General features: G+C 42.6%; 4 protein-coding genes across 10 annotated transcripts in view; 3 read left to right on the top strand and 1 right to left on the bottom strand.

Moving 5' to 3' along the window:
- The window catches only part of LOC106582690 (adenosine receptor A1-like), an 18697-nt gene extending 11728 nt beyond the window's left edge, over window positions 1–6969 (top strand). The window contains exons 2-3 of the mRNA XM_014165992.2: window positions 2063–2357; window positions 3120–6969. Of these exons, the coding sequence (XP_014021467.1) occupies window positions 2063–2357; window positions 3120–3494 (670 nt within the window). The 3' untranslated portion in view covers window positions 3495–6969. The remainder of the gene's footprint in view (window positions 1–2062; window positions 2358–3119) is intronic.
- A 21523-nt stretch (window positions 6970–28492) lies between these two features.
- Window positions 28493–85916, top strand: LOC106582688 (SRSF protein kinase 1). Of its 3 annotated transcripts, XM_014165989.2 has the most exons (16): window positions 28493–28749; window positions 29399–29453; window positions 56955–57076; window positions 57861–57969; window positions 61192–61367; window positions 70493–70599; window positions 70856–71021; window positions 77728–77753; window positions 77966–78173; window positions 78526–78900; window positions 79352–79452; window positions 79902–80009; window positions 80882–80951; window positions 81145–81237; window positions 82969–83194; window positions 83629–85916. In XM_014165989.2, exons 1-15 carry the CDS (start codon window positions 28737–28739, stop codon window positions 83151–83153), a joined length of 1914 nt encoding a protein of 637 aa, XP_014021464.2. In that variant the 5' UTR covers window positions 28493–28736; the 3' UTR covers window positions 83154–83194; window positions 83629–85916. The 3 variants fall into 3 exon arrangements, with proteins under 3 accessions (XP_014021464.2, XP_014021463.2, XP_045561768.1); XM_014165988.2 differs by having other exon boundaries at window positions 28494–28749; window positions 82969–85916; XM_045705812.1 differs by lacking the exons at window positions 28493–28749; window positions 29399–29453 and adding an exon at window positions 47323–47360 and having other exon boundaries at window positions 82969–85916.
- A 68-nt stretch (window positions 85917–85984) lies between these two features.
- On the bottom strand, window positions 85985–98617 carry lhfpl5a (LHFPL tetraspan subfamily member 5a). Its single transcript, XM_014165991.2, has 4 exons — window positions 98291–98617; window positions 97266–97539; window positions 95196–95444; window positions 85985–86180 (listed from the first exon to the last, which is right to left on the bottom strand). Exons 1-4 carry the CDS (start codon window positions 98417–98419, stop codon window positions 86170–86172), a joined length of 663 nt encoding a protein of 220 aa, XP_014021466.1. The 5' UTR covers window positions 98420–98617; the 3' UTR covers window positions 85985–86169.
- A 38705-nt stretch (window positions 98618–137322) lies between these two features.
- The window catches only part of LOC106582687 (kinesin-like protein KIF21B), a 126368-nt gene continuing 119511 nt past the window's right edge, over window positions 137323–144179 (top strand). For all 5 annotated transcript variants that reach the window (XM_045705847.1, XM_014165984.2, XM_014165985.2 and 2 more), the window contains exon 1: window positions 137323–137743. In XM_045705847.1, the coding sequence (XP_045561803.1) occupies window positions 137703–137743 (41 nt within the window). In that variant the 5' untranslated portion in view covers window positions 137323–137702. The remainder of the gene's footprint in view (window positions 137744–144179) is intronic.

The following is a 144179-nucleotide window of genomic DNA, read 5'->3' as shown; positions in this document are numbered from 1 at the left end:
CCTGACTGGTTGCATCACTGTCTGGTATGGCAACTGCTCGGCCTCCGATTGCAAGGCACTACAGAAGGTAGTGACTGGGTACATCACTGGGGCCAAGCTTCCTGCCATCCAGGACCTCTATACCAGGCTTTTTTTCTATTGCCTACTTAAGTAGACGGTCTAACTGGTTCGCCATGTTCAGAACATGCTGTCACGGGGGGGAAGATTTGGCGCATGGTGGTGACGTCAGACCGTCTACTTAAGTAAGCAATTGAAAAAAGCCTGTCTATCATGTTCATTGAATTGGGATAAGACGATCCTCCAAAACTAGCGGACCAATAGAGACTCATTGTCTACGCCTCCCTCTAAACCCCGCCCTTCACGGAAAAATAATGCCAAAACTCGCAATCGAAAAGACTGGCAGTGAATGCAAAGAAACAGACATCGAAAGCTTAAGATACGAGTAGCGTAACCAAAAGATAGTGCATACAGGCAAGAGCGTAGGCAAAATGTATTCAATAGGATTGGTTATTGGGAAAGTTTAACCAAAAACTATTTTTGCATTCGTTTTCAAACATTTTTTCAGAGATTTGCTCTCGCTTTAAAATTATTTGCTTACAAGTTTTGGGGTTTTGCTTTTGATGTCTTATTTTTGTTTACAATTCTATACATTTTACTTTCAATTGTTTGGTTTTTGATTTCAACATGCATTATTTCACCCGTCACCCACCATATGTTAACATTCTCAACTTTATTTTTCATGTACATGATTTCTTTTATTTTGAATTCAATACATATGGCGTGAAATTGACCCCATACTGAGTCGGAGCGGAGCTTGTCTGCCCACATTAATCGCTTGCTCCGCCGCAGCTCACCGGCTGATGTAGACTGTGTTTTCAGGGTCTATTGCCATTGAAAAATCAGTGTTTGATGGATATTTAAGTCACCATTTTTGCTGACGAAATTAACTCTGCCTGGTATAAGATGAGGGACAGTGTCTGACAGACCAACCAACCTGCACGTGTCTTCTATGCCATTGTTATTTTTATTGTCCATTGTATGGTTATTTTTTACCCTTGATTATTGTTGTTACTGATTGTCCCGCTGACAATCTTGATTATTATTATTATTATTTTAATGACGTTAATATTGTAAATGAGTTACTTAATTTCCAAAGTACTCTTTGGCAATATGTACATTGTTACGTCATGCCAATAAAGCAATTTGTATATATAAATATGAGAGAGAGAGAGAAAATGTGTGGGTATATTTAGGTGTCTCTTGAGTATGACGGGGTAGTAGACAGTCTAGTACATGGATTGCAAAACACGGTGGATACAAGCCAATCACAGACGTGATTTTCAGAATATAAATCAGCCAGCCAAGATGTTGAGCATGTTGCATTTACTCTATCATGGGTTTGTTCATTGAATGACAAAACCACATTTTTGACAAGATGCAGACGTTTGGCTTGCTCCGAAAACGATTTGTAGTGCAGAACACAAATTTCTTCTATTGATTCAAAGTCAAGAAAGTAGCAAGTTTCAAATTATACCCAAGTGCAGACTGTGTAGAAGTAACAATGTTTATTGTAACAGGGGCAGGCAAACGACAGGTCTAGGCAGGCAGGGTTCGATAATCCAGAGTGATGGGGCCAAGGTACAGGACGGCAGGCAGGCTCAGGGGCAGGCAGAGTAGTCAGGCAGGCGGGCTCGGAGTCAGGACAGGCAGGGGTCAAAACCAGGAGGGTGAGAAAAGAGAGACTGGAAAAAGCAGGAGCTGAGACACAAAACGCTGGTAGACTTGAACAAACAAGACGAACTGGCACAGACAGACAGAAAACACAGGTATATATACCCAGGGGATAAGTGGGGAAGATGGGCGACACCTGGAGTGGGGTGGAGACAAGTACAAGGACAGGTGAAACAGATCAGGTTGTGACAGAAAGAAAGCACTTGGAAGCATATAAACAGGGAAAACAGAAAAGTATGCACTAAAACTCCAACAATTGTTGCTCAATACACACACACCAACCCAGTATACTCTAGCTCCTCATTCTTGTCTAATCCCCCTGTCTCCATAGCTACAAATATGTGGTGACACGGCGGCGTGCAGGCATGGCGGTGGTGGTGTGTTGGATTGTTGCCATAGCGGTTGGCCTGACGCCCATGCTGGGCTGGAACAACCGGCAGCGTCTCCGGGACAACGTCTCCCAGGTGACCCATGACCTCTTAGTGATGTGTAAGTTTGAGAACGTCATCAGCATGGACTACATGGTCTACTTCAACTTCTTCGGGTGGGTGCTGCCGCCCCTCGTCCTCATGCTGCTAATCTATGCTGAGATATTCTACAAGATACACCACCAGCTCAACAAGAAGGTAGCTGTCTATTGAGAGTACCTGTCTTGAGAATCAGATGACTAGAACAGGGTAACCCTATCTTCTTTACCATGAGCTATGTGCATTGTCTCTATTATATGTGCAAGAATTATCCATGCTGATGTATTATATGATCCAACGCCAGCTCGGTAAGAACATTAGCCTGATTTAGTCTTTCCAATGTCTTGCCAAGGTTAGCTTGAGCTAGTCTTTCCAATGTCTTGCCAAGGTTAGCTTGAGCTAGTCTTTCCAATGTCTTGTCAAAGTTAGCTTGAGCTAGTTTTGCCAAAGTTAGCTTGATCTTGCCAACTCCTATGGTCATTCTCACATGGCCTGACAATGATCCTAGGAGTTGGCAAGACCGCACAAACAGTTCTGGGACCAGGTTACATGAAGGTCACTGACTAGACTAGAGTCAGATGAATGAAACGGGTGCATTTGATGAGCACAGCAGGGAGGTGGAAGGAGATAGAGGGAGGTTAAGGGGTATTGAAATTGGCTGTCCTTTGGCGTAACAGGTTATTCCCCTTAGGGATGAAAGCTTAGACAGGCATAATGAGCAGAGATGTCAATTTGTTTCTAAATCAGGTGTCAACTCATTCCAGCCAGGACACAATGTTGTGCAAATCAAACACACTTAGAATAGAATAAGCAAAAAATGTAATGTTAGTTATCATCAGTTAACTTGTAAGTATGCATTACAGAAATGTACAGCCTCTGAATCTAAAGTCTAAATCCTCTTCTCCCTCCCTCCTACCCCAGGTGATGGAGAGCCACAGAGACCGCAGCCATTACTACAGTAAAGAGCTGAAACTAGCCAAGTCATTGGCTCTGGTCCTCTTCCTGTTTGCTATCAGCTGGCTTCCTCTAAACATCCTCAACTGTATCACGCTGTTCAGCCCGAACTGTGACAAGCCCACGCTTCTCATCAACATCGCCATCCTGCTCACACACGGCAACTCTGCTGTGAACCCCATTGTCTACGCATTCCAGATCAAGAAGTTCCAGAATGCGTTCCGGAAGATCTGGAAGCAGTATGTGCTGTGTAGGGACCCGGTAGGCAAGCTGCCCCAGAGAGGGAGTAAGCGCAGATTGGAGAGGATGTTGAGGGCGACCGATGATGACAGTTATGTCTGATCTGCTGATGAAGGTCATAGGGGGCACGGGTCTGTCACATCTCGCAGTTTGGTGTGGCGTTCTTTTATGCTTTTCATTTTTACACTTTGTTTGTTAACCATCTGTCAATGATGGCTTTTCAGTGGTGGGGTGTTGGACTGATCTTGTTGATCATGCACATACTCGGTACTAAAGGACTGTTATGGAAACGCTGCTGGCAGCGGAATCCAATACAGCAGAGAGTTTCTACTACAATGCAACTCAAACACGAACGTAATGGATATCCCAAGGGCCAATCTAATCCCTGATTGTCTGCGAGTGGATTACAAACCAAAATGTAAATGTGGAAAACGCAGGGGAATCAGACAGAAGTATAACAGGGTAGTAGACAGTAAACATCCCTTACCCACCACCTTGCTGATCAACGTCCAGTCACTGAGGGGGAAAGCGGATGAGCTATCAGCAAATCTGCGCTTCCAACATGAATACTGGGAGGCCTGTTTGCTGGCGTTTACTGAGACTTGGCTGGATGAGTCCCAGACAGGGAGCCAGCTGGCTTCACACTGGCCAGATTGTGATCTGACCGTCACAGGGACCAGTGGTGTAAATGGATCCTGGTAAGAGAGAGACTCTGTACCCCCGACATTGAACTGCTTTCTGCGTCACTGCGACCTCACCATCTGCCCCGTGAGTTCCCCCAATTGTTTGTTACCGTTGTGTACATTCAACCAAAAGATAATATAGCAAAGGCATCAGAGATTATTTATGATCTGTCACAGAAACTGGAGTCCATCTCCCCCGACGCACCCACATTTATTTTAAGGGATTTTAACAACAGCACTTTGCACAAGGTCCTGCCGACGTACCACCAGTATGTGAAATGTCACACTAGGAAAACTAAGACTTGATTTGTGCTATGGGACAATACCAAATGCTTTCTCTGCCACCACCGGACCTCCCCTGGGGACATCAGACCACAATGTTGTCTACCTCCGGCCAACCTACTGTCGCCTCCTGGAGAGGGAGAAACCCACAGTTAAAACTGTCCAGATCTGGAACGACAACAGTATCACTCGTCTCCAGGGGTGGTTTGACTGTACTATGTGGGAGGTATTTGAGGACAGCAGCTCTGATCTTAATGAACTCACAGATGTTATTTCAGACTATGTAAACCTCTGTGTTGAGGCAGTTGTGCCTACAAAAACCTGTAAAATATTCCCTAACAATAAGCCTTGGGTATCAAAACATCTAAAATCACGACTTGATAGGAAGAAGGCAGTTTATGCTGAGGGTGATAGACAGGCTTTAAGAGATGTACAACGTGAGAGCAAAAGACAGCTACTGGTGGACAAGGAGGCATAACAAGCAAAGGGTGGAGAGGACCCTCTCCTCAAGAAACTCAAGGGTAGCCTGGCAAAAGATTAAATACATGGCTAATGCCACCCACATAGGCAGGGGAAAAACCAATGCTGACCTTGGGCCAGACATGAGGGCCAGAACAACGCTAATGAACTGAATGTTTTCCTCTCAAGATTTGAATCAGACGACTTAGGAAGCAAACAAACAAATGGAAGCATCATTACAAATGTTTGAGAGGGTTGTTGTTAAACAGGCTGATGTTTTGAAGTTGTTCAGTGGATGTAATGCCCAAAAAAGCCCAGGCCTGGACAAAATAAGTGGACATTGAAGCACTGTGATAAACAAATAGTTGGTGTTTTTACAGACATTTTCCAATCCTCGCTCGACCGGCAACTGTGGTGGAATATTGACTCAGAAATATAACACATTTACTAGAACTTGTGAATTCAAATGAGACTTTAATACAAGGTAGCAAAGCCGAGCCCTTCCACGTAAAGACTTGTTTACAAACGTAACAGAGCCGAGCCCCTCCATGGAAAAGACAAAATGTTCATATTACAGAGTCCTGCCTTTATAGGATTCTGTCTTTGCATAACGTATAGAGTGCCCTCCCTCTATATGAAAATAGCTTCCCTTGACCTTTCTTTATCATTATCTCTCCATCTCAGTTGTTGCTTGTTAACACCCACATCTGACAGCTGTATAGGTTATAATGGTAGCAGGCCCTGGTCATACATGTTCCATTCCTTATATGGCCATTCTGTCTTAGCTCTCCAACGTGGACAGCTTAGATGCTGCTAATAATGGAAATGCAATCATAATCATGAGTTTTGCTCCAACACAACACGTGCCAGTATTGTGGAAAAACTCCATAATTATACCCATTCCTAAAGCATCTAATCCCTCTTTGCTGCATGACTACTGCCCTGTCGCCTTGACAGCCTTAGGAATGAAATGCTTTGAGAAAATTGTGAAAGGTCATTCTCAGCACCACCCAGAAGCACCACCCGTTTCAGTTTGCCTATCAGCTCAGCAGAGGAGTTGATGCCATTCTTTCTCTCATCAACATGATCTACAGACATCAAGAGGGCGCCAAATCCCATGTCAGTGTTCTGTTTGTTGACTTTTCTTCTGCCTTCAACACAATCCAGCCTTATATTCTGGCACAGAGACTCATAAGTGACTTCTCCTGAGATGGGGGGGCTGGTTTTGTGGCTGTTGGACTTCCTGAGCCAGATGACACAGCGGGTCAAGTTGGGTCCCCGAGTGTCGGAGATATGCACCACCAACACAGGCTCCCCACAGGGATGAGTTTTGGCCCCACTCCTGTACATTTTGTACACCAATAGTTGTACTAGTTTCCATCCTGACAGACACCTTGTTAAGTTTGCTGATGACACTGCCTCGATCAGCCTGTTGCATGATGACGAGGAACAACATGGCCCCGTCCTAAATGACTTTGTAGAGTGGTGTGATGAATCACACTTGGTCCTCAATACCAACCAGATCAAAGAGATGTGCATAGACTTCAAGAAGCATACAACACCTACCTCTGCATCATCTGTCAGAGGTCAGAACATAGAGATAGAGGAATACAGATATCTGGGTGTCCTCTTGGACAATAAGCTTCAGTGGAGTAAATGTACAGACCTGATCTACTAAAAGAGTCAGAGACTACTTTCTAAAAAAGCTGGGATCTTTTAATGTTGAGAGTATTTCAACTTTTTGTATTGTTTGTTGGTTTGGCAATGCCAGTCAGAAAAATATCCTGAGAAGGATTACCACCACAGCAATCAAGGTACTTAGAGTCAAACAGACAGGCCCTCAGCAAGGCTCATAAAATTATTTTAGACCCAAGCCACCCCCTATACCCGGACTTAGAACTACTCCCCTCTGGGTGCAGGTATAGAGCACCCCCTGGCATGAAAACCAATCTAGACAATAATTTGTGCCAGGTGTGATATCCCTCCTAAACAGTTCAGGCTGATGTTCTTACCGACCCAGTAAGGCCAGCAGGCTAGTCTTTTTTTATTTGGATGTGACTGTTATGAATATTGTGCTGTCAATTTGTTGTATTGTCATGTACATGATACTGCAACAACATTTCCCCATGGGGACAATAAAGTAAGTAAGTGAAGATGTCGGGATGTGAATACTGGATTATTAGAGCAGAAGGATGTACATGACAATGGTTTCTCTGTTGATTTGCCTGCTGGTTAGAGAATTATGTTTGGATAAAGAGGTGGTGGGAGGGATCCTAACCCTGCAGTGATTGAACTGAAGGAGGGTATGGGGAAGGGACCCTATCCCTATCCCTCGACAGAATCGAGGGGGACCCTAACCTCAGTTTGACCACACACAGTAAGGAAGTTCTGTCAAGGAATGTTCCTAAATGAGGGTTGAAATGTTACCTCACACAGGCTGAACTAACTATCCACAGGTGGCTGTGTTCCGATACCGTAACCGTGGGTGATCTAATCTCTCTACATTCTAGAATGCAGCAGAATGGCGTCACTCCTAATACATGACTAAGGTCCATCGACTGACAAGACAGGTTGTACTGTCTGACCTGATGCAAGACAACAGGACAATGGAGAGGTCAGGTCGGAATGGTGATTTAGGATTCCGAATTAGAAGGAAGGCAGAACTACTAACAATGACTTCAACCATCTCCCATCGGCTTAGGGAATGATGATGTGTAACGGGGGAAGGGGGTATCCGGCATGTACCGATAGGAACCTGTTGAACTATTAGTAGCACACTATGGCTGTATCTGAAATGGCACCCTATTCCCTATATAGTGCACTACTTTTGGGGGGGGGACCAGAGCCCGCAAATCACTTAACTTCAAATGGTTCAAACATGCACAGTCATGAAGAAGGCGCAACAGGAGGTTGAAAAGGTTTGGCATGGGACCTGAAATCCTCAAAAGGTTTGACAGCTGTCCCATTGAGAGCATTTTGACTAGCTGCCTTACTGCCTGGCATGGCAATAGCACCGCCCTCGATCGCATGGCGCTACAGAGGGTGGTGCGGACAGCCCATTGCATCATTGGGGCCGAGCTCCCTTTCATCCAGGACATCTATATCAGGCGGTGTGGTAGTGTTACGAACCGGCTCAGAGTTCGCAACAAAAGGGAGACAACGTGGAGACAAGGAGTATCAAAAAAATATATTTATTAACTAAAGTAAACTAAATACAGTTAAGGGTGCCAAAACAAATAACCAAAAAGCAACAAAAATACTACAACCAAAATCAACAACGGTGTCTGCGTGGAGAGAGTCTCCCCAATGAATGTGGAAGAGGTGCCTTTATCCTGGGACACACCCTGGCCCAGGTGTTTCCCATGTAGCTGACGACCCTCCCAACTCCGCCCACCGGCATCCTAATAAGGAACAAGAGCAAAGAGAGAAAATACGGCAGACAGAGTGGGAGGGTCGTCACAGGTAGGAAGGCACCGGAAGATCGTTAAAGACTCCAACCACTCAAGCCATGAACTATTTTCTGTGCTTCCGTACGGCAAGTGGTACCGGTGCATCAAGTCTAGCACCAACAGGCTCTTGAACAGCTTCTATCCCCAAGCAATGACTGATAAATAGCTAACAATTCAACCACACCATCCCTGTCCTCCATTGTCTTGACAACGATCCTTTTCAGCCCCAGTAGGATCAGCCTGTCTACTGATTCCTCCAATTTGTCTTCACTTCAGATAGGTCCTCTGCTTTTTTGATCTAGAATTTATGACAGGCAATGGAGAATTTTACACACAGAAAAAGAAAACATACATGTAAATAAGGATAATCTATTATTTCCAGTTGCTGTTAGGGAGGACATCAAACATACATTTTCCAAATGTGCTCTGAGAGTAGTGTGGCGCACCTTCTCCAGCATGAGTGGAGGAGCAGGTTTCCCACACACTGCTGTAAAGAGTCGCTCAGAGAAGAAGTGTGACCGAACACCTCCATGGACCACACAGGCACTGACCATTTTCCCAATGGTTCCATAAAGGCCTTCTTGTGATGCTAAAAACACAACATTTCAAATGTACTCCATTATCCCTATGATCTATCGCCCTGGACAAAGCACCTGAAAAAGCTTCTTCACTAATTGTTTTGGCCTAAATTCTGTATTTCACATGAAAATTAGACCTTAACACAGGTACTGTAAAAAGAAAAGAGAATTACCATGGACATCAAGGGACAGCAGTTTCGCTACCCCCAGGAGGGTCTCTGATGTCCCTCATGAGGAGCATGTAATACTCCCTGGAGGGACCCCCTTGGTTAACTGGCCCTTCCACCTTGGACTCAACGTCCACAAAGGCAACATCCATCTTAGCCCGTGTTAAAGTTTATGTGTTGAAACGCATACAGTCTAGGACGTTGCCCCTGTGGATGTTTATCATGTTGGCGATGGGGCAGTTATCCTGGTCCTCTCGGCTCCAGTAGGTCCATTCTAGAGGGCAGGGGGGGGCTTACTCAAAATGTATGACAAATCCAATAAGGATTGATCTAAATTGTGGTTTTAAATACTACATTTCGTTTATAAACAAATGCTCTTAAAACAACTGTCTCTGGATCCGATTTTGGAGATGAAGATGAGGGAAAAGGATAAAGTGAGTGAGAAGGTGAGGGGTGAAACAAGAAAAGAGTGAGGATGTTGAGGGTGAGGGGTGATGAAGGAGGTGAGTGGAGAGGAGGCAGGCGAGAGGGGACAGGTAATTGGACAGAAACCAATGGTGTAAAGTACTTAAGTAAAAGTACTTTGAAGTACTACATAAGTCGTTTTGGGGGTTATTTATATTTTTGACAACTTTTACTTCACTACATTCCTAAAGAAAATAATGTACTTTTTACTCTGACACCCAAATGTACTCGTTACATTTTGAATGCTTAGCAGGACAGGAAAATGGTCTAATTCACACACGTATCAAGACAACATCCCTGGTCATCCCTACTGCCTCTGATCTGCCGGACTCACTAAACACGCTTTGTTTGTAAATTATGTCTGAGTGTTGGAGTGTGTCCCTGGCTAGCCGTAAATTTAAAAAAAAAACAGTGCAATCTGGTTTGCTTAATATAAGGAATGTGAAATGATTTAAACTTTTACTGTTGATACTTAAGTATATTTAAAACCAAATGCACTGCTCAAAAAAATAAAGGGAACACTTAAACAACACAATGTAACTCCAATTCAATCACACTTCTGTGAAATCAAACTGTCCACTTAGGAAGCAACACTGATTGACAATACATTTCACATGCTGTTGTGCAAATGGAATAGACAACAGGTGGAAATTATAGGCAATTAGCAAGACACCCCCAATAAAGGAATGGTTCTGCAGGTGGTGACCACAGACCACTTCTCAGTTCCTATGCTTCCTGGCTGATGTTTTGGTCACTTTTGAATGCTGGCGGTGCTTTCACTCTAGTGGTAGCATGAGACGGAGTCTACAACCCACACAAGTGGCTCAGGTAGTGCAGCTCATCCAGGATGGCACATCAATGCGAGTTGTGGCAAGAAGGTTTGCTGTGTCTGTCAGCGTAGTGTCCAGAGCATGGAGGCACTACCAGGAGACAGGCCAGTACATCAGGAGACGTGGAGGAGGCCGTAGGAGGGCAACAACCCAGCAGCAGGACCGCTACCTCCGCCTTTGTGCAAGGAGGAGCAGGAGGAGCACTGCCAGAGCCCTGCAAAATGACCTCCAGCAGGCCACAAATGTGCATGTGTCTGCTCAAACGGTCAGAAACAGACTCCATCAGGGTGGTATGAGGGCCCGACGTCCACAGGTGGGGGTTGTGCTTACAGCCCAACACCGTGCAGGACGTTTGGCATTTGCCAGAGAACACCAAGATTGGCAAATTCGCCACTGGCGCCCTGTGCTCTTCACAGATGAAAGCAGGTTCACACTGAGCACATGTGACAGAGTCTGGAGACGCCGTGGAGAACGTTCTGCTGCCTGCAACATCCTCCAGCATGACCGGTTTGGCGGTGGGTCAGTCATGGTGTGGGGTGGCATTTCTTTGGGGGGCCGCACAGCCCTCCATGTGCTCGCCAGAGGTAACCTGACTGCCATTAGGTACCGAGATGAGATCCTCAGACCCCTTGTGAGACCATATGCTGGTGCAGTTGGCCCTGGGTTCCTCCTAATGCAAGACAATGCTAGACCTCATGTGGCTGGAGTGTGTCAGCAGTTCCTGCAAGAGGAAGGAATTGATGCTATGGACTGGCCCGCCCGTTCCCCAGACCTGAATCCAATTGAGCACATCTGGGACATCATGTCTCGCTCCATCCACCAACGCCACGTTGCACCACATACTGTCCAGGAGTTGGCTGATGCTTTAGTCCAGGTCTGGGAGGAGATCCCTCAGGAGACCATCCGCCACCTCATCAGGAGCATGCCCAGGTGTTGTAGGGAGGTCATACAGGCACGTAGAGGCCACACACTACTGAGACTCATTTTTACTTGTTTTAAGGACATTACATCAAAGTTGGATCAGCCTGTAATAATAATAAGTACAATTATTTACTTAAATCATACAATGTGATTTTCTGGATTTTTGTTTTAGATTCCGTCTCTCACAGTTGAAGTGTACCTATGATAAAAATTACAGACCTCTACATGCTTTGTAAGTAGGAAAACCGGCAAAATCGGCAGTGTATCAAATACTTGTTCTCCCCACTGTAGTTATACCACAGCATTGTTGAATTCTAGAATGGGGACTTAAACTGGTTAAGAAAGAAAATGGCAAGTAGAAATACGATTAACCATTTATTTTAAGCAATGAATAATGCAAGTCTTGGAGATACAGGCTCTGCTCCTTCAGGGTAGCTCACTGCCCAGGCAAAGCGTCAAAATAAAATAGCCTACAGGAGTGCGGTAAACTATACTAATCCCCCCAGCAGGAACACAGAACCAAACACAGAGCCTCCATGCTGGGGTGGCGGTGGGTGCAAGAAGCCAGCGCATAGTAAGTGGCAGCAGAATTTCTGCCGGTAAATGTGTGCTTTACGTCATTAAGGCTTTATGATAGAGCGGCCAGATGAAAGCCACTCCTCAGTTAAAGGCACATGACAGCCAGCTTGGCGTTTGCCAAAAGGCACATAAAGGACTCTCAGACCATGATCAACAAGATTCTCTGGTCTGATGAAACCAAGATTGAACTCTTTGGCCTTAATGCCAAGCTTCACGTCTGGAGCAAACCTGGCACCATCCCATTCCCTACAGTGAAGCATGGTGGTGGCAGCATCATGCTGTGGGGATGTTTTTCAGCAGCAGGGACTGGGAGACTAGTCAGGATCAACGGAAAGATGAAAAGAGCAAAGTACAGAGAGCTGCTCGATGAAAACCTTACTTCACATCGCAAATACAGGTGTGCCAAGCTTGTAGCCTCATACACAAGACTTGAGGCTGTAATCACTGAAAGGTGCTTTAAGAAAGTACTGAGTAAAGTGTCTGAATACTTATGTAAATGTGATATTTCAGTTTTTGTGCAAAAATGTCTAAAAACCTGTTTTTGCTTTGTCATTATGGGGTATTGTGTGTAGATTGATGAGGTAAAAAAAAAAAAGTAATACATTACAGCCTTATTCTAAAAAGTAAAAAAAGTCAAGCGCCAAATGCACTGTATTGGCCTACATTTGTGCGCAGGCCAGTTAGGCTAGTGCTACTTCTATATGTGAAATCAGGTGCGCATCCTTACTCAACATTGACAGAAGCATTTCAAACAAAAGACGAATATCCATTTAGATTTCAGGCTGTACAACAAAACGTGGAATAAGTCATGGGGTATGAATACATTCTGAAGGCACTGTAGTAGGGTAATCTCTATGAACACTAAAAACATTAGCACTTTCCATCAGCAAATATGTTTTGAACTATTATATTTGACTGCAGTGTTTTTATCCAGTGGTTATTTGCCACTGACTGGCAGCAGCATTGAAAAGCTGACACCTCTCTTCTGGACCCCCTTCTTTCAACACTCCCTCTCACACACGATCTACTCTATGAATATATTTAGGTCAAAGGTCCCTGCAGCTCCTCAGGTCTCCGGGCACTTGACAGCATTTACCACAGTCAGTTGACAGTTTTTTTTGTTCATCTGTGGGACTACATGCTGAGGAAAGTGTTTGCCTTGCACCTGTGATAAGATGTGATGTATAACTTCTCTACAGTATCTTTTCACAGTACAAGGAGTATAGACTCAAGCCTCATCTTGGTGTGAACTGTGGTGACCCCTGACACTAAACACCCTACTCACCTCTGGTTTAGGACAGGAACCGTTCAAGCAGATTTATTGGCGTCGGCCGAAGTATGTGAAAATATTTAGTTGCCAACGTGATAGATATTCTTGGCTTTTTGTTGCATCTACAACTAAGTATTTATTTTAAAAAAATAAACACAGTTGCTACAAACACCCTAGCCTCAGTGTACAATCTGATATGTCTTCTGACATGTAGGTACATTTTCTGAAGATGTTTGTGTGAGGATGCATGCTTCTCTCACTGTTGCCACAAAACATGACAAACAAAATTACAACAGAAGACAGTGTGATGCCTGGTCACCAATACACATCCTAATATAAAACATATTGCTGAGTATGGTTAATCCCATTGTCATCAAATGGTGTGTATGACATCATTAGGAGGGAGTACTTTCTAGTGAAAATAAGTAAGACGATGTTCCCTAGTGGTCAGAAGTAAAAACTACACCACCGCATTCTCTTGATGAGAAGCAACCAGATCAAGTTGAGCTCATGTGATAATGTGGGAGGCAACCCGTCTGCCTAGGTAGTCTAGTACCAGCCAGGTAGAGTGCCAAGCCGTCCGGCCTACATCTGGCAAAAGACTAAACTGTAAAGGTATGTTTGACCTCACTGATTGAAATGTCTTTCATGGAATTGAACAAGCCATCATACAAACTGAACCAAATACAGAAGACTGAGATGAAATACTGGTAATAATTAACACCAAAACACTGAGACACAGTCCAGCTGTTTCACAATGCATCTATTTTTTTATTAAAACCATAAAGACAACTAGGCACAAACATACAATTGAACAGTTGTTTTGAGTGATCAGTGTAATTTCTTATTCATAGCTTGTTAAAGTGAATCTTAAAGGGCTAGGCTACATACTGAACTTCAATCTTCTCCTAAAAAAAAATCTTCAAAAAAAAATAAGGGAGCATCAGATACATGGGCTACACATACTGAGACAGAGGTTTTGTTTCCCTCGCTCTGATGATTGCCGGTGAGATTTAACCACCGAGGAAAATTATGAAAACACAGAGGTGAAAGATCAATTATTTAACAGCAATAAAAGAAATCGGTCAAATATTTGGCGAAGCCTGGCTTCCCTTGGCATCCATGAATACAAGCCACAGGTTGCCTGCAAGTCACCGCTGGATTTCTCTATTAATGGGAGATTACGCAGCGCTCCTAGCTAAAATAACGCTGCTTGCAATAAAAACAAATCTAAATAGCAGACCAGCTGATCGGACGCTGTTACGTGTCTATCCAGAAGTTGGAACTACACCACCATTTATAATTTGACTGGAAATGTAGCCTGTGTCATCTAAATCATAATTAACATGTTTATTTGCAGACAATTACTCAGCCAAATTATGCCTACGTCGAGGCTAATCTTCTACGTCAATACATTTACTGAAGACAATTTACAGTGCCTCCAGAAAGTATTCATAACCCTTGATTTATTCCACATTTGGTTGTGTTACAGCCTGAATTCAAAATGGAATAAATATTTTTTTCTGACCCATCTACACAATACCCCATAATGAAGTGAAAAACATGTTTGTAGAAAGTTTGGCGAATTACAGAAATATCTAATTGACATAAGTATTCACAGCCCTTTGCTTTAACACTCCAAATTTAGCTCAGCCGCATTCAATTTCCTTTGACCCTTGAGATGGCACTGCAGCTGATTGGAGTCCACCTGCGCACAATTCAATTGTTTGGAGAGGGGCACAGGAATACAAAATAGGGGGTTTTAATACTCGACCCAAAAAATACAACATGCCATGAAAAGGCACGGGGACAAAGCCCAAAATTAAAATGTATACCAAAACACAGGGATGAAAGCCAAACAAAGAGCAAAGTTAAACCTTTAATAAAGACCCGTAATAACAATAACCGGGACGAGACCCATAATAACAAGTGCACAACAATACACGGGACGAGGCCCGTAATAACGAGTACACAATACACGCAAGCCGAAACAACAAAGCACATGTACTCACAAGACCAACGGACATGGGAACAATAACTGACGAAGACAATCGTGAATGGAGAGCACATATATACAATTACTAATCAGGGGGGAATGGGAACCAGGTGTGCGTAATGAGACAGTTCAGTAATGCCTAGAGGCCGGGGACGTAGACTTCCGGTACTGGTGCATGGAATGAGCAACAGTACCAGGGGGATCCGTGACAGGACATGATTTAGAAAGAAACACACTTGTCTATATAATGTCCCACAGTTGATAGTGCATGTCGAAGTCCAAGGAACTGTCCATAGATCTCCGAGATAGAATTGTGATGAGGCATATATCTGGGGAACGGTATACTACTATTTTTAGAGTGTTGAAAGTTTCCAAGAGCACAGTGGTCTTCATCACTGGGAAATTAAAAAAATATGGAACTACCCAGACTCTGCCTAGAGCTGGCCAAACCGAGCAACCGGGCAAGAAGGACCTTGGTCAGGGAGGTGACCGAGAACCCAATGACCACTCTCACAGAACTACAGAGTTCCCTGGCTGAGATGGGAGAACGTGACAGAAGGACAATAGTCTCTACATCACTTCACCAATCAGGGCTTTATGGGAGAGTGGCCAGATGGAAGCCACTCCTGAGCAAAAGGCATATGACAGCACTCCTGGAGTTTGCAAAAAGGCATGTGAAAGACTCTGAGAGCATAAGGCAAAAGATGTTGTGTTCTGATGAGACAAATACAGTATTTCAACAAGTCCAGGCGATAACAGGCTACACTGATAACTCGAGCTTGGTTCCCAAGTTTCTAAACCATACCAAGCCCTATTTTGTATAGTGTCGCCATAATATTTCAATTGAGGAAGTGCGATCATAATCATTAGGATATTTTAGCGATCCGCAGTAGATGTCCTAAATGCTCCACAGCCTTCAGATGTGAGCCAAACAGAGCACTTGCACTTGATATGTGTTTTTAGGCTATGGATCAGAAAGTGAACTTGTCATTTCCAAACGTTTAGTTCAGTTGTATGCTGCTTTGGGATCAATTAACAGCAAGGGTTGCATTAAATAGGCACACTATTTTTTTATTATGTATTTGGCGATGTTCAATTCATTCGCACAAAACTTACAAGTAAAAGCATTCACTGTGAAAATTGATACATGTAGACCCTTCATATATAGACTATGCACAGCACTTGGTTCAATTTATCGAATCACATTGCTTTTTTTGCGCAAAACGCAAAAAACCTGCCAAACTCTCTCTAAACACCAGTGGCGACCCTTCATTCAGGGCAGGTGGGGCAACACCTGTTTAGCTTAAAAAATATATTTTATGTTTTTTTTTATTGCCTGTTTTTGCATGTTATTTTTGCATTAATACGTGTCATATATCAGTTTGCAAACAATGCTTTCTTGAGTAAGGCAGCTCCAAAATCCAGGTATATACAGAGCATAAGGGTTGGTAATGTTCTCTAGTTGCGCTGTGATTGTCTCAGTGTTCTGTCACTCATGGGGACACGATATCACCGCAAAATCTACAGGGAGAGCTTGAAAATTCAAGACCCTTGGGTGCTGCCATATATTTTCCTTATAAGTGCCCATCCAAGAAGCCTCAAGATCATTGGACACAAATAAAATGATGTCAAATCATGTTAAATCTACCGTAGCTTTAATTGGGCATATCATGTCAACATCATACAGTACTTTCAAAATCTTAGCTAGCAAATCCTTTTCAATCCTTGTCATATGAAGACAAATTCTAGATAAAACGTATCGGTGCTCATCAGCCGTTGGACATGAACATTACACACAAATTGGAAATTTAAACAATGAGTGGTTTGGAAGGAATCAGTGATGCTGTTCAGTGGAGAGGGTGTGTGGTCCAAGTCTGGGTTTAAGGGTCTCTTTCCAAGCTTAAAATTATAAACATTCACATGCAACACCATGGGCCAGAAAAGGTTGAACACATTGGCTGTGCTGTCAATCCAGCATGACTTCTGCCGCGTTCAAAACAACTGGAAACTCGGAACTGGGAAATCTCAGACTTCAGTGAGTTCAAGACAACTGGTAACTCCAAAATATATTTTGGGGAAAAAACACGTTTTGAACGGTCATCCAACTCGAAATTCCAAGTTCGGAAACTCAGGCCTCTTCCTAGAGCTCCGACCTGAAGATCACTGACGTCATAATTCAACCTTGTTTTTTTCAGAGTTCCGAGAATGGTAGGGACTCGTGGGCCAAGTTGTGTTAGTTGGTGTTATTGTCACCTTGGGAGGACCCTAAAATACCACACTTGTTCTATATTAAACCTTGTTGATCCTTCTGTGAGTCCCAAAATGTATTGTATGCTACTACATAAATTATGTGATATGCCAGGGAGATATGTATACTGTTGCTAAGAAAGTAATAGTAGTATGTTGTGTAGTAATTTATTAGTAGCCCATGTGCCTCATCCTAATAATGTGGTCCCTTTCCCCCTCATACCTTAGCCTACTGTTCTGACTGTGGTGCACATGTAGGCTGTTTTAGAGAAATGTAATCATCAAATATTGTAAGAGAGTAAGGACCGACTCTGGTAGAGACGAGAAGCAGGTACAGCGAGTAAACATTTCATTATCAACAGACATGGAACAGCACAGGACAAGACAGCGTCTGGACAAGAATACATAACAACATTAATGCAGACACCAGCAACAAACGGGGGAGCAGACAGTTATAGACGGGGCAATCAACAAAGTGAAGGAGTCCAGGTGAGTCCAATGAGCTCTGATGCGCGTAATGATGGTGACACGTGTGCGTAATGAAAGGCAGCCTGGGGCCCTCGAGTGCCAGAGAGGGAGAGTGGGAGCAGGCGTGACAGTACCCCCCTTCTAGGGGTGCCACCTGGCGTCCCACCTGGGTGAGCCTGACAGGCAGGCCGAGGCATGGGCGCTGGAAAAGCCGGCTGGGGCATAGAAACCCGACGAACCGGCAGAGGCGTGGGAGCCTGGCGAGCCGTGAAAGCCCAACGATCCCGCTGAGGCATGGGAGCCCGACGAACCGGCTGAGGCGTAGGAGCCTGATGGACCGGCTGAAGCATGATGTGGGGTGGGCACCTGCCAAGCCCACTGAGGCAAGAAGACCTATCGAGCCAGCTAAGGCGTGGAAGCCCAATGAGCTAGCTGAGGCACCCCCGGTTCCCTCGGCGACGGCACCACAGATGTGGTGTTTTGTGCTCGTGCACATAATTACATTACCCGACCTCCCCCAGTAAAACTAATCCTGTCTGTATAGGGCTATATATGGAGGGTTTACCCATATCCAAAACGGGACCTGCATGGGTAAAATAATGTGGGCCTGCCTACAATGCATATATAAAAAGGAAACATCAGCTCACTGTTTTACTCCTCTCAAACTTTTTATATTTTAATAAAGCTTTGGTGATTAAGATTTATTTCCAATTGGTCTCAGGAACCAAACCCTTTATCGACAATCTTGGCTACTTTGCAATTGCATTGGGCAGACAAAACAAAGCCTTAATTGAGGAAGAGGCCTATTCGGACTGGATTCATTTTACTGGGGAAGGTCGGGTTATGTAATTATGTGCAGGAGCAAAAAACACCACATCTGTTATTTTAGTACCGTTCATTTTTTTCATTTCATTTAAAGTACTCCAGAGCTTTTTACTATAATTCTTTATATCATTTATACTATATCCACAAAAGCATATGGACACCCCTTCAAATTAGTGCATTCTGCTATTTCAGCCACACTCATTGCTGACAGGTGTTTAAAAGCGAGCACACAGCCATGCAATCTCCATAGACAAACATTGGCGGTAGAATGGCCTTACTGAAGAGCTCAGTGACTTTTAATGTGGCACCGTCATTACCGTCAAGTATGTTTGTCAAGTCAGTTCGTCAAATTTCTGCCCTGCTGTTATTGTGAAATGGAAACATCTAGGAGCAACAACGGCTCAGCCCCAAAGTGGTAGGCCAAGCTCACAGAACGGGACTGCCGAGTGTTGAAGTGCGTAGCGCGTAAAAATCATTTGTCCTGGGTTGCAATACTCACTACTGAGTTCCAAACTGCCTCTGGAAGCAATGTCAGCACAAGAACTGTTAGTCGGGAACTTCATGAAATGGGTTTCCATGGCCGAGCAGTCACACACAAGCCTAAGATCACCATGCGCAATGCCAAGCGTCGGCTGGAGTGGTGTAAAGCTCGCCGCCATTGTAGCAGTGGAAACGCGTTCTCTCCCTATGTTGGTTGATCACACCAAATTATTTAATCAGCCTTCTGAGTTTGAAGAGGCGCTGTTGTGCATTCCTCACAACTGTTTGTGTGGATGGACCATTTCAGGTTGTCAGTGATGTGTACGCCGAGAAACGTAACGCATTTCACCCTCTCCACTGCACTCCTGAATTCCACGATTAGCTCGTTCATAAGAGGTTATTTTCCTGGCAACACTCTGCCAGGGCCCTCACCTCCTCCCTGTAGGCTGTCTTGTTGTTGTTGGTAATCAGGCCTACCACCGTTGCGTCTTCTGCAAACTTGATGATTGAGTTGGAGATGTACATGGCCACGCAGTCATGGATGAACTGGGAGTATAGGAGGGGGCTTAGCACGCACCTTTGTAGGGCCCCCATGTTGAGGATAAGCGTAGCGGAGGTGTTGTCGCCTACCTTCACCACCTGGGGTTGGTGAAGGTAGGCAACAACAAAAATATTGCAGCGAGAGGAGTTGCCACATTTATCCAATATGTGTCTCTATAATGACAGTCTAAATCATCAAGTTTGCAGACGACACTAGTGGTAGGCTTGTTTACCAACAACGACGAGACAACCTACAGGGAGGAGGTGAGGGCCCTCGGAGTGTGGTGTCAGGAAAATAACCTCACACTCAATATCAACAAAACAAAGGAGATGATCGTGGACTTCAGGAAACAGCAGAGGGAGCACCCCCCTTTCCACATTGACAGGACAGTAGTGGAGAATGTGGAAAGTTTAAGTTCCTCAGCGTACACATCACAGACAAACTGAAATGGTCCACCCATACAGACAGCGTGGTGAAGAAGGTGCAACAGCGCCTCTTCAACCTCAGGAGGCTGAAGAAATTTGGCTTGTCACCCAAAACACACTCAAACTTTACAGATGCACAATCGAGAGCATCCTGTCGGGCTGTGTCACAGCCTGGTACGGCAACTGCTCTGCCCACAATCGGAAGGCTCTCCAGAGGGTAGTGCGGTCTGCACAACGCATCACCGGGGGCAAACTACCTGCCCTCCTGGACACCTACATCACCCGATGTCACAGGAAGGCCAAAAAGATCATCAAGGACAACAACCACCTGTTCACCCCGCTATCATCCAGAAGGCGAGGTCAGTACAGGTGCATCAAAGCTGAGACCAAGAGACTGAAAAACAGCTTCTATTGAGTGGCTGCTGCCAACATACAGACTCAAATCTCATGCCACTTTAATAATTAATAATTGGATGTAATAAATGTATCACTTTAAACAATGCCACTTTATATGTTTACATACCCTACATTACTCATCTCATATGTATATACTGTACTCTATACCATCTACTGCATCTTGCCTATGCCGCACGGCCGTCGCTGATCCATATATTTACATGTACATATTCTTATTCATCCCTTTACACTTGTGTGTATAAGGTAGTTGTTGTGAAATTGTTAGATTACTTGTTAGATATTAATGCACGGTCGGAACTAGAAGCACAAGCATTTTGCTACACTCGCATTAACATCTGCTAACCATTTGTATGTGACCAATAAAATTTGATTTGAAATACAACACGTAAAATTTCTTTACCTTGTTGTCTGCGTTTCTCCCTTTACATTTACATTTACGTCATTTGTTGTTGGTTCATCACACAATTATTTAATCAGCAAACATTATTGTAAAATGGTGTTAACACAATGTTGAACATTGGAAAAAAGTGTAAATACAAGTCACATCCTGGTGATTTTTTTTCTATTGATAAATGTGAAGTTTCCACGCGGGAGGGCTATTAGCTAAATCAGTCATAAAATTTGGCATGCCATCCAGTCAGTCCCCTGTTATGCCAAACAAGCAGATCTTGCATGTTGTAGGCCTACTGGCCTATCAATACAATGCATTCACAGTGCACTAAACACACTTTAAGTGAATGTACTAAAGCAATCAACACATCTACGCACTGTGAATTGCATTGATATTAGGCCTACACTCCTATAATCTAATCAAATTTTATTTGTCACATTCTTCGCAAACAACAGGTGTAGATTAACAGGGAAATACTTACATACGGGCCCTTCCCAAAAATGCTAAGATATTTTTTTTTTAAATAGTAGAAAAATAATCTCAAACTGAGAAAAATAACACGGGGAACAAACAGAAAAATAATAACACCAGAAACAAACAGAAAAATAATAACACGAGGAACAAACAGAAAAATAATAACACGAGGAACAAACAGAAAAATAATAACACGAGGAACAAACAGAAAAATAATAACACGAGGAACAAACAGAAAAATAATAACACCAGAAACAAACAGAAAAATAATAACACGAGGAACAAACAGAAAAATAATAACACCAGGAACAAACAGAAAAATAATAACACAAGGAACAAACAGAAAAATAATAACACCAGAAACAAACAGAAAAATAATAACACCAGGAACAAACAGAAAAATAATAACACGAGGAACAAACAGAAAAATAATAACACCAGAAACAAACAGAAAAATAATAACACGAGAAACAAACAGAAAAATAATAACACCAGAAACAAACAGAAAAATAATAACACCAGAAACAAACAGAAAAATAATAACATGAGGAACAAACAGAAAAATAATAACACCAGAAACAAACAGAAAAATAATAACACGAGGAACAAACAGAAAAATAATAACACCAGGAACAAACAGAAAAATAATAACACGAGGAACAAACAGAAAAATAATAACACGAGGAACAAACAGAAAAATAATAACACGAGGAACAAACAGAAAAATAATAACACCAGAACAAACAGAAAAATAATAACACGAGGAACAAACAGAAAAATAATAACACGAGGAACAAACAGAAAAATAATAACACGAGGAACAAACAGAAAAATAATAACACGAGGAACAAACAGAAAAATAATAACACGAGGAACAAACAGAAAAATAATAACACGAGGAACAAACAGAAAAATAATAACACGAGGAACAAACAGAAAAATAATAACACGAGGAACAAACAGAAAAATAATAACACGAGGAACAAACAGAAAAATAATAACACGAGGAACAAACAGAAAAATAATAACACGAGGAACAAACAGAAAAATAATAACACCAGAAACAAACAGAAAAATAATAACACCAGGAACAAACAGAAAAATAATAACACCAGGAACAAACAGAAAAATAATAACACGAGGAACAAACAGAAAAATAATAACACCAGAAACAAACAGAAAAATAATAACACCAGGAACAAACAGAAAAATAATAACACGAGGAACAAACAGAAAAATAATAACACAAGGAACAAACAGAAAAATAATAACACGAGGAACAAACAGAAAAATAATAACATGAGGAACAAACAGAAAAATAATAGCACGAGGAACAAACAGAAAAATAATAACACGAGGAACAAACAGAAAAATAATAACGAGGAACAAACAGAAAAATAATAACACGAGGAACAAACAGAAAAATAATAACACCAGGAACAAACAGAAAAATAATAACACGAGGAACAAACAGAAAAATAATAACACCAGGAACAAACAGAAAAATAATAACACCAGAAACAAACAGAAAAATAATAACACCAGAAACAAACAGAAAAATAATAACATGAGGAACAAACAGAAAAATAATAACACCAGAAACAAACAGAAAAATAATAACACCAGAAACAAACAGAAAAATAATAACACCAGAAACAAACAGAAAAATAATAACACCAGAAACAAACAGAAAAATAATAACACGAGGAACAAACAGAAAAATAATAACACCAGAACAAACAGAAAAATAATAACACCAGAAACAAACAGAAAAATAATAACACCAGAAACAAACAGAAAAATAATAACACCAGAAACAAACAGAAAAATAATAACACCAGAAACAAACAGAAAAATAATAACACGAGGAACAAACAGAAAAATAATAACACCAGAAACAAACAGAAAAATAACAACACGAGGAACAAACAGAAAAATAATAACACCAGGAACAAACAGACAAATAATAACACGAGGAACAAACAGAAAAATAATAGCATGAGGAACAAACAGAAAAATAATAACACGAGGAACAAACAGAAAAATAATAACACGAGGAACAAACAGAAAAATAATAACACCAGAAACAAACAGAAAAATAATAACATGAGGAACAAAAATAAAAATAATAACACCAGAAACAAATAGAAAAATAATAACACGAGGAACAAACAGAAAAATAATAACACGAGGAACAAACAGAAAAATAATAACACGAGGAACAAACAGAAAAATAATAACACCAGGAACAAACAGAAAAATAATAACATGAGGAACAAAAATAAAAATAATAACACCAGAAACAAACAGAAAAATAATAACACCAGAAACAAATAGAAAAATAATAACACGAGGAACAAACAGAAAAATAATAACACGAGGAACAAACAGAAAAATAATAACACCAGAAACAAACAGAAAAATAATAACACCAGGAACAAACAGAAAAATAATAACACGAGGAACAAACAGAAAAATAATAACACCAGAAACAAACAGAAAAATAATAACACGAGGAACAAACAGAAAAATAATAACATGAGGAACAAACAGAAAAATAATAGCACGAGGAACAAACAGAAAAATAATAACACGAGGAACAAACAGAAAAATAATAACGAGGAACAAACAGAAAAATAATAACACGAGGAACAAACAGAAAAATAATAACACCAGAAACAAACAGAAAAATAATAACACGAGGAAAAAACAGAAAAATAATAACACCAGAACAAACAGAAAAATAATAACACCAGAAACAAACAGAAAAATAATAACACCAGAAACAAACAGAAAAATAATAACACGAGGAACAAACAGAAAAATAATAACACCAGAAACAAACAGAAAAATAATAACACGAGGAACAAACAGAAAAATAATAACACCAGAAACAAACAGAAAAATAACAACACGAGGAACAAACAGAAAAATAATAACACCAGGAACAAACAGACAAATAATAACACGAGGAACAAACAGAAAAATAATAGCATGAGGAACAAACAGAAAAATAATAACACGAGGAACAAACAGAAAAATAATAACACGAGGAACAAACAGAAAGATAATAACACCAGAAACAAACAGAAAAATAATAACATGAGGAACAAAAATAAAAATAATAACACCAGAAACAAATAGAAAAATAATAACACGAGGAACAAACAGAAAAATAATAACACGAGGAACAAACAGAAAAATAATAACATGAGGAACAAAAATAAAAATAATAACACCAGAAACAAACAGAAAAATAATAACACCAGAAACAAACAGAAAAATAATAACATGAGGAACAAAAATAAAAATAATAACACCAGAAACAAACAGAAAAATAATAACACCAGAAACAAATAGAAAAATAATAACACGAGGAACAAACAGAAAAATAATAACACGAGGAACAAACAGAAAAATAATAACACCAGAAACAAACAGAAAAATAATAACATGAGGAACAAAAATAAAAATAATAACACCAGAAACAAACAGAAAAATAATAACACCAGAAACAAATAGAAAAATAATAACACGAGGAACAAACAGAAAAATAATAACACGAGGAACAAACAGAAAAATAATAACACCAGAAACAAACAGAAAAATAATAACACCAGAAACAAACAGAAAAATAATAACACCAGAAACAAACAGAAAAATAATAACACGAGGAACAAACAGAAAAATAATAACACCAGAAACAAACAGAAAAATAATAACACCAGAAACAAACAGAAAAATAATAACACCAGAAACAAATAGAAAAATAATAACACGAGGAACAAACAGAAAAATAATAACACGAGGAACAAACAGAAAAATAATAACACCAGAAACAAAAATAAAAATAATAACACCAGAAACAAACAGAAAAATAATAACACCAGGAACAAACAGAAAAATAATAACACCAGAAACAAACAGAAAAATAATAACACGAGGAACAAACAGAAAAATAATAACACGAGGAACAAACAGAAAAATAATAACACCAGAAACAAATAGAAAAATAATAACACGAGGAACAAACAGAAAAATAATAACACCAGAAACAAACAGAAAAATAATAACACAAGGAATAAATACACAATGAATAACGATAACTTGGCTATATACACCAGGTACCAGTACTGAGTTGATGTGCAGGGTTACAAGGTAGTTGAGATAGGTATGTACATTTAGGTAGGGATAAAGTGACTAGGCAACAGGATAGATAATAAACAGTAACAGCAGCATACAGTATGTGATGAGTCAAAAGAGATTAGTGCAAAAAGGGTCAAAGCGGATATTCAGGGTAGCTATTGGTTAACTATTTAACTAACCATTTAGCAGTCTTATAGCTTGGGGGTAGAAGCTGTTCAGGGTCCTGTTGGTTCCAAACTTGCCGTGCGGTAGCAGAGAGGACAGTCTATGACTTGAGTGGCTGGAGTTTTGAACAACTTCCTCTGACACCGCCTGGTATAGAGGTCCTGGATGGCAGGTAGCTCAGCCCAAGTGATGTACTGGGCCATACGCACTACCATCTGTAGCACCTTGCAGTCGGATGCCAAACAGTTGCCATGCCAAGCGGTGATGCAGCCAGTCAAGATGCTCTCAATAGTGCAGCTGTTGAACGTTTTGAGGATCTGAGGGCCCATGCCGAATCTTTACAGCCTCCTGAGAGGGAAGAGGCATTGTCGTGCCCTCTTCACGACTGTGTTGATGTGTGTGGACCATGATAGTTCCATAGTGATGTGGACACCAAAAAACTTGAAGCTCCCGACCTGTTCCACAACGGCCCCGTCTATGTGGATGGGGGCGTGCTCGGCCCTACATTTCCTGTAATACATGATCAGCTCCTTCAACTTGCTGATGTTGAGGGAGAGGTTGTTGTCCTGGCACCTCACTGCCAGGACTCAGGCCTCTTCCCTGTAGGCTGTCACATCGTCGTTGGTGATTAGGTCTACCACCATCGTGTTGTCTGCAAACTTAATGATGTTGTTGGAGTCGTGTGTGGCCACGCAGTCGTGAGTGAACAGGGAGTACAGGAGGGGACTAAGCAGGCACCCCTGAGGGGCCGCCGTGTTGAGGATCAGCGTGGGGGATGTGTTGTTGCCTACCCTCTCTACGGCATGTCAGGAAGTCCAGAATCCAGTTGCAGTGGGAGGTGTTTAATTCAAGGGTCCTCAGCTTAGTGATGAGCTTTGTGGGCACATTGGTGTTGAACGCTGAGCTGTAGTCAATGAACAGTATTCTCACATAGGTGTTCCTTTTGTCCAGGTGGGAAGGGCAGTGTGGAGTGCAATAGAGATGGCATCATCTCTGGATCTGTTGGGGCGGTACAAGAATTGGAGTGGGTCCAGGGTATCTGGGATGATGATGTTGATGTGAGCCATGACCACCCTTTCAAAGTGTTTCATGGTTACAGATGTGAGTGCTACGGTACGATAGTCAGTTAGACAGGTTAACTTGGCATTCTTGGGCACAGAGACTATGGTGGTCTGCTTGGAACATGTAGGTATTACAGACTGGGTCAGGGAGAGGTTGAAAATGTCAGTAAAGACACTTGCCAGCTGGTCACTGAATGCGCTGAGTACGCGTCCTGGTAATCAGTCTGACCCTGCGGCCTTGTAAATGTTAACCGGTTTAATGGTTTTACATCGGCTACGGAGAGCATGATCACACAGTCGTCCGGAACAGCTGGTGCTCTCATGCATAGTTCAGTGCTGCCAGTATCGCAGCGTGCATAGAAGGTATTTAGCTCGTCTGGTAGGCTCGCGTCACTGGACAGCTCACGGCTAGGTTTCCCTTTGTAATCAGTGATAGTTTGCAAGCCCTGACACATCCGACGAGCATCAGAGACGGTGTAGTAGGATTCAATCTTGGTCCAGTATTGACACTTTGCCTGTTTGATGGTTCGTCAGAGGGCGTAGCGGGGATTTCTTATAATCTTCCGGATTAGTGTTTCCGCTCATTGAAAGTAGCAGCTCTAGTCTTTTGCTCAATGTAGATGTTGCCTGTAATCCATGCCTTCTGGTTGGGATATGTACTTACGTACTCAATCCCATCAGATTGATCCTGGAACATATTCCAGTCTGTGCTAGCGAAACAGTCCTATAGCTTATTACTGAAAGGTCGCTGGTTTCGAATCCCTGAGGCAACTGGGTGAAAAATCTGTCTATGTGCCCTTGAGCAAGGCACTTAACCCTAATTACTCCTGTAAATTGCTCTGGATAAGAGTGTCTGCTAAATGATTGTGTAAAATGTAAAATGATTCCCTACACTTCCTTGTGTTGTCACATAAACTGAAATTAGGCGAACTATTCTAATTTTAGCAACCAGGTGGCGGAGCGATTTCTGCATACTGCACATTCATTTCTTGTTATTTTTTCTTGTTATTATGTGTGTATTGTTATTGTATTGATAAATATTGCTGCATTGTTGGAAATACAAACACAAGCATTTTGCTGCACCTGTGATAACATCTGAAAAACTGTGTACACAACCAATACACTTTTATTTGATTGTACTGTACCTATGATCAGGGGTATAATCATTAGTCAAAACAGTTGCAAAACGTTTCGTTTTCCAACTAAAACGAGAGTTTCTATTTTACAAATTCGGGTAGGTCACTCCCCGTTTCGTTTGCTTCCGTTTAAGAAACGTTTGCAACAGAATCGGCGCAATGAATTCGCCCCAGGTATGGTGTTGTGCATACTGCTACCACTAGGTGGAACTACTACACTGGTGTTGGGTTGAACACGTTGGCTCTTGACAGTGCAGCATCCATCCAACCTGCTTGAAGTTCTGGAAAAGGTAGTAATCGATTAAATGCATGGCAAACTCCTATTATCAATAAAGTGGGCCTAGATTTGGCAAGTGAACCAGGACTACTGTTTATTCAGTTAAAACGATTCGATATAATCATATCAATATGATCCGTAAACATATTTGTTTTCTAAGAGGACATGTAGCAAAAATGATCATTTTTTTTCATGTAGGCCTAGCCAAGGGACACAGACAGTAACGTTAATAAGTGGCCGTGGTCAAGAGGGAACGTTTGTGAAGTTGTGTCTGTAAGGGGACGCCGGTCGGTGCTATCTGGGATCGTTGGGACGTCCCCCCAAGGAGGGCCTAGTAGTCACAAAAATAGATGGTAGTTGGTTAAATTGTGATTTTAATGAATGGAGCGAATTTGGAGCGGCCGTTTTTTTTCCCGTCAGCGTGAAGCGGTAGGAAACGACAATGGATCGATGAGCGCTCAACTCCGTTCACACACTCTGGTACAGGTTCGGGTTATGGACGTCCCAAGAATTCCAGATTGCAATGAAAAAGGGACGCCTGCGCTCTGACTACTACACTGAAAACGTATCACTCAACTCCAGCTTGAACCCCATCCCCGGCCCGTTTACAGCATGGAAAGGAAAGGTAATCTGCTTAAAGAATAAGGATGATAAATGAACAGTATCGGTGAACGCGCACATAAATGATCCAACAAGCCGAGGCCGTTGATTTTGGACATATGACTGTTATTGAAGGAATTGTCAAGGCCGTGGATTTTGTTGTTGTGTGGAACTAGACAATAGCGAACCACGCGTTGTAGCTAGCTAGCATGAGCTGTAAAGCTAGTTAGCTAACGGCACTAGTTAGCGGTGCAGATTTTCCCAGCTGCACAATCCCGATATTATTTGATAAACATTTATTAAACTCGTTTGTGCAACTGAATAAACGAAACCCACGTGTGGGAAACGCCTGTATTTTGTAGCTAGCTAACTTAACTAAGTCTGGCCATTTCAGCAGCTAACACCTGCTCGCTAGCTATCTTAGCAGCTAACGTTATCTGGCTAGGTAACGTTAGTTCCATATTGCAACTTTGTGCGCATATACTTTAGCCCTCCTTATCACTGTGTAACACTATGGTGTCTACGTTATAACTAGCGACCGATATTCTAATTAACTAGCTAACGTTAGCTACCGGGTTGTGTATCAAACTAACGTTAATACGTACTGTTATGGAAGTGAAAGGTCTGCCAAATGAAACGATGGTAACGTTATTTTGTCATCTGCCCCGTGACAGTTCTTGCACTCCAGGCGAGGAAGAAAAGGACAAAGACGAAAAAACCCGGCAAAAAGTGAGTGCCTAGTAACTTTTTTTTAAATTAGTTAGTAATTTGGACTGTCGAGAGAGCGCTCCTCTGCATGACCTAATTGACTGGGCAGCACGTGCAGTCGTACGCTGCCGTTAACATTAGATCCAGGTTATCAGTTAGATATGTCTGATTGGAATCTTTCTGTTTGTATTTGGTTTTCATTATGCCACAATCCTAATTTCGCATTCCTTATCCTGGTTTGTGTGGTTGACTCATTCACTGAACTGACATGTGAAGTGAAAGTTGCCCTGATGCCATTGTTGTGTCCAGGGCTGAATCTCAATCGTGTAAATGGGGTTCCTCCCCTCCTTCACTACCTCAGGGTTTAATGGAGAAGGAACATGTGCTGTTACTACTCGTGAATGAATGACTGAACAAATAAATGAAAGGACATTTGACATTATTCCTGTTGACAGTGGTGCTCCTATGACAGTATGGTCCATTTTATGCTTTCACTGTGTGTGTGTGTGTGTGTGTGTGTGTGTGTGTGTGTGTGTGTGTGTGAGCACACAAACACTGACACTCACACACACACACACACACTCATCTGCTGCTCTCATGTTTTGGGCTGTAAGTGCTAACATAGCACTGCTATGCTAACATAGCAGTGCTCGTAGGGCCGAATGCCTGTAGGGTTGTTGCATGTATACTGACTGAGGGAGATAGATTGTGTCTGCCCTGCAGGAATCATTAGATATAGTGCTTGGAGTATCACACGTCGGAAGGGAATTTTGTGGTCCTAGATGAGGACGGGCAAGGTTATTTAAATATCCGAATGGACATTAGTATTTGATTACTTTTGAGTACATTTTTTTTACACAAAATCATAATGATTTCAGGGCATGTAAAATGATACCTAGGCTAAATATAAGCCTTGCACAACCATAAGTCCCACTAATACTTTTATAAAAATAGTCAAGGTGCTACACAAGATTTTTTGCATTGCAATTTCAGAAAATGCCGACCATATACAGTGCATTAGGAAAGTATTCAGACCCCTTCACTTTTTCCACATTTTGTTACAGTACAGCCTTATTCTAAAACTGATAAAATGTTTTTCCTCATCAATATACTGGACAATGAAAGAAAGTGGATTTGAAAACCAATATGGAAGTCTTTACTGAAAAATGACATCCGGATATGGTCTGATTTTGGCTAGGCTACTTTGAAGCAAGCTAAGACTTGCCTCATAATACGTAGTAAAACGTTAAGGTTTCAAATTAAGTATATGTTTTCAAAATGCATACTGCCTCCAGCTCATTGCAAAGTGAAGCCTGCCTTCTGTTGCCTATGCATTTGAATGGTGAATGGGAAGCGCACTTCAATTACCAGTTGAGAAATAAAAATAGTTGCTCTTTTTAATCGTGGTCATCAAAACTGTTTTATCACACAATTACATTTAGAATTGTTGCGCGATGATTGGGCTAATAAAAGCAGGTTTCACTCCAGCAGCAACGAAAGAGCTGTTTGAGGAGCTGTAGCATCAGCTCTCGTGCTGTCTGACAGATTTCCTGCTCAAAGGCTGAAAATGCTGTGTAAGACCAGAACGAATATACACGTGCCAATTTAATTCCACAAAATTATGCAAATTAACCGAATAGACCGATAAGCATGACTGGTCAAATGAATTACATTGACTGCGGTGGTAGGCTTGATTACCAACAACGACGAGACGGCCTACAGGGAGGAGGTGAGGGCCCTCGGAGTGTGGTGTCAGGAAAATAAACTCACACCCAACGTCAACAAAACAATGGAGATGATCGTGGACTTATGGAAACAGCAGAGGGAACACCCCCCTATCCACATCGACGGGACAGTAGTGGAGAAGGTGGAAAGTTTAAGTTCCTCAGCGTACACATCACAGACAAACTGAAATGGTCCACCCATACAGACAGTGTGGTGAAGAAGATGCAACAGCGCCTCTTCAACCTCAGGAGGCTGAAGAAATTTGTCTTGTCACCAAAAACACTCAAACTTTTACAGATGCACAATCGAGAGCATCCTGTCGGGCTGTATCACCGCCTGGTATGGCAACCGCTCCACCCACAACCGCAAGGCTCTCCAGAGGGTAGTGAGGTCTGCACAACCCATCACCGGGGGCAAACTACCTGCACTCCAGGACACCTACACCACCCGATGTCACAGGAAGGCCAAAAAGATCATCAAGGACAACAACCACCGAGCCACCACCTGTTCACCCCGCTATCATCCAGAAGGCGAGGTCATTACAGGTGCATCAAAGCTGAGACCAAGAGACTGAAAAACAGCTTCTATTGAGTGGCTGCTGCCAACATACAGACTCAAATCTCTTGCCACTTTAATAATTGGATGTAATAAATGAATTGCTCATCCATATATTTGCTCATCAGATTTGCTCATCCATATATTTCTATGTACATATTCTTATTCATTCCTTTACACTTGTGTGTGTATAAGGTAGTTGTTGTGAAATTGTTAGATTACTTGTTAGATATTACTGCACGGTCGGAACTAGAAGCACAAGCATTTCGCTATACTCGCATTAACATCTGCTAACCGTGTGTGTGTGACCAATAACATTTGATTTGACTGGTATTTCCATCAATGAATAGGCACAAAAGCATTATTTCGCAATGGGATTTTATTTCTTCTCCTGGACAATTGGCCTGGTTGCAATTTTGTTTGTCGGTGTTTAAATTACCGGCTAAAGGAAACCCAGACACACACACATCTCCAGTCCTCCGGCTCTGTCTCTGGTTGTCCTAAAATGGCCTAACAATGCCAGTCTCAATCTACACAACACCGGGGAAGAATTTTCCAGTTTTTGTATTCCGCTGCAGCGCTCTCACGCACTTTCCTTCCATTCTCCTGTCTCACAGTCCTGCTCTCTTCTCTCCTTCTTCTTTTACTTCCTCTTTCTCTCTCGCCTCAGTAGCTCACTAGCATTAGTTGCGCAGTGTGTTCAGTTCTGGTGTGGTACAGAGGAGAGCTGGGGAGCGGTGTTGCGAGCGAGCCCCAGATCAGAGCACCGTTCCTGGGTTAGCCTCGCCGAGCCTTCCCCTGCCTCTGGGCCATGTGGCTTCTCGACTGGATTGTTTCTCTCAACACCGCCGTTGTCAAGCGGGCCACCGGCCTAAGGTGCCCGTGAGTGGCAGATCGGATGCTGTGTGTGTGTGTGGGGCTCAACATTAAGGTTTGTCTGCTTGTCCGGGCAAGTAGAAAAAATTAATTGATCAGACAAACAGAATATAGATTTCAGTCGTCCTTATGAACAAGTAAAAAAAAATCTCTATCCAATCAGATTTGGATCAGGCAGTGCATGGTTGACATTGAGTAAATTGCCTATATTCCTAAAGCCTACTTCAATAAATGTTATATTTACACAAAGCAAGAGAACAATGTAGACCGAGCTAAGAGTTTCACCAAAGCAGTGCAAAATATATATATATTTTTTTTCTCTCTCAATGTCAGATGATCTAGGCCAATAGACACTCATGTGTCTTATTGTTAAAGAAGGCCAAATGTTCAATGTTCTCTCCACTTGGTATGAATGTGATGTCCCTATTAAGCCACTCCTTCAGTTTCATGCATGCTAGATTTCTTTTGCCGCGCGCTATTTCATGATCAAACGATGAATGAATCGAACGGTGTTCTCGGCTACCTCAGTTAAGTTGTTTTTGAATAACCCAAAAACATGGGAGGCCTAAGGTAATAGTGAGAACGATTTGAAAAAACAATAGTAGGATGTACAAATCCAATGATACATTTCAACAAACCTTACAGTTGAGCAAAGCATTTTTAAGACAGAAGGGGAAAAATCCCTCCTTGTCATTGCGCACCAAAAGACCGAAGCCTAATCATACCAACTGAAATTTCATTAAAGCATGAAGACAAATTCCAATAGTGTTTATTCCAATAGTGTTTATTGTCCTAAAGTTACAGCTTTTAAATTGGAATTCATTATGAAAGTAGGAGTCTATTCTATTCTCATTCACAGATGTATTTCTAATGACATTTTAGGCCACAATGAGTAAGGCGCAAACGATCCTCAGGTGGTCAAATCTAATGAGTCAAAAGAACTTATGCTACAGCTGAGGAAAACTTATGAAAGAAATGATGCATATTGCCATATTATTCTAGCAATGTGCAACCTACCTACAACACATATAGTAGCCTAGGTCTAATAACAGAGGAGGATGAGGTAAAAAAAAAAAAAAGCAAATCAGTTTATTTATCCAGTTGTGAGGACAGCAGATTTGCTCTGCAGCCCATGATGATTTACAACCCATCACAGACACACAGCCAGCAAGGCTTGTTGACTGTCACTCACTCCATCTGTGCGCTTCGGCACACACAGATAGCCAGATAGGGTTAGGCTACTACACATCTCTTTCGTGTCAAACAGCTCCACCAGAGTGGAATGGGCTATTTGAAAAGATCTGGCTCCACTAAATATATTTTGTCAATGTCATGATTCCTCTCGTCTCCTCTTTCGAGCCAAATGCGTAGCAGTCTTCCATTTTTTTTTGTCTTTTAAAAACTGTTTGGGGATGGCTGCTAGGGGGCGATAACATTGTCAATGAGCAAGCTCCCTATTGGCCGAAGGTGTTAGACCACAAGTGGCTTAAGCTTTTGGACAAGTAAAAAATCTGTCTGGTCAAAAAAGTGAATGTAAATCCCTGATCTGTGTGTGTGTGTGTGTGTGTGTGCAGCACACCTGACTTATTGGTGGCTCGACCCATTTTTTTACTACGCAGCAGATGTTGACTGACATCACTCCACTGGGCACCTGATTAGGTGAGAATGACGAGTTTAGGAGGAGTGGTGAGTGCATGGTGTATTACATGTGTACATGAGGTGTATGCAGAATTGTGTGTATGGAGACATGTGAGTAGGGTTGCAAAATGTATTGAAAGTTCCTGCAAGCTACTGACACAGGCTAGTATATTCACGAATTTGGGGTGGGAAAGAATCTCCTGGTGATATCCACGTTAGAGCTCTGCTACCCGAGACGGACGGGCCCCGACATATGGGTTAGGGTCGGGTAGGGCCTGTTTTAAGACGGGAGAGATTATTTCACAGAAAATAATGTCCCTTGAGTTTTGTCGCAGTCTAGTGTGACAAAAAAGTAGCTAACGGCTAACTGTTCTCGTGTGTCTTTGTTGAGCAGAGCAGCCCAAGCAGAGCCGTTGCTATGGATACTCAGACTGAGCTGCCAAGAGCAGAGCTCATGCTGCGTGCGCTTCATGCAGGGAGAAAGTGACAGACAGAGAGGACCCGCTAATGGATTTACTAATGGAGTAAGTTATTTTGGGCCGGGCCTTCATTTTGGCAGACGCAATCAGTTCTGGGTAAAGTAGGGCCTGAACGTTGCGGCTTGGCCTCGGGCTTAAAATGAATGCCAACAAATAGGGAAATTACGGCTGTTAGTGTATCTTGCTAACCTTATCTAGCTAGCTAATGTTATCTGTTGCTGATTAAAAAAACTAAAAACATTTTTTAACTACATCGTTCTCAATATTAGCCAGCTGGTTAATAGTTCTGGAGCTGGGTTTGTCATTCACATAATAAGGAAAACGTTGCCACAGATGTAAATCGGTTTCTTTGACTTCGTTATCTCCAAAGTTTTGGCAACTTCCACCAGAGACATGCACTTTTTCTACATTGTAATGGACCATGGTGCAATCTTTTTGTAGGTAGGCTACTGGGAGGCTGGGGTACAGCAAAGCCAAGTCAGCCCTTGCTCATGGTTCTCACAGGGGCTGCACCAATCAAAGCAGTAAAGCGGTCAAAACCATTCATCTTGGGTTGACGGGGGGAGCAGGGTATGCAAGTGTAACCGATGTGAAATGGCTAGCTAGTTAGCGGGGTGCGCGCTAATAGCGTTTCAATCGGTGACGTCACTCACTCTGAGACCTTGAAGTAGTTGTTCCCCTTGCTCTGCAAGGGCCACGGCTTTTGTGGAGCGATGAGTAACGATGCTTCGAGGGTGGCTGTTGTCAATGTGTGCAGAGGGTCCCTGGTTCGAGCCCAGGTAGGGGCGAGGAGAGGGACGGAAGCTATACTGTTAGTCATACAATGCAATTATACCAGTTGTAAAATTGTCATTTTTTTTCCATACAGATTAGCAAAAAAAGATATAGAAAATGTATAAACTATCCAACAGATTGTTAATTTTCTGCTAAAAAAAGAGGGGAGGATAAAGCATAAATTTGCGACCCTTTTTTAATTTGCTCCATGGTTACGGCAAAAAGCTGTTTGGCTCAGTCATGACTCGAAGAGGAACAACTTCGCAGGAGTTTGATTTAATAAACAATGCCATGCTGGTGGGTGGTAAGGTTCAAATAAAACCTAGCCATGAAGCGAAACAGGCAAAAAATTATTTCCACGTCAACACATAGACAAAGCATTGATGCGGGCAGGTTGGATTTGTCACTTCAAGCCCAAATATATCATGCTTTGAATAAAACAATGACTTATTGACTTAAATCGTTGTGCAGCATCATGGGTAAGCTCTGGCCATCGTCCTTCAGCTCTACTGCTGCGAATGTTCAAAACTTTCATTAAAAAAAAAAAAAAAAGATTCTGTATAAATTCATTGTTTTACCATGAAGTCGCGCGGTGGGAGAGATGCATATTTTTTTGACTTGACATTTTGGTGAAAATATTAGCTCTGTCTACATTGTTCTCTTGCATTCTGTTTTATAACATATCAATTAAAATAGGTTATGCAGACTATAGCGAAGAAATAGGCCACTTGCCGTGGGCTGCCCGGTCAGCTCTACTGCGTAGTGTCTGTCACATCACAGTGTCGTCACCATCGACAATGGAGGTCAGTCATCTTCGATATCTGATGCTATTGAAATATCGCCCAACCCTAGTGTATGTGTCAGATTGATGTCTCAGCGTCCCTGGCTATAGCCCCTGGTGACTGTATCCTGCTGCTCTGTTCTCATTTAAGCAAGCCTTTATTGGCCCATCCTAGGGCCCTATAAAATCTGCGTTGCGGAGAACCCGGACCGAATCACGGAATCCAGACATTATAAACGGAATTCAACAATATTCAAAAATGTATTGAACAGTAGGAAATCAACTAAATGTATTGAATTTAGGATTTCCTTAATTTGCCCAAAGGTTAGACTTTAATAAAATGCATCAGTGATTCATATTTTCCTGGGACTTTTTGAAAGGAAACAGGAATGCCCCTGTGTGTGTGTGTGTGTGTGTGAGAGAGAGAGATGCGGGGGTACGTCTACACAGAAATAAAGCCGGTATGATGCGTTTTGCATCATTAAATGGGTGAATCTTTCCTTGGCTGAATGATATCATGATTATTTGCATCAATTCAGAGGCAATTTCTTTCAAAACAACAAAAAAATGGGCCCAAAAAAAAAAAAGTAGATATGTGCTATTTCTATGGTTCCCATTCTGAAGTTTGGTTTTTGCGTCTTTTAAGTATGGTTTTGTACACCAGCTTCAAACGGCTTTAAAATACAATGTTTTTTGTTATTGAAAAGATATTTCACAGTGGTTTAGATGGTACAATGATTCTCCACAATGTGTCTTTTGTCACAAACTGAATTTAGGCAATTATTACAATTTTAGCAACCAGGAAATGGAGTAGCGATTTCTGCATAGTGCACCTTTAATAATAATAATAATGGATAAGGAAAATAAATTCTAGACCTGATTTCACCAAATGTTTTATGTTTTCAATTGAATTATACATATTCTCTTACAGAAAGTGAATAGATCAATTGATAGTGACAGAGTCACATTGGACATTGCTTGGGAAGTAATCTGATACAATTTCTTTGTCATGGAGACAAACCAATGTGCATCAGTCGCGTCTTCCTCTAGCATTTTACCTCTAATTTCTAGCCTAAAGCACTGTGGATTTATTTGTAATTTTAGATAGGTAAAACAAGTGTTTATTGTACCGAAAGTTCTTTATTTATATACACTACCGGTCAAAAGTTTTTAGAACACCTACTCATTCAAGTGTTTTTTTTTTTTTTTAAATGTTCTACATTGTAGAATAATAGTGAAGACATCAAAACTATGAAATAACACATATGGAATCATGTAGTAACCAAAAAAGTGTAAAACAAAATATATTTTATATTTGAGATTCTTCAAATAGCCACCCTTTGCCTTGATGACAGCTTTGCACACTCTTGGCGTTGGGTCATTGTCCTGTTGAAAAACAAATGATAGTCCCACTAAGTGCAAACCAGATGCGATGGCGTATTGCTGCAGAATGCTGTGGTAGCCATGCTGGTTAACCTGTTTAGGATAGGGGGCAGTATTTTCACGGCCGGATAAAAAACGTACCGGATTTAATCTGGTTATTACTCCTGCCCAGAAACTAGAATATGCATATCATTGTTTGATTTGGATAGAAAACACCCTAAAGTTTCTAAAACTGTTTGAATGGTGTCTGTGAGTATAACAGAACTCATATGGCAGGCCAAAACCTGAGGAGATTCTATACAGGAAGTGCCCTCTCTGACCATTTCTTGGCCTTCTTTGCCATCTCTATCCAAAACAGGGGATCTCTGCTGTAACGTGACATTTTCTAACGCTCCCATAGGCTCTCAGAAGGCGCCAGAACGTTGAATGATGACTCTGCAGTCCCTGGCTGAAAAACAGTAGCGCATTTGGATAGTGGTCGATCTGAGAACAATGAAACGGGCGCTCGCGCGTGTACGTGAAGAGTCTTTACAACGAAAGCAAAACATTACATTATGTCAGCAGAGTACCCAGCCAGAAATAATCAGACACCCATTTTTCAAGCTAGCATATAATGTCACAAAAACCAAAACCACAGCTAAATGCAGCACTAACCTTTGATGATCTTCATCAGATGACACTCCTAGGACATTATGTTATACAATACATGCATGTTTTGTTCAATCAAGTTCATATTTATATCAAAAACCAGCTTTTTACATTAGCATGTGACTAGCATTCCCACCGAACACTTCTGGTGAATTTACTAAATTACTCACGATAAACGTTCATAAAAAACATAACAATTATAGATACAGAACTCCTTTATGCAATCGCGGTGTCCGATTTTAAAATAGCTTTTCGGTGAAAGCACATTTTGCAATATTCTGAGTAGATAGCCCGGCCATCACAGGCTAGCTATTTTGACACCCACCAAGTTTGGTACTCACCAAACTCAGATTTACTATAAGAAAAATTGGATTACCTTTGCTGTTCTTCGTCAGAATGCACTCCCAGGACTTCTACTTCAATAACAAATGTTGGTTTGGTTCAAAATAATCCATAGATATATCCAAATAGCGGCGTTTTGTTCATGCGTTCAAGACACTATCCGAAGGGTAAAGAAGGGTGATGCGCGTTTCGTGACAATTTTTTTTAAATATTCCATTACCGTACTTCGAAGCATGTCAACCGCTGTTTTAAAATCAATTTTTATGCGATTTTTCTCGTAAAAAAGCGATAATATTCCGACCGGGAGTCGTTGTTTTCGTTCAAAGACTGAAAATGTAAACATGGAGTCGTCTCGTGCACGCCCGCCCCAGTCTCATTGTTCTCAGATCGACCACTTACCAAATGCGCTACTGTTTTTCAGCCATGGCCTGCAAAGTCATCATTCAACGTTCTGGCGCCTTCTGAGAGCCTATGGGAGCGTTAGAAAATGTCACGTTACAGCAGAGATCCCCTGTTTTGGATAGAGATGGCAAAGAAGGCCAAGAAATGGTCAGAGAGGGCGCTTTCCTGTTTGGAATCTTCTGAGGTTTTGGCCTGCCAAATGACTTCTGTTATACTCACAGACACCATTCAAACAGTTTTAGAAACTTTAGGGTGTTTTCTATCCAAATCAAACAATTATATGCATATTGTAGTTACTGGGCAGGAGTAGTAACCAGATTAAATCGGGTATGTTTTTTATCCGGCCGTGCAAATACTGCCCCCTATCCCCAACAGGTTAACCCTGTTGCCCAAAACTAGTGGAATTTGTAGTTTGCCTTCAAAATAAAAGTATGGCATAATAACAGTGACGCAAATGAATACAAATAGTAGAATGTATGCCATACTTTTTATTTTGAAAGCTAACCGCAAAGTCCACTATTGTGGCTAATGCTTATTGTGGCTAGCTTCACATAGATGGGTCCGACCACCATTAATCAAATTAGAACTGTCTTATAAATTAAGGTTATTTTAGATGACACCTAGCTATATAGTTAGCTAGCTATATAGTTAGCTAGCTATATAGTTAGCTAGCTAGCTATAGCTACTGAAACAGATTGTCGTTTTGCTATGTTTTTGGGGAAGAACATTGTTTGCATCCATGAGCTAGCTAGCTTTTTTTAGGACCAGCACTGTAGGTGCGCGAGACAACTTTACCAGCATCATAGCATACGTATCGATGAATCGTTGTTACATATGAAATACGAGTAATAGTGTAATCAATGTGTAATAACTATGTAAAAAATGTATTAAAGAGTTAAATTATTATGTGACGTACAGTCATTTCAGGTTCCTGATTGGTAGACAAGCTTATTTGACACGTCAAGTAGTGTTATTTGACGTGTATCTTTTTTGACACGCAAAGACCCAAACAGCGTTCCATAGAAATCCTGGTTGAGAATGAAACGACTGAACAATGAAACAGCACAGCAAGTAAGTGAAAGAAATACGTTTTGATTATGTTTTACTGGTAATGAGGACATACGTAAGTGCCAACAAAATAACTTTTTGGGTGTGTGTGTGTGTGTGTGTGTGTGTGTGTAACCTGGCAAGTCGGTTAACCTCTATGGGCTAGGTGGGACGCTAGCGTCCCCCCCGTGGTGCACTCCATCAACAGCAGGTGCATTTCAAGAGCGGCAAATTTGAATCCAAATAAATGTCAAAATTCAAATTTTTCAAACATACAACTATTTTACACCCTTTGAAAGATAAACATCTCCTTAATCTAACCACGTTTTACGATTTCAAAAAGGTTTTACGGCGAAAGCATACATTTAGAGTATGTTAGGACAGTACATTTACAAGAGTTGTGTGTAATGTTTTGTCAATTCAAAGACAGGGTCACCAAAACCATAAAACCAGCTAAAATGATGCACTAACCTTTTACAATCTCCATCAGATGACACTCCTAGGACATTATGTTAGACAATGCATGCATTTTTAGTTCTATCAAGTTCATATTTATATCCAATAACCGGCAGTCAAGTCAGCATCACAAATTAAATAATTAAAATTAGAAAACATTGGTAAAATATTATATTGTCATTTAAAGAATTATAGATTTACATCTCTTGAACGCAATCAACTTGCCAGATTTAAAAATAACCTTACTGGGAAATCACACTTTGCAATAATCTGAGCACTGCGCCCAGAAAAATACGCGTTGCGATACAGACTAGTCGTCATGTTGGGGAGATCTAAAATCGAAAATACTATGTAAATAATCCATTACCTTTGATTCTCTTCATCAGATGTCACTTCCAGGTATCACAGGTCCATAACGAATGTAGTTTTGTTCAAAAAAGCTCATCATTTATGTCCAAAAATCTCCGTCTTGTTAGCACATGATCTAAGCCCGCCGGACTTCACTTCATGAACGAGGGGAAAAAATATATTTACGTTCGTTCAAAAATGTCAAACGTTGTATAGCATAAATCATTAGGGCCTTTTTTAACCAGAACATGAATAATATTCAAGGTGGACGAATGCATTCTCTTTTATAACGTATTGGAACGAGGGTAGCCAACATGAACTCGCGCGCCAGGTGTCTAATGGGCCATCATCGTTCCATGGCTCTTGTTCGGTCAGATCTCCCTCCAGAAGACTCAAAACACTTTGTAAAGGCTGGTGACATCTAGTGGAAGCAATAGGAAGTGCCAAAATATTCCTCAGCCCTTGTGTTTTTCAATGGCATAGGTTTAAAGGTAATACAACACATCAGGTATCCACTTCCTGTCAGAAAATGTCTCAGGGTTTTGCCTGCCAAATGAGTTCTGTTATACTCACAGACACCATTCAAACAGTTTTGGAAACTTTAGAGTGTTTTCTATCCATATATAATAAGTATATGCATATTCTAGTTACTGGGTAGGATTAGTAACCAGATTAAATCGGGTACTTTTTTTTTATCCAGCTGTGCAAATACTGCCCCCTAGCCCTAACAGGTTAAGAACAAATTCTTATTTACAATGACAGCCTACCCCGGACAAACCTGGACTATGCTGGTCCAATTGTGCACCGCCCTATAGGACTCCCAATCACGGCCGGATGTGATACAGCCTGGATTCGAACCAGGGACTGAAGTGATGCCTCTTGCACTGAGATGCAGTGCCTTAGACTGCTACGTGTGTGTGTGTGTGTTAAATATTTAACTGTACTGGAATGCTTAAAAGGCCGCAATTTTTTTTCCCGTATCGTTTTTTTTTTGTTGCAAGGAAAATAGTGGATATCGGTATTGGCCAAAAATATTATCGAGGGCAATGGACTTTATGTTACTGTAGTGTTTTTTTCTAACACACTGTAATTCTCTGCAACATTTTCATCCTTGATCTCGCTCTGTCTGCATAGCCGTTGTTCCTGCTCTTTATGTAACCCATTTCTTCCTGCAGTGAGTCTGTGTGTGTTGGACTGCAGAGAGCCCCCCCAGCAGTGAGACTGAGTTAGTTAGGACATGAGGAGAAGGGGCGGTAGGGGGTGGGGAAGGAGCACTGCAGACTGTATGTGTGTGTGCAGATAGGTTACAGAACTACTGTTGTAAAATGACTGTTTTGTCCGACTGCCTCACTGATTGACACTCCCCTGACTGGCTGATTTGTCTCTCACTGACTGACTAACTAGCTGATTGTGAGTGGACTAGGCAGACGTAGGAAATTAAGAAAAGGCCTCCTCTTAGTCTAGTTGGCAAGTCACGTTCTGGTGTTTTTCCTGCCTGAAGTTAAAGGTCCAATGTAGCTGTTTTTACAATTAAGTAACATACTGTGATTGTTTCTTTTCGACAATTTAAATTGAAAACAAAAATGGCTTCTTTAGCATTACGTAATTTCTTAAGCAAGAAGTATGCTAGGACTGTCTGGGAGTTGTCTGTGTGAGGAGGGGAAATCTGAAAACTTGCTGTTATTGGCAGAAAGGTTTGGAACTCTCTCTTATTGGTGTATTAACGAATTTACCACCTGGTGATGTCACCAGGCAGGCTACAACTCCATCCCATCAAAGCAGGCTGAAATTTCAAGCTGTCTTTTCAAACGACTCTTACACTAAAAGGGCATTATCATTTTCATAATTTCACACTTATTCCAACTTCATAGTGTGGAAATACACTTCATGACCAAGAGTATGTGGACACCTGCTCGTCGAACATCTCATTCCAAAATCATGGGCATTAATATGGAGTAGGTCCCTCCTTTGCTGCTATAACAGCCTTCACTCTTCTGGGAAGGCTTTCCACTAGATGTTGTAACATTGCTGTGGGGACTTGCTTCCATTCAGCCTCGAGCCTTTGTGAGGTTGGGCACTGATGTTGGGCAATTAGGCCTGGCTCGCAGTCAATGTTCCAGTTCATCCCAAAGGTGTTTGATGGGTTGAGGTCAGGGCCTGTGCAGGCCAGTCTATTTCTTCCACACCAATCTCGGCAAACCATTTCTGTATGGACCTCGGTTCGTGCATGGGGGCATTGTCATGCTGAAACAGGAAAGGGCCTTCCACAAAGTTGGAAGCACAGAATCATCTAAAATGTCATTGTATGCTGTAGCATTAAGATTTATGTTCAGTGGAACTAAGGGAGCATGTAAAACAGGCCCAGACCATTATTCCTCCTCCACCAAACTTTACAGTTGGCGCTATACATATACAGCATTCTCCTAGCATCCGCCAAACCCAGATTTGTCCGTTGTACTGCCAGATGGTGAAGTGTGACTCAATCCATTCCAGCCGACACTTGGCATTGCCCATGGTGATCTTAGGCTTGTGTGCAGCTACTCAGCCATGTAAACCCATTTCATGAAGCTCCCGATGAACAGCTATTGTGGTGACATTGCTTCCAGAGGGAGTTTGGAACTCGATAGTGAGTGTCGCAACCGTGGACAGATACATTTTACATGCTTGAGCACCCGGTGGTCCCTTTCTGTGAGCTTGTGTGGCCTACCACTTCGCGGCTGAGCTGTTGTTGCTCCTAGATGTTTTCACTTCACAACAGCACTCAGTTGACCGGGGCAGCTCTAGCAGGGCAGACATTTTATGAACAGACTTGTTGGAAAGGTGGTATCCTATGATGGTGCCACATTGAAAGTCACTGAGCTCTTCAGTAAGGCCATTCTACTGACTATGTTTGTCTCTGGAAATTGCATAGCTGTGTGCTCGATTTTATACACCTATCAGCAACGGGTGTGTTGCCAAATCCACTACTATTGTGTTTATACAGTGCATTCGGAAAGTATTCAGAACCCAATTATGACAAAGTGAAAACAGGTTTTTCAAAATCTGAGCAAATTTATTAAAAAGATTAACAGAAATCTTATTTCCTTAAGTATTCAGACCCTTTGCTATGAGACTGAGCTGAGGTGCATCCTGTTTCCATTGATCATCCCTGAGATGTTTCTACAACTTGATTGGAGTCCACCAGTGAATAATTCAATTGACTGGACATGATTTGGAAAGGCACACACCTGTCCAAATAAGGTCCACCGTGCATGTCAGAGCAAAAACCAATGAGGTCGACGGAATTGTCTGTAGAGCTCCGAGACAGGATTGTGTCGAGGAACAGATCTTGGTAAGGGTACCCAAAAATGTCTGCTGCATTAAAAGTCCCCAAGAGCACAGTGGCCTCCATTCTTAAATGGAAAAAGTTTGGAACCACCAAGACTCTTCCTAGAGCTGGCAGCCCGGCCAAACTGCTCAATCGGGGGAGATGGGCCTTGGTCAGGGAGGTGACCAAGAACCCGATAGTCACTCTGACAGAGTCACTCTCTGACAGAGTCACTCTTTGACAGCACTCTCTGACAGAGTCACTCTCTGACAGAGTCACAGAGTCACTCTCTGACAGAGTCACAGAGTCACTCTCTGACAGAGTCACAGAGTCACTCTCTGACAGAGTCACAGAGTCACTCTCTGACAGAGTCACAGAGTCATCTCTGAAGATAAGAGTACTCTTGAAGAGTAAGAGTACTTTGAAGAGTCAAGAGTACTCTCTGACAGAAATATCTCTGAAGAGTCAAGAGTATCTCTGACAGAGTCACAGAGTCACTCTCTGACAGAGTCACTCTCTGACAGAGTCACTCTCTGACAGAGTCACTCTCTGACAGAGTCACTCTCTGACAGAGTCACTCTCTGACAGAGTCACTCTCTGACAGAGTCACTCTCTGACAGAGTCACTCTCTGACAGAGTCACTCTCTGACAGAGTCACTCTGTGGAGATGAGAGAACCTTCCAGAAGGACAACCATCTCTGCAGCACTCCACCAATAAGGCCTTTTATGGTAGAGTGGTGAGCCGAAAGCCACTCCGCAGTAAAAGGCACATGACAGCCTGCTTGGAGTTTGCCCAAAGGAATTAGATTCTCTGGTCTGAAAAACCAAGATTGAACTCTTTGGCCTGAATGCCAAGCGTCACGTCTGGAGGAAACCTGGCTCCATCCCTACGGTGAAGCATGGTGGTGGCGACTTCATGCTGTTGGGGTGTTTTTCAGCAGCAGGGAATGAAAGACTAGTCAGGATTGAGGGAAAGATGAACGGAGCAAAGTACAGAGAGATCCTTGATGAAAACCTTCTCCAGAGTGCTCAGGACCTCAGACTGGGGCAAAGGTTCACCTTCCAACAGGACAGCAACCCAAAGCACACAGCCAAGGCAACGCAGGAGTGGCTTCGGAACAAGTCTCTGGCCTAGCCAGACTCCGTACTTAAAAGTTTTTGAACGTCTCTGGAGAGACCTGAGAATGGCTGTGCAGCTCCCCATCCAACCTGACAGAGCTTGAGAGGATCTGCAGAGAAGAATGGGATAAACTCTCCAAATACAGGTGTGCCAAGCTTGTAGCGTCATACCCAAGTTGAATTGAGGCTGTAATCACTGCCAAAGGTGCTTCAAGAAAGTACAGAATAAAGGATCCGAATACTTATGTAAATGTGATATTTCATTTATTAAAAAAAGAAATGTCTGTGCTAAATGGAGTTCGAGACGTCAGGAAATCATATGAATAGACCCCAATAACGTTAGTCTATTATTCAGAGGGGTTAAACGCGGAATACACATTTCAGTTGAAGGCATTGTACAACTGACTAGGTAACCCCCCTTTTCCCTTTCTTATTATGAGGGTTTTGAAATATGAGGTGTTTTAAATCCCATTTGACTACCTGCCTTTTTAGCTTGGCCTTCAATCAATGAGGACTTTGCTTTGTTATTTGATTCATCTCTTTTTATTAAATGAAATGTCACATTTACGTAAGTATTTTCTTAAAACAAAAATGAAGTGTTTTTTGTTAAATGCACTTAAAACAAAGTTTGAATCGATGACATGACGAGTCGTATGAATGTGAACTACAAGGTTATAGACCTGTTTTGGAATAGAGTGCCTGTGTATTGTTTTTATCATGACTTCTCAGTTCAGAGTTTTTACTGATCATTAAAGATGTTAGGGGGTATTATGTGTAGATCAGTGACACAATCTCAATTTAATCCATTTTTAAATTCAGGCTGTAAAAGAACACAATGTGTAAAAAGGGGTACTTTCTGAAGGCACTTTATATCCATGACAATATATGAAAAGAGTCATTTCTTGATTGCATTTGACAGTGTGTTGTGCCCTTATAGCCATTCCTTTACACATGAATCAATCGGGTCTTTTCTTTATGCTTCGGGTCCACAGTCCGCACACAGCTTCATACCTTTGTGCGATTGTAGTCTGTCACCGTCTCTGGTTTCTTTCTTTTGGTCACAGCCGATGGCAACAGTGGGATGCATGGTGCTGAGGATGAAAACACTTACATTACTCTGTCTGTTGCTCAAGTCATTGCTAACAGCCATCTGAGTAAAATAAAAGCAAATATATCACGGTCAAATACCATTTTTGTTTAGCCTAGGTTCTTGGAGACTATGCTGTACATGTTTTGAGGTGACAGGACAGTGTTCAGTGTGTGCAGATTTACCCCTGGCTCCATAGTAACAGTAATAAGTGGGGAAACATTGAGAGCCACACGGTAATGTAGAGTAATGGGCTGAGTAATTTATGAATTAACTCTCTTTCACTTTACATAAAGAGAGGGAGATGCACATGGACACAGAGACAGACAGCCACGTTGTGCAGCATTGCTAAGAGTAGTGAACACAGAGTGAATATGGCACAGGTGCAGATTGTGATGCATTGTAATGATAATGAGAGAAGGAAGCAGAGGGAGGGAAAGAGAAGAAAGACTGGATGAGAGGGGGGAGGTTGTTTTGGTCTGAGGTGGAGGAAGTGTAATCATTCTTCACCTGCAATGCAGTGCTGGGCTGAGTCAGCCAATCGTAGCCGAGCAGAGAGGGGAGGAGGTTGGGCCAGGCGCTGACGACAGCCAAGGAGAGTTCTCGGTCAGAGAAAGGGTGAGAGTGAATGAGCGGGGGAGAGAGGGTGGGAGAGAGGGGCAGTAACAGCAGTGTCTAGCTCCTTTGCCTGAGACTGCAGCGAGACTGGGGCTCACAGATTTCCCCTCTTCATTCTTATCCTCCTCTCCTTCTCTGCACTGCTCTCTCCCGTTCTCTTCCTCCCTTTGTACTTTTCCCCTACGTTTTCTGGACTCTGTTCATCTCCACGCTGATCCCATCTCCTCCTCCTTCACTCATCTCCTCATCCTGTCGTATTGTGGTGTATGGAGTGAGGATCTCCGGTCCCGCCTGCACCCATCCTCTCTACACTTCCCTCCATGGGCATCCGAGCATCCTGCAGGTAAGAGCAGGGGGAGAGGAGGTGCGTGTGTGTGTGTCTCAGGATCTCTGCACTTGCATGTCCTTGAAGTACCCCTGATATGTGCGCCTGCCTGCGGTGTGTGTGTGTGTGAGCTGTAACAGCTGGACTTTGTCCGCTGCAGTGGTCCTGAGGATTTGAGGAAGCAGAAAAGACACTTCAGTGATATTTAGGGAGAAGAGTCTGACTGAAAACACTGGTCTTTCTGCCTAACTGAGAATTCAACAGTGGTCAGGGAGGTCTGCGAGTCTATTCTGTCTCTGATGTTTGACCCTGGTCAGGGTATTAGATTAGCAAAGTAGTGACCGAAGGAGAAGAGGGTTAATAGAGAAAGGAAGTGTGTGTGTGTGTGTCAGGACGTGACATTAACTTTCTTTAGCCACGTGTCCTTTTGGACAAGTGGGACAGATTGATTTACTTGTCAAAGAAATATATAAAATGGTCTAACACCATTTTACATCATTGTATAATATAATGCATTACTATTTGCATTACTATTTTTTGACTATAGAAAATCTGAGAAAATGTAGGCTACACTCTGCCTATTAGCTTCTTTGCATACAAACAAATACTTTGTCTTTATAAAATGAATAGAATTGGCATAATAAAGCAATCCCCATAAAAAAAAAATGGGTCAGTTTAAGATAGAAACATTGCACCTGTGGTGAAAGGTGAGGAGTTAGAGCGGTGTTTGACAGACCATAAGACCAAAATCGTCTGTAGTGTCCGACCGATTTGGCCTGCAAACATTTTTGACCCTTCTATGGAAAGGCGATTCTCACGAACACGTTTATGTCTGTTGTTTTGCTCTAGGAAGTATATATGGAAACTGTTTAGTGACACAAATAAGCGGTTAAATACATTTGTGTGTGTGGACAACCCTTCAAGTTAGTGGATTTGGCTATTTCAGCCACACCCGTTGCTGACCGGTATATAAAGTCGAACACACCGCCATGCAATCTCCATAGACAAACATTGGCAGTTGAATGGCCATATTGAAGACCTCACAGAAAGGGGACCGCTGAAGCGTGTAGGGCGTAAAAATCTTCTGTCCTCTGCAACGCTCACACTGCCTCTGGAAGCAACGTCAGCACAACAACTGTTCATCTGGAGCTTCATGAAATGGGTTTCCTTGACCAAGCCTGAGATCACCATGCGCAATGCCAAGTATCGGCTGGAGTGGTGTAAAGCTCACCGCCCTTGATCTCTGGAGCAGTGGAAACGCCTTCTCTGGAGTGATGAATTACGCTTCACCATATGGCGGTCCGACGGACAAATCTGGGTTTGGTGGATTCCAGGTGAACGCTACCGGACTCGGTGTGTAGTGCCAACTGTAAAGTTTGGTGGATGAGGAATAATGGTCTGGGGCTGTTTTTCATGGTTTGGGCTAGGCCCTTTAATTCCAGTGAAGGGAAATCTTAATGCTAAAGCATACAATGACGTTCTAGATTATCATGCGTTTTCAACTTTGTGCAACCGTTTGGGGAAGGCCCTTTCCTGTTTCAGCATGACAATGCCCCTGCGCACAAAGCGAGGTCCATACAGAAATGGTTTGTCGAGATCGGTGTGGAAGAACTTGACTGGCCTGCACAGAGCCCTGACCTCAACCCCATTGAACACCTTTGGGATTCATTGAAACGCGGACTGCGAGCCAGGCATAATCGCCCAACATCATTGCCCGACTTCACTAATGCTCTCGTGGCTAATGCTGTGGGGACTTGCTTCCAATGTTCCAACATCTAGTGGAAAGCCTTCCCAGAAGAGTGGAGGCTGTTATAGCAGCAAAGGAGGGACCTACTCCATATTAATGCCCATGATTTTGGAATGTTCGATGAGCAGGTGTCCACATACCTTTGGTCATATAGGGTAAGTTTCCTGATCTTTCTTATCTCTCAGATATAGGACAGACACTTCAGAACGAACTTCCTTTTTTGGGGGGGGGGGTGACAACTATCTGTTGTACCTTGTAGTGACTCTGTTATTCAATGTGTTTGTATGGGCTAATAGCAGTAAGGCCAAATACAATTTTTCATCAATTAATATAGATTTTCAAATAAAAAAATAAAATGTATTTGATACTTCAAGGGGTCTTTTTTAAAATTTCAAATCAAATAGCTAAATGATCCTCTGTATGACCTTAAAACAATTCCATATAGCTTAGTAGAAACCCCTCTCCCGGCTTAGACAGGGCTTTGGCTGTAATGGGTTAAAGTCTGGCTACATTTTCTGGTTACTGCCTCGTGTCAGCATCGGTTTGAACACGAGGCTGTAGCCAATATGCATATCACCTATAATTTGACATGTTGGCTTTTTATTTATGTCGATGAAAAAATAGATTTGAATATTGTTCCAATGTTGGCCTCTTCTGATCGAAGTCATTGATATTGCGATTACATTTTTTGTAATATATATTTCTTCTCCATTCAGACAACTTAAATCTATATTCTTCTTGTCTGATTTATATATATATTTTTTTTAACTTGTCTCGGACAAGAGGACAAACATTAATGTCGAGCCGTAATGTCGAATGTGTGCATTTGTGTCAGGAATGAAGGCAACAGCAGCTGTGACGGTTGCTCATCAATGGAGACGGGAAAATGTCGGTGACATCTTCTACACGTCCTTCCCTTTCATAATTGTCTGGCACCCTCTCTCGCTCCACCTCATTCTCCGCCGCTCTCTCCCCACTAGGGTTGTGAACTTTTAAACGACATGGGGATTGTTAACGTTGAGACAATCCCTAAAAAAATATGTCTTTTTTTTTTACCAAATTAAAATCTGTGTAGTTATCACACAACTACCACTAAAAGGAACTGATCATCATAAAGGGAACATTTTCATTTGTTAGGCATTTTAACGCAACACTATGACGTTAGTAGGAGGAGATGTGCATCTTTGAAATGATTTGCCGTGGATATAAAGCACTCCGCGTTAACAGTTGGGAGAATGTCAGACGGTGAGACGGAAGCGACTGCAGCCAAGTCCTCTAAGGCAATATTTTGAGAAGTTAAATGAGGTGGTGGTTAAATAAATGCACACCTTGTAAGGTGGATTTAATTTACAGTGACTATGTGAGAATGTTGCTTGTTTATTCCTGGTTTGGTGTGGAGGATGATGGATCCCTGTAGCCTACAGCTGTTGTGGATGAGGACCTTGGCTCTTTCTCTGTTAATCTTTCCTTGATTCCTTGTATCCCCTTCACCTCCTTTTCAAAACGCTATGAGATGGGAATCAAGGAACGGATGAATTTGTAGTCCCTGAGGTTCAGAATAGTGTCGCTATAGTTGATCCCAGTCAGCTGACATGGGTTGGTGGGTTTGTGGTCTGTGTGTGTGTGTGTGTGTGTGTGCGCACGCTCGAAGAAGGAAACGGGGAGAGAGCAAGTCAATACTAATTTTGATCCACAATCCAGTTTTCCTCAGTGGACTTCCAGTGTTGAACAGAAAAACACCAGACAGTGTCTTAGTCTAAAAAAAATGGGACGTGCTGCTCTGTTTTTCACCCTCTGATTACCCCATGGCAAACATCAGCCTCTCAAGCTGACTGGAGAACTTGCACACACGCTGTGGCGTAGATATAAAATGAATTATAGTTCTATGGGCTGAGGTCCCATGCGTCTGAAGGCGGAAGTACACTACACAATTTTTGACCCAGTCTATAGGCTCTAACCAGAGAACTAATCACATTTTAACTATTCGGTCAAGCCAAATCGTATTGAACGTGTAACGATATATAGTAAATGCAGCTGGTGGCACAATCAGGTCAGAATCATGCTATATTTTTCTGGGCAGGTTTGCACGTTTCCCTTCCAAGACGATTCGATACGTCGAGATACAGTGCATTCGGAAAGTATTCAGACCCATTGACTTTATCCACATTTGTTGCGTTACAGCCTTATTCTAAAATGGATTAAATACATTTTTTCCCACATCAATCTACACACAATACTCCATAATGACAAAGAGAAAACGGGTTTAAACATAAATAAATCAAATCACATTTTGTCACATGCGCCAACAAAATGCTTGCTTACAAGCCCTTAACCAACCATGCGGTTTTAATACCTTATTTACTTAAGTATTCAGACCCTGCGCTATGAGAATCGAAATTGAGTTCAGGTGCATCCTGTTCCCATTGATCATCCTTGATGTTTTGTACAACTTGGAGTCCACCTGTGGTAAATTAAATTGATTGGACATGATTTGGAAAAGCACACAGCTGTCTATATAAGGTCCACATCAGAGCAAAAACCAACCCAAGAGGTTGAAGGAATTGTCAGTAGAGCTCCCAGACAGGATTGTGTCGAGTCACAGATCTGTAGAAAGGTACCAAAAAATGTCTGCAGCATTGAAGGTTCCCAAGAACACAGTGGCCTCCATAATTCTTAAATGGAAGAAGTTTGGAACCACCAAGACTCTTCCTAGAGCTGGCCGCCCGGCCAAAACTGCGCAATCAGGGGAGAAGGGCCTTGGTCAAGGAGGTGACCAAGAACTCGATGGTCACTCTGACAGAGCTCCAGAGTTCTTCTGTGGAGATGGGAGAACCTTCCGGAAGGACAACCATCTCTGCAGCACTCCAACAATCAGGCCTTTATGGTAGAGTGGCCAAATGGAAGCCACTCCCCAGTAAAAGGCACTTGACAGCCTGCTTGGAGTTCGCCAAAAGGCACTTAAAGGACTCAGACCATGAGAAACAAGATTCTCTGCACTGATGAAATGAAGATTGAACTCTTTGGCCTGAATGCGAAGCGTCACATCTGGAGGAAACATCCCTACGGTGAAACATGGTGGTGGCAGTATCCTGCTGTGGGGTAGTTTTTCAGCGGCAGCGACTGGGAGTCTAGTCGGGATCGAGGGATAGGTGAACGGAGCAAAGTACAGAGAGATCCTTGATGAAAACCTGCTCCAGAGTATTCAGAACCTCAGACTGGGGCAAAAGTTCACCTTCCAACAGGACAACGACCCAAAGCACAAAGCCAAGACAACGCAGGAGTGGCTTTGGGACAAGTCTCAATGTCTGAGTGGCCTAGCCAGACCCTGGACTTGAACCGTTCGAATATCTCTGGAGAGACCTGAAAATAACTGTGCAGCGTTGCTCCCTATCCAACCTGACGGAACTTGAGAGGATCTGCAGAGAAGAATGGGAGAATCCCCCCAAATTCAGGTGTGCCAAGATTGTAGCGTCATACCTAAGAAGACTCGAGGCTGTAATCGCTGCCAAAGGTGCTTCAACAAAGGACTAAGTAAAGGGTCTGAGTACTTATGTTAATGATATTTCCTTTTTATATATATACATACATTTGACCAAAATGTATAAAAACCTGTTTTTGCTTTGTCATTGGGATGTTCTGTATGGATTGATCAATTTTAGAACAAGGCTGTAAAGTAATAAAATGTGGAAAAAGTTACTTTTCACTGACAATCCCAACTCAACAATAATCTGTCCAAAACTGCGTACGCTGCCTTTCCTTCCAACTGTAGGCAATGCGATTTAAAACAAGCCACTACTTTTTTGCCTTCAAGAGGTGACCATTGCATCCAACATTGTAATAACACCTCGGTTGGTCAAGATGGTCAACCCCGCCTATTCTCTTGTTGTATTCCATTACAAGCTATTCCATTACAATAAAAGTTCCTAACAAGTTTAAAAACTCCAAAACCTCGCTCTCTCGCCAATGAACTCTTGCTTTCTTGCCTGACAAACTAACTACAGAGTTTGCCAATGTTAGCTGATTAGTTAAGAAGCTGGGACAGTTTCCAAATGAATTGCATCGGTCGAAACATGACAAAACAAGCAGCTTGTTAGCTGGCTATGTAAACAAATATCCAACTCATCATCAAATGTATTTATAAAGCCCTTCTTACATCAGCTGATATCTCAAAGTGCTGTACAGAAACCCAGCCTAAAACCCCAAACAGCAAGCAATGCAGGTGTGGAAGCACGGTGGCTATGAGCTCCACTGCACGGGCATCTACCCTACACAGCTAAGCTGTAAAATAATGTGAAAACGAGGCAATGTATAGCCTATGCATTTCTGCACATAGCAAACATGACAAACCATAATTTATGCCAAACAGATAAACACAAATTACTCTAGCCTTGATTTCAGTGGTTAGAAGTCGAAGATGACGCCATACTGGATGGCCGCCGTTTTGCAAGCTCCGACCCAACATTGCTATTTTGTTGTTTATTTCACTCTATTTTCACAATATATCCGTTGTTTCTTTTGAACATCAGATCGGCAGTTACTTACCCGAATTCCGGCTTCTACTCCTCATCTTCCCTGGGCTCTAATTCTGACCGATTCTTTTGGGGCTGGCCAAGCGGAAATGCCGACGTTAGAGGCAAGCGATGGGGATAATGATGAGATTAATGCGAAGGGAAAACTGGCCACCTCTTCCCTCCATTCTACTGGCTAATGTACAGTCACTTGATAATAAGAGGAATGACCTCCGATCCAGGATTTGCTACCAACGGGGGGGACTGCAATATTCTTTGCTTTTCAGAAACATTGCTCTCGGACAAGATACCCCCCACGGCTATCCAACTAGATGGGTGGACAGTACAATGGAGTCAGGGAAATTAAAGGGGGGGGGGGGTGTTTGCCTCTTCATCTACACCAACCGGTGTGCTAATTCTGTTATTCTGTCTTGGAATACCTGATGGTCAAATGTCGACCCTTCTATCTCCCGAGGGAGTTTTCAACTGTTATTGTGACTGCTGTATACTTTTACCTCAGGACAATAAAAATAGCAAGCTGGCGCTTAACAAATTGTACAAGGCTATAAACAAGCAGGAAACCCTACATGTGGAGGCTGCTTTTCCGGTTGCACACGATTTTAAGACACATGATGCCCAACTTCAATCAACACGTCTCCAACGCCACTAAGGGCGATAAAGTCCTAGACCACTGCTATTCTACCCTCAAGCATGCATACAAGACCTTCCCTCGTCCGCCATTTGGCAAATCAGATCATGACTACGTACTCATGCTTCCTGTTTACAAGCAGAAGCTGAAACAGGAAGTACCTGCCATTTTCTATGTTGAGAAATGGTCACCAGAATCAGAGGGTATTACAGGACTGCTTTGCTAGCTCTGATTTAGAATATGTTTAGAGACTCCACCAATAACATTGACGAGCTAACCACCTCCGTCAGCGGCTTCATTAGAAAATGCATCGGCGATGTGGTACCCATGGTCTGGGTTCACTGTTTCCCCAATCAAAAGCTCTGGATTAACATACAGGTTGGCGCTAAACTGAAGAGCAGGGCTCCCACTCACAGAGCTATCGTAGACAACCCTCGTGCTACGGCCCGAAGACAGGAATAAGTAGAATGCCCACAATGACCATCGCAGTTCCTGTATAGAGTATGCTTGCTTACTTTATGCATTTCATTTTCCTTATTCTTATTTTTCTTTTCTTTTTTTTTGTAATACATTGTTATTGATTATTGCATTGTTGGGTTTTGAGTTTGCAAGAATGGCATTTCACTGTACTTGTGCATATGACATTAAAACTTGAGACTTGTCTGTATGGCTAGCTAGTGAAAGTGACAGCTGAAGTTGACGCTTCGTGAGCGCAGCCCAAATTTACCGCTACTCGCAACTGTTTTTGCTTGGGTCGTTAACATATGAATTAACTCGGTAGGAACAAGACAAAACAACTAGTTAGTTGACTATATACAGCTAAAAACCAACTACTTCCATGAGACAGAGAGCAATCATTTGAGCTCCACTGCTGATGTGCTCGCCTGTACCAACCAAGTTATCATGACAGGACTTGATAATCTGAGAGCAATTCCCCAAGTTTTACAGCATCAAACATCGACAACACCAAACATAGAGAACCAGTCAAAAGTTTGGACACACCTACTCATTCAAGGGTTTTTCTTTAATTTTACAATTTTCTAGTAGTGTAGTAATCGTGTTGTAACCAAAAAGTGTTAAACAAAATCGAAATATATTTTCGATTCTTCAAACTAGCGACTCTTTGCCATGATGACAGCTTTGCACACTCTTGCGTTCTCTCAACCAGCTTCACCTGGAAGGCTTTTCCAACGGTCTTGAAGGAGTTCCCACATATGCTGAGCACTTGTTGGCTGCTTTTCCTTCACTCTGCAGTCCAACTCATCCCAAACCGTTTCAATTGGGTTGAGGTCGGGTGATTGTGGAGGCCAGGTCATCTGATGCAGCACTCTCCTTCCTGGTCAAATAGCCCTTACACAGCCTGGAGGTGTGTTGGGTCAATGTCCTGTTGAAAAACAAATGATAGTCCCAATAAGAGCAAACTCGATAGGTGGCGTGTCGCTGCAGAATACTGTGGTAGCCATGCTGGTTAAGTGTGCCTTGAATTGTAAATAAATTACTGACAGTGTCACCAGAAAAGCCCAATTTGTAAGTCGCTCTGGATAAGAGCGTCTGCTAAATGACTTAAATCACACTACCACCTCCATGCTTCACGGTGGGAACCACACATGTGGAGATCATCCTGGACTCATCAGACCAGATTTCCACCGATCTAATGTCCATTGGTTGTGTTTCTTGGCCCAAGCAAGTCTCTTCTTCTTATTGGTGTCCTTTAGTAGTGGTTTCTTTGCAACAATTTGACCATGAAGGCCTGATTCACGCAGTCTCCTCTGAACAGTTGATGTTGAGATGTGTCTGTTACTTGAACTCTGAAGCATTTATTTGGGCTGCAATTTCTGAGGCTGGTAACTAATGAACTTATCCTCTGCAGCAGAGGTAACTCTGGGTCTTCCTTTCCTGTGGCAGTCCTCATGATAGCCAGCGTCATCATAGCGCTTGATGGTTTTTGCGACTGCACTTGAAGAAACTTTCAAAGTTCTTGAAATTGACTGACCTTCATGTCTTAAAGTAATGATGGACTGTCCTTTCTCTTTGCTTATTTGAGCTGTTCTTGCCATAATATGGACTTGGTCTTTTACCAAATAGGGCTATCTTCTGTATACCACCCCTACCATGTCACAACACAACTGATTGGCTCAAACGCATTAAGAAGAAAATAAATTGTGCAAAGCTGTCAAGGCAAAGGGTGGCTACTTTGAAGAATCTCAAATATAAAATATTTAGATTTGTTTTATCACTTTTTTGGTTACTTCATCAATCCATGTGTGTTATTTCAATGTAGAAAATTGTAAAACATTTTAGGAAAACCCTGAAATGAGTAGGTGTGTCCAAACTTTAGACTGGTACTGCATATGGGCCCTGGTCAAAAGATATTTAATATAAAGGAAATAGGGTGCCATTTGGGATGCAAACACAGATTCCTCAATATCACTTTGGCCTATTGCCATTGAGGCCGATTTGATTGAATGTAAAAAGGCATCACAGCTGTCGATGGGGTACTATTTAGAGGCCTGACCTCCCAGCTTCAGGGAGCACCAAAGGGACATATAAGTATGTCAAACATTTTCCGACCTTAAAAGTAGAATAATTTCAAGATGAAACCACGTCCCATGACATCGGTTGTGTAGATCCAGCAGCTGTACGCCTCAATCCCAAGTTAATGGAAAAGGCTAATTTACAATAACCCTGCCCTCTCTCTCTCTCTCCAGACCAGACCCTGCGCCGCGGGGAGGTGCGTCCAAGCAGAATGACTCTCCTATCCCAGACCAGGATGAGGAGATACTGGGCTCTGATGACGAGGAGCAGGAGGATCCCAACGACTACTGTAGAGGTATGATACACTGTGTACACACACACACTCTTGTACAGCTAACCTTGTGGGGGATACACAATTCAGTCCCATTCAAAATCATATTTTCCCTAACCTGTACGCTTACCCTAACCTTAACCCAAATACCTAACCTTAAACTAACCCTAGCTCCTACCCCTAACCCTTAACCTAATTCTAACATTAACCCCCTAAAAATAGCATTTGACCTCGTGGGGACTAACAATCTATCAATCAAATGTGTTTATGAAGCCCTTTTTACATCAGCCGATGTGACAAAGTGCTATACAGAAACCCAGCCTAAAACCCCAAACAGCAAGCAATGCAGATGTAGAAGCATGGTGGCGAGGAAAAACTCCCTAGAAAGGCAGGAACCCGGGAAGAAACCTAGAGAGGAACCAGGCTCTGAGGGGTGGCCAGTCCTCTTCTGGCTGTGCCGGCTGGAGATTTAAACAGTACGTGGCCAAGATGTTCAAACATTCGTAGATGACCAGCAAGATCAAATAATAATACTCACAGGGGTTGTAGAGGGTGCAACAGGTCAGAACCTCAGGAGTAAAAGTCAGTTGGCTTTTCATAGCCAATCATTCAGAGTTAGAGACAGCAGGTGCGTTAGAGAGAGAGCGAGAGAGTCGAAAACAGCAGGTCCCGGACAAGGTAGCACATCCGGTGAACAGGTCAGTGTTCCCAGTTGGTGAAATTTTTGTTTACTATTCTTGTGGTGACTTCTGGTTATAGTTAAACACGTCCATACACACACACCAACTACCATATGTTACTATTGCAGGAGGTTACCACCATGTGAAGATAGGAGACCTGTTCAATGGGAGATACCATGTGATCAGGAAGCTGGGCTGGGGACATTTCTCCACTGTATGGCTGGCCTGGGACATACAGTAAGTGTTGACGTACAGTATCTATAATATCTGTCTGACATACAGTGGACCCTTTAGAATTACCTGGATATCTGCATAAATTGAATATGAATTTTGATCTGAGCTTCATCTAAGTCACAACAATAGACGTCTGCTTAAACTAATAACACAAACAATTATACGTTTGTTTGCCAATGTTTGTCTATGGAGATTGCATGGCTGTGTGCTCGATTTTATGTACGTATCGGTAACGGGTGTGGCTGAAATAGCAGAATCCACTAATTTGAAGGGGTGTCCACATACTTTTGTGTATATACAGTTGAAGTCGGAAGTTTACATACACTTTAGCCAAATACATTTAAACTCAGTTTTTCACAATTCCTGACATTTAATCCTAGTAAAAGTTCCCTGTCTTAGGTCAGTTAGGATCACCACTTTATTTTAAGAATGTGAAATATCAGAATAATAGTAGAGTGATTTATTTCAGCTTTTATTTCTTTCATCACATTCCCAGTGGGTCAGAAGTTTACATACATTCAATTAGTATTTGGTAGCATTGCCTTGAAATTGTTTAACTTGGGTCAAACATTTTGGGTAGCTTCCTGCAGTAAGTTGGGTGAATTTTGGCCCATTCCTCCTGACAGAGCTGGTGTAACTGAGTCAGGTTTGTAGGCCTCCTTGCTAGCACATGCTTTTTCAGTTCTGCCACAAACTTTCTATAGGATTGAGGTCAGTGCTTTGTGATGGCCACTCCAATTCCTTGACTTTGTTGTCCTGACGCCATTTTGCCACAACTTTGGAAGCACGCTTGGGATCATTGTCCATTTGGAAGACCCGTTTGCGACCAAGCTTTAATTTCCTGAATGATGTCTTGAGATGTTGCTTCAATATATCCCCATAATTTTCCTCCCTCATGATGCCATCTATTTTGTGAAGTAAACCAGTCCATCCTGCAGCAAAGCACCCCCACAACATGATGCTGCCACCCCTGTGCTTCACGGTTGGGATGGTGTTCTTCGGCTTGCAAGCATCCCCCTTTTTCCTCCAAACATAACGATGGTCATTATGGCCAAACAGTTCTATTTTTGTTTCATCAGACCAGAGAACATTTCTCCAAAAAGTATGATCTTTGTCCCCATGTGCAGTTGCAAACCGCAGTCTGGCTTTTTTATGGCGGTTTTTGAGCAGTGGCTTCTTCCTTGCTGAGCGCCCTTTCAGGTTATGTCGATATAGGACTTGTTTTACTGTGGATATAGATACTTTTGTACCTGTTTCCTCCAGCATCTTCACAAGGTCCTTTGCTGTTTTTCTGGGATTGATTTTCACTTCTCGCACCAAAGTAGTTCATCTCTAGGAGACAGAATGCGTCTTCTTCCTGAGCGGTATGACGGCTGCGTGGTCCCATGGTGTTTATACTTGCGTACTATTGTTTGTACAGATGAACGCGGTACCTTCAGGCATTTGGAAATTTCTCCCAAGGATGAACCAGACTTGTGGAGGTCTACAACTTGAGGTCTTGGCTGATTTCTTTTGATTTTTACCATGATGTCAAGCAAAGAGGCACTGAGTTTGAAGGTGGACCTTGAAATACATCCACAGCTACACCTCCAATTGACTCAAATGATGTCAATTAGCCTATCAGAAGCATCTAATAGTATGTTAGTAGGTGCCATGCGCACAGGTTTGAAGGTGTCAAGAACTGCAAAGCTGTTGGGTTTTTCACGTTCAACAGTTTCCCATGTGTATCAAAAATGGTCCACTACCCAAAGGACATCCAGCCAACTTGACACAACTGTGGGATGCATTGGAGTAAACATGGGCCAGCATCCCTGTGGAATGCTTTCGACAAAAGGGGTGCAACTCAATATTACAGACCTGCCAACATGCACACATTTTGCTTACCAACTAAGCAAATCTCTGTCCATGTATGCATGTTCATGTTCGAGATCAGAGGTAAAAGTATGTAGAAATGAATAGGGCCAGACTTATGTATGTATGGTATGTATGTACTTAATTACAATTTTAATAAAAATAAATCCACTGAGGAAATCTAACATCCCAATTCTCGAGCTGCAACACAGACGTATATGGAGTTTGTGTCAACACACATGGGGATTAATACATCATTATTTGACGTAGCTACCCGGTGTCTGCACTCCTCCTGTTTGTTGTGATATGAGTTTGCGGACTGGCAGCTGTACGTAAACACATGGACAAAAACTTATTCAACTCCGCGTGTTATGGAAAGGTAAACACTAATTGTTTCAAGCTGACGTTAGCGAACATAAGATGGACATTCAGTAGGCTCTAAAGTGCCAGCTGTTCACTCGCATTTGCTAGTGAAAGAAATGAAACGCAAATACGAAAAATAACCGGTCGCATTTGTGCGAGTGTGATATACATTTAATTCTGCGTCCCATTAGTTGTCTTTTCCACGTAACATTACGAGGATCACGCAACCTGATAGACTGTAACTGTAATTATGATCCACGTCACAAAAAGCATTACAAATGTATAATCCAAAAATAAATATGAACATATTGTCGATGGAGTCGGGAGTTTAGAAGACTGTGCAATGAAGAATGAATCCGTGTCCGGTATTAGCAATAGAGGCAATGCTTCGAAAAAGCCTTTGCCCTAGATTTGAGGTTTTATCAATTTCGAAACTCTGAAATGATGTATGTCCCGCAAAGAAATCCAATGGGCACTTTTACATAGGCTGAAACACCAGACTATTCTAGCGAACAGCGTTCAGATTCCGGTCTGTCGACGCGATCATTTTGTTTTTATGTTTTAAATGATTTTGGTTTTAGTGTTGATTAGGAACCGTTTCTAAAAAGCCAATACTTGTGAGCTGGCCCTCGTGATTGGCCCTGTTTTTGAGAGGCGACAAGTGTTCTTCTACTATAGAGACTAAAGTTGGGGTTCATGTGCTAAGAAAAACGTTATAATTATCTACACTGTACATGTAATGGAATAAACATACAATCTGTGCTAATTCCACCAAGCATCTTTTTAAATATATGTTCTGGACATAGTAGGAATCTTTTATTATGCTTTGTAAATACCTTTTCAGAGGACTGAACTGAACCCAGGGCGAGCCATAATGTTTGTCAAAGCACATGAATCTCCAATTTGCCGCGCGCGTCTGGTACTCTAAAATGTTGGACAGGGTTGGCAGGTCTGATATTAGTATGGTGTTCCTAATGTTGGTACACTGCGTAAGTTGTCCTGTATTTCCAGGGGGAAGCGTTTTGTGGCCATGAAGGTGGTGAAGAGTGCAGAGCACTACACTGAGACAGCCCTGGATGAGATCAAGCTGCTGAGATCAGTGAGGAACACGGACCAGAACGACCCCAGCAGAGAGAAGGTGGTTCAGCTACTAGACGACTTCAAGATCTCTGGCATGAACGGAAGTCGTATCCTCAGTAAAACAATGACAACAGTGCTTTATCAACTTTTATACACACACCCATGTTCAACAAAGTATGAAAACAGACCAAGGTTATTATAGTTTAGTGTTTTTAAGAGTTTTTCGGTTTGTTTTTAAATATCAGTTTATTTTCAGTTTTCTGACCTTGATTTACTAGTTTTTATTCAGTTTGATAAAAACATTTCTATTTTGTTATATTATTTAGTTTTAGTGTTAGGGACAGAAAGTAGCCTATGGGAGTGGCCATTTATGTTTTGTAGGTTGTATTTCTGTTAGAATCAAGTGTTTGGTCAAGTCCTTTGTAAACATGGTATGGATGTACTGGGTCGTACTCACCACTCTCTATAGCGCCTTGCAGTTGCCATATGAAGCGGAGATGCAGCCAGCATGGGTTTGCGTATGCGTCTCTTCACAGTCCGTGTTGTGCCGCAAGGTGTTTTATCTGTTTTTAAAATCTGATTTCACTGCTCGCTTGAGTTACTTGATGTGGAAGAGTTCCATGTAGTCATGGGTCTATGGAGTACTGCACATTTCTCAGTCTGTTCTGGACTTGGACTGTGAAGAGATCCCTGGTGGCGTGTGTGTGTACTCAGCAAAAAGAAACGTCCCTTCTTCAGGACCCTGTCTTTCAAAGATAATTCTTAAAAATGTAAATAACTTCACAGATCTTCATTGTAAAGGGTTTTAACCTCTATGGGCTAGGTGGGACGCAAGCGTCCCACCCGTGGTGCACTCCATCAACAGCAGGTGCATTTCAAGAGCGGCAAATTTGAATCCAAATAAATGTCAAAATTCAAATTTTTCAAACATACAACTATTTTACACCCTTTGAAAGATAAACATCTCAATCTAACCACGTTTTACGATTTCAAAAAGGTTTTACGGCGAAAGCATACATTTAGAGTATGTTAGGACAGTACATTTACAAGAGTTGTGTGTAATGTTTTGTCAATTCAAAGACAGGGTCACCAAAACCATAAAACCAGCTAAAATGATGCACTAACCTTTTACAATCTCCATCAGATGACACTCCTAGGACATTATGTTAGACAATGCATGCATTTTTAGTTCTATCAAGTTCATATTTATATCCAAAAACAGCGTTTTACTATGGCATTGATGTTGAGGAAATCGTTTCCCTCCAATAACCGACAGTCAAGTAAACACCACAAATTAAATAATTAAAATTAGAAAACATTGGTAAAATATTATATTGTCATTTAAAGAATTATAGATTTACATCTCTTGAACGCAATCAACTTGCCAGATTTAAAAATAACCTTACTGGGAAATCACACTTTGCAATAATCTGAGCACTGCGCCCAGAAAAATACGCGTTGCGATACAGAATAGCCGTCATGTTGGGGAGATCTAAAATCGAAAATACTATGTAAATAATCCATTACCTTTGATTCTCTTCATCAGATGTCACTTCCAGGTATCACAGGTCCATAACGAATGTAGTTTTGTTCAAAAAAGCTCATCATTTATGTCCAAAAATCTCCGTCTTGTTAGCACATGATCTAAGCCAGCCGGACTTCTCGTCATGAACGAGGGGGAAAATATATATTTACGTTCGTTCAAACATGTCAAACGTTGTATAGCATAAATCATTAGGGCCTTTTTTAACCAGAACATGAATAATATTCAAGGTGGATGAATGCATTCTCTTTTATAACGTATTGGAACGAGGGTACCCAACATGAACTGGCGCGCCAGGTGTCTAATGGGCCATCATCGTTCCATGGCTCTTGTTCGGGTCAGATCTCCCTCCAGAAGACTCAAAACACTTTGTAAAGGCTGGTGACATCTAGTGGAAGCAATAGGAAGTGCCAAAATATTCCTCAGCCCCTGTATTTTTCAATGGCATAGGTTTAAAGGTAATACAACACATCAGGTATCCACTTCCTGTCAGAAAATGTCTCAGGGTTTTGCCTGCCAAATGAGTTCTGTTATACTCACAGACACCATTCAAACAGTTTTAGAAACTTTAGAGTGTTTTCTATCCATATATAATAAGTATATGCATATTCTAGTTACTGGGTAGGATTAGTAACCAGATTAAATCGGGTAAAAAAATGTATCCAGCCGTGCAAATACTGCCCCCTAGCCCTAACAGGTTAACACTGTTTCCCATGCTAACACTCATTCCAATTAATGAACATGCACCTGTGGAATGGTCGTTAAGACATTAACAGCTTACAGACGGTAGGCAATTAAGGTCAAAGCTATGAAAACTTAGGACACTAAAGAGGCCTTTCTACTGACTCTGAAAAACACCAAAAGAAAGATGCCCGGGGTCCCTGCTCATCTGCGTGAACGTGCCTTAAGCATGCTGCAAGGAGCCAGGGCAATAAATTGCAATGTCCGTACTGTGAGATGCCTAAGACAGCGCTACAGGGAGACAGGACGTACAGCTGATCGTCCTCGCAGTGACAGACCATGTGTAACAACACCTGCACAGGATCGGTATATCCGAACAACATCACACCTGCGGGACAGGTACAGGATGGCAACAACTGCCCGAGTTACACCAGGAACGCACAATCCCTCCATCATTGCTCAGACTGTCCTCAATAGGCTGAGAGAGGCTGGACTGAGGGCTTGTAGGCTTGCTGTAAGGCAGGTCCTCACCAGACACACCGGCAACAACGTCGCCTATAGGCACAAACCCACTGTCGCTGGACCAGACAGGACTGGCAAAAAGTGCTCTTCACTGACGAGTTGCGCTTTTCTTTCCGGGGTGATGGTCGGATTCGCGTTTATTGTCGAAGGAATGAACGTTACACCGAGGCCTGTACTCTGGAGCGGGATCGATTTGGAGGTGAAGGGCCCGTCATGGTCTGAGGCGGGGTGTCGCAGCATCATCGGACTGAGCTGCAGGCAATCTCAACGCTGTGCATTACAGGGAAGACATCTTCCCCCCTCATGTGGTACCCTTCCTGCAGGCTCATCCTGACATGACAATGCCACCAGCCATACTGCTCGTTCTGTGTGTGATTTCCTGCAGGACAGGAATGTCAGTGTTCTGCCTTGGCCAGCGAAGAGCCCGGATCTCAATTCCATTGAGCACGTCTGGGACCTGTTGGATCGGAGGGTGAGGGCTAGGGCTATTCCCCCCAGAAATGTCCGGGAACTTGCAGGTGCCTCAGTGGAAGAGTGGGGTAACATCTCACAGCAAGAACTGGCAAATCTGGTGCAGTCCATGAGGAGGAGATGCACTGCAGTACTTAATGCAGCTGGTGGCCACACCAGATACAAACTGTTTCTTTTGATTTTGACCCCCCCTTTGTTCAGGGACACACTATTCCATTTCTGTTAGTCACATGTCTGTGGAACTTGTTCAGTGTATGTCTCAGTTGTTGAATCTTTTTATGTTCATACAAATATTTACACATGTTAAGTTTTCTGAAAATTAACGCAGTTGACAGTGAGAGGACCTTTCTTTTTTTGCTGAGTTTATGTATGGGTATGTATGGGTGTCTGAGCTGTGTGTTAGCTGTTTGAACAGACGGGTCAATACCCCTCACAAAGACAAGTACTGATGCAGTCAATATGTCCTCTACATTGACCATGCATATTATTGTTAGCTCTGTGTACATCCAAGGGCCAGCTGTGCTGCTCTGTTCTGGGCCAACTGTAATTTGCCTATCCTCCTTTGTATCACTTGATTTTTTTAACTGGGCAGTAGTCCAGGTGTGATAAAACTAGGGCCTATAGGACTTCATTGTTTCACCCATTTTTCCCTTAAATTGTGTGGTATCCAATTGGTAGTTTACAGTCTTGTCCCATCGCTGCAACTCCAGTACGGACTAGGGAGAGGCGAATGTCGAGAGCCGTGCGTCCTCCGAAACACAACCCAGCCAAGCCACACCGCTTCTTGACACAATGCCCGCTTAACCCGGAAGTCAGCCACACCAATGTGTCGGAGGAAACACCGTACACCTGGCGACCGTGTCAGCATGCACTGTGCCCGGCCCGTCACAGGAGTCGCTAGTGCGCGATGAGACAAGAACATTCCTGCCGGCTAAGCCCTCCCCTAACCCTGACGATGCTGGGCCAATTGTGTGCTGCCCCATGGGTCTCCCGGCTGCGACAGCCTGGACTCGAACCAGGATCTCTAGTGGCACAGCGCCTTAGACCACTGCACCACTCAGGAGGCCCGGGCCTGTAGGACTTATTTGGTTGATTTGTGATATCAAGAAATCAGAGCAGCGCTTTTTCATGGACAGACCTCTCCCCATCTTAGCTACCATTGTGTCAATATGTTTTGACCATGTCAGTTTACAATCTAGGGTTACACCAAGCAGTTTAGTCTTCTCAACTTGCTCAATTGCCACATTCATTACCAGATTTTGATGAGGTTTAGGCTTTTGTTAATTTGTCCCAAATACAATGATTTTAGTTTTGGATATATTTAGGACTAGCTTATTACTTGCCACCCATTCTAAAACTGACTGCAGCTCTTTAAGTGTTGCAGTGATTTCACTTGCTGTGGTAGCTGACTTGTATAATGTTGAGTCATCAGCGTACATTGAATGAAGGCTACTAGTGGTAGGTCATTAGCTTCTATGGAAATTCAGTACTACTTCTGCCAAAACAATTTTTATTTGATTCATAGTACTGTTGCTTCTTTTTGTTTTAGTTTATTCACAATTTCTCCATTTACAGTGCGTTTGCAAATCTGCTGTGCAGCCAGACTTATTTGCCATTCCTTTTGTCTCCCTCAACTATAGTTTTTCAATTCTTCATCAATCCATAGGGTTTTAGTCGTTTTTAATGTCTGCATGCTTATTATTAAGCGAAGGTAACCTGCCTAAATGACTACCGCCCCGTAGCACTCACGTCGGTATCCATGAATTGCTTTGAAAGGCTGGTCATGGCTCACATCAACACCATCATGCAGGAAACCCTAGACCCACTCCAATTCGCATACTGCCCCAACAGATCCACAGATCTGGGGTGGCAGGGTAGCCTAGTGGTTAGAGCGATGGACTAGTAACCGGAAGGTTGCAAGTTCAAATCCCCGAGCTGACATGGTACAAATCTGTCGTTCTGCCCCTAAACAGGCATTTAACCCACTGTTCCTAGGCCGTCATTGAAAATAAGAATTTGTTCTTAACCGACTTGCCTAGTTAAATAAAGGTTAAACATTTTTTTTAAAGATGATATTGCGCTCCACACTGCCCTTTCCCATCTGGACAAAAGGAACACCTATGTGAGAATGCTGTTCATTGACTACAGCTTAGCGTTCAGCACCATAGTGCCCTCAAAGCTCATCCCTAAGCTGAGGACCCTGGGTCTAAACACCTCCCTCTGCAACTGGATCCTGGATTTCCTGACGGGCTGCCCCCAGGTAGTAAGAGTAGGCAAAAACACATCTGCCACGCTGAACCTCAACGCTGGGTTCCCTCAGGTGTGCGTGCTTGTTCCCTTCCTATACTCCCTGTTCACCCAAGTACCACTCCAACACCGTCATTAAATTCGCTGACTACACAACCATCACCACCTCCTGGTATGAGCATCCTGACCTGGTTGCACCCCCGACGCCCCTTTGTTTTTACACTGCTGCTTCTCGCTGCTTATTATCTATGCATAGTCACTTTACCCCTACCTACGTGTACAAATTACCTCGACTAACCTGTTCCCCCGCACACTGACTCGGTACCCGGTACCCCCTGTATATAGCCTCGTTATTGTTATGTAGTTTTCTTGTTCGTTTTCGATTTATTTTTTACTTTAGTTTATTTAGTGAATATTTTCTTAACTCTTTCTTGGACTGCTTTGTTGGTTAAGGGCTTGTAAGTAAGCATTTCACGGTAAAGTCTACCCCTTTTTTGTATTTGGCACACGTAACAACTAAAATTGAATTGATTTATGTTATGATCTGAGGGGTGTGGATGCAGATTGCTGCACCATTAGTAAAGATGTGATCACTGATTTATTTCCTGTGCTGTTTGTATATAGCCTGGTAGGTTGACTGATTACCTGAACTAGATTGCAAGCACTGGTTACAGTTCAAAGCTTTTTATTGACTGAACAGCTTGATGAAAACAAGTCAATTTTTAGGTCACCAGAAAATACACAATTAAGCATTTCGCACATATCAAAATACTCACTGTTAACACTCGGTGGTCTATAGCAGGGATTCCCAAACTCGGTCCTGGTGCTACCCCTTTTTTTTTGTTGCCCTAGCACTACACAGCTGATTTAAAATAATCAAAGCTTGATGAGTGAGGCCTGTGAACCTGTAGAAATATTACTTCAACAGCATTTGGCATGAGATCCTCTCTAAGCTTTTTACAGGAATATGACTGAATATATACAGCAACACATCTCCCATTGGCATTCCTGTCTCTTATGTAGATGTTATGACCATGTATCTGTATCATCAAAGGAATTATCTAGGTGAGTTTCAGAGATGGCCTGTATATGAATGTTATCTGATTGTATAAAGTTATCGATTTCATGAGCTTTGTTTCTCAGGCTACATTTGTTATTGTGGGCTATTTTGACCTCTCTGGGTTGCTCGTTTTGTTTTTAGTGCTTTAGTTTATCAGAGGTAGACAGTGATATTTACATTTGAGCTGCATGGCGAACTGTTGAGTGGGCTTCCTACTAGGGAAAACTGTCTGTGCTAAATGTAATTCAGCTGTATAGGCACAGGATTACTGCTGACAATAGCTGTTGGTTTGATAGAAGTATTAAGAGGAGTTAGAGGAACAAATTAGGCTACTTACATGGACCGTACTACCATTTCTATGGGAGGTGATATGCTTTCCACGACCTCTGTTGCCGATTCTGAAATGTTGCTTGAGATAATCGTGGAACTCCTGTGGTTGGGTTGAATCCTGTCTCTTTTAAAGGTCTGATGAAGCCGATTTTTGTCTCTATCAATTCATTTCTGGATAACAATTAAGTACTTAACTGCCCTGCTACACTACGGCAATCGAGTGTCTTGCATTGCCATCAGCCATTGAGGGAATGCTTCCTTTGAAATGAATGCAAGCTACTATACTCCCCGTGTTGCACTCGCATTGCGTCACGTCCAATGGCAGCATACAAGCTCAAGAGTCGCTGTGGTTCTATTGTTGATGGCTGACGCGCATATTGATTCTGTCTTGTGAATTTGAAATAATGAGAGTTTTTCGGTTGCATATGGCCTCGACTATACACCGCTGGTTATTTGACTAAGATTTCTAAAGTCAAGAAGCTACTAGCTAGCAGAAACTCTAGCTAGCTACATTGACTATGTTTACACAAAAGCAAAGTGTGTACATTGTAATCAGAGGATCATTTAGTACAACCACTAGCAATTCTAATGAGTTCAACCACTAGCAATTCTAATGAGTTTAGTACAACCACTAACAATTCTAATGAGTTCTTAGGAAAAACAGGACCAACGCTATTGTACTTGCGCGTAGTTTATGAATATGGTACAGTAGAGGAAAATAGAATAAAGACCCTCTTCCCCTCTGCTGTCAAAACTACACGCTCTGTAGCAGTTAAAATGTCACATTGACGCAACGCTGGTCGAAAAGCAACGCGATGCATATAGCGGAGCTGAAGTGTTACTCTGGTTTTCGATTAAAATGGTCAAAAATAAACAAAAATGTATTCTTGCAAAGTGCATTTTCTCAAGCAATAATTTTGGTCTGAGTGTATGGAAGTGGTCTGGGTGGGAAGGGGAAAAATGAAAATGTGCTGTTATTGGCAGAGATGTTTGGAACTCTGTTATTGGTCAATTAACTAATTTACCACATGGTGATGTCACCATGGAAGGCCAAAACTCCATCCAACCAAAACAGGCTGAAATTTCAAGTGGTCTTTCAAACAGCTCTTACATTAAAATGGCATTATCATAATTTCACCATTTCACGGTATTATTCCAACCTCAAATCAAATTTTATTTGTCACATACGCCGACTACAACAGGTGCGGACCTTACACTTACAAGCCCTTAACCAACAATGCAGTTCAAGAAATAAAGACAAATATTTGCTAAATAAACGAGAGAGAAAAAGTTACACAATAAAATAACAAGGCTGTTTACAGGGGGTACCGGTACTGAGTTAATGTGCGGGGGTACAGGTTAGTCGAGGTAATTTGTACATGTAGTTAGGGGTAAAGTGACAATGCATAGATAATAAACAGCGAGTAGCAGCAGTGTAAAAACAATGTGGAAATATACTACATGGCCAAAAATATGTGGAAACCTGCTGAAATAGCCGAATCCACTAATTTGAATTGGTGTCCACATACTTTTGTGTGTATGTGTATGTATGTAAGTATGTGTGTATATGTATATGTATGTATATGTGTGTGTATATATACATACATACATACATACATACATACACACACACACACACACACACACACACACACACACACACACTGTGTAAAGGACAATCCAATTTCTGACTGCGCTGGTCTTTTTAAAGAGTGCTCGATGCTCCCACAGCAATTCAACATTGATAACTAGTTATCATGATGCACAAGCTAGGCCAATTAGAAACATCACTATCTCCTCTCAGCATTTACCTGCCAGACTCGGAAGCTTGAAACCCCCATTAGAAGAAAAAAAAAAAAGCTTAAGTCCCATTTGATTTATTTTTTTGCTGAAAGTTTACATAATAGTTTTTTAGTTTCAGTTGTAGTTCACTATAATAACCCTGAAACAGACAAAGGACGCAGGCATATTCCATCTACTCAGTACTCCCTAAGATCAGTGCGTTAGTATTAGTCAAAATGATGAGTCTTAAAATCTTTATTGCCCTAGTCCTGGCACTATCTATCAGTGGTTCACAGATGTTGCACTGATGTTTGGCCGGTGTTGTACAGCTGTTGGCAGCACAATACACTCCAGCTACATGACACGCACAGCGCCACAGATGTAGTGACAGTTTGTCTGTCCGTCACAGCTGGGTGTCTGGGCAATGCGCCCAGACTTCCTCCATCCCAGCATGGCCAGCTTCTTGAAGAGGTCGTAATGATTTCTGGGTTCGTTGGCCCACTTCCATATTGGATAGGTGTATACCAAATGCTTAGGTGTGAATGACAAGGGGGCATGTTTGTGTTTTTTGAGTCCTTGACCCAGCTCCCCATCAGATGTCTGTATGGTGTTTGAGGTTCTGGGTCATCATCTGCTGAAGTGGATCATCAAGTCTAACTACCAGGGCCTTCCTCTGCCCTGTGTCAAGAGCATCATTCGACAGGTAAAACAACACCTTATTCCTCACACAACATTGGGTGTGTTCCAGGTTGGGTGCATTCTTTTTAGCAAAAACAAACATTCTACGTAACTTTTACGTCGAAACAGTAATTGTTTTTTTGGGGGGGATTTCAGAGGGTTGAAAATTCTGGACACTATCCCAAAAGTTTCCCTGATTCTTGGAATCCTCCAACTGGAATTCTCCTTAATGTTGAAACCCTATGCAGCAGTGTTCTTACTGATGCTCTACCCTCCTATAGGTTCTCCAGGGGCTGGACTACCTCCACTCAAAGTGTAAGATCATCCACACGGACATCAAGCCAGAGAATATCTTGTTGACTGTTAACGAGCCCTACATTAGGAATATGGCTGCTGAAGCTACAGAGTGGCAGAGGACAGGAGCTCCACCCCCCTCTGGATCTGCAGGTACATACACACCACAAAGAAGTAGACACATGTATACATCCTACGATAGGAAGATGGCTGATGAGGCTACAGAGTGACAGAGGACAGGAGTGCCAGCCTCCTTTGTATCCACAGATGACTGACACTTCTCTCAACCAATTGGCAAACTGAATTAACATAGTGAACAGTTTAAGGAAGGTTTTATCAACATGAACATAACGTTACCATCCGGGCTTGGGATGGTGAATAATGGGATTGTAAAGCTAGAATCCTTCATTTTAAGCAATAAAGCAGTCACCCTGCCTCTGTTTTGGCACCCTCAGAGGGTCGGAAGAACCCGAGGCATGTGGTTTTCAGGGAAAAGACAGATGAGGCAAAGCCTGAACCAGATGCTTCCGGTTTCTTTTAACCCCGCACAGACGTTTCTTTTACGCCTGCTACGTTACATGCTGACCATACCGCTCGCGTTGCGTGCGCCAGCGTTGCAAAAATACATTGCCACATACATATTTGCACATGCATCAATCATTCATACAGAAATGTTTGCGGGCATCAACGAACGTCTGTGTAGCCAGGCGCTAAAATAGAACTTGTTTTTTTGGAGCATATACCCACGTGGGTGATTTGAAAGATAAACGAGGGCCACACTCCAGTCCAGTTGGTGGTGGTAATGCGCCTTAAAGTTAGTTTCTAACTTTCATATAAATTCCACAGAAGAAGAATGAACAAGGAGAAAAACGAACTAGGTTTCCCGTTTTTTATCTGTGGATTAATTGTCAGAGTAGAGAACACACGATTTTGCATGACTCAACATGGGCCAAACATTCTACAAAGATCCAGCAAAAATAGAGGGACCATATGCATTTCAGGTAAATATCAACCCAGGACAAATTAGCTAGCAACAACAAGCTAGCTAAATGTTCATGAATGTTTCATGTGTTTTTCCACCCGTCCCCAAATGAATATAGTTGGTTCAGTTGGTTTAAGTATTTTAGCCTGCTTGTCATGAACGTGTCTGGTGGGGATAGACAAAATCAACACCTGCACGCAAACACGTGTAGAGGCTGTTTGGTCAGCATGTTAGGTTAGTGTTTGGTAAAAAGCAGAGGGATGGGCCTGGAGAAATGTAGACTCTCAAATTAATAGACAGCTATGGATTAAAGGACTGACTATCCATTATATCAAAATTATAATCATGTAAGTGTTTGTTTAAATTTACATGATTCTACTCCAATGTTTGTAAACGATCTTGCATTTTCAGTTCTGATGAAGTACGACAGTTGAACTAAGCGCATGAGGCTTTCATAAGTTATATTCTTCAACAATCAGTGGGTATACAGTTAATTCGGAAAATATTCAGACCCCTTCCATTACAGCCTTAAGTTATTAAGTTTATTTCCTCATCAATCTACACACAATACCCCATAATGACAAAGCAAAAACAGGTTTTTGGACATTTCTTTAATGTATTAAAAATAACTGATACCTTATTTACATAAGCATTCTGCAGCTGAAAAACATCCCCACAGTATGATGCTGCCACCACCATGCTTCACTGTAGGGATGGTACCAGGTTTCCTCCCGATGTGATGCTTGGCATTCAGGCCAAAGAGTTTGATCTTGGTTTTATCAGACCAGAGAATCTTCTTTCTCATGGTCTGAGCGTCTTTAAGTGCCTTTTGGCAAACTCCAAGCGGGCAGTCATGTGCCTTTTACTGAGGAGTGGCTTCAGAGATGGTTGTCCTTCTGGAACGTTCTCCCATCTCCACAGAGGAACTCTGGAGCGCTGTCAGAGTGACCATTGGGTTCTTGGTCACCTCTCTGATCAAGACCCTTCTCCCTCGTTTGCTCCTTTTGGCCTGTGCGGCCAGCTCTAGGAAGAGTCTTGGTGGTTCCAAATTTCTTCCATTTAAGAGTGATGGAGGCCACTGTGTTCTTGGGAACCTTCAATGTTGCAGACATTTTTTGGTGCCCTCCCCCAGATCTGTGACACAATCCTGTCTCGGAGCTCTATGGACAATTCCTTCAATCTCATGGCTTGGTTTTTGCTCTGACGTGCACTGTCAACTGGGGGACCTTTTTATATAGACAGCCTTACCAAATCATGTCCAATCAATTGAATTTACCACAGGTGGACTCCAAGTTGTAGAAACATCTCAAGGATGACCAATGGAGTTGGATGCACCTGAGCTCAATTTCTTATGTAAAGTACTTATGTACTTATGTAAATAAGGTATGTTTTTTTTATTTATAATACATTTGCAAAAATTCAAAAAACGTGTTTTCACTTTGTCATTATGGGGTATTGTGTGTAGATTGCTGTGGAGAAAAAAAACGATGTTTAATCTATTTTAGAATAAGGCTGTAATGTAACACAATGTGGAAAAAGTCAAGGAGTCTGATACCTTTCCGAATGCACTGTATATCGGGAGTTGTACCTGTTCACAAACGAGTCTGCCTTCTCCTTGGTTAGAATGGTCCCACTGGATCTTGTCTCCTCCCGTCTGCCTTCTAGTCTGAGTACCAGTCTCTTTAGCTAACATTCCACTCCTTGCCACTCCTTGTCATTGCAAAAGACTGGCCTTTCGGCAATCTCAACATTCAATATGCGCTGGATTTACAACGGAGTTGCTCATTAGTTGTTCAAATTGAAATTTTCCATGACATGTGGATCCTCAAAAATAACAACAAATGTGTAACAAAGTCAAAAACAAACATTAACACTATATACAAAAGTATCTGGACACCCCTTCAAATTAGTGGATTCGGCTATTTCAGCCACACCCATTGTTGGCAGGTGTATAATATCGAGCACACAGCCATGCGATCTCCATAGACAAACATTGGCATTAGAATGGCCTAACTGAATCAAATGAAATGTATTTATATAGCCCTTCGTACATCAGCTGATATCTCAAAGTGCTGTACAGAAACTGAAGAGCTCAGTGACTTTCAACCTGGGCTCAACCCCATCGAACACCTTTGGGATCAATTGGAACACCGACTGCGAGCCAGGCCTAATTGCCCAACATCAGTACCCGACCTCAGAAATGCTCTTGTGGCTGAATGGAAGGTCCCCGCAGGAATATTCCAATATCTAGTGGAAAGTGTCCCAGAAGATTGGAGGCTGTTATAGCAGCAAAGGTGGCACCAAATCAATATTAATGCCCGTGGGAGAGCACTAGTAAGACAGTGACTCAGCCCACGTAATAGGGTCAGAGGCAGAGAATCCTAGTAGAGAGGGGAGCCGGCCAGGCAGCGACAGCAATGGTGGTTCTTCACTCCAGTGCCTTGCTGTTCACCTTCGCACCCCTGGGCGATAGTAATGGCGCCAGAGGGGATGGCTGCCGTTTTATGGGCTCTTAACCAACCGTGCTATTTTGTTTTTGTTTGCATTTTTTGTAACTTATTTTGTACATAATGTTGCTGCTACTGTCTCTTAAGACCCGAAAACAGCTTCTGGAAATCAGAACAGCGATTACTCACCTTGAACGGGACGAATAATTTTTCTTTAATGAGTCGGACGAGAGGGATTTAGTCCAGACACCCGACGAGGCCCTCATCCCCGTCATTCGCAGGAGAAAGACGGAGATATCAAGGTGCCTTGTAAGGATCCGGCGACGAGTGGCTAATCTGCCTTTGCCATCGGTATTATTGGCCAACGTTTCATTGTTGGATAATAAAGTGGACGAACTACAAGCACGTATATCCTACCAACGGGACAATAAATACTGTAATATCTTATGTTTCACCGAGTTGTGGCTGAACGACGACATGAATAACATACAGCTGGCCCTCTGGTAAGACAAGGGGTGTCAGTCTATGTGTATCTGCAAACAACTGGTGCACGATATCTAAGGATGTCTCAAGGTTTTGCTCACCTGAGGTAGAGTATCTCATGACAAGCTGTAGACCACACTATCTATCAAGAGAGTTTATATTCTTCGTAGATGTCTATTTACCGCCACAAACCGATGCTGGCACTAAGACCACACTCAGTGAGCTGTATACGGCCATAAGCAAATAGGAAAACGCTCATCCAGAAGCAGCGCTCTTAGTGGCCGGAGACTTTAATGCAGGCAAACTTAAATCTGTTTTACCTAATTTCTACCTGCATGTTAAATGTGTGACCAGAGGGTAACAAACTCTAGACCACCTTTACTCCAGACACAGAGATGCGTACAAAGCTCTCCCTCGCCCTCCATTTGGCAAATTTGACTACAATTCTATCCTGATTCCTGCTTACAAACAAAAACTAAAGCGGGAAGCACCATTGACGTGGTCAGATGAAGCAGATGCTAAGCTACAGGACTGTTTTGCCTGCACAGACTGGAATATGTTCCGGGATTCTTCCGATGGCATTGAGGAGTACATCAAGTGCATCAATGACGTCGTCCCCACAGTGACTGTACGTACATACCCCAACCAGAAGCCATGGATTACATGCAACATCCGCACTGAGCTAAAGGGTAGAGCTGACACTTTCAAGGAGCGGGACTTTCGGACGCTTATAATACATCCTGCTATGCCCTCCAACGAACCATCAAACAGGCAAAGTGTCAATACAGGACTAAGATCGAATCGTAATACACCGGCTCCGACGCTTGTCGGATGTGGCAGGGCTTGCAAACCATTACAGACTACAAAGGGAAGCACAGCCGAGAGCTGCTCAGTGACTCGAGTCTACCAGACGAGCTAAATTACTTCTATGCTCGCTTCGAGGCTAGCAACACTGAAGCATGCATGAGAGCTTAAGCTGTTCCGGACGACTGTGTGATCACGCTCTCTGCAGCTGATGTGAGTAAGACCTTTAAACAGGTCAACATTCAGAATACATTCAGACGGTTTACCAGGACGTGTACTCCGAGCATGCGCTGACCAACTTCACTGACATTTTCAACCTTTCCCTGTCTGAGTCTGAATTACAAACATGTTTCAAGCAGACCACCATAGTCCCTGTGCCCAAGAACACTAAGGTAACCTGCCTGAATCACTACTGACCCGTAGCACTCACGTCTGTAGCCATGAAGTGCTTTGAAAGGCTGGTCGTGGCTCACATCAACACCATTATCCCAGAAACCCTAGACCCACCCAATTTGCATACCACCCCAACAGATCCACAGATGATGCCATCTCTATTGCACCCCACACTGCCCTTTCCCACCTGGATAAAAGGAACACTTATGTGAGAATGATATTCATTGACTACAGCTCAGCGTTCTACACCATAGTGCCCTCAAATCTCATCACTAAGCTAAGGACCCTGGGACTAAACACCTCCCTCTGCAACTGGATCCTGGACTTCCTGACGGACCACCCCCAGGTGGTAAGGGTAGGTAACAACACATCCAACACAGGGGCCCCTCGGGTGTGTGCTCAGTCCCCGCCTGTACTCCCTGTTCAGTCATGACTGCACGGCCAGGCACGACTCCAACAACATTTAGTATGCCGACGACACAACAGTGTTAGGCCTGTTCACCAACAACGATGAGACAGCCTATAGGGAGGAGGTCAGAGACCTGACCGTGTGGTGCCAGGATAACAACCTCTCCCTCAACGTGATCAAGACAAAGTAGATTATTGTGGACTACAGGAAAAGCAGGACCGAGCACTCCCCCGTTCTCTTCGACGGGGCTGTAGTGGGAGCTTCAAGTTCCTTGGCGTCCGCATCACCAACAAATGAACATGGTCCAAGCACACCAAGACAGTCGGGAAGAGGGCACGACAAAACCTATTCCCCCTCAGGAGGCTGAAAAGATTTAGCATGGGTCCTCAGATCCTCAAAAGGTTCTACAGCTGCACCATCGAGAGCATCCTGACTGGTTGCATCAATGCCTGGTATGGCAACTGCTTGGCCTCCAACCGCAAGGCACCACAGAGGGTAGTGTGTACGGCCCAGTACGTCACTGGCGCCAAGCTTCCTGTCATCCAGGACCTCTATACCAGGCGGTGTCAGAGGAAGGCCCTAGACTCCAGCCACCCTAGTCATAGACTGGTCTCTCTGCTACCGCATGGCAAGCGGTACCGGAGCTCCAAGTCTAGGTCCAAGAGGCTTCTAAACAGCTTCTACCCCCAAGCCATAAGATTCCTGAACCTCTAATCAAATGGCTACCCATTCTATTTGCATTGCCCCCCTATTTTATGCTGCTGCTGCTCTGTTATCTATGTATAGTCACCTTAATAATTCTACCTACATGTACATCTTACCTCGACTAACCGGTGCCCCCGCACATTGACTCTGTACTAGTACCCCCTGTATATAGGCTCGCACTTGTTATTTTACTGCTGCTCTTTAATTATTTGTTACTTTTATTTATTTTCTTTTTTTTTAACTGCTCTGTTGGTTAAGGGCTTGTAAGTAAGCATTTCACTGTAAAGTCTACACCTGTTGTATTCGGCGCATGTGGCAAATAAAATTTGATTTGTGCCAGACTACACTCAATTGTAGGACCTACTGAAGAGATGAGTCTTCAGTAAAGACCTAAAGGTTGAGCCAGAGTCTGCGTCTCACATGGATAGGCAGACCATTCCATAAAAATGTAGATCTATAAAGCCCTGCATACAGCTGTTTGCTTAGAAGTTCTAGGGATAATACCATAGACAGACACTGTGCTACTGCTACTGTATGCTAATTACTGAGGCAGATTTGACATAATCCTATGCTGGTTTAGTCATTATCTAGCTGAGGATATGACAGTCGAATGTTCTTTCTCTTCTCTCTGCCTAGTGAGCACAGCCCCTGCGCCCAAACCAGTAAGTCTCTGTTTTTATGCATTTATAAAAGCATGATGTCTTTTTTTGAATGTGGTTGCTGCTACCAGGTATTGTATGGGGAGTGGGTGGCTCTCTGTTCACACTTATCAATGGAAAAGCAGTTTTACAAATGGTATAGTAGTCTAAGCCTTGAACTCTCTTCCCTTCTTCACTCCTCTCTTCATCCCCCCTCTCCTTACCCCTCCCCTCAGACGGCGAAGATGTCAAAGAACAAGAAGAAGAAGATGAAGAAGAAACAGCGGAAGCAGGCAGAGATGTTAGAGAAGAGGATTCAGGAGATGGAGGGAGCGCCGGAGGGAGGCGAGGAGGAGGGCGAAGAGGAGACTGAAGGGGCCACCACAGACGCCCCCCCGCCCACCTCCGTCACGCTACAGGGCATCGCTAATGGTGTCACAGCAGGTCAACAAACACCATGGTTTTACAGAACACATTTAATCCAGATTAAAATGATCCTGTGTTAAATTACGGACCACCATTTAGATTTTGTTCCTTTTCACCTTTTAAAAGAAACGGAAAGGCAAAACACGTGTTTGGGGAGATCAATTGGAGGCGCAGAATCGCTAATCTTGATTTACATAATGGCATGCAAGGTGATTTGTAGATCAGTGATTCTGGCATCCCGGCTACCATGTAGTGGATTTAAAACAATATTTGGACCAAATGTCATTGGACCAGGGTTGCTGATCAGTAGTGTGTTGACATATGTTTATGTGACTGACTGTCCTATCATCACTTAACCTCTGTCCCCTAGACCCAGCTCCAGATAAAACGGAGGAGGAGAGCAGGATGGAGGTGAACTGCAATGGCCACGCCCTCTCGGAGAGCCATGAGGTACAGAGGACCAACGAAGAGGAGGACCGACAGAACTCCAACAAACTTGACGCCGTAGCCCCTGACAGCGCCAGTACCCAGGGACGGGACTCGCCGGCCGACGCAGTTTACCCAGAATGCAACGGCAGAGGGCCCGGCGACCCTGGAACACACGATAAAGAAGGGAGAGGAAAGGAGGGCGAGACTGAGGAGTGTAAACAACCAGAGGAGGATGAGGAGGAGAGAAAAGACGAGGAGATGGAGACGGATGTGGTGCCTGTAAGAGAGGATGAAGAGGAGGAGGGCGAGAGGAACGGTTAGTGGAGGGGGTAGAGGTGGCACTTTGCTGCGCACTTCATCAGGAGGGGAAACCTTATCGAATATTTGGATAGAATAAAGATCACGGAGTTCAGACATGTCTCTTTGAAATGTAGATTCAACTATCATTTCAGCTCTATTGCTCACATTTCTAGTTGCAATGTTCTGAACGGTTCACCTCACTGAAGACACTCGCGTTGATGGCGTAAGTGTTATTTGTAAATAGCTGTAATGTCTCTCTTTCTCTACTCTTTCTGAGGGCTCCTTATAATATCACCAACTCGGTACTTCTCTTTCAATCTTTTCCGTCTTCTTTCTCTTCCAGTTGACTCGGCAGAACTGACTTTTTCCGGATGGTGCAGCATCACACAACGCTCACATTTATAGATAAATATTGTTTTGTTCCTCTTCTTTTTCTCTCCACTTTCCACCCTCTTCTCTCTGTTTAGATAAAATAGCAGCAGGTAGTCTGTTGGTCAACCCTCTGGAACCTCTCAATGCAGACAAGATCCAGATCAAAATAGCTGACCTGGGGAATGCCTGCTGGGTGGTGAGTATAGTACAGCCATTTTTGAATTTTTGAAAATCTTATTTGGGCCCAAATCATCCTTCCTTGCTCGCTAGCTTGATCGTTAATCAGGACCGGATGTTGTGGAAGACCCACTTCTCATCCCGTCGACTCGAAATGACCAGATTATTAAATAAATATGACCAGATATGCGACAGCCAGCAAGGGTTTTACTACAGTCTGTTAGATATTGCTGCACTGTCGGGAACTAGAAGCACAAGCATTTCGCTACACTCGCAATAACCTCTGCTAACCATGTCTATGTGACCAATAAAATGTGATTTGACTTAAAGGCTTACACCAATACGAGTCATGTCAGATCAGTGATGCCTTCTCTTTCTCTCTCCATCTATCCCACTCTTTCTCCCTCTTTCTTTCTCTCTCGACCCCCCCCTCTATCCCTCTCTCTCCATCCCTCCTCTCCTCCTCAGCACAAGCACTTTACAGATGACATCCAAACTCGTCAGTACCGTTCTCTGGAGGTGCTGATGGGAGCCGGTTACGGGACGCCTGCTGATATCTGGAGCACTGCCGCAATGGTGGGTAGAGATAGGATAGAGGACACTCTCTCACACACACACACACCCCGACACACACTCCTCACGCTTGTCAGATCAACCCAAAACATGGCCTCGCCGGTCTGCCTCCGTGTTTCTGTCAGTAGGAACACGCAAGGAACGTCTCTGCACTTACCGACTACCACAGGTCTGGCTGTATGTTGACTTGGTCATGTAAAGAAAAATGTGGGTTACATCTCACAAGTACAACCACGTTTAATAAATAGTTTAGTTTCCCAAGGAGGTCCCCCAAGAATGTGAAACACCTTAGTCAATGTATAACTAGCCTCAGAAAATCTTGAACTAACTAGCCCAGCAGACAATGCTCTGATATGTATTTGTATTAAGCTGCGGGGCTTACTAGTCATCAGTCTATCCCCTGTCTGGTACAACTCTGCATTTCACACGTACAAACAAACGGGTGTGATCATTCTACAGTGGTCCCTGGAGCGTACGCTCAAACCCGGTGCGATTAGAACGCTTATTTGGAAGGTCTAGTTTCAATTGAGCTGCCCACGCTGTTTTTTTTTTCTCAAATTGAGATGGTTTGGGATGAGTTAGACCGCAGCGTGAAGGAAAGGCAGCCAACAAGTGCTCAGCATATGTGCCAAGAGTGTGCAAAGCTGTCATCAAGGCAAAGGGTGGCTACTTTCAAGAATCTCAAATATAAAATATATTTTGATTTAACCCTTTTTTTTTGGTTACAACATGATTCCATATGTGTTATTTCATAGTTTTGATGTCTTCACTATTATTGTACAATGTAGAAAATAGTTATAATAAAGAAAAACCCTTGAATGATTAGTTGTGTCCAAACGTTTGTCTGGTACTGTAAATGTGACTGTCCCTTCTAGGCTTTTGAGCTGGCTACGGGAGACTACCTGTTTGAGCCTCACTCTGGGGAAGACTACTCTAGAGATGAAGGTATGTTCCCCTCCCTGTAAGGCACAAGATTGTGCCTTTTTTATAGTATCTCAAATATGTTAGACCTCAAGACACACTCACTCACATCCTATTGTGTAGATCCTGCTGCTGTGTCTGTGAGGATTCTGCAGACCTTCATCACAAATGAGATTGGCACCGTCTAATTTGTTTGTCGTCTTCCTCTCTTGCGTAGACCACATAGCGTTGATCATTGAGTTGTTGGGTAAAGTTCCTAAGAAGCTGATCCTGGCCGGAAAATACTCCAAGGAGTTCTTCACCAAGAAAGGTAAACAAACACCACACTAGAGTGGTATACTACAAACCAGGATCAATAAGTTAGCCAGCAAACTTTTTATTTTTTATTTTTTAGAAGGGTATACTTGAAATGGGAATGGTCAAATGAACTCAACAAACAAAAACATATCAGCGTTTAGCTTTGTTAATAAATGACAAAATCAACAGTTATTTCTGGTTGTTTATCAAAGTTAGCTGGCTAACGCATTGATTCTGCTTTGTAGTTTATCCCTCTGCTGTGTGTGTGTTTTCATAGTTATCATAGTTTTCGTGTGCGTGTCATAGCAGGTTTAACCTTTTCACGCGTACCAACAAACAACTGTGATCATTCTACAGTGGTCCCTGCAGCGTACGCTCAAACCCGGTGCGATTAGAAAGCTCATTTAGAACGTCCAGTTGCTATTGACACAACAGTCAGCATTGTAAGCTAGCCACGCTGTTTTCTCACCAACATTTTGCACAAACAAAGTCCTTGCGAAATGAAGTTCCCGGATGTGAAGTTTTATTTTTGGATGCAATGTTCAGACATTCACAGAAGTAGAGACATCATAACACAATCATCCAAATCGGAAAATGTAGGCTACATTAGTCCTAGCGCTAACTAACGTAATACAAGCGGTTATATTTAGATAACTCTCGGCTGTCAGAAAACACTATGAATTAGCTAATAGCAATTACTATTTATATGTCATCACGGGTGAGCTGATCATTGATCTACATATTTGAGTAAAACACTTTCTAGAAATCGAATGTAATCCGAAGATGGGTAGTTTGTGCTCGCCGCAATGTTTTGTTTTTTTTCACCCAAAGAGACAAGATGAGTTTGGTCCGTTTGCAGTAGGCATGTTGAAGGGGGTGTGTTGTCAACGACCATTCACTTCCGGAATTTTACCTTTCACCTCATTATAACATCTTTGGTCTGACAGGTGTTAACGTGACACCCAGAATGCATTGTATAATGTCAACAAACATGGCGCCACACATAGCTGGCAAATAGTTTAGCATTAGCTCATTAAAATCAGTACAACCTTCCAAAAAGTATTTTACACACGTCATAGGTGTCCATTACAATATATGCAATAATCGGAATGCATTATTTGTCACCAGTACTTGAAAACGCAAGTAAAACTGTAAATACATTGTTTCATACATACATGCCACACTAGAAATGCCAACACGCTATACAGAAAAAAAGGCAAGTACTTTGATGGGAACGCACACATATCCAAAGTCTGAATGTGCCAATTCGTGCAAGACTGCACAAATATCTGCATACTGATCTGCGGAAACATTGGAAGTGCTTGGGCTCTCCTCGAAGAGAGAAGTTTGTCCGGCTCAGTAAAGCCTCAAACATAAATTGTCTGCAATGCTGAAATGGGCTATGTGAATTAATGAGGCGGAACACACCTACATTCAGACTGTTAGAAAATCATTTGAAATTGGCAAGTTGAAACATAGCCTATAGATATTTAGCAGGCAGCACGCGTTAACTGTCTTGTTGCGCAACAATCACATTTTGGAAAAGTGAGTGCATTCTGACATTACGTGCATAAAACAACTCACGCTGGGGGTGACCGTTGGAGATTTTTGTTACTCACGTGTGAAAAGGTTAAAGTTGAGCCTTGTCTAAAAGTGTGGGTGTTTTTTTGTTTTTTTTCACATGTAAACTAAACTGTCTTGGGAATGTGTGTGTAGTTAACTTTCTCCCTCCCTCCCTCCCTAGGTGACCTGAGGCACATTACCAAGCTGAAACCGTGGGGTCTGTTGGAGGTGCTGGTGGAGAAGTATGAGTGGTCTAAAGAGGAGGCAGCTACCTTTGCTAGCTTCCTTTTCCCAATGTTGGACCTGGTACCAGAGAAGAGAGCTACGGCTGCAGAGTGCCTCCGACACGCATGGATCGCCCCCTAGAGGAGCCACAGCACTACTACAGACAACAAGCAGCTCATACAGTACACACATGCATACATACATGAACATATGTACATATACACACACAAACATACATATGTACTCGCAAGCATTCACACACACACATATAAATACACACTAAGAGGAAGCCGTTGCCAGCACCATGCCTGCGTTGCCTCCCTAGTGGCTCAACACACGCACAAACCACACTAGACTGGCTACTGAAGCCCTACTGGTGGCCTTCATAGAAAACACTGGTTCCAGATAAATAAACACAAGGAAGCCCGATCCAGCAGCACTAGATCTATTTATGTCTCTCTCTTTTACTTTGTTTCTTTTTGGTACTGACTGGATATGACTTGAGTATCTGATCTCTTTTTCTTTATTTACTCATGTTTTTCTCTGTGCCAATGATGACGCCTCTAACAAGTTTCATTCAGAGTTTCTCTTTTGTTTTTGTTTCTTTGTTTGGCAGATGTGCAGAGTTAAGATCAAACCTCAGACTTCCAGTGGACAATTTCAAGACCAATCCAATCATATCTACAAAACACCCACTGTACCACTATACTAGCACATCCGAATGGTTGTTATTTTATATACAGTATTGATAGAGGTTAGTTTGAGTCTTTTCCTTCAATAACAAAGCATATTTACAATGTGTGTAGGATTGTGGGGAAGAGTAGCTACCTAGAAAGTAATGAAAAGATTCTAAGGATTCTCCATGGAAGTATTCCTGAACTGACGGAATGCAATGGAACTTGTTCTGTGTCATCATCCCTGTCCTATCCTTCCTTGTCTCATTCCAAGCGGCAGTTTTGGAATGGCACTTACCACAGTGTGGAGATAGTACCATCATACTCTGTCCCGCGTTTCATTTATTACCTTCTGTTACCTGCATTGATCCACAGACCATGACTAGACCAATGCTACTGAATAACCATGTTTCAAACTAGCCAGCAGATTCCGACCTTACCATTACGCTTGTTTACACTAAGCTGCACTGGGGTCGGAATGCAATCACGGTTAGATTTAGACACCGCGGAGCCGGCGCGCCGTCTAAAACGTTCCTCAATGCAGCGATGGGATGTGCCACTGTACTCCAAATTGTACTTCAATTCAAACTGCCCTTTTCCTTCCTCATCCGAGCTAGCAGTAGGCACAGCAGCCATTATGGAATGGCACGTTGCGTTGAACAACAAAGAGGCTGATTGGCTGACACTGCCATTCCAAAATGGTGGCGGTGGCTACTGCTCGCTAGCATGAGGATGAAAAGGCATTTTTCTAGTAAAACTAGCAGTATTTCAATCTTGTTGTATCAGTTTGGATATAGGTAAACTTTTCAGTACAGTGTTACATCCAAGGATGTGTATATAAAACCTGGATTGCTGATGCTATGTATTGGCCAATGAGTGGCTTTGAAGCAACCGGTCGACCATATTGGCACTCCCTAGAAGAGGCAGTCCTTCATAGGAATTAATGGATTTCCACAGTATTTCAATTAAATTAAAGGACAAAATGACCTGTATTTAAATATTTTTGTAGTGGGGACAGTAACAATTTAAAAGTATGCATTAAGGTGTCTAGCAGAATAAACTTGGTAAAAGCAGACGTCAATGTAGACATTAATAAAGGCATTTTTATAGCTTCCAAAATATTTTTTACAATGGTGAGGGAAGGCTAAGATGATGACACGGTGGCTTCAAAACAGTGCCCCCTGTAAGTCATCTAGTGTGTGTGTGTATATATAAATCATTGGGAACATCCCATCCCTGCATTGAGAAGTTTTCCAGCCCATATCTCGCTGCGGCTCTGTTGTCTTAATCTAACCATGGTTGTGTTCCGATCCCGGTGCAGCTCAGTGTAAACAAGCGTAACAGGGTCAGAATCTGCTGGCTAGTTTCATACCTCTCCTGTGGTGTTTAAGGTTCTAGATAAGGTTTGCCTCTGAGAAAAGAATGCTCTTTTTTTTGCTAGATGGTGTGATACAAGATCGTGAGAATTTTCCCGTTTCAGAAAAATGATCAGAATCAGAATAATTCTGTATTTGATTCCAGAACAGATTTAGAAAAAAAGGGCGTTGGAACAGGGTGCCATTTTAGGCGCACACCATATCTGAACCCCTATCTTGTACATATCTGTACCAAAGAGTTGGCCTTGTCTCTCTGAACTTCTGTTTGGAGCTTCTGTTTGAACTGTGTATATTATGAAGGAGGGGAAGCTCTGCCTGTGTCCCAAATGGCACCCTATTATGTATTTAGTGCCCTATTTATGACTAGAGCCCATTTAGGCTCTGGTCAAAAGTAATGCACTATATAGGGAATAGGGTGCCTTTTGGAATACACACTCTGCTAAGGTGCAAATGTTTGAATGAGTCGTTATGAGATCGATTGATGCCTTGAGATGCATTTGCTAGTTTTTTTGCTGCGTTTTTAAAGCTTATTTTCATACTGACATTGCCCCCCTTGCAGGGTACGACTGTTTTAAATGCATCAAAGAGAGAGAAATGTATAATCGTGGATTGTAATAAAGAATGATGCCGCTGTTATAATGCTTTGAAAGGGTGCCCTCCCCGATCCCATTGGTTGCTCTTTTTCTACAAGCCCCTCTCCTCCCTCCTTCGTTCTCAATGCGCTCTTTCCCTGACCTCTCCTTGCCTTTCATCCTCATCTGCCTCCCCCTCTCCTGACCTCCCTCTCTGCATTTGATTGTCCACTGCTAAACTAAGCATTTTCTGTAGTTGAATAAACATTTAGATTTTGAAAATGGCTGACTTGTACTTGTTGGGAGGCTGTGCAGTATATTCTATACTCCAGTAAAGCAAGGTCAGGGTATATTCATATGGAACATTTATTATCACTTATTATCAGCGTTCATGTATTATTGTAAAGTGATGCACTAAAGTGGAGTTGATATTGCCTTTTAACTAGCTGGGCTTTATTTCCACAACACCACCACCTCACAGGTCCTTCTGTCGTGTTGTATGAAGTACGTCTGTCTTCTGTGGTTGATAATGAGCTCAGGCTTCCTCTGAAACAGAGAGAGAAAGAGGTAAGACTCTTGTTGTACTATTGGAGCATTATTTTCCAACAGATGGCGCCACTCCTACTTATCCAAACTAAATGGATGCCCTTCAACCGATCGCTGCCCGCACCCGCCCGCCTGTCTAGCATCACTACTCTGGCTGGTTCTGACTTAGAATATGTGGACAACTACAAATACCTAGGTGTCTGGCTAGACTGTAAACTCACCTTCCAGACTCACATTAAGCATCTCCAATCCAAAATTATATCTAGAATCGGCTTCCTATTTCACAACAAAGCCTCCTTCACTCATGCCGCCAAACATACCCTCGTAAAACTGACTATCCTACCAATCCTTGACTTTGGCGATGTCATTTACAAAATAGCCTCCAACATTCTACTCAGCAAATTTGAGGTAGTCTATCACAGTGCCATCTGTTTTGTCACCAAATCCCCATATACTACCCATCACTGCAACCTGTGTGCTCTCATTGGCTGGCCCTCACTTCATTTGTTGTCAAACCCACTGGCTCCAGGTCATCTATAAGTCTTTACTAGGTAAAGCCCCGCCTTATCTCAGCTCACAGTTCACCATCGCAACACCCACCCGTAGCACGCGCTCCAGCAGGTATATTTCACTGGTCATCCCCAAAGCCAACTCCTCCTTTGGCCGCCTTTCCTTCCAGTTCTCTGCTGCCAATGACTGGAACGAATTGCAAAAATCACTGAAGCTGGAGACTCGTATCTCCCTCACTAGCTTTAAGCACCAGCTGTCAGAGCAGCTTACCGATCATTGCACTTGTACACAGCCCATCTGTAAATAGCCCACCCAACTACCTCATCCCCATAATGTTATTTATTTTTTTGCTCCTTTGCACACCAGTATCTCTACTTGCACATGCATCTTCTACACATCACTCCAGTGTTTAATAGCTAAATTGTAATTATTTTGCCACTATTGCCTATTTATTGCCTTACCTCACTAATCTTACTATATTTGCACACACTACATATATTTTTATATTGTGTTATTGACTGTATGTTTGTTTATCCCATGTGTAGCTCTGTTGTTTGTGTCGCACTGCTTTGCTTTATCTTGGCCAGGTCGCAGTTGTAAATGAGAACTTGTTCTCAACTGGCCTACTTGGTTAAATAAAAAAAATACCTCAACTGACAGACGGTGCAGGCGGAATCTTCACACTATCTGATGTAAGACAATGGCCTTTTCTCATTTGGATAGAAGTCTGTCCTCCACCCTCTCTCCTCCATGACCCGGATACCAATAAGTGGTCGAGGAGTGTGTTGAGTCATTAGCAGGCAAATGGAAGATGGTCCTACCCTCTAGCCTCCTTTTGGCAAGGAAGCACTAGTGATTCCTATCTGAGTCCTTCGCGGAAGAGTTCTGAAATCTGCCATACCCCCATTGAATCAGCTATTGTTTTCTTAAAGGAGAAAAGCATGCAAACATTTAAATGATATGCTACTTATGCTTATCTATAAAATGTAGTGCTGAGCGATTAACCATCATTTGTTTTTAAACTGCTAATTGAGGACTTTGGATTATTCATTTAATTTGGGTTTATTCTGGGAGCACATTGCACAGTTTCTTTAACACATGCTAAGTTAGGTTACTATGGGGCAGACATGGAGAGGGAGAGAAGAGACTGAAGAATGTAGGATCGAGAGGTATAGAGGGCAGTTGCTACGCAAGGTAATGTACACAGACAGTGCATTCAGAAAGTATTCAGACCGCTTGACTTTTTCCACATTTATTTTTACATTACAGCCTTTTTCAACAATGGATTAAGTATTTCCCCCCCCTCAATCTACACACAATACCCCATAATGATCTTGGGAGAAGGGCCTTGGTCAGGAAGGTGACCAAGAACCCAATGGTCACTCTGACAGCTCCAGAGTAACTCTCTGAAAATGGGAGAACCTTCCAGAAGGACAACCATCTCTGCAGCACTCCACCAATAAAGACCTTTATGGTAGAGTGGCCAGACGGAAGCCATTCCTCAGTAAAAGGCACATGACAGCCCGCTTGGAGTTTGCCAAATGGCACCTACATGACTGACCATGATGAAACGAAGATTGAACTCTTAGGCCTGAATGCCAAGCGTCACATCTGGAGGAAACCTGGCACCATCCCTACGGTGAAGCATGGTGGTGGCAGCATGGTGTGGGGATAGCTGTGCAGAGACGCTCCCCATCCAACCTGACAGAGCTTGAGAGGATCTGCAGAGAAGAATGGGAGAAACTCCCCAAATACAGGTGTGCCAAGCTTGTAGCGTCATACCCAAGAATACTCAAGGCTGTAATCGCTCCCAAAGGTGTTTCAACAGCATACTGAGTAAAGGGTCTGAATACTTATGTAAATGTGATATTTTATTTTGTATACATTTGCAAACATTTCTAAAAACCTGTTTTTGCTCTGTCATTATGGGGTATTGTGTGTAGATTGAGGGATTCGGCCATTTCAGCCACATCCATTGCTGACAGGCGTATACAGCCATGCAATCTCCATAGACGAACATTAGCAGTAGAATGGCCTTACTGAAGAGCTCAGGGACTTTCAACGTGGCACTATCCTAGGATGCCACCTTTCCAAAAAGTCAGTTTGTAAAATGTCTGCCGTGCTGGAGCTGCCCCAGTCAACTGTTATTGTGAAGTAGAAACATCTAGGAGCAACAACGGCTCAGCTGTGAAGTGGTAGGCCACAGAACGGGACCGCTGAAGCGAGTAGCGTATAAAAATGAATTGTCTTCGGTTGTGACGGTCACTAACTTGTTCTAAACTGCCTGTGGAAGCAACTGTCAGCACAAGAACTGTTTGTCGGGAGGATAATGAAATGGGATTCTGTGCTTCCAACTTTGTGGCAAAAGTTTAGGGAAGGCCCTTTCCTTTTTCAACATGACAATGCCCCATGCACAAAGCGAGATCCATACAGAAATGGTTTGTCAAGATCGGTGTGGAAGAAATTGACTGGCCTGCACAGAGCCCTGACCTCAACCCCATCAAACACCTTTGGGATGATTTGGAACGCCGACTGCGAGCCAGGCCTAATCACCCAACATCAGTGCCCAACCTCACGAATGCTCGAGGCTGAATGGAAGCAAGTCCACGCAGCACTGTTTCAACATCTAGTGGAAAGCCTTCCCAGAAGAGTAGACACTGTTTCACAGCAAAGGGGGGACCAACCCCATATTAATGCCCATGATTTTGGAATGATGTGTTTGACGAGCAGGTGTCCACATACTTTTGGTCATGTAGTGTATCTCTACCAGTATGCCTTATTTACTTTGAAGAACTACTAAAATAGTTATTTAGGCAGCAGCTCTAGAGATGAGAGGATGACATGGAATGAAATAATAGTAATCAAACAAAATGTAATATGCACAACTGAAATATTTTACTGAAGTGATAAGCAGTAATGGGCAGTCACTACCATCATGGGACTTGTATTAATTGTTTTATTCTGTGTTACAGCATTCAGCCCACATAATAATGCATAGTGTATTTGAAGATGCACTATGCAGAAATCGTTCCGTCATTTCCTGGTTGATAAAATTCTAATATTTCATTTTGCAACAAAACCAGCAAGTATAGTGTAGAGAATCATTGTACTATCTAAACCGCTGTGAAATATATTTTCCATAACCAAACGTATTGTATTTTCAGCTGTTTGAAGTTGGTGTACAAAACCGAAAGTAAAATACACAAAAATGGAACTTAAGAACGGGAATTCTAGAAATAGTGCACATAGACCAGATCTACAGCTTTTTAGACTTGCTTTCAATGAGAACAACAGATCTATAAAAGTTACATACTCCAGGTTTAATGTTTAAGAAAGAAAATAATCAAACCACAATAACATCAAACATATTGCTCAGTACCAGGCACATGCACAGAGAGGGCTCCACCTGTGCAGAGCACATGCCCCTTTACCCTTCCAGTCTCCTTTACGGTGGTGGCCCTAAAAATATATTTTTTATGAATGTTTTGTAGTTCTGAACCCACTTCCCCGCAAGTGATTAAATTCTCCTCTATGCTTCAGAACCATAAAGTTGTATGTCTTGATTGTTAATCAATGACTGTCACGTCCTGACCAGTATATAAGGGGTTATTGGTTATTGTAGTTTGGTCAGGACGTGGCAGGGGGTATTTGTTTGATGTGGTTCAGGGTTTAATGGGATATGTATTTATGTAAGAGGGGTGTTTTGATTTATGTGTTCCGGGGTTTTTGGGTAATGTTCTTGTTTAGTATTTCTATGGTTTTCTATGTTGTGTATTTCTTTGTGTTGGCCTGGTATGGCTCTCAATCAGGAACAGCTGTACATCGTTGTTGCTGATTGAGAGTCATACTTAGGTAGCCCTGTTTCACCTGTCGTGTGTGTGTGTGTGTGTGTGTGTGTGTGTGTGTGTGTGTGTGTGTGTGTGTGTGTGTGTGTGTGTGTGTGTGTGTGTGTGTGTGTGTGTGTGTGTGTGTGTGTGTGTGTGTGTGTGTGTGTGGCCTGCAATCCTGTTCGTGCGATCATTTTGTTTAATTTTGTGTTCAATAAAAGTCACTATGAGCACTTGACCCACTGCGCCTTGGTCCACTTTGTTGGCGTGCAAAGGCGGCCATGCATATCCAGATTAGTGACCAGAAAGAACTCGTTTCATTTCATCCAGTTTTGCCTGGCAAAAACTAAGTAGGCCTACATTTATCATCCATATTAAATACAGTTTAGCAATCTACTACCGGCTCATCTTTGCCCAAACCATAATAGGCTACCTGGCAATTTGATTGATCATTTTCATATTTCAAATCGGCCTAGTTTCAGTGGCCACTAGCTATGTCTTAAGCAGCTGTAACATCGCACTGCCTTCAATATTATGGGGTGAAGATGTAATATTCTGGCCAATTTATTACGATATTTGTGAGGAAGAACAGGGCTACACTGCAGGCAGGCTGCCCTCCAAAGTGATGGTGCATTGCAGACAGAACACGCTTTCCATCCGATCTGGCAACTGCCTCTACAAGTAGGCCGTATGATTTTGCTTAATCTGGACTCCAGTGAAGTGACGTGATACACAGTTTATTAGGTACATCCATCTAGTACCAGGTAGGACCCCCTTTGCCTCCAGAACAGCCTGAATTATTCAAAAAAATGTAGAACTAAGAACAGATATAGCCCTTGGTTCACCCCAGACTTGACTGCCCTTGACCAGCACAAAAACTGTGGCGTTCTGCATTGGCATCGAATAGCCCCCACGACATGCAACTTTTCAGGGAAGTCAGGAACCAATATACTCAGTCAGTTAGGAAAGCTAAGGCTAGCTTTTTCAAACAGAAATTTGCATCCTGTAGCACTAATTCCAAAAAGTTTTGGGACACTAAAGTCCATGGAGAATAAGAGCACCTCCTCCCAGTTGCCCACTGCACTGAGGATAGGAAACGCTGTCACCACCGATAAATCTACAATAATCGATCATTTCAATAAGCATTTTTCCACGGCTGGCCATGCTTTCCACCTGGCTACCCCTACCCCGGCCAACATTTCAGCACTCTCTGCAGCAGAATATATATATATATGGACGAGCAATATCACAGCAGCATAGACTAAGATACAGTAGAATATAATACAGTATATACATATGAGATGAGTAATGCAAGATATGTAAACATTATTAAAGTGACTAGTGTGCCATTTATTTAAGTGGCCAATGATTTCAAGTCTGTATGTAGGCAGCAGTCTCTGTGTTAGTGATGGCTGTTTAACAGTCTGATGGCCTTGAGATAGAAGCTGTTTTTCAGTCTCTCTGTCCCAGCTTTGATGCACCTGTACTGACCTCGCCTTCTGGATGGTAGTGGGATGAACAGGCAGTGGCTCGGGTGTTTGTTGTCCTTGATGATCTTTTTGGCCTTCGGGTGACATCGGATGCTGTAGGTGTCCAGGAGGGCAGGTAGTTTGCCCCCGGTGATGCATTGTGTAGACCGCACCACCCTCTGGAAAGCCCTGCGGATGTGGGCGGTATGCAGTTGCCATACCAGGCGGTGATACAGCCCGACAGGATGCTCTCAATTGTGCATCTGTAAAAGTTTGTGAGGGTTTTAGGTGTCAAGCCAAATCTCTTCAGCCTCCTGAGGTTGAAGAGGCGCTGTTGCGCTTTCTTCACCACAGTGTCTGTGTGGGTAGACCATTTCATTTTGTCAGTGATGTGTACGTCGAGGAACTTGAAGCTTTCCACCTTCTCCACTGCGGTCCCGTGGAGTGGGGGGGTGCTCCCTTTGCTGTTTCCTGAAGTCCACGATCCTCTGTTTTGTTGACGTTGAGTGAGTGGTTATATTCCTGGCACCACACTCCCAGTGCTACGGGGCAATAGTAATTTTGTTCAGTTACCTTTGCTTTCTTGGGTACAGGAACAATGGTGGCCAACTTGAAGCATGTGGGGACAGCTGACTGGGATAGGGAGATATTGAATATGCCAGCTGGTCTGCGCATGTTCTGAGGACACGACGTGGCTGGTTTTCCTTTTGTAGTCCAGTCACACACAGGGTTGTGAACAGTTTGAAGTTGCATGCGTTGCGACCTTTTGCCACCTAGGAAATTTGTGTGACCGGTCCTTCTCAAATAGTACACCATAGACATAATTTACACGCACACAGAGAAGTCAGCTCAGACAGATCCAGCTCAGAGCCATCAGCAGCATATTTTAATTTAGAATGGAAAATGTATGTTTATTCAGCTAATGTTAGTGCGTCGAATCGTAATCCAACCAATCCAAATTTTGCGAGGCTTGCTGCATCGCCAAAGAGGGAGGTAAAAATAAGCTCACTAAACTTCTAATTGGTCAAAACCATTTGATTTTGAGATGGGTGAAATCCAAGGGTGTGCTATATATTCATTGGCTATGTCATAGCTCATTTGTAAATTATAAATATTCATACATTTCTGGCGCAAACAGTTAATCTGCAAAAATGATAAGTTAATTAGTGGGTGAGAACCAAAGTGTACACTACCTCCAAAGCTACACTACCTCCCCTTAATCTGGTAGTGGGGTGGTAGATGCCTAGTCTCCCTTATGGCTCAGATCAGGTGCCTACATAGTAGACATACATCATTTGCACACGCACACACCTCACAGTACATAATTTACGCACACACACACACCTTACAGTACATCATTTATGCACACACACTTTACAGTACATAATTTACGCACACACACCCTACAGTACATCATTTACACACACACACACACACCCTACAGTACATCATTTACACACACACACACACACACACTACAGTACATCATTTACACACACACACGCACACACACACCCTACAGTACATCATTTACACATACACGCACACACACCTTACAGTACATCATTTACACACAAGTCAGATCCAGCTCATGATCTCCATCAGCACCAGATTTTAATTTAGAATGGAAAATAAATGTGTTTATGCAACAAAAATCGTACCAACTCATTTCAAACTAAAACGTATCGCCCTGTATCGTATCGGAGCCCATGTATCTGGATACGTATCAAATGGTCTTGAAAGGCAGAAAATGCACATCCCTAGGAGTGGTACATGTGGTTATTACACACTAGTTAGTGGTATACAGTTGTTATTACATACTGGTATAAGGGGTTATTTAAGTCACACTGAGACCAATGTCTCTTTCACAGATGAGCCCTGTATACACATCAATATTCACATCGATACACAAAAAGAAAAACACAATCATAGGTCCTCAATCAGCCTTCTGAAATTCCCTAGAGGCACAAATTCATCCATTTTTAGACAGCCTTGGAGATCATTCCACAACTAAGGTGCAAAAAAACTAAAATCAGATATACCTAACTCGGTAGAGATGGAAGGGATCTCCAGAGTTAGCCATCCCTTAGACCAGGTCTGTTATCTCGGAAGTCTAAGTTAACAACGAAGTAAGGTACGGCTGAAGTTTATGCAGGGGGGCTTAACAAAAAAAACGAGCCTTCAAAGTGGGCCAGTCTACTTTCTGATACAGAATACAGTGATGCGTACTGAACCTGTTGCCTATAATAAAGTGTAGTGCGCTATTATAAACAGCGTCCAATGGCTTCAATACAGCGACCGCTTCACTCATATCGACAATATCGCCATAGTCTAACTGGTATGGATGTCGACTGAATAATTAGCTTTCGGCTATTTAATGAAAGGTATTACCTATTCCTATAAAAGATCCCCAGATATTTCGAAGTAAAGTATTACAAAATGGTGACATTTGAATGTACTTATTATGTTGCGCTGAAGAAAGGAAGTGACTAAGAGTTTCATAATATTCCTTAGAGACTGAGGAGGAAAGTTGTGGTAAAGTGGGTTGGGATGTTTGAAACTTCCTAATGAGATCTTTAAAGGGCAGCGATGAACCTTAAAAGTAATTGCTGTATTACATTGTGGCTAAACACTGTGTTGGTTTACACTAGTCTTCCTCTGCATTTCTACACGGTTCATGCAAGACCTGTAAAGTGGTGTCACAACACCAGTTATTGAAGATCTACACAAGTTCTCTGCTCTCCCAATGAATTCCTCTCACTGACTGTCTATAGTGTTTTGAGAGGTTGCTTTGCCTAAATGCATTTTTAATAATGGTGCGTTCTGAAGCCGTCTCAGTTTCTCATTGTGCCCTCTGTGATATGATATAAACTCTCTGGGTGACCTGATTCCAGCACTAATGATTTGGACGAGGACAAGGACAACAGTCAGAGACTAAGGTTTGAGGAACATTCTTTGGAGGAACGCCTTGTTTTGGAGGAACACTCTGCTCACACACATTAACACCAGTGCTAGAAATGATGTTATAGACTTAATCTCTTCTCTCTCTCTTTTGTCTCTTCTGATTTCCAGTTTTTTTTTTAATAGGACGTCGAGATGGAAGAGTTGAGGTAACATTTTATAATTCTATAATTCAACTTTTCCATGTACCTCCATCCCACTCCCCTACCTCTCACCCCTTTCCTCTTCTTCCCCTTCTCCCTCCATACCTTTGTCTTTTTCTTTCCCGTCCACCTGAAAGTTGTCAGGCAGTAGTTGGTCCTGTCTGTTTCCCAGGGAGAAGGCTAGGAAGGAGAGGATGAGGGAGTCCATGATGCTGATGATAGCCAGGATGTAGGCCCAGCGCACCGTGCAGTTACCCAGGGTGTACTTATCTGTTCTCTGTCCACACATCCTCTTCACCTCCTCACTGTCCCAGCCGTCAGGGTAGATCATACAGCCTATCACCATGCAAGTGGCTAGGAAGGGGGGGGGGGAGAGAGAAAGTGATGGACCAGTTAAAAAGCGAATTGTAGTACAGGTGACTCTGGAGGGTGCAGGAGCAAGACAGATGGACAGACCAACAATCAGTTAGGTAGATGAACAGACAGACCGATGGACAAGACCAAGACCCACACAGCAATGAAAGCTACGGCAGTAGTTGCTTGGCAACTCCAGTCTGATGAGTTAGATAAACTTCATCCATAATTCACCCCTAAGCTCAGCCATCTCGCCTCACCTCGGCACGCGAAGCTACATGTGATGGGATCACATTACCTGTCCTGAAACATTACACACTCACTTTCTAACCTGGCAAATACAAACTCACTTTCTATTCTCTGAGCGTTTACTCGCTCCCTTTTAAATGCAGACTCCGCTACCTAAGTTACATTTGGCAACCGTTTGCCTTGCTCTCTTAAAACTCGACTCATGGTCCTGGAGAGTTTATGAGTATGTTTTGTTCTAGCCCAGCATTAACTTATTTAATTAGTTGAATCAATGTGCCAGTGTTGGGCTAGAACCAAAGCCTGCACCACATAGCTTTCCAGGACCAAAGTTGGTGACCACTCTGGATTTCCTCTGCCCTCTACGTAGCTGTCCTTGGTGCTGAAATATTCAGTTGAACTAATTTTGTTCATTTCCCGGGAGGTGTTCACTCTGATGTTGCAGCCTGCTTTACAGAAGCAGATCAAAGACAGAGTGAAGTTATTTTCACCACAAGCACAAATAGACTGACTGCGTTGCCATGGGGAAAAGCCTCAGTGTCGCATTACTCACATGCACAGGTGTGGGATTGGTGGAGGAGGAAGAAGAAAAGGAAGAGAAGGACTAGTAAGTGGAACAATACCACTAATCACTCTCAATACTTAGCCTACAAAAAAGTAACAGCACCGAACACACACTATCCTAATCATACACAGTAACAAATTGCTGGAAATGTACAGAATTTTTTTTATCGACTGTATTTCTATATTACAGTACTGTAAAGAGCAAAGCATTAAGGGGGATCAATGGCATTCTTCTACACTGATGTAAAATTACAGCAATTGCTGTATTTTTACAATACAATATTACAGTAAAGTACTGTATAAGCTGTTTTGCTGTATATTTACAGCGGTACACTGTGAATAATGGTGTGTTGTGGGGAAATGTTGTGGACGGCGAAATAATCTCTGGCTCCTTAACATTGAGGCGTGCCTTGTGAGAGGCTATATTTGTTGCAACCATTAATGAAAATGCTGTACCCCACAGAATACAGTACTATACTGTATTTTATTTTTCTAAAAACCTTTTCCCATAAATGTATACGAATCCCATGTAATTACAGTAAAATATTACAATTACAGTAGCAAGAGCATCTGCTAAATTACAAAAATGTAAAAATGCAAAGCACACTGCTGGGTATTATAATGATCTCCGCCCTCAAACGTCTTCAATTGTAGGCTAGTGAAATACAGAATAGGTATTGAAATACCTAGATCAAATACATGTAACAAACACTGCCCATCGTTGGCACTAGATGCCTGCACTGTAAATCAAACTGTTTATTAACCCCTGTGCTTCCAGTAATGCCCTATACATTCTAGAAATACAGCATGTTGCTATAGTCAGGTGTTCCAGTAATATGCTATACATTTGTGTTTCAGTAAAGGTCCTATAAATCTACCGTAATTTACTGGCTTTTGTGCTACCAGTAATTTATTGTAAATGTACAGTAACCTACTGACTACTGTGCTGCCAGTAATTTACTGTACAAATGAAAGGAAAAGTTTTAGTGTATAGCTTCTTCTTCTACTCACAGGAGGCCAGCTGCATCCATGCGCATATCTTGTAGACGCTGCCGGCATTACAGAAGAAGAAGAGGCTGAAGCAAACAATGCTGCCCACCACCAGCAGCATGGAGATACCAACGAAGAACATGGCTGTCTTGAAGGCCCCGGACGGGATGGAGCCGAAGTCCAGTGCGCTCCCTTTGCAGATGAGTTCGCCGGTGAGCGCGTTCCCGATACAGTAGTGGAACAGGCCAAAGTAGCCCGCCTGCGGGGTGTTGACGCTGTCACCGATCCAGTAGGGCTGGACAAGAGGGACATCAAGAACAAGAAATATGCACACAAGGGTTTTGGTTACTTACAGCATCATCTGGGGCTGTGTACAAAATCATTTACAAAAAGAACACCAGAGGATGACACAGGAAAATGTTAAAAACACTTATGGTGGCCTCCCGAGTGGTGCAGCGGTCTAAGGCACTGCATCGCAGTGCTAGAGGCATCACTACAGATCCGGGTTCGAGACCGGGCTGTGTCGCAGCCCGCCGTTACCGGGAGACCAATGAGGCGGCGCACAATTGGACCAGCGTCGTCCGGGTTAGAGTAGAGTTTGGCCTGGCCGGGATGTTATTGTCCCATCGAGCTCTAGCGACTCCTGTGGCGGACCGGCCGCATGCACGCTGACAAGGTCGCCAGTTGGACGGTGTTTCCTCCGACACATTGGTGCTTCTGGGTTAAGCAAGCAGTGTGTCAAAAAGCAGTGCGGCTTGTCAGGGTTGTGTTTCGGAGGACGCATGGCTCACACCCGAGTCCGTACGAGAGTTGCAGCGATGGGACAAGACTGTAACTACCAATTGGATATCACGAAAACCTAACCTTAACCTTTATTCTAAACCTACCCCTAATCTTAGCAAGCAGTTGCTTAACAGATTTCGCTGATTGCATAACCATCTGTATGTGTCTATCCAAATACTTCTTTCCAATGTGGTCCTCGGGATATATCACACAGCAATGTTAATCTACAAATAGTTTATGAAAATAAATAACTGTCTACTGACCTGTATGAACACCACCATCACCAAGATGGCGAAGCAGATGGTAAAGATGGTCCACAGGACACCCACGGCGCGCGCGTTACGCACGTAGTTGGTGTGGTAGATCTTAGCTGCTTCCTGCGCGGGGAGCATGGCGACGGTTGGAGAAACTATTTCTAGATGATTACTTTTTTGATGGTTTCCAAGTCAAGAGAGGGGAAAAAAGGAAAAAAAAATGTTTAGTTCCTTCTTTCTACACTCGCTCACTTAGACGTCCGTAGTTATAGAGGTATGTATCCACTCTGCCTCGTCTGTCCGGATGAACACTGCTGCTCGGAAATTCAAAACCATGGACAGCTCCCGGTGCTGAAGGCGTCACTTACTGACATACAGTATCTCTCTCTCTCACACACACACACACACTGAATGTATCAACCAACACGGACCCCACACGGAACAGATAGATGAGTGGACAGTTGTGCTGGGCACCCAGTCAGAATACCACCTGTTGAAGTAGTTGGTTCATAAATGAGGCATGCAGTGCAAGGTAGGCCTTGTGGGTGATTCCCCGTGTTTCTCAGGATTCCAATGAATGATTAATTGATGGTGGGAAACAGATCCTTGGAAGAACGAGGAAAGTTCTAGACTATTTTAATTCATTGATGGAGGGATAAACGGGCTCTTACATGGATAGTGAGAGTAATTTGGTAAGGAAGAAGCTGAGCCTTTTGTTGTCTACAGAGAAAAGGCAACGTAGGCTATAGGCTACGCAGCCCTACTCAGGCATCTGAAAACAGTGTTGTCGCAGCAGAGTTTTCAACACTTCGTCAGTGTGTTTTATAGCCTCTAGGAAGGCCTACCCACTGGGCACAAAATGGTCAGTGTATTGTGATGTGGAAAATACATTTGATTTTCAAAAATGTCAACCACAGGATTATGTCACCATGATAACCAAATTTCAACATAGACAAACCTTGTATAAAATATGTTGAGTTTTGAACATTTAAAACAAAGTCAGATCTTCAACGTTATATCCACTATCGACATTTGAAGGACAGATATCTTCTGCTTAGTTCCATCTGTGCCACTGACTTAGTCTGGCTTTAATTCCAGTTTGTCAATAAATTCATAATTTATAGTATGCAAGCAGAAGATAAATCTCCTTCAAATGTTGATATTTGGTTGCGTTCAATATTACTTTTGCAATACAGTCAATAGCCTAAAGTTAAGGCTATTTTACAAACGAATGTATTCTAACAGGGTAATGGCTCCTGAGGAGTCTTTTCATGATAATGACACCGGAGGAGATCCTAACTAATCTCCTAACCAATTATGCTATTTTGTGGGTTTTTTTGCGTCATTTGTCAATTATTTTGTACATCATGTTTCTGCCATCATCTGTTATGACAGAAAAGAGCTTCTAGATATCAGCACAGCAATTTACTCACCTCGTACTGGACAAAGATTTTTTCTTTAACGAGTCGTACGTTAAGGATTTACACATTTAACACGGTTGCACATGTTAAATGTGCAAACTGAAGGGAAAAAAACTCTTGCCCGACCTTTACTCCACACACAGAGACGCGTACAAAGCTCTCCCTCGCCCTCCATTTGGAAAATCTGACCATAATTCTATCCTCCTCATTCCTGCTTGCAAGCAAAAACTAAAGCAGGAAGCACCAGTGACTCGGTCAATAAAGAAGTGGTCAGATTACGCAGATGTTAAGCTACAGAACTGTTTTGCTAGCACAGACTGGAATATGTTTCAGTATTCTTCCGATGGCACTGGCTTCATCAATAAGTGCATTGATGACGTCTTCCCACAGTGACTGTATGTACATACACCAACCAGAAGCCATGGATTACAGGCAACATCCGCACTGAGCTAAAGGGCAGAGCTGCCGCTTTCAAGGAGCGGGACTCTAACCCGGAAGCTTATAAGAAATCCCGCTATACCCTCAGATGAACCATCAAACATGCAAAGCATCAATACAGGACTAAGATCGAATCGTACTACACCGGCTCCGATGCTCGTCAGATGTGGCAGGGCTTGCAAACTATTACAGACCACAAAGGGAAGCACAGCCGCGAGCTGCCCAGTGACACGAGCCTAGCAGATGAGCTAAATTACTTCTATGCTCACTTAGAGGCAAGCAACTTTGAAGCATGCATGAGAGCATCAGCTGTTCTGGACGACTGTGTGATCATGCTCTCCGTAGCCGATGTAAGACCTTTAAACAGGTCAATATTCATAAGGCCGCAGTGCCAGACGGATTACCAGGACGTGTACTCCGAGCATGCGCTGACCAACTGGCAACTGTCTTCACTGACATTTTCAACTTGTCCCTGACTGAGTCTGTAATACCAACATGTTTCAAGCAGACCACCATAGTCCCTGTGCCCAAGATCAGTAAGGTAACCTGCCTAAATGACTACTGACCCGTAGCAGTCACATCCATAGCCATGAAGTGCTTTGAAAGACTGGTCATGGCTCACATCAACACCAATCTCTATTGCACTCCACACTACCCTTTCCCACCTGGACAAAAGGAACACCAATGTGAGAATACTATTCATTGAGTACAGCTCAGCGTTCAACACCATAGTGCCCTCAAAGCTCATCACTAAGCTAAGGACCCTGGGACTAAACACCTCCCTCTGCAACTGGATCCTGGACTTCCTGACAGGCTCCCCCCAGGTGGTAAGGGTAGGTAACAACCCATCTGCCACGCTGATCCTCAACACGTGGAACACTCAGGGGTGTGTGCTTGTTCCCCTCCTGTACTCCCCTGCTCACTCATGACTGCATTGCCAGGCACGACTCCAACACAATCCTTAAGTTTGCAGACGACACAACAGCGGTAGGCCTGATCACCGACAACGATGAGACGCCCTATAGGGAGAAGATCAGAGACCTGGCCGTATGGTGCCAGGATAACAACCTCTCCCTCAACGTGATCGAGACAAAGGAGATGATTTTGGACTACAGGAAAAGGAGGACCGAGCACGCCCCCATTCTCATCGACAGGACTGTAGTGGAGCAGGTTGAGAGCTTCAAGTTCCTTGGTGTCCACATCACCAACAAACTATCATGGTCCAAGCACAGCAAGACAGTCGTGAAGAGGGGACGACAAAGCCTATTCCCCCTCAGGAGACTGAAAAGATTTAGCATGGGTCCTCAGATCCTCAAAAAGTTGACTGGTTGCATCACAGCTTGGTATGGCAACTGCTCGGTCTCCGACCGCAAGGCGCTACAGAGGGTAGTGCGTACGGCCCAGTACATCACTGGGGCCAAGCTTCCTGCCATCCAGGACCTCTATACCAAGCGGTGTCAGAGGAAGGCCTTAAAAATTGTCAAAGAATCCAGCCACCCAAGTCATAGACTGTTCTCTCTGCTACCGCACGGCAAGCAGTACCGGGGCGCCAAGTCTAGGTCCATAAGACTCCTGAACAGCTAATCAAATTGCTACCCAGACTATTTGCATTGCCCCCCCCCCTTTTACGCTGCTGCTACTCTGTTTATTATCTATGCATAGTCACTAACTCTACCTACATGTACATATTACCTCGACTAACCTGTGCCCCCGCAAACTGACTCTTTACCAGTACCCCCTGTATATAGCCTCGCTACTATTATTTTACTGCTGCTCTTTAATTAATTATTTATTTTTATTTAAATGTTTAACTTATCAATTTTTTACTGAACACTTATAACTGCATTGTTGGTTAAGGACTTGTAAGTAAGCATTTCACTGTAAGGTTTTGTTGTATTCAGCGCATGTGACAAATACAATTCGATTGATTTTAACATTCAACCTTAAAATGAGTAACACACTATACATTTCTTCTTATGGAATCATATAAAGTGTGCATGTTCAAGATACCTGCGATGACATATGCATGCTATATGGAAATCTTCACAATTTCTGTAATAGTCTGCGCAGAATCTCGAACACACACCAGGAGGAGGGGGTAGGAAAGCGATAACTATTGACAATGTAAGATATTGAAATATGTCTTATGTACCATGGAAAAACACATTGTATGAAATAAATTAATCAAACCATATAACCTATAGCATTCGTACCATGTTCCAGCATTCATGACCTCTGTCACTCAAGATGACCTCAGGAGAACCGTGGGTGCTGAAGATAGTCCACTATCGCCTTGGAGGTGGCCTCGCTAGTCTCGTCCTCGATGGGTGTCATACAAAACTAAAATCAATTTTTGGTTCCAAGCGCCCTATTTAATGTGTTACAGAAAGGGAATTTAGAGTTAAGCACATATTCTTCCTTTACTGACCTTAATGGGTATTGCCCCACCTGGTAAATAGGGACCAGCTGTTTGGATTTAGTGAAGGGTCCGATGAGGTCCATCCCTAACATTTAAAGTGTTAGAGAGAAGATACCTTTGTTCTTACCCGTATCTGTGTCGTACAGTCTGCAGATTTTCGTATTTGTAAGGATACTGACACACACACACACTCACTCACTCACTCACTCACTCACTCACTCACTCACTCACTCACTCACTCACTCACTCACTCACTCACTCACTCACTCACTCACTCACACACTCACACACACACACACACTCTCACACACACACACACACACACACACACACACACACACACACACACACACACACACACACACACACACACACACACACACACACACACACACACACACACACATTCTATAATATTGAACTCTGCTATGGTCAACTAAAGAAACCATTACAAAACAACTTATCAGGGCAAAATTTGAATTGGGACACTTACCGATCATGTGCCATGTTGAAACAACTTTGATGGGCTTCAACTCCGGCGCTACGGTCTTCGTCCTCTCAAACTTCTGGCAGGCTAGACAGGGTGCTGACCTTAAAGAGAAAAGTGACATATTGAAACATTGTGTTCTCTCTGATATGACATTAATTGAAATCATACTAATTTCAGATATAATAGAATGTGATTGGTAAACACAAGGTTATTTCACTTGCCCAGCTGTCCAGCTCCTTGACAATTCCCCATCAGAAGAAGTGTAGGTTGATTTTGGCAATCATGCGCTTCACTCCGAATTGGCCAGCACGCATCTTGGTCAGCACGGCCTCCTTCTCCTCCTTAGTAAATATCACCCTCCTGTGTGGCTGGCCAACCTTCCCCCATAGATAGATATGATTGCCTAACAAGTTGGACGAGAAGAGTTGTTGAAATACTCAAGTCTAAGTATATTTGCACTGCTGTCTTTCTCTGTTTCTCTCTCTCTCCATCTCTCTCTCGGTCTGTCTTTCACTCTCTTCCCAACTCTCCCACGATTCATCTCTGGCACAAGAACTTTAAACATAGGACGAGGGTGCTCTGGGGAGAAGAGAGGGCAGCTAGTCGCGATCATGGCTAGAACGGATCCATCTTTTGTCAAATTAACATCAAAAGTAGATTTGTTTTGTTGCATTTTAGCTAACCCTAATCCTAATCCTTTTTCTAACCTCAACCTAATTCTCATAATCTGCTATGTTAATTCTCCTAATCTGCTGCAAAAATTATCCTAACCTGCGAGGAAAAGTCAAATCTGATAATTTAACAAACGCTAGATCCCTTCCAGCCATGACCACTAGTTGTTCAACTAGTCATGACAGTGCCACAGTAATAAACGTAAAAATTATTGGAAGGTTACATTAAGACTATTGAACGCTCTAGAAAAAAAGGTTATTTGAAGTTCTATATAGAACCTTTTGGTTATTTGGATGAGATTAGAGAACCCTGATAAAGGTTCTATATACACTGAGTATATGAAACATTAGGAACACCTTCCTTATATTGAGTTGCACCCCCCTGTTTGCCCTCAGAATTGCCCCAATTCGGCGGGGCATGGGCTCAATAAGGTGTAAAAAGTGTTCCATGTTGACACCAATGCTTCCCACAATTGTGTCAAGTTGGCTGGATGTTCTTTGGGTGGGGAACCATTCTTGATACATGCAGGAAACTGTTGATTGTGAAAAACCCAGCAGCGTTGCAGTTCTTGACATAAACCGGTGCGCCTGGCACCTACTACCAGGGGCGCAACTTTCACTGGGGACGGAGGGGGACATGTCCCCCTCACATTCTAAAATTGCATTTTGGTCCCCCCAGTTTTATCATTGGAATGTGATACAAAACGAGGCAACTGTGTGCTTTAAGACCATGCGGACGCCTCTGAGCGTTCAGGTATACATTTTTTAAATAGGATTATGCCCCCCCCCCACACACTTCTAAATCCAAAATTGCACCCTTGCCTAGTACCATGCCCCGTACAGGGATTGGGTTGGTGAGGAGGAAATATCAGGTGCTACAGAGCCATGCACCACCTACTGAGTACCTTACTAAGAAAACTGGAGAATCCATTACCCTGATTAACAACATGGGAGGGGGGGCTCCTACATGGGAGCATGACTCTGCCAACCTGCATCAGTTAAATCTATTAGTTACACCTATTATTTTTCTTAGATTGAAAGCATGAGTTTGTATCAGCCTGTAAGGCTTTCATCAGATTCACTGCTCTTACCCTGCCATAGAAGTGCAGTGTGCACAGATCACCCAGATGCTCAATGCAGGGACTGACATTCGCTGTGAATGGTTCACCTGACCAAAACAAAAAGGGAAATTATGTGAGAGGTAGATACATAGATCAAGTCTGTGGGAAGGGCATGATCATTTTGCAATCTATCCGCTGAGTAGCTAAGTTAACGTTGGCTAGTTATCTTGCTACAAAAACGACGAGCTAGCTAGCTAACGTAACGCTAACAAGTAGCCTAAAAATAACTTTCATGTTTCACTTACCTTTCCAACAACGACGTGAACTTTATTATACACTCACCAGACAGTTTATTAGGTATACCACCCCGTTCACAAAAATTGATCGCTCCTACAGACAGTGAGTCACGTGGCCATGGCATGCTATATAAAGCAGGCATTGAGGCATTCAGTTACTGTTTGATTGAATGTTAGAATGGGAAAAACGAGTGACCTAAGAACTTTTAGCGTGGTATGATGGTCGGTGCCAGGCGCGCCGGATCCAGTATCTCAGAAAAGGCTGTCACACACAACAGTGTCTAGGATTTACAGAGAATGGTTACAACAAACAAAAAACATCCAGTCAGCGGCAGTGTTGTTGTCGAAAACAGCTCGTTGGTGAGAGAGGTCGAAGGAGAATGGCGGACCACAGACAACTATCGGTGCAGTACAACAGTGGTGTGCAGAATGACATTTCGGAATGCACAATTCGTCAATCCTTGTCATGGATGGGCTATTGCAGCAGACGACCACATCAGGTTCTACTCCTATCAGCTAAAATCAAGAAGAAGCCGCTCCAGTGGGCACGCCATCACCAACACTGGACAACTGAGGAGTGATAAAACATTGCCTGGTTTGACGAATCGCAGTTCCTGTTGTGTCATGCTGATGGCAGGATTTGGCATAACAGCATGAGTCCATGGACCCATCCTGCCTGGTGTCAACGGTGCAGGCTGGTGGCCCCTGCATCCAATTTGCGTGATGCCCTTGTGTCAGCATGGACCAACATCGCTGTGGAACATTTCCGACTTGTAGAATAAATTCCCCGGAGAATTCAGGCTGTTCTGGAGGCAAAGGGGGGATCCAACTTGGTACTGGATGGGTGTACCTAATAAACTGACCAGGGAGTGTATTTCATCTCTTCAACATCATGGACCCACCCAGATACAAAGTAGTTGTAGGTATCTGGTCTTTGCTGGAGTACCTTGTCTGGTACATTAAATAATTGCTTATATCCGGAAACTGGAGGCTGGACAAATCTGTTGTTTCGATTGCTTAGTTTGGCCATGGCGGCCAGCTCTAGGAAGAGTCTTGGTGGTTCCAAACTTCCAAACTGTGTTCTTGGGGACCTTCAATGCTGCAGACATTTCTTGGTACCCTTCCCCAGGTCTGTGCCTTGACACAATCCTGCCTCCACTCTATGGACAATTCCTTCGACCTCATGGCTTGGTTTTTTTCTCTGCACTGTCAACATGCACTGTCAACTGTGGGACCTTATATAGACAGTTGTATGCCTTTCCAAATCGTGTTCAATCAATTGAATTTACCACAGGTGTACTCCAAGTTGAAGAAACAGCTCAAGGATGAAAAATGGAAACAGGATGCACCTGAGCTCAACCTGTTTTCGCTTTGCTATTATGGGGTATTGTGTGTAGATTCATAAGGAAGATATTTTATTTAATCAATTTTAGAATAAGACTAACGCAACGAAATATAGAAAAGTGGGGTCTGAATACTTTCCAAATGCATTGTAAATAAACAAAATATTTGACATTGTATTCTCACTTGAATTTTAGTGTGCTTTTAAATGGTCGAAAGAGCAGTGATAGACAACTAAACCAAAAATCTGACATTGTTTTTCCATTTTAATTTGGTTGTGCATTAAGATGGTTGAACGCATAGTGATAACACATTGGAAATTCAACTAACTTTTGTCTGTCTTTTTGAGTGGGTGAATTTAGGTTGTAATCTCATTGCTCAATATCAGCCAAATATTACCCAATTATTGACATTGAAATGACATGGTGTGCCAAATGGGTATCCTGCATGGTCAGCATAAGTTTTGTTATTTAGATTTCTGAGTCAAAACTGTATTTTTCCTTTTTCGTTTCTGAATTTGAATATCAAAAATCTACTTGTTTACTCACTGTGTCAACATTGGACATGGAATAAAGCAAAATAAATAATGGTCTGTGTACCTGATAGAATAATTATATGTTTAAAGATAAATGATTAAATAATTCTACCCTGAAACCTAACTATTAGTGATATAGTTTATGTAGCATGTATAATGAGTAATTAAATTGTTAAACATAAAGTTCTAACTAGGTTGGACTAGGATAAGAGAGGAATGTGAGTGTGTCTTTAAGAAAACACCGAGAACCATTAACCTGTTTGACCCGACCTAGCTAGAACTCTGAGCATTTATGATATGAGAGGGAGTAACCCTCAAGGTTTCCCTAATCTCGGAGGAATGGAACTGTCGGCTGGGTGGTGATATACAGTGTTGAGAACTCTGGAGGAGGAGATAACTCTCCTAAAAGTTTGTGTGTATGTGTGTGCGTAAAGAAGGAGCCTGGTATAAAATAGAGGCCTTTGTATATGTACTGCAGAGTGCCCTCGTGAATAAACATTTTTGACTATTGTAAGCTGGGAATTCTGTCTGTTTTATTTAAACCAGAACTTTACGAACTCTGAGTTGCAGACTGAGTAGATTAATTGAAGTTTATGAACATTGATAACAACATTTTGGCCAACTAACCTTTTCACGTGTGAGTTCCAAATATTTCTAACAGTCGCCCTACTTTAATTTTAGTGTGACGTCAGAATACACTCACTGTTCCAAAATGTGAATGTTATGCAACAAGACAGTTAACCCGCGCTGCCCTCAAACCAAGGCTTGTCAATTAAAAATTATTTTATACCAAGTTTATTGTCTAACAACAGTTTGAATTGAGGTGTGTTCCGCCTCCTCATTAATTCACATAAGAAGTTGCATAGCCTTTACTGAGCCGGACAAACGTCTCTCTTCAACGAGAGCCCAAGCACTTCCCCAGTGTTTCCCCAGATCCAGTATGAAGACATTGCACATCTCTAATCAGAACAGGCCTTGCACAATTTTTTTCCACTGGCACATTTCTGGATGGTGCCCGCATTGCTTTCATTGTTGTTTTCCTTACAAATTGGACTTTGGATATGTGTGCATTCCTATTAAAGTAAGTAGCTTATTTTATGTATATCATGTTGTTTCTACTGTAGCACACCGTGTGTATTTATGGATCATAATTTATTTACTGTTTTATTCACACGTTTTCAAGTACTGGTGACAAATCATGCATTTCGATCCTTGCATAGATTGTAATGGGCACGTGATGTGTGTAAAATACTTTTTTGAAGGTTGTACTGATTTATGATGAGCTAATGCTAAGCTATTTGCCGGTTATGTGTTGTGCCATGTTTGTTTTTGTAATATATTTTTTTAAATGTAACCTTTACTTAACTAGGCAAGTCAGTTAAGAACAAATTCTTATTTACAATGACGGCCTACCTTGGCCAAACCCAGACGACGCTGGGCCAATTGCACTCCGCCCTATGGGACTCCCAATCACGGCTGGATGTGAAACAGCCTGGATTCAAACCAGGGACTTGTAGTGACGCCTCTTGCACTTGCTTTGGTAATGTCAACATATGTTACCCATGTCAATAAAGCCCCTTAGAATTGTATTTGAATTGAGAGAGAGAGAGATAATCACTGTTGTACATTCCATTTAAAATTGTGTAAAACTGTTCTAGAGTCATATTGTCTCAGCACAGTAGGGTACAGCAGGGTTAGAGAGATATCCAGACTTACAGTGACGGGGACAGGATTATTGCTTCTCATCAGGGTGTTGTAGGAGGTGGTAGTGCAAGACTTTGAGAGCATCATGTCCACTTGATAGGGCTGAGTGACTGAACTATATGAATGGTCCTGTCAGTGTGTGTGTGTGTGTGAGAGAGAGAGAAAATGTGTTTGTGGGGAGTGAATCAGTAACCAAGTAATATTACAGGTTCCATATCATTGATCATCAACCCCCCCCCCCTTGAATATGCTATGTTTGCATTTCCTGAAATTTCCTTCAACAACAGGGTGATCAAATTAAGATCCTTCACAGTAGGCCAATTGTCACAGCAATAGTCGTGTTCACAACTAAACAGTATAGCTTACGTTTGCCTTTCAATGAGCAGTAAAGGATGATGGTTTAGTATACCCATACCAATAAAAAGGCTTATTTTAACTTACTGACTTTTTCTACATTTTGTTGTGTTAAAGCCTGCATTTAAAATGTATTAAATTGAGATTTTGTGTCACTGGCATACACCCAATACCCCATAATGTCAAAGTGGAATTATGATTTTCAATTTTTTTACAAATTAATTAGAAATGAAAAGCTGAAACGTCTTAAGTCAATAAGTATTCAACCCCTTTGTTATGGCAAGCATATATAAGTTCAGGAGTAAAAATGTGCTTAACAAGTAACATAATAAATCATAAATTTGATACATGCTATTTATTTTCCTTTATTCCATGTCCAATTTTGACACAATAAATGGGAAAACAAGCCACTCTCCATTTTGACAAAATAACGAAACGTACACTGCATGACAATGTCTAATGTTTGTAATGTTATTTGATGTTTGAAGTTTAGCTCAGGGCCATAGGCTACAGAGGCTCACCAGTAGGTGTCACTATAATGTTATAATTGAAATAACAGATCTTACAAGGTCATCACCACACCAGTGAAAAGAGTCGGACTAAAATAAGGACTTATTCCTGAATTTTATCAGAGGCTTTGGGTAATTTTTTAAAGCATTTTCTACCACTGATATGTGTAGGCTAGGATAAGGGTTAGGCTCTAAAATGCTTCGCTAGGCCCAATTTTCGGACAATTTATCGAAGTTGACAGATGTCAGCTATGTGAGTAATAAGGTAAACAATAGCAAAGCTTTCCTCCATCTTTGTTTCTTAAAATGTTAACCATCATAAAAACAGAAACAGATGGATTGTTATTTTCTTTTAACTCTTTTTTTTGTTTGTTGAATGGAGCAATCCATCTTTCTGCCCCCAATGTTTATTAGGCCTGCCTACCCAATGCCCATGCAATTACCCTAATTGCAATGTCAATTGTATTTACAAACCTAATTTGCATATTGCATTATTTTCCCATTACCACTGTCAACTCTCAGAATGGCACGTCCAGATGATGCTCTCATGAAAACTAGTCAACGCCTAAATGATCATGCCATTGAAGGAGAATAGGGAAAGAATAGTAACTGCCACCTGTCTCGTTGCATAATGTCACGATATAATCTGATGACTATTGTACTGAAACAAATTAACGGTGCGCGAGACAATCGAACAATGCCGGTCTCGTGGGAGGGGCGGGCCAGTAAATCAATCAATCAATCAATCAATAAAAATAAAAAAACGCTCCCGCTCATCTGCTCCTCCGTTCATCCCCGCCGGCGCCAAGTCTCATGAATAGAACACCCGACACGCATCTCTTGATGAACGGAAACGACCATCTGCTTCCGTTGATAGGGGGAGGTTGACGATTCATTGCTATCTTCGACCTAGTTATATATATATATATATATATATATTTTTTTTTAGAATAGCAGGTAGCCAAACATGAAATATCAATTCATTTTATTGTTAAGGAAATGGGTTGACTAATATAAATGCGATGATATTATTAAATGTGATGATGATAACTCTATTGGAACACGGTTAATTCTACCACAACAACTAGACGAATCCTTTCCATGAAGCATATATTTATAAACCTACTCGAAGGCAATGGAACTATAACAACTGTCGTAGTACCGTTATTTCAATCACTTTGACAAATGTATCAGATGTAAGATATTTTCAAAAGTCTTAAATACAGAACTAAACGGATAACGCGTGTAATGCCGTCTAGTTTATGTTTAGAACCTTTGGTTAAGCACTCGTTGAGGTTTCACGCATCTTTCACCCCTGAGTCATTCAAACCAAATCAACGTTTTCAGGGGAATATTTGGATTAGTCACCAATATATTAGATAATGATAGACTTAGATTTCGTCATTTTAACTACCATTTAATCCAATAGCAAAACATACAAGATACAAATGTCAAAACGGTTATTTTCAATGTGCTGAATATAAATAATAGTAGATGGTAAATATAATTTTCCATACAGTATTTTACATTTTTTTCATTAACTTGCATGCAATGGCAGGTTGTGGGCATACTGAGAAATATGTCAGTCTTACAGTTTCATTATCCTGATACAGTACATAGATATAGTCATGGGAGGCTCCAGGGAGGGGCAACACAGTGCTGAAGCCCCCTTTAGAATAGGCCTAACATCCCAAGAAAGATTTTGTTAGCATATGCACAGATGTACACCGTATATTACAAGCACCCCTATGCAAGGACCAAGCTACCCATTAGCTACTCCCCTGTACGTAGGACAAATCATCAGAAATAACGAATGCCATTTTACATGACTTGTCAACTGATACAGTATCGCCTGACTCTCTGCTTGAAATTCTTCAGCTTACAGTGTATCAATGAAATTCAGATAATGAGTGGAATATATTGTTATATACAACCCAGGTATTTCATCAGTGCATTGTACAATACACTATAATTGTAAATGGTACCACGTGACTACTTAGACTCTGTCCTACGGAAGCACACCGGCTGATGGAGAATGATTATGTAGTGTTTACAGCCACATCCATATATGATTTGTTTTTACCTTCCAACATAAATTGATATGAAATTGATACATTTGTGAGGTAAAAATATAGAAATGTACAGTGTTAAGCAATTATCAAACTATATATGTTAACTAGACACTACATACTTTTGTTTTATTAGTTATCAGTTTTGAGAAGTTTGATTAAGTGATGGGTAATTGTATTGTTAACCATTGACAATATAATCATATCAAAGTAAAATGAATATTGCATTTTGAAAAGCAGATACATACTACATCTAAGTATCTCATTTGATATAGTGAACAACTGACTTTGTGAAGTTGTTGTACTCAGTCAATTGAAAATGTGCTTAGAGTTTTGAACCATGAGTCATTTTCATGATCTGTTTAGATTGTTGTGCTTAGAGTTGTGAAAATCTATCACATACTTGTGAAAATTGCACCAAAATGGTTATTAAAAAAAAAGAAAGAATCCCTTGATTAAGGGAGAGAGAGGGACAGTGTAAGAGGCACTGAGAGAAAGAGAGCGAGAGGAGGAGAGATCAACATCAATGATGATAGCCATCAGCAGCTGTCATCAGCAACTGTCCCTCTCTCCTTCAGGGGAAAGTTGTGTTTTGGCAACTAAGGACAAGGGAGGTCCTGTGTTTTTGGATAAGTAGCCTATTTACCCTGTGAGATTCAGTGTATCAGATAACCCCTTAATGATTGTGAGGTCACAAACAAAGCTGACCTGCAGTTAATGAACAGTCTCAGTGGACCTATTTGATACAGGATACTGTTTCACATTTGAAATAACTGTGGAAGTTAAGGTTTTCCCTGAGAGTTGAACTTATATATTTTTTTAAATGATCGGAAATAGGACTGTAATAGGCCTATCTTATAGCAAACTTTTTTAGCGTAATTATGCTTAGCCTACATCATCTCTCATGACAAAGTCAACAGTTATATTACATACTGTAGAGCAGGGCTGCCCAACCCTCTTCCTGGAGCTCTACCGTCCTGTGGGTTTTCAGTCCAACCCTAATTTAACCCACCTGATTCTACTAATTAGCTGCTCAACAAGACCTTAACTAGCTGAATCAGATATGCTAAATTAGGGTTGGACTGAAAACCTACAGGACAGTAGATCTCCAGGAAGAGGTTTGGGCAGCCCTGCTGCAGAGAGTCTATGATGATTTCCTTACTGTGAAGTCCCTCCCACTCTGTCTGCTGGGATCTTCTGTTTGGTAGTCTGCCGGTTGCAGGAGGCCAGTGGGCATAGCTGGGAGGATCGTCAGCGTATTTGATGCACCTGGGCAGGCTTGGCCTGCAGGCTATAAAGGGTGGCCACACCAGCCAACACACTCTCTCTCTTCCCTTACTGGCAGGCTGGCTTCCACCACATTACGTTTTTTTTGGTTTGTTTTCACCGTACAACACGCTCTCCACACACACTGCATATGCTACTGATCCTACAGAAGTCAACAGCTTATTTTACACGTTTGTATTAAATGTAATCCTTTTTACATGTAAGTCATGCGCGGTCTCCATTTGTTGTTACGAACTATGAGCCAGGTCGTAAAATCCAAACGCACAGTGTTTTCTGTGCTGTGTCGACCTTCTGTGTGCCTTTAAATTGTTTATCTGTACGGAGACTGTATACATAAACAACGGAAAGGCACACAGAAGGTCTACACAGCAGAGAAAACATGAATGGTGACCTTCCTGACCCCTGGTAACTCATAGTTACCCTCAGTCTTAATCCCCCCCCCATATCTTAAGGCAACATAGTTATGGAGAAACACGACACACTGTAGCTGTGTGGACGAAAGGGTCCTTTGACTTAGGTCCATTTCAGTATTTAGATTGTTTTACTTTAGAACATTGGCTGATTGTTAAGCCAACCATTCAACTTTCCCTGGTTATTGTGTGTACATGGGCAGAACTCTAACCGTTTCCTGTCAGTTTACTAAACTTCACCTTAAAGTCCTGTCTTTCTTGTATTTCCTGTATGTGTTGACTTACTTAACTTATACCTTTTTAGCTTCTAGTGGGCCTCAACAGTCCAGTGGACCCTGTTCTGGGCAATTTTCTTAAGTTCTTTCCAAGTGGTTCCTGCCTGATCTTTTATTTGTTGCCTTGTGGGTTCCATTCATTCATGTACGTCATAGTCAGTGATTCATTTGATTTTCAACCAGGGAAACCAGGTGTGCTCACTCTCTGGGCCAATCAATGACATGAATTGATAGTAAAAAAACAGCAGGACATTGTGCATCCTTGCATTATACACTGAGCAAACCAAACATTAGGAGCACCTCCCCCTTTTTGCCATCAGAACAGCCTCAACTCATCAGGGCATGGAGTCTACAAGGTGTCAAGTGTTCCACAGGGATGCTGGCCCATGTTGACTCCAATGCTTCACAAAGTTGTGTCAAGTTGGCTGGATGTCCTTTGGGGGGTGGACCGTTCTCGATACACACAGGAAACTGTTGAGTGTGAAAAACCCAGCAACGTTACAGTTCTTAACACAAACCGGTGCACCTGGCAACTACTACCGCGACCTGTTCAAAGGAACTTCATTTTTTTGTCTTGCCCATTCACCCTCTGAATGGCACATACGCAATCTGTGTCTCAAGGCTTAAAAATCCTTCGTTAACCTGTCTCCCTCCCCTTCATCTACACTGATTTGAAGTGGATTTAACAAGTGACATCAATAAGGGATCATAGCTTTCACCTGGATTCACCTGGTCTGTCTATGTCATGGAAAGAGCAGGTGTTCATAATGTTTTGTATACTCTGTATAACGGTAGCTACGTGTTTGTGTATACTGTGTGTTCTCCCTCATGTCAATGCACTCAGCTTTATTAAGTGATTTTATACCAGCGCTACAGTTAGGCTGTTTATAATCAAGTTATTTCAAATCCAGCAGCAGCAATCCAATTTTCATCCACATAATGGAGAGAGAGAGTAGGTGTGTGTGTGTCTTGTGAGTGTATTCATGAGTGTGACTGTGTGTGTGTGTGCTGTGCAGGCCAATACACCCTGCCGTCACAGTCACAAAGCCCTCTGCACTCTCTGCATCGACTGTCTAAACCCTGGGCTCTCTACCATAACCTTACTTACTTAAATGACTTGTGTCCTGTGATGAGTTAGTGAGAGTTATTCTTGTCTCTCAGGTCTTATGGCTTATTGATGAGGATCAGTCTCTAGGCCTGTGCAGAGCCATCTCTGCAGCCATTTCTAAAGGCTCTAGGTCTACTGGTGTCCTGGGCTCTGGGGTGTAGAGGCAGACAGACCAGGGTCCTATGATCCGGTGATGCTGCTCTCTTCCAGCAGTGTGCGTGTATGTGAGAGAGAGGGTGTGTGTGTGGGAGTGTGTGGGTGGGTGTGTGTGCACGTGTGTGGGTGTGTGTATCTCGGTGTGGGTGGGTGGGTGTGTGTACACGTGTGTGTGTGTGTGTGTGTGTGTGTGTGTGTGTGTGTGTGGGGGTGCACATGCGTGTGGTTGTGTGGGTGTGTGTGTGTGCATCTGGGGTGGGTGGGTGGGTGACTGTGTGTGTGTGCACATGTGTGTGGTTGTGTGGGTGTGTGTGCACATTTGTGTGGGTGTGTATCTGGGTGTGGGTGGGTGCTGGTTAGTGTTTACCCTGTCCTAAGAGGCACCCCCTCGATCTTTTCCCCTCTCTCTCTCTCTCTCTCTCTCTCTCAGCCCTTTTTAGAGCTATGTTTCCATAGAAACGAGGTGCAGGATGCCCTTAAGAAAAGCAGAGAGAGATGTCCACGCCCAAATCAAAGCACATTAACTGTCTATTTTCACCATGTGACTCGACTATCACCCAAAACTGTTCTCATCCTATTGATAATTACACCATATTTAACTAATATGTCAATGTGTTGTTGTCACCATTGAAAATGAAAACTTGTCCTGAATGAATGTACAGCGGTAACAAAGATGATGATGACAGGCACAGCTAACACCCCCAAGGTGTAGCTAGAATAGCCCAGTGAGGTGTATGACTGACTGGTGTATCTGTTGGTGATCAGATCAGACCTCTGGATGTATCCTACCAGTGGCATGTATTAATGGATGCCAAGGAAAGCCAGGCTTCCCCATAAAATGTACAGATAAAATAAAAAATAAACATGAAATAATTTGTCTTTCGTGTTTCGTAATTTTCCTTCAATTCTCAAGAGGCTAAATGTATCTCACAGGAGAAAGCCTCCGAGCGAACTAAACAGCGCCCCTCTGTCTCTCTACATGTAGGCCGTCTATCTGATGCTGTCTGGTCCAAACAAGTATAGCATTGTTGCCAGCCGTAGCATTGAGGGCAAGGGAAGCCAGCGAGCATTTGGCCTCCCTTGATAAAAAAGTATAAAACATTTGCCAATCAGCGTTGAGCTAAACTGAGTGAGCTCAACTGTGAATAGTCCTGGCGCACCAAAAAAAAGTATCAAGGGAAGCCAGCTTGGATTTTGGCGTCCTATCAAATGCCATTGAGAGCATACGTCGTTGACAGAAAAACTTGAATTGTTGCATCTCGTTGTGTTGTTGTGTTGCTAGCTAGCTAAAATGGGCCCTTTCCTAAATTATCCATTGATGGAGATAGGGATTTGGACTTGTGGTTTTACTTAATTCTCCGTACTGGCCAATGACTTTAACGGCAAATCTGATCCAACCATTAAATCATACATTGTTGTGCCCCTGGCCTGAGAGGATGGAAGTTCAATATGTAACTAGACGTAGAAGGCTAATGTTAACTAGCTAATGTTGCCTATGAATGGAAGTTAGGCTAGCGAGCATGCATTTTAGCCAGGTAGCCAGGAAAACAAAAAATAAAAGTGTGTACTGTATGACAGAGTGATAGACCGTTTCGTCAACATGAAAGAGAGGAGGATGGCATTGGCGTTTCTCTACAAGTAGGGTGAGTCAACATGTTTTTTCTACTTGCATGAACGTGCACACACATCAGAACCATGGACAGCCACATCATATTTAGCTTACGTAGATTGGACAAAATTGTGGGTATCTACTGTATTAGACTAAGCATGATAATGTTGAAATGTTGAAGTTGAAATGGTGCCGGAATGATGAAGTCAGCTCCTGTTTTCTTTGCGACTTGCGGTAACTCTCTGTGGTTCTAAATCAATAGTTGTTTCCGAAAATGTGGGAAACATGAACTTGCTTGACCATACTGTAGATCACGTAACTGTCTGTTACTGTACATGCAGTGTGCTTTGTGGACTTCACTGGACAGAGGTTAGTATCCGGTTTTGTGATAAAACAAAGGTGTGGTTGAATTTATTCTGCCACTGTGTCTTCTTATTGTCTCAGACCTTATACCTATATATCACGGTCGCAAGGAATATGAATTAACAAGTTATAGAGCAAACAACGCAATTATCACAACACATAGAACTGGGGGGGCTGATCCTAACCCTCCTGTCGCTATGTTGTCTGTCTCCTCTCTCCGTTCAGCTACTACATGTGGCTTCATTTATAGCTCTTTGATGGACGGGGCTCTCTGGTGTGTGTGTGTGTGTGTCAGAGATGGGGGATGGGAGTCAAAATGCAATTTTAGTGTTCTTATTTGACCTTATTTTACCATCCCCTACCCTGCCACTCACACAACCATACACCCCCGCCTTTCCCTTCCCACTCCACCCTCCCCTCCTCCTATCCCCCCGTAGCCCCCTTGCCAGTGTCAGTGGGCCAGCCAGCCTTCTCCCTCTCCCCGACAGCCAGAGGCTAGACTAGCGCCCCTCCACCCTCTCCTCACTCCCAGCCCAGTGTGAAGGACTCAGACCTGAGTAGAGGGAGGCAGGGAGTCTGGGCACGCAACCCACAGCTGTGGCAGGGACAGAGTCAGAGTGTGTTTGGGTCACCAGGCGCCCGGGGGCAGAGAGGGATGTAATTGTACTCTACTGTGTGTCACTACTACTGTTCTTACTTGACCTTGCAGTGCAGTCACAGTCCACCCCGTAATCACTCATACAGTTACTACGGTCGGCAATGTGATGTTGTCTATAATGATAACTATAATAACTGTTTGTTGTGAAGATTTGTGTGTGTGAGGGTCTGTAGTGTACTTTGTGTCACTGTTCTGTAAACAAAACAGAGAGGCGAATATTTCTCTCTCTCTCTCTCTCTCTCTCTCTCTCTCTCTCTCTCGTAGGATGGAGACTGGGAGTGGTTTGTCTGCATGGCCCAAGGGCCTACACACAGTCTGACTTAGATGAAGTCACAACCAGCTGATTCTCTGCTTGGTTGCTCTCTCTCTGTTTCCTTCTCTTTCTGATCCCCTCTCACTCTCTATTCTTCTCTTTCTTTATCTCAGTCCCTCTCTCTCTGCCAACTTCAAATTAAGGCTAGGTTTATTGGCATGACAGGAGTGATTCACAATTGCCAAACCAACACACCGCAAAACAATAATTGGCTTCTAGTGTTCAGTATATCTATGTCCCATTGTTCTTTCACCTCCTCTCTTCCTCTGTCTATGTTCAGTGGATGGGTTGAGACGGTCTACCCTCCTCGTTATGACAGACACACACCCATGCGGGCACACACACACACACAATTCTGGCTGCTGTGTACAAGCCTTTGTCTGTAGAACCACAGAGGGGCTTCTATTACTGAGAACAGAGAGGGGCCCATAGATAAAAAAGAGAGAAAGACTATAGATAGTAACGGCTGTGTATACAAATATAGCAGTGCAACTAAAGGGCTGTGTGTGTGTGTGTCAGTATTGTCAGTATGTCTTACTTTTCCCTCCCTCCCTTCCCTCCCTCCTAACCAATCAGTGAGCTTAAGACTCTTACGTAATCGTGCTCAATTCAAATGGTGGCAAAGAGAGGAAGTGGAGAGAACAGGGTTTTATTAAAGAATTGGAATCAGCTTAGAGACTTCAAAGCTACTAATCGAAGCTGTGTCTATGTGTGTGTCTTTGTGTGGGGAGGGAGGAGAGACGTCAACGAATGAGAATATACGAGGCTACAGCTTCTTCCTCTTCTCTACATCTCTGTCACTTCTGTAACAGAGCCACATGTTGGGCTTTGTATGTGTGTGTGTGTGTGTGTGCTCCTCTATCTCCCTGTCACCATGTAACAGACAGACAGGGCTTAGGCCTCCATGCAGTCACTGAATACTGTGTCTCTGTGTGACGTCTGGAGGCTGCATTCCTTACCCGTCGCTCCTCTCTCAGGGTGGATGCAACTGGGTTGCTCTCTGATCAGCAGACAGTGTTCATGATACACAGGTTGATTTTACAGGAAGGCAATCCGTAAAGAGCTCGGTCATAGGAAGTTGACAGTAAATACTAATGGTTTACAGTAAATCGTCTATTTAGCAAATGTGTCTCTGACCAAAATAAATGGGAAGCTGGTTTAAGTACGGGTTTCTCTTCCTGGGTTTTGTGGGTAGTTGTTTTCTGTTTAGTGTATTTCACCTGACGGAACTGTTGTCGGTCGTTTTGTTGTTTTGTTCTAGTGTCTTCATAATAAAAGTGAATATGAGCACTATACACGCTGCTTGATCCAGTTGTGGTGGGTAGTTCTGTAACGCGGGTCGTATAACTTTTTAGGGTATAGGGGGCAGTATTTTTGATTTCGGATGAAAAGCGTGCCCAGAGTAAACTGCCTAATACTCAGGCCCAGAGTAAAATATTTGCATATTATTAGTAGAATTGGATAGAAAACACTCTGAAGTTTCTAAAACTGTTTGAATGATGTCTGTGAGTATAACAGGACTCATATGTCAGGCAAAAACCTGAGAGAAATCCAACCAGGAAGTGTGGAAATCTGAGAATTGTAGTTCTTCTTTTGAATCCCTATTGAAACTACAGTGTCTGTGGGGTCCCGTTGCACTTCCTAAGGCTTCCATTGGCTGTCAACAGCCTTCAGAAAGTTTTTCCACCCTTCTCCTGTTACTGGGCAGAGAATAGTAGCTCAGTCAATGAGTGGACTGCCTATGGACAAAGGACTTGGTGATGCGCGATCCCGCGAGCGCGCCCCTCCTTCTTTTTCTTCTGTAATGAATAAGCTATTGTCCGGTTGGAATATTATTGACGTTTTATGTTAAAAATACCCTACGGATTGATTGTAAACAACGTTTGACATGTTTCTACGACCGGTAATGGAACATTTTGACTTTTTGTCTCTGGTACTGCGCTCGCGTGTTATGCCTTTGGATAGTGATCTGAACGCACAAACAAAACGGAGGTATTTGGACATAAATATGGAGTATTTTGAACAAAACAAAAATTTCTTGTGGAAGTCCTCAGAGTGCATTCTGATGAAGATCAGCAAAGGTAAGAGAATATTTATAATACTAATTCAGAGTTTTGTTGATGCCAGAACATGGCGGGTAGCTGTATAGCTTGCTTCGATGGCTGAGCTATGTACTCAGAATATTGAACAATGTGCTTTCTCCGTAAAGTTATTTTGAAATCTGACAAAGCGGTTGCGTCAAGGAGTAGTGTATCTATAATTCTTTCAATAACTGTTGTAAATTTTATCAACGTTTATGATGAGTATTTCTGTAAATTGATGTGCACATTCACCGGAGGTTTGGTGGGAATACATTTTCTGAACATTACGCGCCAATGTAAAATGCTGTTTTTGGATATAAATATGAACTTTATCGAGCAAAACATACATGTATTGTATAACATGAAGTCCTATGAGTCCCATCTGATGAAGATCATCAAAGGTTAGTGAATATTGTAGCTGTACTTTTGGTTTTTATGATGCATGTCCTTGCTTGGAAAATGGCTGTGTGGATTTTCTGGTTAAGTTTATGTCCTAACAAAATCTAATTTTATGCTTTCGCCGTAAAGCCTTTTTGAAATCAGACAATGTTGTTAGATTAACGAGAGTCTTATCTTTAAAAATTGTGTAAAATAGTTGATTGTTTGAGAAAATGAAATTATGAGATTTTTGCTGTTTTATATTTTGCGCCATGCTATTTCACTGGCTGTTGAATAGTGTGGGACGGTCACGTCCCACCTAGCCCAGAGAAGATAAAGGGGACCAAGGCGCAGCGTGTATAGTGCTCATATTCACTTTTATTATAAAGACACTAGAACAAAACAACAAAACGACCGACAACAGTTCCGTCAGGTGAAATACACTAAACAGAAAACAACTACCCACAAAACCCAGGAAGAAAAACCCCTACTTAAATATGATCTCTAATCAGAGGCAACGAGGATCAGCTGCCTCCAATTAGAGATCAACCCAAACAATCCCAACATAGAAATAGAAAAAAACAGAACTTAAACATAGAAATAGAAAACATAGAAAAACACAAAAACACCCCCTGTCACGCTCTGACCTACTCTGCTATAGAAAATGACATCTTACTAGGATCAGGACGTGACAACACCTGACGACCGAAGTCAGTGTGCATGTGCCCGGGCCGTCACAAGGAGTCGCTAGAGCGCGATGGGACAAGGATATCCCGGCTGGCCAAACCCTCCCCTAACCCGGACGACACTGGGCCAATTGTGCGCCGCCTCATGGGTCTCCTGGTTGTGGCCGGCTGCGACACATCGAACCCAGGTTTGAGTGATGCCTCTAGCACTGCAATGCAGTGCCTTAGACCGCTGCACCACTCGGGAGGCCCCCTGGCTGCACTGTTTGACGTGAATGTGTAAGTTAGCCGTAGTTGCCTAGCTAGCAAGCAAGGGATAAGGACGTTGCCAGCCAGTATGGCGATGGAACACTTAGAACGAACAACTGGGTCGCGTCCATAGACACAGAACAAAAAGACTGATCAACTGGGTCGCATCTCTGGCAACCGAACCAATAGAACGAACAACCAGCCGGCTAGGGTAGAAAGGATGAAATAGTATGAATACGTTTTTAATGAAAATATGTAAATCATTATTTGAATATGTTGGTAACCCAAATATGTTGGTAAGCCCTCGAAGCTGGTGTTTGGAGGATATATTGGCCGGGCCTAACAACACCGTGCCAATATATCCTCCAAACACCGGCTTCTCAGGTATTATCACTTAAGTATCTTTCATAGCACACAGACTGTTATGAAATGGTCTGCCTGTCGGTGTAAAGTGCTTAGGTAGTCACCTGCAGTTGACGTGAAGTGGGGACTGTACACTAACATGCACTGCTGTCGCTGTGGCTGAGGGAACAAGGGGAAAATCAAAACAGCTTTGGGTCAAGAGCACTGTGAATGTGTACATGCATATGTGTCTGCGTGCATGTGGAGTGTGCCTTAACAAGTACGATATATGTACATATTTGTGTGGGGTTATGCATGTTTATCTGTCTGTAAGTACAGTATGTGTATCCATGTTTGTCTGTATTTGCCTGTGCGTGGGAATCTGTGTGTACAGTCCATAAGAACAGTCTGTGCGTGCATATCTGTGCGTACCATAGTGTGTATGTGCATATGTGAGTGTTTGTGTGTGTATTCATTGTTTTGTGTGTTCAGGTCCCAGTTGTGTCAGTAGCAACTTGGTTCCTCAGGCTGGAGGATTGAGGCTGATCCTTGATACTGAATGTTAATCTTACCAGGAATCCTGCGCTGTTGTGAAACTATGCATGTATATATGCATGCTTCAGCCATCCGGGACCCCAACAACCTCTTGGTCCACTGGTCCCTGCTACTCAAGGCTTATATTCACCAAACGTCTCAGAGTAGGAGTGCTGATCTGGGATATAATCACAGCCACCTGGTGAGGATAGCAAAGGGCTAAATGGGCCAAGTTATGTAATGGGAACAGATAATATGTAGCCTTTGACTATGTTCAACTACTTCAACGATTTGAATTGACTGATGCTTAAACTAAAACTGTTTCTAACGTTCTCAGGTATGGCCTCTCTGTATTTTAAAGTATTGTGGTGGCAGCCTCATGTTATGGGTATGCTTGTCACCGGCAGGGACTGGGGAGAATGTCAGGATCTAGTGTTGAGCAATTCTTATTTTTTGAGGTCGGTACGATTTTGGTTAGATTATTAAAAAAGAATGACGGTTTTCAATTTCGGTTTAGATTATTTTTTTAAATATATAAATGCTTCAGGAAATAATTACATTAAAATGATTTTAGAGCTTTTTTTTTTATTTATTACAAAACCAAAAATAATGAACAGGCAAACCTTGAAAATATCCACATTGGCTAGACATCAATAGAAAAATACAAAATGAATATGAAATAATACAATATTTCAGTTGTGTGTATTACTTATCTTTTATTTGATTACGTTATTATTTTTCATTCCTTAATTAAAAGTCATCATCTCATCTCTGCTCAGGCTGTAGCAGCCAAACAGCCAGACAATGTTCTCTCTACTCCCCATACTGTACTGTCTTTAGTCATCCTATTTAGCTAGGTTAGGCTGACTAAGCATGCTGCAGAGCTGACTGACTAAATCATTTTACTAGTTTTACAAAGTAGATAAGGCATACTTTCATGAACTGCCTCTATCCCTCTCTCTTTTCTTTGTGTTGTGTATTTTCCTCTCTCATGTGGTCTATGCGGTCTGTGTCTATCTAACCTAACGTAGCAGGCCTAAAAGTAAAAAATATTTTTCTGAGTGGAAAAAACAGGCGCAACGGATTATGGTCATTGTAGTTAATTTACACGTTTCTACACTGAACTATGCTGAATATTTGGTTAATGAAAACTACAACTCCCTTCTCCTGCGTTCTACTCTCGTGAATTATTTGATTTCTCTCTAAAGAAACTGCATGTTGGAATCAGAAATACCTGAACTAAATAGTATTCAAGTAATTTAACTGTTTAATAACCGTGAAAAAAACAAATTGTTGGTTAATCGCTCAGCTCTATCAGGATCAGAAGGAGCAAAGCTGAGGATAAGAAGTTAGAGGAAAATCCACATCACTCTTCTGAAAACCTAACCCTGGGCTAGATTGTTTTTGAAACTGTACTTGAAAGGCTGTTTTAAATGTAAATTTCTGTCTTGTTCATTCTTGTAGATGCCACAATCAAGACGGGTGCCACTGTATGACTGGAACAAGGAGAAAGTAAAATTCAGTTGTTATCCCAGTGGAAAGACACCATAATTTCACCCAAAATAACACATTTGCTGTTGTACTTTTTTGTTGCTCTTTTTGAAGATATCCTTCACATCAGAAACAAGATCAAAATAACCAATGTTTTTTTTCCCATCCTTGACGGCCTGGATGAGGGCCAACTGCCACTGGAGTTTGATGAAAACAGTCCGGGTAACACTTTATTTGGATAAAACATCTGTAGATGCTCTACAGACTCTAAGTAACATTGCAACTAAACTATATACTAGCCCTAACCCTAACACTTATCCTAACCCCAAACTTAACCCTAACGCTAACCCCTAACCCTTATTCGAATTCTTACCCTAACCGTAACCTTAGCAAGCAGTTGCTTATCGACAGATAGTCCGTTTCTTATCAACAGATTGATTGTTGATAGTATGACCATCTGTGTAGCATCTACAGATGGACTATCCAAATAATGTGTGACCACAGGCCGATATCTGACGTGTCAGAGTCTGCTGCACTTTATGTTTTTCTTAGAAACCTCATCACTGGCCATCTGCTCCCTGATGCTCTCCTCTGGAGAACCTCCTATCTAGTAGCTGCCAATCAGATCCCTCCAGATAGTATTGATTGAGTTACAGAGACCAGATGATTCAACGATGTTCCATAGGATGAGTACTTCAGGAGAGGTTAGGGTTAGCCCTAACCCTAACCCTAAAATCAATGATCCAGAGATGGCCAGCCTCATCATCTCAGACATTAAAGCAACCTGGAGCCTCTATATAATGTGCCATATACTGGTGTTCTGCTGGCTGGCAGTAACTGTGCTTCAAGATATACTGAGTAAAGCCAACAAGAGAGGACCTACATCCCTCACTGAAATGAACATGCATTACTTAAGGATCCAAACAAGTCAGTTTCGGGATGCACGGATCAACACATGGAAAGGGCAAACATGCTTTCATGTCAAACAAAGACGTCATTTAATTGGGAAAGCTAGCATTTCAGAACCTGGAAAGTCAAAGTGTGCTCAAAATGTGCAGAACAGGACTTGAAAGACTGGAATTAGTGTCATGGAAGCTGCTGCATGCCCTGGCCTGTGTACAGAACTTGTAGAATTACAGCATAGACTGTATCCCCCCAAAAAGTGTATTGTTTTGTAGATGTATTTGTTCAGGACTTTTTCACTGCTCTATATGCATTTCATGAATTTGTTAACGTCAAAATTGACCCAGCCTTCAACAAAAATAAAAAAGGGAGCACTTCATTGAGTACAACAGGCTTCTAAAATGCAATATTCGTGCACAATTTCTACTTAAAATATCAAAAGGCACTATTCGTGGAACAACCCGGTAATGGCCTTGAGGACCCGGGGGCGAAGTTGCCCACATGATGTTTGTGATGGTAGTAAGCCTCAGGCAATGAGGTTTGTAAAGCAGTAACAAATACAGCAATATGCAGTTAATGCCTTTTGGGAAGGTTTTCGATTGTGTTTCCTTTTTCGTAAACGGAAACCTTCATGAAAGGAATTGGGTAGAAGTAAATTAATCGACAAATACAAATATAATTTTACATACAGTATCAGTCAAAAGTTTGGACATACCTACTCATTCATACCCTACCTTTTCACAACATAACTGATTGGCTCAAACGCATTAAGGAAAGAAATTCCACAAATTACCTTTTAACAAGGCATTCCTGTTAATTGAAATGCATTGCAGGTGACCTCCTCATGAAGCTGGTTGAGAGAATGCCAAGAGTGTGCAAAGCTGTCATCAAGGCAAAGGGTGGCTACTTTGAAAAATGTAAAATATATGTAATGTCTTGTGTGTAGGTGGCAGGGAAGTCAAGCGCAGGAGAATCAAACTTGGTATAAATGGAGTCGTTTAATAGACTTGACAAAATACAAGAACCCGTCGCACACCAATACATAATACACGAACATAACAAACAAACAATCTCTGACAAGGACATGAGAGGAAACAGAGGGTTAAATACACAACAAGTAATGAATGGGATTGGAACCAGGTGTGTAGGAAGACAAGACAAAACCAATGGAAAATGAAAAATGGATCAATGATGGCTAGAAGACCGGTGACGTCGATCGCCGAGCACCGCCCAAACAAGGAGAGGCATCAACTTCGGCAGAAGTCGTGACAATATAAAATACATTTTGATTTTTTTCGGTTACTACATGATTCCATATGTGTTATTTCATAGTTTCGATGTCTTCACTCTTATTCTACAATGTAACCATTGAATGAGTAGGTGTGTCCAAACGTTTGACTGGTACTGTATATATTTCATGACTGCATTTGAATTTGATGATATAATCTTGATGCCCGTTCAAAAGCTGTGTATATTAGCAGCATATCAGAGACCAAAAAGCTGAACAGATACAGTGAGGGAAAAAAGTATTTGATCCCCTGCTGATTTTGTACGTTTGCCCACTGACAAAGAAATGATCAGTCTATAATTTTAATGGTAGGTTTATTTGAACAGTGAGAGACAGAATAACAACAAAAAAAACAGAAAACCGCATGTCAAAAATTGTATAAATTGATTTGCATTTTAATGAGGGAAATAAGTATTTGACCCCCTCTCAATCAGAAAGATTTCTGGCTCCCAGGTGTCTTTTATACAGCTAACGAGCTGAGATTAGGAGCACACTCTTAAAGGGAGTGCTCCTAATCTCAGCTTGTTACCGGTATAAAAGACACCTGTCCACAGAAGCAATCAATCAATCAGATTCCAAACTCTCCACCATGGCCAAGACCAAAGAGCTCTCCAAGGATGTCAGGGACAAGATTGTAGACCTACATAAGGCTGGAATGGGCTACAAGACCATCGCCAAGCAGCTTGGTGAGAAGGTGACAACAGTTGGTGCGATTATTCGCAAATGGAAGAAACACAAAAGAACTGTCAATCTCCCTCGGCCTGGGGCTCCATGCAAGATCTCACCTCATGGAGTTGCAATGATCATGAGAACGGTGAGGAATAAGCCCAGAACTACACAGGAGGATCTTGCCAATGATCTCAAGGCAGCTGATACCATAGTCACCAAGAAAACAATTGGTAACATACTACGCCGTGAAGGACTGAAATCCTGCAGCGCCCACAAGGTCCCCCTGCTCAAGAAAGCACATATACATGCCCGTCTGAAGTTTGCCAATGAACATCTGAATGATTCAGAGGACAACTGGGAGAAAGTGTTGTGGTCAGATGAGACCAAAATGGAGCTCTTTGGCATCAACTCAACTCGCTGTGTTTGGAGGAAGAGGAATGCTGCCTACGACCCCAAGAACACCATCCCCACCGTCAAACATGGAGGTGGGAACATTATGCTTTGGGGGTGTTTTTCTGCTAAGGGGACAGGACAACTTCACCACAAAGGGACGATGGACGGGGTCATGTACCGCCAAATCTTGGGTGAGAACCTCCCTCCCTCAGCCAGGGCATTGAAAATGGGTCGTGGATGGGTATTCCAGCATGCCAATGACCCAAAACACACGGCCAAGGCAACAATGGAGTGGCTCAAGAAGAAACACATTAAGGTCCTTGAGTGGCCTAGCCAGTCTCCAGACCTTAATCCCATAGAAAATTTGTGGAAGGAGCTGAACGTTCGAGTTGCCAAACGTCAGCCTCGAAACCTTAATGACTTAGAGAAGATCTGCAAAGAGGAGTGGGACAAAATCCCTACTGAGATGTGAGCAAACCTGGTGGCCAACTACAAGAAACGTCTGACCTCTGTGATTGCCAACAAGGGTTTTGCCACCAAGTACTAAGTCATGTTTTGCAGAGGGGTCAAATACTTATTTCCCTCATTAAAATGCAAATCAATTTATAACATTTTTGACATGTGTTTTTCTGGATTTTTTTGTTGTTATTCTGTCTCTCACTGTTCAAATAAACCTACTATTTAAATTATAGACTGATCATTTCTTTGTCAGTGGGCAAATGTACGAAATCAGCAGGGGATCAAATACTTTTTTCCCTCACTGTAAACATTTTTTATTTGTAGGATGGATAAATACAATTTTTCATTTTCAATGATTTACCAACCACAAGGGTGGGGTGCTGCTAATAATATGACCTTTAATGAGTCTCTGAGTCTTGTCACCCCTTTTCATTCAACCCTACTTTGTGTCTCTCAGTGTGGACCACCGAGGAGAGTGCAGGACCAAACAAGGTCTGAAGAAATGTCAGTAATTAACCTTGAATCATGACTGATAAAACTTTCCAGGACATGTAGTAGCACCTTTACAAATACAGTGGTGTTTCTGTAAAACACTTGACTACAAACAAAATATTTTTCTTGTGGGCATGAGGACAATTGAAAATATGTATTTTTCTAATCCAAATATTTACCTAATCTAATCACTTTTCAGATGCCAGTGAGCTCACACTAGACAGCAGCACAGCAAATCACACTAGACGCTAGCACAGCAAATGGTTTCCTGTCCCTGTCCGAGGGGAACAGGAAAGTGATGCGCCAGAGAAAGGAGCAGCGCTATCCCAGCACCCAAGAGAGGTTTAATAAATAGAACCAGGTGCTGTGCAAGGAGGGCATCGACGAGTGACATTACTTGGAGGCTGAGTGTCTACACGACGTACATATACAGTAGGCATAGCCTACAAGGGAATAGAGAGGAAAGAGGCCAGTGGCAATATAATGCTAGGACAGAATGCTGTTTCTTGGACATTGTACGCCTCAAAGCATAAGTACAGCACCTAAAAATTATCCACAACTTATGCCTCCCCAAAATCATACCAAATGTGTCTTGTAGAGTAGGGGGTGTTTCTGGACTGGCCAGGCCGACCTTCCGCCCTTCTACAGCATCCACTCTGAGTCTGACACACTGACCCACCTGTATGCATTCCACACCCCATTCACTGAGCCACTTTATCTTGGGCTTAGATTTAACTCCCCAAACGCAATAATTGATCTCAAATAGTCATATAGCCTACAGTACATCTAAACTTGGTCTTTCAGAAAGTATATGTGCCACTGGGTGGTGTGGGAGAGGGGTTTACAGTTCATCCTCTTTGTTGCAAAGCCAGCCCCTCCACCGTTACAGGCACCATTTCCGTGGATGGATGTATATTACTAGAACATGATATAATAGCGCTGTGTTCCCCAACTCGAGTCCTCGAGTACCTTCAGCAGTACACATTTTGATGGTAGCCCCAAACGAACACGCCTGATTCATCTTGTTAAATGAATCATCAAGCAAGCCCTCAATGAGTTTTGTTTTTTGGTTTGTTTTTTACTCTGTGAGGAGGTTTCTAGATTAAATATAACGGTTTTTTTTTTTCATGTTGGTTTTGTTTTGTTGAATTGTGCCATATTGTCACGACTTCCGCCGAAGTCGGCTCCTCTCCTTGTTCGGGCGGCGTTCGGGTGAAGTATGAAATATGCTTTCTAGCCATCGCCGCTCCATTTTTCATCTTGGCTTGCTGGTCTTGGTCTTGGTCTTGGCTTGCTTCATACACACCTGATTTTCATTTCCCCAATCAATCTACTTGTATTTAACCCTCTGTTTCCCATCATGTATTTGTGTGTAATTGTTTCATGTTATTGTGGTGTTAAGTTAACGCGCCTTACTTTTGTTATGTTCCCTGTTTTGAGGGCGTTTGATTTATGTAGCGCTCTCGTTTTGGAACAAAAATAAAAGTGTGCCTGTTATCATCACTCTGCTCTCCTGCACCTGACTTCACCTCTAGCACACCCCTTGACAGAATTACACACGTCCAATGGAATCAGCAGGAGCAGGTACCCCGGTTAGAGGAGTTGAGGAGCGCGTCCAGGAACATTCGGCCATGTTACATCATCTTGGTGCCATGATGGATCACGTTGTCCAGACCATGGACCGCTGGGAGAGACAGGAAGTCTCTTAGCTGCCTCAACCAGCACAACCGGGGTTGTCTCCATCCGTTCCATCCGGAGAGAGTCCCAGTGGGATGCGTCTCTCCCTTCCCAGGGAGTATGATGGAACGGCAGCACAGTGCCAAGGATTCTTGTTACAACTGGACCTCTGCCTGGCCACTGTGCACCCAGCTCTCTCGGGAAGGGAGAGAGTGGCCGCCCTCATTTCCTGCCTCACAGGTAGAGCGCTGGAGTGGGCAAACGCCATGTGGAAAGAAGGAGACACGGCGTCAAACCACTTCGAGGAGTTCACCCGTCGCTTCCGGGCCGTCTTCGACCATCCACCCGAGGGCAGAGCGGCGGGGGAAAGGCTCTTCCATTTAAGGCAGGGGACGAGGAGAGCCCAGGACTTCGCCCTGGAATTCCGGAGCTTGGCCGCCGGAGCAGGCTGGAACGACGGCCCTCATCGACCACTATCGATGCAGCCTACGAGAGGACGTCTGACGTGAGCTGGCCTGCAGGGATGCCACCATTTTCTTTGACCAACTGGTGGATTTGTCCATCCGATTGGATAACCTGCTGGTCACCCGCAGATGCCCAGAGGCGTCTCTGTCGGTGCCATCTTCCAGCACCCCCGCTCCGGTGCCCATGGAGTTAGGAGGGGCTGCTCATAGGGAGACTGGAGGAGGATCCATCACGTGCGCCATCTGTGGCCGCAGAGGACACACTGCCGGTCGGTGCCGTGTCGGTTCCTCTGGGAGTCGAGGCAGCAGGCAGGGCACTCTGGCGTCACCCCAGGTGAGTTTGCACCACACTCATCCAGAGTCCTCTGTTGATCATCTGTTTGTGCCTGTTTGTTTCCCTGAGTTTTCCCCACATTCCCAGTATAAGGCGCTCGTCGATTCAGGCGCAGCTGGGAATTTTATCGACAGAGCATTAGCCATTAGGTTAGGGATCCCCATTTTTCCTATAGTTAGACCCTTCCCGGTACACGCTCTAGATAGTCAACCATTAGGGTCCGGGCTAATCAGGGAGGCCACCATCTCCTGGGCCATGGTTATGCAGGGGAGTCATGAGGAGAGAATCAGTCTCTTCCTTATTGAATCTCCTGCGTTTCCTGTGGTACTAGGCCTTCCCTGGTTGGCTCTGCATAACCCCACTACTTCCTGGCAACAGAGGGCTCTCACGGGGTGGTCGCGAGAGTGCTCAGGGAGGTGTGTAGGGGTTTCCATTGGTGCTACCACGGTGGAAAGTCCAGACCAGGTCTCCACCGTGCACATCCCCCCCAGAATATGCCGATTTGGCTCTCGCCTTCTGTAAAAAGAAGGCGACTCAATTGCCACCTCATCGACGGGTAGATAGATAGAGTACAGTAAGATACATACAAGTAAGATACATATGGATACATATGTCTCAGAATCCCTGCGTCAGGGGTACATTCGGCCCTCTACTTCACCCGCCTCCTCGAGTTAATTTTTTTGTGAAGAAGGATGGAGGTTTACGTCCGTGCATTGACTATAGAGGTCTCAATCAAATCACGGTGAGGTACAGTTACCCGCTACCTCTTATTTTTTGTTAGGTTTGATAATGTGCTCCTGCTTATTAGTTAGGTAGCTAGCTACCATTAGCTTGCTAACAGAGCCAGGAAGTCACACACACTTCATATGAAACGAATGGGGTGGTATGTGCAGCACACAACACTAAATGCATCTACAAGATAGCTATCTAGCAGTAATCCATGAGGAGGTACAACACTGAGACCATATGGCTTGGAATATCATTCATTTTGTTTGCTGAAATTATTTATTTTCAATCAATTGTTTTCTTTCATAAATAGCCATCACATGCACATTACTCACATGTAAATACATGTATTGAACTCCAACAATCAATCAACATAGTACGTGCTCAATATGAAATCTTGAGAAGGAACAGATAACAATTAGGCCTATGTATGACCAGTTCTATAGTCACCAGAGCAGTTTCATTTAAACTTACACTATTCAGTGGTAACATTCGTTTTTTACACAATAATAAACTTTATGCACAAGGGGGACACTGGATGAATAGGATCACATAAGGTTTACACAACTTATGACTAATAGGATGCAATCAAATGTAGAAACCCCGACATCCCAGCACGCCAGACAGGCAAAAAGGCACCTAAAAATGAGCATTGGGTGGGATTTGGGCTCTGATTGCTTAGCGACATAGCGAAATTTGCTGGGGAAGAGGGTGGTCCAAAATAGAGGGCTGTTAAACTTTTTTTGGGGGGGGATGGTAGTGCGTTTTTACCCCCTGGTTTACATTCGCTCTTCTGCTTGTATTGTCCCTATAAACAATGGCTGGACTTACTTTTGATATTACCCTAATAAAGTTTAAAAACGTTTGTGAAGGTTTGGTATGGTGTGGCTATTATTAAGCTTTAGCTACCGCAGGCGTATGATATGAAGGCAGTGCACCCCAGTGCTCCAGCTGACTCCGACAGTGGAACTTGAGGTGAGGAAGTCTGTTTCAGGCATATCAGAGTTACTCCTATATTCTAACAATATAATGCTTATCTTTATACGAAATATTCGGATCGAAAATTAACAAATTCTGTACGTCTATATCTGTATAGCAGACGCAGTAGCCGTCTGGCATAGAGAAATGCATGTTGGCGTCGTAGCATGCCACCGGCATATCTCTCTCTATGGGGTCAGGCCTAAACTTCTCTTCCTTTTTATATAGGCTCTATATACATATTAAAATAGGAATATCATACAGCGGACACCTTAGCCTATAGGTCTATGCATGCAATGCCCTGATACAATCAATCAACCCAAACTGTGCAGCGGCCAATTGATGAATGGAAAGAGACATCTGTTTCAAAACACCCAAAACTTTATTGACATTCGGAGATGATCAAGCCAAGCCTTCGACACCCGGTAAACCTACAAGGTAGGGAGGGATGTATTTTCCTTTTAATCGAGATTGACATAGTCAATTTATTGTGGCGTTGAAAACGCAAAACATGGTATTGAAGTGCCTGAAGTCGGTATGCGTTGTTTATTGGTTGTGTGGTGCATTGGCACAGAAACCTGTTGGTGGAAAATGTGTTGCAAATATTTTATATAATTATAAATATGGCATCAAAATGTTGAAAATATGATTTCCCCCCCAGCTGATCGTTGTCTGCAGCTGGCTCTGATCTTACTGTAATGAAATGGGCAGGGAGAGTGAGCTTATCTGTGATGGTCGGCAAACCCTCAACCTGGCCTGTAGCTCTGCATTGCATCGACTGTCCCACAAAAGCATGCTGATGGCAAAGTCGATATCCACATTTATAAACACAGGGTCGCTACAGTTATTGTTATTTTTGGTCGTAAACATTGTTTTGAGGTGAGGGTGGGAGGGTGTTCAATTTACACTGAACAAAAATATAAACATAACACCTAAAGTGTTTCATGAACTGAAATTAAAGATCCCAAAATGATCCATACAGTATGCACAAAAAGCTTATTTAGCTCAAATTCTGTGCACAATTTTTTTTACATCCCTGTTCATGAGCATTTCTCATTTGCCCAAATAATCCTTCCACCTGACAGGTGTGGCATGTCAAGAAGCTGATTAAACAGCATGATCGTTACACATGTGCACCTTTTGCTGGAGACAATAAAAGGCCACTGTAAAATGTGCAGTTTTGTCACACAACACAATGCCACAGATGTCTCAAGTTTTCAAGGAGTGTGCAATGTGCATGCTGACTGCAGGAATGCCCACCAGAGCTGTGCCAGAGAATTGAATGTTAGTTTGTCTACCATAAGCCGCATCCAACATCATTTGAGAGAATTTGGCAGTACGTCCAACGGCCTCACAACCGCAGACCACCACATCCGGCTTCTTCTCATCCGGCTTCTTCACATCCGGTTCATTCAGATCCGACTTCTTCACCTGCGAGATGGTTTGATACCAGCCACCCGGACAGCTGATGAAACTGTGGGTTTGCACAACCGAAGAATTTCTGCACAAACTGTCAGAAACCATTTCAGGGAAGCTCATCTGCGTGCTTGTCATCCTCATCAGGGTCTTGACCGGACTGCAGTTCAGTGTCGTGACTGACTTCAGTGGGCAAATTCTGACCTTCGATGGCCACTGGAATGCTGGAGAAGTGTGCTGTTCACAGATGAATCCCAGTTTCAGTTGGACCGGGCAGATGGCAGACGTGTGCATGTATGGCATTGTGTAGGCAAGCGGTTTGCTGATGTCAGCGTTGTTAACAAATTGCCCCATGGTGGCGGTGGGGGGATGGTATGGGCAGGCATAAGTTACGGACAGCGAACACAATTGCATTTTATCGATGGCAATTTAAATGCATAGAGATACTGTGACAAGATCTTGATGCCCATTGTCGTGTCATTCATCCGCCACCATCACATCATGTTTCAGCACGATAATGCACGGCCCAATGTCAAAAGGATCTGTACACAATTCCTGGAAGCTGAAAATGTCCAGCACACTCACCAGACATGTCACCCATTGAGCATGTTTGGGTTGCTCTGGATCGATGTGTAGGACAGCGTGTTCCAGTTCCCGCCAATATCCAGCAAATTTGCACAGCCATTGAAGAGGAGTTGGACACCATTCCACAGGCCACAATCAGCAGCCTGATCAACTGTATGCGAAGGAGATGTGTCGTGGCAAATGATGGTCGTACCAGATACTGACTGGTTTTCTGATCCAAGCCCCTACCTTTTTTAAGGAATCTGTGACCAACAGATGCATATCTGTATTCCCAGTCATTTGAAATCCATAGATTAGGGCCAAATTAATTAATTTCCTTATATGAATTGTAACTCAGTAAAATCTTTGAAATTGTTGCACGTTGCATTTATATTTTTGTTCAGTGTATTTTACAGCACAAGGTAAGGGTCATTTGAAAATGTTGGGGAGGTGGGGTAAAAAAAAATGTATGACACCTTGAGTTGGACTCTGTCATGTATACTCCCTCTCCGGCCTCGAGGTCTTCAGGCTGCTGATTATCCCGCACACCTGTCACCATCGTCTCGCGCACCTGCGCCTCATGACACTCACCTGGACTCCATCACCTCCTTGATTATCTTCCCTATATCTGTCACTCCCCTTGGTTCTTTCCTCAGGTGTTATTGACTCTGTTTTCATGCTGGTGCGTTGTTTGTGTTTATTTTATTTATTAAAACACTCACTCCCTGAACTTGCTTCCTGACTCTCAGCGCACTCGTTACAGAGTTGGAATAACACTGTGAAAATGACGATTATACCCCTTTAGTGTAAGAGCTGTTTGAAATGACCACCTGAAATGTCGGCCTCTTTGGTCTGATGGAGTTTTGGCCCGCCTGGTGACATTACCAGGCGGTAAGTTAATTAATAGACCAATAAGAAATAGAGTTCCAAACCTCTCTGCAAATAACAGCTAGTTTTCAATTTCCCCCTCCCCACTCAGACCAGTCCCAGACACTCCCAGCAAAATTCTTGCTTTAGAAATTGCTCTTTACTAAGCAGCTATTTTTTTTGTTTCTTTTTGACCATTTTAATTGAAAACAATCACAGTAAGGTACTTAATTGCTACACAGAAATGATTTAATATTGAGAGAAAAACGACTGCATCGGACCTTTAACCATGGGGCGTTCCTCTGCCCATGCAATTGCTGACACATGCCAGCTCTTACAACGCCTAGATATCAGCGAACCAACCAACATAACCTCCTCATAAGAATGAGGATCCTTCCCCTTGTTTTGTTTTTACATTTTAAAAGGGAATTTCAACATCTTACAAAATACTGTTATATAGCCCTTGTATATAAAGTCACATTTTATTCTCTTCAATTATATTCTATAACGACTCAAAAGTGTGGACCCTAATTTGTCTTCTTGTGCGTTTTGAAAAAACAATGAAAGAAAAACATTCACAAAAAAGTTGTATTGAATTGAAACGATGGATCATACTGTCTGTGCAGCTCTCATAACATTTTGGATTGGAAACCTGCCCTGTTACTGTGACGTGTATCTAATTCATCTCCGATAATGGTCTCAGAACAAAATGACAATTTGTCAGATGGGATTTGATCCCTTGAACATGAGCCATGGAGGATGAGGAAAGGCTTTAGGACATGTTCCGTTTTTCTACAAGGATTAACCATAAATAGGTAGGAATCAAGACGTTCGTCGGAGCCAAAATCAGAGAGAGGAAATCATACTTTTGAAACACATCCTCATTGAGAAAATCAACAGTACAAAAGATCAGAGATGGTCCTTGATTCTGACATTCCTTCCAAACATTCACTACAGCTACAATAGCCTGGAGGTGATCGGCAGGAGAGAACAGAGGGGCGAAAAAACGGAAGAGAGAACTTACATTTCCTCTTTTGAAGATTGTGACTGAAAGCAGGAAAGAAACACGGCACTGAGCCACTTCCTTCGCAGGTTGCTCCTCCCCACCAGAAACACATTCTACCATAACACCATTGCAATACCAGTTGATAAAACCTTACTCTCTTAACATCAAATCCATAGGTCTAATATAACTTGTTACATGCTTGTAATGAGTTATGTTGCTTCTACTATTTTACTAGTAGTGAATAGACTTACTCTTTTTAATGAAAACCATGATCTATCTGCCATTAGTCACTATAGGACTCATCCTGCAACTAGCCATTGCTTACAGATGGCTCAACAGTGGAAGCTTCCGTAGCCTGGCGTCCTTGATCAACCAAACCTAAACTATGCGGTTTCACCATAAATAACGTTTCCCGTCAACATCCAATGTCTTTAGGAATAATACTGTCCTTCGCTATCAATAAATATGTCCTTTGCTATCAAATAGCGTTTAAAAAAGTTTTTACCCAGGGTCTCCCATTTTCTGCCAGTGGGCTGCCATTGTAGTCCATTCTAGGCCACGCAGTTACGCGAGCGTAAGCTAACACGTGATCTCCCACTTACACAGGCGGAAAATGGTAGACCCTGAGATAAAAACGTGTTTTAAATGCTTATTTGATAGCGAAGGACACATTCAACCTGACGAATCACAAGTATTGTTAATAGAGATATTGGATATGCCTCTGTTGACGGGAAATGTTGGCTCGTTGCGGGATGAAGCAATATAGGCCTATCAGTGGTGGATCGACTCACTCTTACTGAAAACCCTTACCTATCTGCCGTTAGTCACGACCGGCCTATCCCAGTTTGTTCTGTGCTTGTGTAACCGATGTGAAATGGCTAGTTAGTTAGCGGTGGTGCGCGCTAATAGCGTTTCAATCGGGTGACATCACTCGCTCTGCGACCTTAAGTAGTTGTTCCCCTTGCTCTGCAAGGGCCGCAGCTTTTGTGGCGCGATGGGTAACGATGCTTCGTGGGTGTCAGTTGTTGATGCGTGCAGAGGGTCCCTGGTTCAAGCCCAGGTTGGGGCGAGGAGAGGGACGGAAGCTATACTGTTACACTTGTTATATGTTATCTGTAGTGGATAGACTCACTCACTCTTTCTTACTTTACCATGCACTAGTCATCATACAACTACATCCCTAACTTGGTATGTTACCTTTGACCCCCATGATGTTAAATCTGTGACCCTTGAACCTCCCTCTCAGACATGGGAACATTGACTCTCTTTATGCCTGGTTAACGGGCCTCAGATGTTCCCTGTGCTACTGCCCACAACCTAACACACGCGCACGCGCACACGCACACACACACACACACACACACACACACACACACACACACACACACACACACACACACACACACCATTGGGCGCCTCTTGAGGCTCTGAGCTCCCTAATTGGCCTATTAGGTAGGACGGGGGCGGGAGTATTTGATGTATGGCTAAGAGCTTGTCAATCAAATGCGATTACACCCGCCCCCCTACGGTTTTCTCTCTCTGCCTCCGCTGTGCACATTCAACGTGAGACAGACAACAAATAGGCAGAGAAGGTTGTTACTGTGTGGTTTTGGATGAGCGCCGAAACCGTTTGGTAGACTTCGCACATACACAACAGGATGTAGCAGCGGCGAAAGAAATAAGAAAGGAGAAGAAAAACGCGTGCGAAGAACGGGAGGTGTAGATCGTGAGAGTGGACAGAAGCAGAAGCCGACGGTAGCAGGATTTCCCACGGCAGGTTATGATGACAGCACCGCGGCCCGAGCTTCTAACCTGAAGTACCGCTCCATGCGCTTTTGTTTGATGCTACGCTGGATTTTTACGCACTAAACGGACTCTGACTGGCACAGTTCAGATACTTTTGTAACAGAAGGGAGTACTGAAAGAAAGAGGACAGGATGGCGAGCCAAAACGACTGCTGTGTGAAGGTCTCTTTGAGGTATGCCCCTCCGCGGTCCCTGAAAGCCCACTGAAAGATTTCTGTTGACCTTTGCAGAACGCATTGTGTCTCTGTCACTGTGTGGCTCTGTTACCGGGCAATTAATTAATTAATTGATTCGCTCACATGTGAGTCCTAGAAGCATTCTCTGGTGATGTTATTTAGCTGTCCATATGTAGAGTACAGCAATAATTGCATTAGTACAGTTAGAATTTGGCTTGTTGCAACATATGGGTGTTCTTGTAGCTACTGTACACAGAGCAGATAAGGCAAAGTATGTGCCAGCATGCCTTCATATAGGTGCAGAAGATTAAGTAGATCAGTGCTATTATGCTGATAGGCTGAATGATCTCTTGGTTGAAATCATGAGTGTGTGTGATTTCTAAAAGTCCTCAGCCCAGGTGCTGGCGGGGTAGAATATCCATGGGGCGTTGCAGCCTGGTCTCATAGACTAGGCGTAGCATAGTAAATGTAAAGCTGGACTCTCAAGTAAGTATGATATATGTTACGTTTGGTATGGTTACATAAGACAGACAGTTACCTAATGCAAAAACGAAAGTAGTTTGGTTGGAGAGGTGGGTGTATAACGCAAATTTGGATATCATCACTGACAGCATTTTAGCTAAATAGCAACTTTTCAACTACTTACTACTTTTTTGCTACATTGCAACTATTTGGAGTGTTAACCTGTTTGGGCTAGGGGGCAGTATTGAGAATTTTGGAAAAAATATGTGCCCATTTTTAACTGCCTCCTACACCAACTCAGAAGCTAGAATATGCATATTATTGTTCAGGTTTGGATAGAAAACACCCTGAAGTTTCTAAAACTGTTTCAATGGTGTCTGTGAGTATAACAGAACTCCTATGGCAGGCAAAAAGCTGACAAGGTTTCATGCAGGAAGCGGCCTGTCTGACAAGGAGTCGTGCGTCTTGCATCTGTTTATTGAAAAGTAAGGATCTTAGCTGTAACGTGACAATTCCCAGGGCTCCAATAGGCTCTCAGGACGCGGGAAAATCATGAAGGTTGACGAGGCAGCCTCAGGCTGAAACAGATTATCATCTTATTCAAGTGTCCCATTAGGTGACAATGGAGTGAGGCGCGTGCGCGATTAGCCCCCGTGGAGTATTTTAATTCGGCTGTTTAGTTTATTGCAGATTCCCGGTCGGAATATTATCGCTTTTCTACGAGATAAATGGCATAAAAATTGGTTTTAAACAGCGGTTGACATGCTTCGAAGTACGGTAATGGAATATTTAGAATTTTATTGTCACGAATTGCGCCATGCGCGCGACACTTATTTACTATTTCGGATAGTGTCTGGAACGCACGAACAAAACGCCGCTATTCGGATATAACGATGGATTATTTTGGACCAAACCAACATTTGTTATTGAAGTAGCAGTCCTGGGTGTGCATTCTGACGAAGACAACAAAAGGTAATCAAACTTTTATAATAGTAAATATGATTATGGTGAGTGCTAAACTTGCCGGGTGTCTAAATAGCGAGCCCGTGATGCCTGGGCTATGTACTTAGAATATTGCAAAATGTGCTTTATTTTAAAATCGGACATATCGAGTGCATAGAGGAGGTCTGTATCTATAATTCTTAAAATAATTGTTATGCTTTTTGTGAACGTTTATCGTGAGTAATTTAGTAAAATGTTAGCGAATTCCCCGGAAGTTTGCTAGTATGCTAGTTCTGAACGTAACATGCTAATGTAAAAAGCTGGTTTTTGATATAAATATGAACTTGATTGAACAAAACATGCATGTATTGTATAACATAATGTCCTAGGGTTGTCATCTGATGAAGATCATCAAAGGTGAGTGCTGCATTTAGCTGTCTTCTGGGTTTTGGTGACATTATATGCTGGCTTGAAAAATGGGTGTCTGAATATTTCTGGCTTGGTACTCTGCTGACATAATCTAATGTTTTGCTTTCGTTGTAAAGCCTTTTTGAAATCGGACAGTGTGGTTAGATTAACGAGAGTCTTGTCTTTAAATAGCTGTAAAATAGTCATATGTTTGAGAAATTGAAGTAATAGGATTTTTAACTTTTTGAAAATCGCGCCACAGGCTGCAAGTGGCTGTTACGTAGGTGGGACGAATTCGTCCCGCCTAGCCCAGAGAGGTTAACTAACCATTCCCCTAACCTTAACCCTTTTAACTAACCATGCCCTTAACCCTTTAACCTAACTCCTAAACTTTACCCTGACCTTAACCTTAACCCCATAGCCTATCTAACAGTAGCCAGCTAGCTAATATTAGATACCTAGCTAGAATTCATAACATATCATACGTTTTGAAAATTCATAACATTGTACATTTAGAAAATTCGTAACACAATTTGAATTGTAATTCGTAACATATCATATGAGATGGGTGATGGACATTCACAATGTAATACATACCATACGAAACGTAACATATACTAAATGGGGTGTCTCAGATTTACGTACAGAATAATACGAAATGCTCTGAAACCAGGTTGGGCATTTCTGCCAGTCACAATAATATCAAATTCTCATCATGTGAGCTCTCCATGCCATGTGTTGTTGCTATTGCAATAGGGTGTCTTTTCATCGTTACAAAATAATTGCTTTCCCTCAATGACTCAGTGTTAGAAGAAATTTGCTTTGGACCTTGCCGAAATGTGCTTTTGCATTTGAGTCGACCATCACAAAGAGATGCCATCGCTCTGGGGAACAGTATCTACATGTGCTTCACATTTATTCACTGCCTTTGTTGAGAACAAAACCCTGAAGGCATGGGACTGGGTTGTGAGGTTATCGATGAATATTGGACATCGTCGCTGTTTAATTTGCGTGCCGTAAGGGGATATTATATATCACAGTAGGCTATCACCGCTAGGGCTGTGGCGGTCGTGAAATTTCATCACCCGGTGATTGTCAAGCAAATAACTGTCGGTCTCACGGTAATTGACCGTTAATTAACATAAACACATTTAGCATCTCCTGGCTTCCGCACATAAAAAAGTCTAATAAATACATTATTTATTTTAGACAGGTCTAAAGAAACATCATATGAAGAAAATGTAGTCTATTTCAGAAGAACAGAATAGCATACTCTGAGTTGTCCTTATGTTAGGTCCTGATCTGGCTATGCCAAATGGCTGTGGGCTAAACTAGTTAATTTAGCAGACAAGATTTGCTTATAATTTCGTGGCATTATTAAATATTATTTCATAGTATGAAGAATACAGTTGAACAAATATATACATATTTTCTCCAAACGATTTGAGGGAGCGCGGCTATTCTGTGTTGATCAGTTAACAGAGAAATAGGTACTCCTATGTGCTTCATTTGGAGTTATTAATGTAACTTTAGTTGTTGTACAAATGTTGGGCTATATGTTTTAGATTTTTATTACATTGTAAGGCTGCATGATGCGACTAATGATGATTTGAAAAAAGTCGCTTGAAAGGCATGAGCTCTGCTTAGTTTTTAGCGCAGGCTGTACACACCAATAGTCTCTCATTCCCAATTTGACAAGCACTTGATAATGCCTTGAATTTCACAGCAGCATCCCCTTTGTGGCTGTAATGTACCCTAAACAATCCATGCCTTTTGCGGCCCAGCTTGCTGCGTTGTGCCCTTCTCCCTGAGTGTGCTGCGCAATCCGAAGCGTCTCGCACTCACATGGCTCTCCTTCACGTGGATCAGGTCTTTCTCACAGGCTACATTCAAGTGAAGACAGGCTCATCGGGGATGTAACTGCGCGCGTCCTTATCCAATTCCGAGGTGTACAGTACTAGTCAAACGTTTGGACACACCTACTCATTCCAGAGTTTTTCTTTATTTGTACTATTTTCTACAGTGTAGAATAATAGTGAAGACATCACAACTATGAAATAACACATATGGAATCATGTAGTAATCAAAAAAGTGTTAAACAAATTAAAATATATTTTATATTTGAGATGACATCTTTGCACACTCTTGACATTCTCTCAACCAGCTTCACCAACAGTATTGAAGAAGTTCCCACATATGCTGGGCACTTGTTGGCTGCTTTTCCTTCACTCAGTGGTCCAACTCATCCAAAACCATCCCAATTGGGTTGAGGTCGGGTGATTGTGGTTGCCAGGTCATCTGATGCAGCACTCCATCACTCTCCTTCTTGGTCAAATAGCCCTTACACAGCCTGGAGGTGTGTTGGGTCATTGTCCTGTTGAAAAACAAATAATAGTCCCACTAAGCATAATGCTGTGGTAGCCATGCCGACTGACTAATATATAATTGATAGGCGAATATTGTCACCCATCAGACTTCTTGATTTGAATCTTCTCTTTACTTATACAAAATAATATGTGTAACATTTGTTTCGATTTAGAATGGACCATTATCATGCACCGGTATCGAAACGGGCAGCGGGAAAAAATATGTCATCTATGTACTTAAATAGCGATTGGAGGATGCTTTTCCCCGTGGTTTATTTTCATGCCAGCCAGGTAGACTATACTCCTTTTGTAAATGATACGCAATGTGCATAATATTAGGAAAGTTAAGATATAAATATAGTAGGTCTAGCCTATAGAAAGCTGATGGGATCCTCCTCTTTTTATTAGCGGCCATCACTCTGTTTTCTCCCGCAATTGCAAAGCCTATAGAAATGTTGTGCCACGTGAAGTGTTTGATTTTTTTATTATTATTTTTTTTACATTTACATTGTCAGAGTGATTAGGGGGACAATAGAGTGCTGAGTACCAGTTGGTAGCTAGTTTGGTAGGCTACTAATGATAATCGGCAGTATCAGAGCTTTCGAGAAGCATAATTACCCTGACTAAACGGTCACGTGGAATTTGACTGCCTTCATGACTCGTGACCGCCCCGGTGTGATGGTAATACGGTCACCTCCACAGCCCTGATCACCACCCAGCTTGGTTAGAACTTCATAATGTACTTCATTGGATGTAGACTACATAGACTAGTAACGTGAGAAGTCATGACTTAATTGGGCTAGTATATTGGATAGTATATCTGCAGTCGTGCGTGCGTGTTTCTCTTTCTCTGTGTGTGCGGGCGCGTGGCAACCTTGTCGCAGCCAGACGGTTTTTCCCCATGGCAAGACGGCCGGAATCAGGGCCATTTTCCCCCTGCAGTGGCCCATGTGTGGTTGGTAGGCTAAATGGTTACAAGGCTCGTAGCCTGTAGTCAGTCAGCTGGCTTCTTTTGACCAGGGTCCATAAGTAAAGAACACGGTGCCTTTTAAGGACGCGTCCAGCTGACGGGCTACAGGCTACGAGCCTTGTAAACATTTAGCCAACCAACCACACATGGGCCACTGCACTGGGGAAATGGGGCAATCAATATTACGGTTGACTTCCAGAGGTCCTGATCTCGCCCCCCCCCTCCCCCGGTGCGGCACGAGACCGTCAGACAATGGGCCGACACCACCGCCTCACCACAGGGCAGAACCCGGCATTAGAGTCAGCCTGTCAGTTAGTTCCTTTGCGCTTTGTCACAATGTCAAAAAGAGGAAGTGGTTTAGCCAACATTTTGCTGAGGCTTTTCAAAAAGAGTGAAAAGAAGAAAAGCGACGCTGCTTGTTCATTGTTGTTCATCTGCTGTTCGTATTAGGGCGGCAGGTAGCCTTAGTAGATCGAATCCCCGAGCTGACAAGGTAGAAATCTGTCGTTCTGCCCCGTAGTGCCACTGTTGTAATAGGAATCTTAAAAGCATGCTCTGTTCTCTTCTTCGTGTGTGATCTAAAATGTGCGTATTTACTCTGTTCCTAATGGGTGGCATTGAAAGCAGTGTTAGTAGTGACAGGAAGTAGGGACGCATACAAACAAACACACGGCTCTAGATGACTTCCCGTGGAACTAGAGATGCATCCCAAATAGCACACCCAATACACTACTTTTGACCTTATCTCAACGGGCCCTGGTAAAAAAAATAGTGCACTATATTGGGGAATAGGGTGCCATTTGGGATGCACATTAAGATTTTGGGGTTTGACTAGTGCGTGTTTGTGAGCCGACGAAGGGAGGTGTTGATGGCCAAACAACAGGTTCACCACCCTGACCTAGAGGCTGGACCCCATAGCCCCGCCACTCCAGTCTGTCACGACAGAGAAGCCGTTCGTTTCCTGTCTGTCTGGGAAGCCTTCACTAAACAACATTCAGAGAACATACAGCCAACATACAGATAGCCTGTTACACAATGACCCAGAGTCTTGCATCCAAACAGTAGATCACACACGCTTCCGGTGCTGTCGATGCCGTCTTGAGGGCTGGTGTTGGCTTGAGGTTGACAGATTTATGTTGCTGATGGCTTGCTCTGTGTTTATTTTTGTTTAATCTGTGTGTGTGGGAAATCATATGTGCTTTTCATGTATTTCTCTGTGTGTGCAAGCTCTTCTGAACATGTGCTTTTGGGTGTGTGGGTATGTTTGTTCTTGAGTATTTCATCT

This window comes from Salmo salar, chromosome ssa22 (assembly GCF_905237065.1).
Source record: "Salmo salar chromosome ssa22, Ssal_v3.1, whole genome shotgun sequence".
In the NCBI taxonomy this organism is placed as follows: domain Eukaryota; kingdom Metazoa; phylum Chordata; class Actinopteri; order Salmoniformes; family Salmonidae; genus Salmo; species Salmo salar.
This window is presented reverse-complemented; position numbering and strand designations above follow the sequence as displayed.

Bases quoted from the DNA above. Each gene is read 5' to 3' on its own strand.
- LOC106582688 (XM_014165989.2), top strand. The intron at 78,901-79,351 runs GTTAGTGGAGGG...CTCTCTGTTTAG, and splicing joins GGAGGAGGGCGAGAGGAACG to ATAAAATAGCAGCAGGTAGT. The intron at 81,238-82,968 runs GTAAACAAACAC...CTCCCTCCCTAG, and splicing joins GGAGTTCTTCACCAAGAAAG to GTGACCTGAGGCACATTACC.
- lhfpl5a (XM_014165991.2), bottom strand. From the start codon at position 98,419: ATGCTCCCCGCGCAGGAAGCAGCTAAGATCTACCACACCAACTACGTG. The intron at 97,540-98,290 runs GTCAGTAGACAG...CCTCTTGTCCAG, and splicing joins TGATGGTGGTGTTCATACAG to CCCTACTGGATCGGTGACAG. The intron at 95,445-97,265 runs GTGAGTAGAAGA...CCCCCTTCCTAG, and splicing joins ATGGATGCAGCTGGCCTCCT to CCACTTGCATGGTGATAGGC.